At 44.2% G+C, this 144,179-nt stretch overlaps 1 protein-coding gene across 2 annotated transcripts; it reads left to right on the top strand.

Moving 5' to 3' along the window:
- Window positions 1–72,567: 72,567 nt before the first annotated feature.
- On the top strand, window positions 72,568–134,782 carry LOC133349486 (ephrin type-A receptor 4-like). Of its 2 annotated transcripts, none has more exons than XM_061562980.1 (17): window positions 72,568–72,887; window positions 75,787–75,851; window positions 83,359–84,022; window positions 98,212–98,367; window positions 102,185–102,574; window positions 104,309–104,433; window positions 106,709–106,868; window positions 108,181–108,286; window positions 110,683–110,750; window positions 112,833–112,958; window positions 116,283–116,468; window positions 123,121–123,182; window positions 124,495–124,704; window positions 128,461–128,610; window positions 129,348–129,541; window positions 130,947–131,102; window positions 131,794–134,782. In XM_061562980.1, the coding sequence occupies exons 1-17, from the start codon at window positions 72,797–72,799 to the stop codon at window positions 131,900–131,902; spliced, it is 3,018 nt and encodes a 1,005-aa protein (XP_061418964.1). In that variant the 5' UTR covers window positions 72,568–72,796; the 3' UTR covers window positions 131,903–134,782. The 2 variants fall into 2 exon arrangements, with proteins under 2 accessions (XP_061418964.1, XP_061418966.1); XM_061562982.1 differs by lacking the exon at window positions 72,568–72,887 and adding an exon at window positions 73,333–73,454.
- Window positions 134,783–144,179: the final 9,397 nt, after the last annotated feature.

Here is a 144,179-nt window from a genome sequence, read left to right as displayed (position 1 = left end):
AAGTCACGTAGAATGGAAATAATAAAATAAAAACACAAAGCATAATACAATAATAATAAAATATTTCTTTGCGAGCTTTATTTTATTATTTTTATTATTCCCCCCCCCCCCCCACATTCTACGTGACTTTACCGAAAGAACCAAGAAGATGAATCCTTGCAGTCACGAAAGCTTTAAATCGAAATTTAAATCCCTCTTGTTCCAGCAGGCCTCTGGAACAAGAGACCCCCTTTGCCCACTTCAGCAACTGTTTCTTGCTGTGGTTGTCCCACCTGATGACGGACGCTTGTGTTGCGCCCGAAACGTCGTGATTGAATTTATTTTATTTTATACCTACGTGACTTTACCAAAAGAACCAAAGAATATGGATCCCTGCAGTCACGAAAACTTCAAATCTAGATTAGATTGATTGTTATTATTCAAGAACCGAAATAAGGTGTGCCAAACACGGGGCGATACAGCCACAACATTAGGGACCGACTCGAGGCCTCTGGGCAACCTGCCCTACCGCGCCAGGTGCAGTGACCGGGAGCAGTGTTCTAGATTTGAAGCTTTCGTGACTGCAAGGATTCATATTCTTAGGTTTTTTCGGTGACTTTACCGAAACAACCTAAGAATCTGGAGCAGTGTGTTTAAGGGGGAGGGACAGAAGATAGAAGTCGAGAGCCAGAAATAAAATAACATCAACGCGAACTTTGTTATTCTTCTTCTTGGTTCTTTCGGTAAAGTCACGTAGAATGGAAATAATAAAAATAAAACATAAAAAAATAATTCTCACGACGTTTCGGCCACAACGCAAGCAGCCGTCCTCAGGTGGAGAACAGGTCTGTCGAGATTGTTTTATTTTTATTATTTTATTATTTCCATTCTACGTGACTTTACCGAAAGAACCAAGAAGATGATTCGCTGCAGTCACGAAAGCTTTAAATCGAAATTTATTATTCTTGTTTTCTCCCGGAAGCAGCGATCATCGTGCGTTAACAGAGGTGGTGTGGTATCCAGGGTCCTTCCCATCTGCCCGGCCCCCCATTTTTGTTTCTATTCGTTGGCGGGGTTCCGCAAGAACGGTGAAAGGTTAACGCGACTCTTGAATTGGAGCAAGGTTGTCTTAAGAGATTGGGAATGAGAGACGACGGAAGGGAATTCCAAAGTAGGAGCGCTAAGTGGAGGGCGAAATCCGAAAGAAAAGTGAATTTGCCAGCAGCGTGCTGCTTTAACACGGTGTGAATGTCTTGAAACAGTGCAGTAGACCGAGTCCTCAACATAGGTGGAGAAATTAACGAATTAAAAACATATAATAGAAAGCATGTAATTTGTCCGCATCCAAAACTGGCTTCAACATGAGACTTGCCGTGCAACACACGGCCGTCGTGCAATTTCTAAAGGGTAACTAAGATGGGCTCATTGAGAATTAGGTGAGTGCCATTGAAAAAAAATCCACAAAAAACGTTTCTGCACATGGTCACGATACCATATCAAAAGCACCAACACTATCCATACAACCATCTTTCGTACCGTTAATGTTTAATTTGAAACATACAACCATCTTTCTTACCGTTAATGTTTAATTTGAAACATTTAAGGTGGAACTGCTCGTGGCTATTGAAATTAGCAATAATGCATTTACAGATGTTGACAAGCCATACATGTGCACGAAATGATAATACACGACTACATAAAACTGCAAATGTGTTAACTGTCCTTTCAACAAATGTCCTCATTTGGTTACAATTTTATCATGAATTTATGACACATTTTAAAAAAAGTTATTCATGGTAAAGGTGCAGTCCTGTAATGTATTGTTCCCACCATTGCTGGTAGAAGGACCTCCACGAGATGGATCTCAAGAGTGGGAATTTGGCCTACTCTTCCACATGCCATCTGCCGATCAAATAAATGTGGTGCCACCCATTTGTATGTGGACAGAGGCAGCAGGGGAATTTAAGAAACTTGCAGCATTGTTTCAACTGCCATGCCAGGAGATCGAATCAAACCAGTGACCTCTGACCTGCAAGTCCACTGTGCTCACCATTACACCTTCGATGGATGGGCAGAGGTATTTGAGAAACTTGATAATGTATTAAAGAGAAGACAATTATCAATCATAAAAGCACAGGACAGGGAAGTTTATTTAGTTTTGCACTGAAATGTATATTGATTTAAGCTCCGGCCTTGACCCCGCCAGTGGGAAACACAACTACACCACGTTCGGGGCAAATTTAGCGCAGATTTATGCCCTTAAATCCCACGAAGGTTAAAGAGGCAATTGTAGGTTAGCAGAACGAACACGTGGAAAGCTCATCACCGCGACGTGCCTCAACTCACGCGGGACTCAAGCTGGTTTGGATTACACCTCCTGACACAGAAGACGCCTTTTGGAAATGGTCCCAAAGCACCCGGGGTGTGTGCTTCAGAGGGAAAGTGTCTTCGCACTCACCCTTTGAACAGCCCAGGAGATTTATTGAATGAGTTTAACCGGCCAGGATGTCCCTTGCATTTGTACCGCAAACCACAGGGGTATATTTGACTTCGAGGTTGATAATCAGATTCATTTGTACACGTAAAAAAACACACAAGTGTCTTGGAATTTATACTCTTAGGTTTTTTCGATAAAGTCACGTTACTTTGATTAATTTGAATTGTATTTTTTACCTACGTGACTTTACCGAAAAAACCTAAGAGTATGAATCCTTGCAGTCACGAAAGCTTCAAATCTAGTCTTGGAATTTGCTTTAAAATTATATATTTTTTTATGACGGCATAGGTGCATCCCTGCAATTACCGCCAGTCGAAATTATTTAAAGAGCCACTCTAGAGGGTATTTGGCCTACTCTTCCATTCTGGCCAAACGAAAGAGGCAAGAGTACCCACACTTTACCCCAGCACGCAGGTCACCTGCTGATCTGCTGTGGTGAACTGGATTTATAATGCTGGGTGAGCACAGGCTGGGAGATTGAAGTAATGTGGCCACTGTTGCAAGTATTGTGTGATAACCACTACATAAGGGCAGTATCTTTATTTATTTAATGTATTATACAATACATTAAATAAACACATAATCAGCATCCGTTTTTTTAAATCACCTAATACTTTCAGAAAATTATGTTTATTAGCCTTCTGGGCTAATGTTTCCACGCAGCCTTGGTGTAAAGCATGCAAACTCGGGACTGGTTCTGAATTGCCTCTGAAAGTTAAAACCAGAGCTATAAAGTGCTGATGAACGTCAAAATACTTGTCGAGTTTATCTGCTCAAGCAAATGCTGCTGGAAAAAGGATTGGTCCAGAAGACCCATAGGCAGGATGGACCCGACATGATCGTATTCAAATTTGTCGTGGTGAATGATACCTTCTGTCTATCGATTAATTTAATCTACCAACACAATGCATAATACAACTTCAGAATACGAAATCGTGGCACAACGTGCCCCAAAGTCTAAATTAATTATGCCTGCATTGGTACAATATGTTCATACCTTCATGGACTCTGTGCTTCCTTTTAAGTATACCCCCACGTGCACATATCTCCCTATGTACGTGATTAGACTGACTGAAAGTACACATTATGCACACTTACACAGGGGAGCTTCGCTTAGGTCTTAACGATTTTTTTACAAAATGTTCCGGCTTTCACGTGTTGTTTAGTGGAAGAGTCAACCACAGTGCCTGGAATTTGTTTTAACACCTAAGAGCACAAAGCAAATTATGTGCAAATAGGTCTGAGGACCCACTTACTCTACTAAGTGGAAATTGAAGCCAGCTGCCATCGAAGATATGATCCAACAACTCTGCCTCCCAGTCCTATATTATGGGTATGTTATGCAACACAATGTATATTACATCGAGATCCATAATGAGGAACACGTGTATTTAGAGCACATACACAGTTTAAAGGCTTTGTGTCAACACTGAGAAATATTAATGGGATTTGGATGGATACGTCTCTCGAATGGATAACGAGCAATGGTCAAGAACAATTACGGAGTGGCAGACATGGGATGGATCACATTTAAGAGGATGTGTGAGTGTCTGTTAAGGTGCCGGGTTGATTGTGAGGAATGGCAGCAGCTTGTGGAGGACTTCATCCAGCAGTGGTTTGATCATAGCTATTGTAGTAAGTTGCAGGAGGCTTGGACGACGTAGTTGGAGGCACACTTATTTATTAACACCAACGTATTTACAGAGCCGGGGTTACACAACGCTTGAAGGGGTATCGGCCCCTTCACCCGTCTAACAGGGGACCCAACGTCTAACCCGGCTAGCCTACTCCCAGGTCCTCCACTACAGAGCTAAGGGAGGCTATCTATCCCAGCCCTGGTCAAGCTGGGATTTACGGCACCCTGAGTCTCCAGACCGGCTCTTATAAGAACATCAGTCTGGGCTCTCGGGGCCACGCCACTGGCTTTCCCTGGTCGGTCCTGACAAGGACAGCGAGCCAGGGGAGTTCCAGGGCCTACTCTAGCTGGTCTTCAATCTTCGCTGGTTAAAGCTAACACTCGACCTCGAGCCCTCCGGCTCACCACCTTATATAGCAATCGCCCCCCCCCGGGGGGCCGTGGGGGATGGCAGGTGTGGACGTCGATGTAAGCACCTTCTCCGCGTACGGCCATAACCACGCCCCTTGTGTTTGTTTCCCATCCGTACCAATACACCTCTACACTATTAATACTGAATACAATTCGCTTTCCATTTCAGCTACGGTATTGTATGCGTCTGTTCGTTTTGTTGTCTTTCTCGATCCAAGAGTTGGCCGTGAGATGGACTCCCCACTACTTGACACCAGAGCGCTCCATCTTCAGCGGTTCTTGTGAGGAGTTGTCCGACACTGAGCCATGTCCAAGCAACGGAATCGTCAATCTAAGTTTTCCTGGGTCGATCTCGCTCTTACTTTCCTGGGACAGAACCTATGATATTGTTCAATCAACATTTTTATTTTAAAAGTCACGTAATTATTTTTAGTCAAGGATAACCATTCGAGTTCATAGTTTATTTGAAGTCATGAACTTTTTTTCGGTATTCAGCTCAACGAAATCTTAATAACTCAATGCTGCTCCAGTCACTCTCGTTTACAAATAATCGTTGCTTTTTTTCATTAAGTGCCCTGGGCTTAATGATACTGATCGAAATTAAATCAAAAGCTGCCCAAGCAGGTAGATATAATGGCTCCCATGCATGCTGAATTGAAAGAAGTTCTAGGCTTTATCTGCCCTCACAACGGTTTCAAGTTGCATTTGTATGCCTTTGGGGTAATGAAGAATGTTTATATGCTTCACAGAAATATTGTTCTCATAAAACCAAAAGTTACAGCATCGTTTTTATTGACAGTTTGGAGAGTGTGGTGAGATTAGACTCTGAACTAGTATCGCCATGGCAAAGTCTGTTCTGAAATCCAAGCACGGATGTTTAATCGAGTGCTAAAGTTTGGCTTCCTCTTTTGACTTGAACAAAAAAAAACTGAATATCGGGCGGCAGCGCTGCAGCACCTTATCAAGGAAACACAACACTCACGCGCACGTTATAGGCTTAATTTAATTTCAGCGTCTGCAAAGGCTATTACATTGCCTAAGACATTCGGCCGCAATTACGCCAAACGGCCTCGTGATTACACCGCGCAATTTGGCGTTACGTGAACGTCAAAACACATCGGGTATCTATAGCCACTGTTCCTTGTTAGACTCCACGCTACCCTGTCCTGCCCTTTCAATCACAGTCGCAGTTAATGAGCCACACATGGGAGGGAGGAGGGAGGGGTACATAAACGGACGATGGTTAAAGCAGTGAACAGGCAGTGGAATGCAGAAATTAATGCAGTTACGGCCGCGAAAGCCTCAAGCTTTCTCGGCCGTACAATGTAATGCAACGCGCACACGAAGCATAACATGCATTGCGTAAGTAAAGTCACGTGGACAACCCTTTGTCAGTTCAATGGTGGACGAAGGCCTTCACATGCCGGGTTGGTCAGGGATACATTTATGTTGCTGTTGTATACTTCACCACGCTGCGGCCAAGGAGCAGTTCAGATCTTACTCGCCACTGATGTTAGCAATAGATGGGAATCGAACTCGGGTCACTGGGGTTCATAGCACAGGGCCGATGACCACTACATCCAGCAGATGGACATGCTGATGGCATGTGTCGGTGCCAGGAATGCCACGATTGGTCAGTTTTGTTGCTGTTGAAAACTTTGCAAAAGTCTCGCAATCGTAGACCAAGGGATTTGATAAAGGTGGCACAAATGTCAAACAATATATCATGCAACGTCAGTTCCGAATTCAATATTTAAAATATGAATGAGAAGAACTGGGTTTAACGAGTGACACGAAATGCATTACACATTAATGTAGTATAAATATATGCAATTCATGTCTGCATGCGGCGAATGCTGTGGCATGTACAATGCACTTTCAATTTTGCAAGAGGGGTTGGGGGGGGGGGAACGTAACGGGGTGTAGTACGGTGACTCATTGACCTTTTTTGACGGCAACATGCACCTCATTGTCTCAATGATAGGGGTTACACTTTTTCTTGCCATGCCCAAGATCACTTTGGTGCTGGAAATAATTGGGCACTGACTGGAAAGGGAGATAACTGAGTCATTCTAAGAATGCTATTTGCAGATTGGCATAGGGATAGAATTGGAACGGCTCATTAATTCAGCTGAATGTCAGGAAAGATATATTTTTAAGACTACCGTATGCATAATGAGCAAGACCGATGCAGGGATTTGAGAAAATATCAACGGTACTTTAATTATTACAATGTTTTTTTTTTTACAAGTTGTGCCTATGTATGCCATTGGACAAATGTGATACGTATGTTGTTCCCGTTCTAGAATGGTGGTTGCCAATGGAGTTTTCGTTGCAAGTATGCAGTTTAAAAACAAAAAGGTTTTGCTAATTAGCATAACTATTTGTAAAAAGATTTGCATTATTATAAAGCACGGCAATTGCCTATCTTTCCTTACTTGTCTTCCTATAGCGTTAAAACACTATCTTCACGTAATTACATTTTAGTTTTTGTCCATATTATAGTTGTTATTATCTCATTAACTTATTACGTAAATCGTTTATTCTAGATTTGAAGCTTCTATATTTGAAGCTTTCGTGACTGCAAGGATTCATATTCTTAGGTTTATTCTTTTCTCTCATTTGTTTTGCTACACTTCGAACATTTTTATGGTGCGGTATTTAAAAAAATTACAGTCACTTTCAATCGACTGCTGGAATGATGCCTTAGTTTCTCTCCGTGTTGTCAATGGGGATTGTTTGATCATACTTCACAATGTTTGTCAGTCTGGGTTGGTGGAGTGGGGCTGCCAAGAACTAGTTCAGATATCATTCAACATTCACGTTAATCGTGGCCAAGAATACAACTTGTATCACCGGGTTCAAAGCGCAGTGCGCTCATCTGTGCACCACCACTACATAACACGATTTAGTTACTTTAATGAATTGTTTTATTCAAAGGACTCTAATTTCGAGATACATTTTCCTTTACTGTTTTTACAATGTTTGATAACCCACAGTAAGTAGCAAAATACTGTGATTCTGATCGTCTATTCTTTACCCAGGTGTCTCTCACATAACTTCAAGTAGTTACCGTGGCCCACTACTCGTACACTGGCTTTGTTATTTCAGCAGGATTTGAGATTGGAAGAACTTGAAGCGTTATCTAGGCCAAGGGAGTGAATTGTTGGATGTTTGAAAGTTGGGTTTCCATTCATAACGATGACACCATTAGGTGGAAGTGTTTGGTCAGAGTAAAACAGAATCTGTCAGGCAGGTGAAATAATATTTATGGTATATGGTACAACTGGGAAGCCGTACACAGAGATGGCAAGTCTTGCCAAGAGAGCAGAGCAACATTTGTCAGGACAGAAGGCAGCTGGAGAAGTGTCATTTTCTCAGAACACTTCTCTCGGTTCGCATGTTCACACCAGCAGAGGTGATGATGTTGAAATAGTTTCAGCCGTGTTAACACGTCACCAGCCCCAGCAAACATTTTTTTTGTGATGCTTAAAACAATAAGCAAAAACCTAAAAGAAAACAAATGGATAAGATTATTTGGCTGTTCATAGCAATTATTTTAAACACAAGACAGAGTATAACTGGCAGTGTTTTGTTGCTGCTTCCAGCTACAGTTAGTTTGTTCATTCTTCTCAACTTTTACCTTGTTTCATAATACATTGATAGAGGACTCTTCATCAATGTATTATCATCAATCATCAATGTGACTCTTCATCATCATCATCTGTTCACCACCACTACACAACACTATTTAGTTACTTTAAGGAATTGTTTTATTCAAATGAAAACTAATTTCGAGATACATTTTCCTTCACTGTTTTTACAATGTTTAATAACCCACAGTAAGAAGCAAAATACTGTGATTCTGATCGTCTATTCTTTACCCAGGTATCTCTCGCATAACTTCAAGTAGTTCCCGTGGCCCACTACTCGTACAATGGCTTTGTTATTTCAGCAGGATTTGAGATTGGAAGAACTTAATGCGTTATTTAGGCCGAGGGAGTGAATTGTTGCATGTATGAAAGTTGGTTTTCCATTCTTCATCAATGTACATTGTGAATTTGTTTAATACTTTATGGCTGGCAATCCGTGAGAGTCTACGAATAACTATCTCCAAAGGCTAAGAATTCATTTATTTAGTTCAAAACAACTGTCGTTCCCCTTTCTACTTTTGAAATCATAACAAAAATTCACGACATCTCCTGCTCAGGGTTCAGCTTTGATCACTGCTTGCCCTTTCAACGACGCGCGGTCGTGAGCTGAGAAAGCTTGGCAGTCCATACAGACAGCACATGTCCGGCCCGCTTACAACGTGTGACGATGCGTGCCAGTGCGTCAGCTTCTCTCGAACTGACACCCTGCCCCTCTCCCCGCCACCCCGAGCTGAAGACGCAAGCAAAGTGTAGTGACATAGGCCGTCACTCCTGTGGTCGGCCCGTACGAGGGCTGGGGGCCCCAAGGGGGTGCCTAGGGGGGGGGTCACGTGGTAGAGCACCCGGACCTTCCCAGAGGTGGGGGAAGGGAGGCGTGGCCTATCGTAGCTCTAAAGTGAGCCACTTGCTCTCACAAAGTACTGCACCCATTACCACGTGTCTATGTGTGTATATATGTGTGTTGAACTTTTTTCGCACCGTACGTAGCCAACCGCGCTAATCCAAGGTGCTGGCTGGGGGGGGGGGGCATCAAACTAAACACAAACAGCAGTTCTAAATAAAAATGCGCTTTCAATCAAGACTTTAAAAGTGCACAGATGTCAGTTGCTTCTTAACAGCGGAAGAATACTAAGATGAAAATAGCCCTCCCATATTACGAGGGGCTTTACAGCAATTACAATATCCCACCACGTGCTCATTTGAGGCTGAGTCGACCTAGGGGTAGGGGGGAATAGGAGGGTCCATTATCCACCTCCTCTTCAGACGCACCCCTCACCCGCTCTCCCCTAAAACGGCGTGCCCCATGGGATATTCCCTTACAGAACGCCACACTTTGTACGTGTACGAGTCAGCAGCTGAACTCACAAGATGCCGGCACGGTAAAAGGCGAAACACAGCTTGCCTTACAACTTTCTGCATCTGTTTTGACACCCACCCGACGTGCCAAGATGCCAGGGCAAGGGGTATTTTGGTCACACTTCACCTGTCTGCCTTTGTCAGCAGCTTTCTGCTCTCTCTCTCTGTGGGTGTCCAATCATCGAACGAGGGGAGGTCACTGCAGCTGAGTTGTAGCTGTCAAAACAACAATAACAACAATCGTGAAAGTTCAATTCAAAAACATAAATATGCACAGATGACTGTGTAATCACATTGAAGTTCGTGGACTTGTATGATCGCTTATCATTGAGGTCTAAGTGTGGTTATTCCAACCTCTTCAAAGATGTCCTTCGGTCAGCAATGGCGTGAGCAAGAATTGAAGTGCTGCTCCTTTACATTCTAACACTTTTCGATGGCTAATAAAGGACAACACTTTTAAGGTTGTACACCTTCAACTTGGGTTTACTAAAAACCGTTTTTTTTTATTTAAATATACCTACGATTTAACTGCTGAGTACGAGTTTTGTGAAAGTTAGGAAATGTATTAAAATTTGAAAACATAGATTATGAGGGCCAAATTAATACATTTTCTATTCCTTTCATAATTGTTTTTGCCTCAATGTGTGTTTCTGTAGCTCAAACTGTTTTTGCCCCATTTAAGGTACTTTGAACATCTGACACTTCCAACAAAAATCCATTATATGCTTAGCAAGCAATACCTGGGAGAAATTGCAATGTAATTACAGGTCGTTTTCATGTTTGAGAGTTGTTTTTTAACACCGGCAGACAATTGTCAGCAATTGCGTTTCCAGGCAATGTCACTTGGTAAAAGAGGGGGCAGCTCGCAATCGGATGGTTGTAGGTTCAAATCCTGTAAGGGGGTCAACAGCCCATCATCCCTCCGAGGTTGATAAAACGAGTACCACTTTGCAGGGAAGTCAACAGCAGTTAAAGAGATACATTTTCTTCAACTGTCATTACCGAAAGAATCACCCGTGCCGTAGAAATGTGGAATGTCCGCCACTGGCTCAGGACTGTTCAAAAAGAGATGAGTGCTGCTTCAAAGTTCATTTGAGCAAAACATCACTTCAGATTTCTACGGACGATACTTGTCTGAAATGGCGAATGACTCGCCAGAGTCTTTAACATCAGCACCAAGGATCGCTTTGGTAACTCCCAGCAGAAATGTCGAGGCGGCTGCAGGGATTTGATTGTGCATTTTACTCAAACTGGCTTAGTGGTAAGGCTGCTGACCACGAGGCTATCCAACTGTTGAATTTAATTAAATCTATCAGGTTCTTTATTTTTAACCAAGGCAAGAACCCATTTAGATGCTGTATCTGTTCTGCAAGAAGGGCCTTTGTTGGAGAACCGGGGCATCATTAATCATGATTGTGATCACGAATGTTTATAATTAATCGGCAATGATGTCGCCACATAGCCTAAACACTTTAATGAAGCAAAATAGAAAAGCAATGGTAACATCAATTCAAACAATATTAATTCAATAATACCCTGATAAACGTATAATTATTACATTGCAGGATCGCAAGAAATGGCAGCGGCTTGGGGAGGCTTTATACAGCAGTGGAACGATCATGGCTGATGACAATGATGACATTTACAATGTACATTTTTTTAAATCGTAACAATACGGCGAGGGTATCGAAATGGACGATTTACGATGACATTAAATATTGTGTGCACATAATAATCGAATTAGTGGTGCTACACTCTAGACATTTGACCCATAACATTCCAAAAAAAAAACCCAGACTCAGCCAACTGACACGCAGAGGGTGAGAACTTACATCTGTGCCGGAAACTGTCTCTCTAAGCCATGTCAAAGTGCGATGCAATCATGAATCACTGGCACTAAGTCAAAAACCCGGGTCACGGTTAACCAGGGGCAGGGTTATAAATACATTCAAAGCAATTTAGCTTCAGAGCGGACAACAAAAGCAATGGGAGCACCCATTATGTGGCTGCTCGTGTGCCACGCTGCTGCCCGTCAGCCGCTTAAAATATTTTATGGCCGCGTTCGGTGATGCCTAGCCGTGACATTAATTTGATTTGTATGGCTAAACTGCCACTTGGACAAGAAACCATTGATTCCGTCCCGGCCACCACAACCGTCTCCCCTTTGACATGAGCGCCGACCATTTTGCCGGGTCCTGATATATCGTTGTAGCAGCTGCCACCTAAAATGTTCTTTAAACCGCTTCGACCTCCCAAGTTGGTGTTGGCGAGAGGCTACGGGGGAGGAGGTCGCGTGTATTTTTCCCTCCGCGTCTTCCGGGTTTTCCATCCACATTTAGAAACGTACGTTTACATGGCTTTGGTTGCTATGCATTTATACACGGTAATCCACTTCGTTGAGCTATCATTTATGGCCAGGTCGCTTTTGAAAACGAAGCCAATAGCTCAGTGGGCTTTACCTGGTGAAATAAAAATACTGGTTACTCACTGGTTACAGTAAATCTAGCTGTGACGGCCCCACCTGATGACGGAGACTTGTGTTGCCTCCAAAACGTTGTGACTTATTATTTTATTTCAATTATTATATCTATTATATTTTATTATTAATTTTTTACCTACGTGACTTTACCGAAAAAACCTAATAGTATGAAATAAAAATAGTATATTTCAATAGTTTTTATTGATTTGCTTACCTTTTCTATACACTTTGCACTCCCATCGTGTTTTTTGTATTGTTGTTGTAACTTTCTGACCCGCCCCGACTGGACATCTGTGAAAAGAGCTTCATAGTTCATTGTATTCTTCCACTATGAATACAAATGTTGCTTCTGGGTACACGACAAGGGACCCGCAATTTGGAGGGGTGGGAGGGGGGGATGGCAGGGGGTGGGGGTAGGGTGACCGGAGGGGCTCAGGTGGCGGGGGGGGGGGGGAAGAATGGCGAGGTGGGGGGGGGGATTGCACTCGATTCGTATGGACAGTAAAAAAAATAGACATGGCCTATGTGGACAATTTGTGGTTTATGAGTGGAGTTGGGGGGTAAGGAATGGGGAGTATGAGGTGATGGAGGGATGAGAGTTGGTGGCACGTGTACAAGAATTCACAACCTTGACATAGACCTTACCTAGCATCCGCTCAGAGTCTGGATGACTCTGGGGAGCTGGGAAAATTGCTTGCAGCTTTGCGCTGGCACGTCTGATTTCAAAGATGAAAAATGAATTTAAAAATAACAAGATGGTCGGTCTGGCTTTTTGCTTGGGACCACGACACAGCCGAGAAAAAAAAATCAAGATTTCTACCTCTGGGCTATAAGTTTCTCTTGCTATTTTTGCATTTTCCTGCTGCACTTTGTGACCACTGCTTTGACATTGAAAAATGTCCCTTGACAAAAGAGACTGCATTTGGATTTGCGCCAGGCAGGGCTTCAAATTTTAGATTTCAACAGGCAATTGCTTAAAAAAATATATAATGTGAGCCGAATGTCTATCTTTAGCACTTGTGCCATATGCCAACTTCATAACCTCTGCGCTGGGTTTTTTCTTCTTCTAATTACTATTCCACACATTGTGTAAATGTATGCATATTATCTGTATGTAGCAGTTTTGTAGAATAATAAAAAAAGATATTCTTTCAGCAGTTGCCGTGGTGTTAGTAGGTGTGACATTACGATGTCAATTCGTCACTTTCTTTAGCTGCAGCAATAACATTGCCTTAAGGAAGAAGCATAAAAGGGTGGCCAAATAAAATAAGTAAGCATGTTTGTTGTTCATCATTTGTTGGAACCCAAACTGGAGAAAGTAGTGACGAGTGTAGAAAAGATAGTTCATATTTTATTGTTTTATAAAAAGCAATTTTAAACCACCTCAAGTTGGATTTGAGCTATTAGCTGGCAAACAATAATCGACTCTCAAATAGTCTTTCAGTTTACTCTGGAGCAGATGACATGCTTTTGGACTGCCCTGTGAATACTGCACTTTACTTACAGAAAAATGGAATTGTTTGTTAATCCGCTAAGTACAAACTGCCTCTGTAAAAAGCACACTGACCACTTTAGAATTGATTATTTTTAAATGAAGCATCATTGTCACCACATCCCAAAGTGACATGAACAAAGCAGCCATGCAGGATGGCTTGTGACATTCCCCCCGCTACTCTTAGGATATTTGCTAAGTTGGTTTTAGCTTGGCTGTTTGGAGCCTTTGGCATTTGCATTGAATTGTAAAAATCCTTAACATGATCTGGTGTAGCTTGGGCCACTTGCAGTGACCCATCCTTCCTAAGTATGCTGATTGCAATGATATTTATTGTATTTGTTTAAAAAATATATAATTATTACAGTTATCATTCATGTGCTTGGGTCTGAGTGGCTTTCTGCTCGCCGTGGTTACATCCACATGTCCATGCATGTCGACCCATGAAGAAAAGTAACAGGGCTTTGTGTAGTACAAGTGCACATAGCGAGAACGGATGATGGTCGATAGTCCAGAATAATGACGGAATGGCTCCCACATAAAGGATGAATTCGGCTCGTGTGCAGAGTGCTAGGTGGATGAATTACATCGCTGGATCTTGAGAGATGATGGCAGCTTCGGGGAGACCCTTATTCCAGCAGTGAATTGACCATTGCTGACGATGACATGGACAAATGAGATATTGATCAAATATATGACGTGACCGAGTGTATGAGCATCTTCCTGCAGGAGATACTTGAAAAACAAAATAATGTAATTTGGGGATTATTGATCGGAAAAATGATTCACAAATGCTACTCAAACGTGCAGAAATTGTATCTCTTCGCAAAGTGACTTTATATCTGACACTTTCCTATAATAATCCAGCGGAGAACAAAAAAGAAACAGTTTTGCCAGCGCGTTCATTTCTCTCGAACGTTCAAGTTGAAGCAGTTTCCATTCCAATACACAATCATAGATCACAATTAGCTCACTGCAAAAAAAAAATCCACTTGCAAATTTTCCTCATCAATGACGAGGCGTCGCATTTCAGCAATGATAATCGGCGCGTAAGCTGCTAATGCGAATTGACTCGAGTGATACTGATTTTTTTGTAATTGCTTCCATCTGCGTGATTCACATGTTAATAAGGGGTTTGTGCAGGAACTATGATAACCGAATACAAAAAAAAACCGTTAATATGCACTGCAAGGCTCAATGCATTAGGTCATTGGGACACAGATTATAATGGGGAACAGAAGAGAATAAAACGCAGTCCCGTTCCGCCGATGTTTCCAGGAATCCGTTGGTTACGCACGACCCGCAGAAAAATATAAAAAGGCAGCCGAAGCTGGGCCACGTAATACGACAGCGTGACAAGCCAGCACGAGCGTTTGAAAACCGAAGCGGACGCACAGGACTGATATGGCTGACAGTCCCGACGCGGAGGAAGTGATGTGGTCAAGCTGTTGCTCTTTGTGTTTCCGCGCTGACGCCAATTCTGTACTTAGCATCGCTCTCGTGAAGTGGGTCGTGTCGACGCCTTGGCAGTACATCTTGCCATCCCTCCAACAAAAAAACGAAACACGTCAGATGAGAATATAAATAAACCTGCCAAATAAATAAGTAAACAAAAAAAGAGGTTGTGGATTCTGCAACTAAGCAGATTTTTTTTTCGGGTCTCAAATTGAGTGAACATTGCAAGCGTTGCATCAGATTTGTATGCCGATGATGTCTCTATTGGATCAAATATTTGTTTCGTTTTTTCTTTCACCGCAACAAAACCCCCGCTCGTCAAGATGCACTTGCATTGATTGGTGATGTCAATGGTTATTGGTTATGGCTACTGACGGTGGGGTAAAGAGAAGGGTAATTATACTGGTAGGAACGAAGTGGACCAGACCACCAATAGATTAATGTGTCCGTCCGTCCGTCCGTCTGTCCGTGGGAGGGGTGGTGTTGAGGGTGGTGTTGGAAATGAAAGACTACGAGTCTTTAAATCTCACAGCGTTTCTTGTCAAAACAAACACTTTTTATTAACGTTACACTAGAATACAGTATTTTTTTCTTTAACTCCTCTATACCTGGTCGATATCTCTGTACCGGTACTAAGTATTATTCCTACCAGCCCACCCCGCAGGGTCCTGTTGTAGGAGAAATGATAATAACGATGCTATTGACTCAGCAGAACTTCCACCGAATCTCAAGATCGTATTTGTTATTGTTCAAGAAGGGTTCAACACCGGAATGTTTGGCGAAAATAAATGAGAGAAGACACCATAGGTACAGTCGTCCAACACTCACCACTAGTCTCTCCTGGTCACCTTATATGTGAATGGACGTTGAATTTTTTTCGCACCGCACGAAACCAACCATGCTAATCGACTTAAACACCTTGGCAAGCCCCTGCGGTCACCCATCCAAGAACTAATGGGTACATATTAGGTTTGGGCAGATCAGGATAATTTGAGCGAGTACCCATGCATTAAATAATTGTCCTGTAAAATGGTTTGCATGATGCAAGACAATAGTAACATGAAAAACAGATTTTCATGCAATTTAGCTACATGAGTATATTCAGCATGTGTAATGCATTTTCAGGAAGAGTTATTCAATTGGGCAATACATCTAAATCTGTAGATATATTAACATTTAATTCTGTTAGTGAATATAAACTCATCAGAGTCATAAAAACAAATTTACAGAAATATAAAAATGTGCATTAACGTATTTTTACTACACAGTTTTAAACTGTATTTCTCAAGTAACCTGTAATGTTTTACCACATCGCGTAAATACATTTAAAATAAAAAAACATAGGTATCGTGTGCATGTTTGCTTTCTGCATATGTGTATGCACACATATCCACATAACTATATGCATAAACATAGTATCGCTCTCTGCAAGAAATGTATTTTATCACTTTAAAACCATTCTTGCAATGTTCCGTTTCAATCTTTGGAAATGTGTCCCTTTGAGCATTGCCGTTTGCAAGCTGTTGTATTTCCGCTGTTCGTTAATATTTTAGTCAAGTGACAAAAATTATTTTTTATTTCATAGTGCACACAGCGAATATCTGAAGCTCAAAGTTTTCCTCCTGAGGGCGCGTTAATTTCAGCTGCAGCATCAACTCGGCGCCATAAATGTTGTGCCAATTCCATAATTAAATTTATACTAATGAGGAAAAGCTGGGAAAAGGTTTTTCGTAATAAAATATTTTATATTGCAATTATTACTGCAGCTAGCGGAGCAAATGGCCACCTAGGGAAATTTTAGCGTGGCAAAAAGTATTTGCGCCGAGCATAAAATAGGGGCAGTCATACTTGCTGGTAATTTATTTATTATGCTTGTTTACCCAGAAAAGCCTCTAAGCTGAGTCCAGTGACTCTTCTTGAGGAGGGTCCTGCCAAGTTTCTGCAGCGAGGAGGGGTGATCGCTATGCAGATTTCCAATTGAGTAATGATGGCGCAGTCAATAGCCACCTGGCGATCAGAGTTCGATTCCCAGCTACGACTAATGTCTGTAGTGAGTGATATCTAAAACAGTTCTGTACGCCACACCTCTCTACCAACCCGCACTGCCCAGTGTGGGGAAGTACGGTCAAACAACCACCACGACTCACACGGCATGGCGAGGCGTTCGTCTAGGAGTGGACTGACAAAGCAGTGTAGATTATGTTTAAATTAGTTTTTTCTATACCATCTTAACTTTGCTTAAAGTGTGAACAATAAAGCACAGTCTTTGCGTTGGACATTATCTGCAGTATTATGCAATTAGATTTAGACACTCTTTGGAATCGCAATATTACACTACAAAATTATATACTGCTTGCACTGAGATTGCATTGCATATTAGAAGGGCAGCCAGAGAAGAAACGATTTCACCAAATGTATTCACGAGAAGATTAAAGTTGAAATGATAAAAAAATTGGTTTGGAGAAATATAATCGGAGAAAATATTAACCATCTCAGATTATCATAAGTACACATTAATTATAACAACTAATGGCAATGAACTATGAGCAATAATCAAAATACTTTATGAATACATATGCAAAGTGACGCCCGTGTATAATATGAGGAAAACGAAAGTCATATAGGACCAACCTTCATCAAACAATTGACAATACAGTACCTCTCAGCGGGATCCAACTTTAAAATATATCTCAGGTCAATGATTGAGGGTGTACCTGGCTCAAAATGAGGTTATTAAGCGGTGTAGGTGAGAGCAGGTTGGATTGCTTCTGAAATGCTGAGCTAATAATGAAAGCACACATACCTACTTGCTTGGGCAGGACATGTTCCTAGAAGTCATGGTCACCGATGGTCGAGGCTAATGATGAAATGGCAGCCCAAGGAGAGAGCGTTACAAAGGATATGCCCACTGTGGCAATGGAGTGACAACATCAGGTCAAGTGCAGGTGTGAGGGAGAAATTTTGCATCATCAACAACGCTGTGATAGACGGTGATGATTCGGGTAGGCCTTCGTGCAACGGTGAATTGCATGTAAACATATAAGATTATTCCACATGCAACACATTTGTCAATAACACTGTGGCCTTTAAAGGGGAAATATATAACAGGATATGTATTCGGCAATGGGCCTTCTGCGTGGGACATGATGAAGGGCTCATTGAATGAAATATCGCCTGTTGTCGTGTTATTGAGGAATGCGTTGAGTTTTTTTGTTGTTATTCATGCCAACACAGTATCACCAATGTTTATTATTGTATATTGCTTGCCACCTGTAGAAAAAAATAAAAGAATGGTGCTTACATTTTGATGGTACCTACACCTCAAATGTGTTTTTGGCCATAACATTGGGAGCATTGTGATGTCCCGTTTACATGCAGGGTGCTTCAAATTTTTTTAACACTTTTGAGAATTTGCAACAACACCACAAGAAATGTGCCTCAGGGCTCTGGAGACCACCTGGAGAAGATTTCCAGGCACGTGTTGACAACGATGGCGAACAAGCGAAGTCTCTTTGACTCTTTGAAGCTATTAACATCACATTTGTTATCATGTTACAGTGTACTATCCATTCTTTTCCCATTAAAAACGAAAGTCCCATATAAACGTGAATTTTATTTTGAATCACCCTGTATTACATAAGTGTTGCAGTGTATTAGACACTCCATGCTGTTTGGCGGAGCCTCATTTTGGATGAACTGCAGACAAATGAGAGAACGGTTGCATAAGAGAACGGTAATGTATTCAGGTGAACAATGAAATGAACCGACAACGGTAAAATGCAGTCAACCTAAACAGGCCATTACCCACGTCCGCTTTAAGCCCAGGCCGTTGCTGATGAATCCAACACACAACTGTTGGAGGTCGATTGCATTGATGTTGCTTTTATTATTTCTAGATTTGAAGCTTTCGTGACTGCAAGGATTCATACTCGTAGCCTCACTTGATACAGCAAATCTGGCTGTGACGGTCCCACCTGATGACGGAGATTTGTGTTGCCTCCGAAACGTCGTGATTTTTTTATTTTTATTTTTTTATAAATTTTAATTTCGCTTTTATTATTGTACGTCAGAATCTTACACGAGTGTGATCGAGTCAAGTAGTGGCTGGGAGCCAAGCTCACGACCTTTGAACAATGACAAGCAGTGCCCTGCTATCTTTAATTTGTCTGCACATAGGAGAGACAACAGCGATACGGCCCACATACACAGGCGCGCACAGTGGCGTTTGAATTACGGGCAAAATTTGGTTGATTTACACCGCATTATCTCAAAGCTAACAATTTATGAATCTGCGGCGTTGACAAAAAAAAAACGGCTGCATCGCCGCGGCACGGTGCGAAGTTAAATGTTATCGGAACGCTTTCAGCCCTATCCAAAAGGCACGTGGGAGGCATTATCGGCGTTGATATGGACCGCGACAGGTATATAGATGTGTTCTAAAACGCGCCTAGGTGATGTATTGTTTCAGTTTCATTTATTTGGTATAGCCCTGTGAGCCATTCGGCTCTTGAATCGGGTGCAACCACAAAAAAAAACATAAACAAGAAAACATCTTAAAGTGACTATGCGCAAACAGAAAAATCCAGGAAAAAAAAACACCGTATACCAACGCTGTGCAAAAATCCCAGGGGGATGCAAGTAAAACAACAACAACAACCACAAGACAACTTAGATTAAAGCCATCATTCTAACTCCGTACTACAACAAACAAACATGGCCAAACAAAAAAACATTTTCGAAATCACCAAAATAAAGCCATAAGCAATGTAACAGTGATCATAGGAACTGTGACCGAAATTTCACAATATACAATTACCTTAGCCGCTGGGCACACACGGTGAGATCTGAGTGCATAATGCAGCGGTGCAACAATGAATGGTGGCTCACAAGAGCTCGCGTGCACACGAGGAATTGTATGTTTGACGATTTTTCTTTTAATTTTGGAGCAGCACTGGTACAATGAGATGCTAATGTACACACGTACGGAGAGCAAATGTTTGTGTTGTCCATCCATCCAAGACAAAGATCCCCCGCGTCGTCTTATCAGACTGTTGGGACAGGTGCTGTTAAGGGATAAGCACCTATGAAGGCGGGCACGGCGCATGAAAGGGTGGTTGGTCAGCACCACACCCGGCCGCCTTTGTCTCCCGCAGTGGTGAAGTTTACACACCGCGCCAGGTATTGACTTGAGGCCGAGGCGACAGAGGCAAGGCCCAGGACCGTTTCAAATAATCCGTCACTGGTGTACACGATGGGGTGGGTGGCCAACACCACGCTCGACCGCCTTTGTCTTCCCAGTTTCGATGTTTACCACAGCAGGTACTCATTTGAGGCTGAGTTGACCTAGGGGAGGCCCAGCACCGGTTCAAATAATCGTCACTGATGTTGGCCGTGAGCGGGAATCGAACTCGGGCCACCGGGTTCATAGCGCAGAGAGACCGCTCCCCATTTACAACCACACACCGGCACAGAAACGTACAAACTATGTTGCGTATGCACATGCACGCACACACAGACTCGCAAACGCCGACCTGGAGGACACAAAACACAATATTATGGATGCTCACATACTCATGCATACAAGACACATAACCTGATTTGTATTCCATAAAACGCCATTGCATGTGGGATGCTGTAAGCAGGGGTTTGCAGAATGCATGTCCACTCTTTCCACAGAACTATAGCTGGTTTAGAGCCAGCTACACCGTGTTCCAAAATTATACAGCTTGTCTTTTGTGCTTGCCAGCAGCATTGGCCAATTATTGAACATTGTAAGTTAAACCAAAAAACACAACTCGTAATATACGCAACTAAATGTGAGGCATACATTGTGCATCCGATTACATACGTCATTTATTATTAAATTTTGACTTAAAGCTTTGAGACTGCAGGAATTCATATTCTCAAATTAATAAAAATGAAATAAACGAAAACGACGACGTTTCGATCACAACACAAGCCATCGTCATCTCCTGGTTATCTATTCGATTACACAACTACCGCAATCGGATTACCGTACACGAACATAAGTTGGAGTTAAAAAAATAGTCTGACCTCTTTTTCTCACCGCTGGACGGGAGGTGATGGACGCAGCTTGCGTGAACGTTCAACTTGTTTCGCGCAATACGCAGCTAACCGTGCTAATCAGACAAACAACTAAAACACAAACAGCTTGGTGACATCATCGGCAAAATCATCTGCATCCCGCTGCAGGGTTTTCCTCCATTGCGAAGCAGGATGTGGGGGTGGGGGCTACATTTTTACAGCGGTTAGAGTAATCAACCAGAACACAAATATTCGATTACAAATTGTAGTTGATGAATGGACTTAATCAACTGGGGAGTGGCGGCGTCAGTTGTGAGCGAAATGCACTATGAACCCCGTGACCAGGAAATTATTATCCCAGCCACAGCTCACATCAGTGGCGAGCGATTTTTGGGCAGGGTTTGGCCCTCAATCCTTCACCAAATTATGCTGACCAGCTTGGTGAAGTATGGTCAAACAATCCTGACGAGGAGCGGTATGGTGTGGGGGAAGGCTTCATCCAGCAGTGGTTTGCCAAAACGCTATGAATTAGTATTGAACTATTATTAAACGTACGCACACCAACATCACGCACCATTCTTTTTTTTACAACGTTTCCGAGAAAAGTTTTATAACCACAAATGACGGTGCGTAAATACTGACCACAAGCGCAGAGATACTCACAAAATAGATACGTAATGAATTGATTTTTCATTAACTTACCAACAGAGACAATTTTGGATTTCAAATAGCAAACGGAGTAATCAAAGTATAATTTATAAAACCTTTGCAAAGGCCACATATTTTATTTCAATTACAGCCACCGGAAAATACGATTACTAGGCTTTTCAGTCTTCCCACTTTGCTGTCTTGATGGATATGTGCAGCGGGGCTTCTGTGAAACCGAATATCATTGGCTTCTCCGTTTGCAGTTCGAAACGGCTCTTCATCTACCAATTTAAATTCTCACCTCCCTGCAAGGAAACGGGGGCAAACCTTTATAGTTTACGTCATGGCGTGTTCATGCACAGGATAATAAGTTTCACTTTTTTCTGCCTGCAGGAAGCAATGGATATTGGCCCAACTGTGTAATACATGTAGGGTCTCTATTATATAGAATAGAAAAAAATCCTTGCCTGCTCTGTCTGCTTATAGCGTATATTTGTGCTCTGGTTGGTTCCGTGAAAGCGAATACCCAAGTTTGTTGATGCTGCAAATATGCATATGTTTATACATGTGTTAGGAAGTGTATACGTCTCGTTCATAGCTACTCATTAATAGCACTTTCCCTAAAAGTCCATTAAGCATTATGGGGTATCTTTACCTTTGTATAGCAGTTATCATGCTGCACAAGAACCCGTTGATTCGAGTTCAGTTCCCACTTATGGCAAACACCAGTGATGATTATCTGAACCGATGCTGAGCCTCCCCTAGGTCGACTCAGCCTTATATGAGTACCCAGTGCAGTGTCTACACATCGCCACTAAGGAGACAAAAGTGGTCGGGTGTGGTCCAAGCCATCCTCCCCCTCGTGTGCCAGCACGGCACACGAGGGGGAGGATGGCTTCATAAGTGCTTTCTCGCATCACTTGCCCCAAAACTCGTCTAAAGCTATAAGGGGGATCTTTACCTTTGTCTTTGTTTGTGGCATAGTGGGGACACAGGTGGTGGTTCATCTCAGCCTGGGTCTGTCTCATGACCTCCTACCAGTGAAGCTTCGACACCTTACATGACCTCAAAGTGCGCCTAGCCTGGCGCAAGCGCTGTGAAGATATAATTTAGTGGGGAATGCTGGCTGTTGCTGTTGTTGTATACACCCATTCATTCAAGGCCTGCAAGGCATACTCTTTGGTTCTTTCGGTAAAGTCACGTAGGTATCAAATAAAATAAACCTACAAGGCATATTTCGGAATGCCTGTCGGGGATAAAGGCACCTAATTTCACCTACGAGCAATACAAAAAAAGCTCTGGTAGGTAAGATGGACAAATGGTCCTCGGAATTTTATGTTATAAAATGTTTAAAATTGTAAAAAATTTTAGTAAAAAAATGTTTTACAATTTTTAATGTTATTGAAACAATATATCACATATGAAAAATGTTGTGAGAATCTCTTACACATTAGTCATGGGTGAAATAAATGTATTTTTGTAGGATGGTACAGAGGGGAAAAGAGAGCCATGAAGTTCGCTATCCTAAGAATTTGGCGGAAACCCACTGACCAAGCAACTGCTACTTCTACATGGTAGACCCTTCCAAACGTCGGACTGGCAAGAATGCACCTGCTACCACGTATCCGGACGTTCCTTCATCCATCGCCCCGGTGCCACACTGCCATGAGCTCCCCGTACCCACTCCTCTGGAGAGAGAGCAGCCATCTTTAGAAGAGAGCAGCAAGTCAGCGAGGAAGACGTTGTAGATCCAGATGACAATTTTAGAGGTGGAGTTGAGGAGAGAAACCCATACTACCCCAACCAAAAAGACCTCAACGATTTGATCAGAGATCTTGGTCTCACCAAGTCCAATGCCAAGCTTTTAACGTCTAGGCTCAAGCAGTGGAACTTGTTGGATAAAAGTGTGCAAGTCGCAGATCAGAGGAAGCATCACCAACCTTGTTGCAGATTCTTCACCCGTCAAGATGGGCTCTGCTTCTGCCAAAATGTGACCAGTCTGTTCAAGACAATCAGAATCGCCTGGAACTAGAATGATTGGCGCCTCTTCATTGATAGCTCATCCAGGAGCCTCAAAGCCGTGCTGCTCCATAATGGTAACAAGTACCCGTCTCTTCCCCTGGCTCACTCGGTGCACCTCAAAGAGGATTACAACAGCATCAAGACCTTGTTGGACGCCTTGAAGTATGATGAGTATGGCTGGGAGGTCATCGGAAACTTCTAAATGGTGGCATTCCTGATGGGTCTCCTAGGTGGTTTTACCAAGTTTCCATGCTATCTTTGCCTTTGGGACAGCAGGGACACCAAGACACACTATCACAGGTGGGACTGGCCACATCGGACCGAGTTCTCTGTGGGGAGGAACAACGTCAAGTGGGAGCCACTGGTGGACCCCTGGAAGGTGCTGATGCCACCACTGCACATCAAATTGGGCCTTGTGAAATATTTTTTAGAGCTGTAGATAAGGAGTCGGCCGACTGCAAGTACCTTCAAGACTTATTCTCCAAGCTGTCTGAGGCAAAGGTCAAAGCCGGTGTCTTCGTCGGACCACAGATAAAGAAGATCCTGGAGTGCAATGAATTCCCCAAGAAGTTCACTAGTAAGAAGAAAGAGGCTTGGAACAGCTTTGTCGCTTGCTGGGCAATCACAAGGTCGAAAACAATGTGGAGCTGGTTGAGACTGGTGAAGAACTACGGCAAAATGGGATGTAGGATGTTCCTCAACGTCCATATCCTTGATGCTCATCTTGATAAATTCAAGGAGAACATGGGAGCGTACTCGGAGGAGCAAGGCGAGCGCTTCCACCAAGATATACTGGACTTTGAATGCCGCTACCAGGGACAGTATAACGAGAACATGATGGGAGACTGTATTTGGGGGCTGATTCGTGAAATTGATTTAGAGTAAAATCGTAAATCTCAAAAAACTACTCACTTCTAAATCTTTTGTAGTCATTTTTGTATTACTTTAGTATAAATACATGTACATTTTTATTCATGTTTTTTTTCTGACTTTATGTGAACGAAAATACATAAATTCGCCCGTTTTCCAAATTTAAAATAGGCATAAGCAATTAAGAAATAACACTTACTACCCAGGAACAAAAATTGTGTTACATAGTGTAATAATCATCAGCACATGCTGTGTTGTTTTGAAGCTTTGAGATGAGCAGCTGTGTAGAGCCATTCCAATTAAATAAGTAATTCACAAAAATAGCCTTTTTTTATCTACTGCTGGATAAAGATCGCCCCATGCTGTGTCGGTCATAAGGGATGTGCGGCCATACTTCGCCATGCTGATTTGCACTCGTTGGAAAAATGGGTGGCCCTCTGACTAGCTCGGATGTGGTTCGCCACTGGTGTTAGCCGTGGCCAGAAATTGATATCAGGCCGCCGGCTTCGTAGCGCAGTGCACTAACCAAAGCGCTACTTCTATCCGCCAGTCTAATAAACCACCAAGCATAAATATCCCTGCGCTCATCTGTGTGCCCAGAATTGCCTTGCAGTGCCTCTAATCCAAAGAAACCTGCCCCTAGATCAGTACAAGGGCGTTTAGTCACATCCGGCATAATCATGGAGGCTGCTTGGCCCGACGGGGTCAAAGCCGTGTCAGGAAACTGATCCAAAATCCTCTGAGATGTTGGGTTCAAGCCCTGGAGCGGAACAGTGAAAAATGAAGGTCACAGCTTCAGCATGCAAGACTTCTCACGTGAAACGAGTTTGATAGTGTTGGCTCGGTCGATTATAAATCCATACAAAAAAGAGCCGTGCAAAAAAATTCTAAAAATATATATTTACAATATAAACAGTGCGAGCACAAAAGCAGCAGATTTGGAAGCCCCTAAAACTGTGTAGGTATATAGAGCAAAGGTTGTTAGCCCCAGAGTAAGTTGGTGTCTTTGAATGCGAGCGATTGAGCTTGTTAATTAGGCTGTGGGGTTATTAAAACCCTGTAGTGCCAAGTACACATGACGTTGATGAATTGATGAAGGTTTTGGATTGCTTTATTTTGCCATACTTCACCACACTGGTCAGTGTAGATTGGTGGAGGGGTTGGCATGGTAATGTTGTCCTTGATCGGTTCAGAATTCAATCTTAACTAGTTTTTATTTTACCAGGTAAAGACCGCAGAGCTAATAACTATTTGTAGAGGTGACCTGGTCGCACAAAACGGCGCATCAAAGTGACTGATATCATTACATCTGCGAATTTATGATCGCCAAATAATCTAAACGGATTTTTCTCAATGTGGTGAGTGAAACACCGGGGATCCCGGAGAGAACACGCAAATTCCAAATATACAGGCGTCGTCAGAGTCGGAATCGAACCTATGACCTCCTGTATACCAGGTGATGGAGATTAAATCTCACGACTGCGACGTCCCTAATGTCGGCTGTGTTTGGGAATCAAACTCATGTCACTGGCTTCATAGCATAGCACAGTGCGCTAGCTAACACAATGATACATTACTCCAATTTACTTTGTGTAAGAGTGTTAATGGGTAAATGTGAACTGTTAGAATATACCACGGATTTATTTTCTTTGCGTGGCTGGGTAGTCAGTTTTCATGGCGTTGATCCAGTGACTTGCAGTGATTTCTGCACAATATTCATGACAATTCAGCGACTGAAAAAAATTGATCGCTAAAAATAGTTGAGGAATTATTCATGAAAGCAAATAGAAGACCCACTTACCAAGATGGCTTGCTCAGCTCGTTCCATATCAATTGAACTTAGAGGTTAAATGAAAGATTTAGTATTTGAGTTTGGACTCTTTCGAAAGGGATTTGCTGAAAATAAAGACTCCTTACAAAGTCAAACACATCTCACGGCATACGTCGCAGCGGCTTGATGGAGCACACGTGGAACGCCCATGACACATCCACTGCGGCCCTGGAGAGCCTGCAGCATTCATCGCTAAGTCAACAGATTGCTAGGGTATGCCGGTTCCAACGCTGCAGCAGCTTTGGCTAACCATGGAGCAAAGACGGCCACGGCATGGCGCGCTCGCAGAAGTGCTTCTGCGGCCGTCTGGAATGCTCTTCCTTCCGATATTAGGAAGCGACTGGAGCTATGTACTTTAAAATGTAAATTGAGAACTAATTTTATTGACAACTGTGTTAAGTTTGTTGTTCTTCCCCCACACATCTGATACGCAATGTTGGCTATGTACGGTGCAAAAGAAATTCAACATACATACATATTCACCTTGCAATGCTGTAAGGTATCTTAGCGCACACAAATGTGCAGTCAATGTCAAAAAATCCATGGTGTTACTAGGCTGTCGTCTAAATCTGCCATATCCTAAATGCCTCATTTGGAGGTAACATGTTGCTTTACACAGATGTGGAAATACAACGAATGGAATAGATGTATTTCATAACAAAAAAACATTTCAAACAACAAAAAATCATTAAAGATAGATTTAAATTACATGCATTCCAGCGTCTGAGCTCTCGATCTACTCCCCCCCTCACCTCTTCATTCAGCCCCCCCCGCCTCTCCTCGCCACCCCCACCCCCAGCCTGTAATGGCTATGAGCCTCAGGAATCACAGCGACCATTATTGCGTGCCGCACGCTTCATGGTCGAACGCAGGAGCAAATTGCTGCAGGGTGCCAAGACCAGGAGGGGGGGGGGGGAGTCCTACAAAGTGTCAGCCTTGTCGTGGCCTGCGACATCACAAGCCACTCTGTTAATTTCTGCCGCGGCTGGGCTCGTGACACATCTGCTGCAGGGCCACCAACTGACGGAAGGCCCTCTGAATGAAGGCCCTCTGAATGAAGGCCCTCTGAATGAAGGCCCTCTGAATGAAGGCCCTCTGAATGAAGGCCCTCTGAATGAAGGCCTTCTGAATGAAGGCCCTCTGAATGAAGGCCCTCTGAATGAAGGCCCTCTGAATGAAGGCCCTCTGAATGAAGGCCCTCTGAATGAAGGCCTTCTGAATGAAGGTCCTCTGAATGAAGGCCCTCGCAATGAAGGCCCTCGCAATGAAGGCCCTCTGAATTAAGGCCCTCTGAATGAAGGCCTTCTGAATGAAGGCCTTCTGAACGAAGGCCTTCTGAACGAAGGCCCTCTGAATGAAGGCCCTCTGAATGAAGGCCCTCTGAATGAAGGCCTTCTGAACGAAGGCCTTCTGAACGAAGGCCCTCTGAATGAAGGCCCTCTGAATGAAGGCCTTCTGAATCAAGGCCCTCTGAATGAAGGCCTTCTGAACGAAGGCCCTCTGAATGAAGACCTTCTGAACGAAGGCCCTCTGAATGAAGGCCCTCGCAATGAAGGCCCTTTTGCCACTGCCCGACATGTCTCCGATCCTGCCCGGCAAAAGGGAAAAGCAAATCAATAAATAAACGCCGCTAATTACCACCTTCCGGCTAACGTTGGAACTGAAAATTGCTGTCCCGATTTTCTTTAAGTGCAAGTTGTTTTTATGGATGCTTTGGTGTTTGCTCTTTGTTGTAAGAGATGTTTGCACGATGCGTCATTGGTAGCCTTGATGTTAGCCAACAAACAAATGTGTTGTTCTTCTGACGGCAGAGTACAACACTGAACGTGTACATTCATTGCGTTGTTTAAACACGTTTGCAATTACACCTACGGTGATTAAAGCATGCTTGTATAAATTACGTACAATGTTGTTTTCTATTCATAATAAACAATCTGTTTATTGTCATATTTAGCATGAATAATGAACAGCAAATATAGAAAGTTGTTTACACAACAACTGAAAATTCAGTCAACGAATGGAAACATAAAGCATCTAATGTTCAGATATATATTGTTCTTATTCCTATTCCAACTGTTATCATTGTTAACACAGCAAAGCTCGGATGTGTTAACGCTGCTAACAATATTATTTAAATGCAGGTCCAGTTTCGCTGTGAGGAAAGTGCTTTCACTGCCACTGTTTAATTTGGCCACAATCCCATTCTCAAAAACAGGCCTTCCCTGCCAAGTGCATTGTGGCATCCGTAATGTCATGTGGATCAGGCACGCAAGGCGGCCGGCTTGTGACCCAAGCCACAAACAATGATTGGCCTTGCCCAAAGACACAGTATCAACGAGCAAGGCTTATCCGTGCTGCCCCAGCCAAATATTAAATGTGAAACAGGGCGATTAAACTGCACGCCAGCCACCTCAGGCTACGTCCCACGCAAATGGCCCTCGCCTCCCTGCCTGCATCGCTGCATAACATTAATGGGACCCAGTTCGTTTTTTTTACGTTCCCTTTTTGATGTCTTGATTTGGATACGATATGCTTTTTTTCACGTGGAATTCACATTGCTCTAATGTGCTAATGAAATATTTATAAGGACATCATCTGGCTCGGGTTAGTATCAAATAGGTTATTGACCGACAAAAATAACCAGCTTCCCCTTTTGTTCGACACATTTCATTCCATCAATAGAGAGTCCAATTACACTAACTGTCAATGCACCATCTGTACCGTTCAATGTGCACCCATGAGCTCGCTCGACAACAGAGTTCGTTTTGTCCCAGCAACGGAATTATTGTTGTTCTTAATCTTTGCCAACATAGATGATTTTGATCGCACTGTCTCAATCACGTGACATCACATTTCAGTTACACAGTTTATAGTGGCGCAACAGAAATTCATTGACAATATATATTTTCGCAAGCTCACGATACACGCACCAAATCGCATCAGAATTAACCTTGTTCACTTTGTATGTCGTAATACGGGGTAGGGTCGTGGTTCGGTAGTGTGCACACAGCATCGTGAAGCCAGCCACCTGAGTTCGAATCCCATCCCTTGCTAGCATGTACGCCGGTCATTGGCCCTGTTCATTAGGCTCTCTACTGGTCAGGACCCATGTTCAGCCAACCAATGCCCACACCTGGGACCAACGTGACGAGCATAAGCCACTCTGTTGATGTGGCTAGCGACAGAATATGATATCACACACTGTCGACAAATGTTGCCTGAACCAGACTCGATGGAACGTCTCAAGGGCCCTCCCTCCGTGCTGCCAATGAAGCGGCTATCGCCTGGCTCGGCAAGACGAGCAGGAGATGAAATAAAATTGATGGCATCAGTGGTGCGTGATCCACGGCTCCTCGTCTGCAACTCGCACTGCGACCGGCGGGGTGCGGCGTGGTGAAACAACCTTCGGTGAAGGAAAAAGTCAAGTTGATGCTCTCATCCAGCAACGCATTGACCAGCGGTTGTAAATGATCACTGTAATCATGGTAATAATTTATTCTTGAATCAAACTGACCCTGAATTATTACAATGCATCACGTTGCTGGAGAGGCGAATCGTTCCACACATAACAATGGTGGCAGGTCCAGTTTCTCATGAATGCTGAATCATTTGTCCCATAATAGGAGTTCCAGGCTCAAAACAATCCATTAACGACTGCATGCAGTGAGTAAAATTATTCAGCAAATGCATTTCCGAAAGCATATTTCTTTATGATCTGATAAAGTATGCTAATTCGGAGAGGTATTGAATATAACAATGGTAAAAAAACAAATCACACATACCAGAATAAGTCATCTTAATGGGTGTTTAATTTCGTTTCCTAAAATAGCATTTTATTTTCCAAATGTAATGTCATCAGCATCGGTGCAATCTTGAAAATGAAATTAATGTCTTACTGAAAACGCGTACGCACACGAGATAGTTGTAATTACCCTGCCAATAGCTGATCCATACTCATGATTCTGCAACGGTATGTTCTCTGTGTAAAACCCATTAAACTGGCCTATGAATAATGCATATTCACATGGTTCGACTCTCTTTACTCATGGGGAACAAGCTATGATTATATACATCTGATTTGTTATTACAGGACCCCCGTTCAAGGACTCTCGTCGTAATGCAATATGTTAAAAAGGATACATCAGACATGCCAATGAGCAGGCGAATTTAATTGACCGCAATATTTACACACTGAGTGTCAACTGGATCTGCGTATTGAACATTTTTATTAATCTGATACAAAGACAAGCTCATTTATATAATGAACTATTCATTGTGATGAATGTGGTTGTGCATTTTTTTGTAAATACAGCTATGTTGACATCCTGATTTCATCAACACATTCATTACCATCATTATGTAATAATGTATCATGCATTAACAACTAATCTTTGCCATTAATTTGCAGACTTCATATTAATTACAACTTATAATCATTACTTTGTTGTGTTGTTATTCTATGAACACTGCTATCATAATAATTTCCCGAGGGGAGTTATGTTTTTCTTTGATAGTTTGAAGTGCAGTGAGGCCACGTGGCATAATTGTCTTGTGGTTAAAGTAATTGCCAATGTACAAACTCTCAGGGGGAAGTTATCAAAGTATGATGCCTGCTGCAAAGTGCACATTAAAGACTCCATGACCTCGTGACAAAATGTGCTTTTTCTCTCTCTCTCTCTCACAAATCCACACTGAACAGCGTTGTGATATAGGGTCAAACAACCGCCAGGGCCATCGAAGTTAAACCATGGGCACCCACAATCCCTAGCAGTTCCTGATCCACCAGCCATGGCATCAGCTGGGAAGGTGAAGGAGCTGGGCATGTGATGAATCACTGGGTAGATGGATTGATACAATCAGCTCGTGGTGCAGGTGCTGGGTGGATCATCACATAACACTACCATGAGGGATGGTGATAATGTGGGGAGGCCTTTATCCAGCAGTGGCTACATCGTTGCTGGTAGTTTGATGATGATGACCTCTGCTGCCATTGATAGATTATAACATTTAAAACTGTCCTGTGACTAAATTGCTCTGTTAAAAAAAAAATCCCTCAATGTATGATATAATTGTACTTGTGAAATATTGTATGGTCTCTATTCAGGCAATAAATAAAACTGAGCGGAAACATTTATCATTGCTGTTATTAATACTTCTTTTGCAGCATCATTGTAGGCAGGGAACTGCTCAAATCCAACTTGCATATATCGTAGGAAATCATATTCTGAACAATTTTCAAGTAAAAAATAAAAAAGAAACAAAATCTGCTGACTATTCAAAAAGTAAATTATTAAATTCCAGAAAAACATAATTTGCTTTGATTTTTCTTTTCACATTACAGACGCTAAACATGGAAGCGTCTACATTTTACAAATGAGCAATTTTTGCGCGCAAAAACACAAGCGTATAACGAATGAATATTCCTGCAACAAACTAAACATTAAAAAACGCCATTACATTCGAATGTCACACCACGAGCATAAAAAAAATGTGGGTGCAATTTACGAACGCATAACATTTGGACTGAGTCGCATTAGCATATCCACCCATTGCCTCGATATCTTTGTTTGTGCAGAAATTGCAGATGAAACCGGGCTGTTGTGCTGATAATCTTTATGCAAATCCGAAGCTCCTTTTTCCTTTGTCAAAATGCAAATGGTGTTGTCACATTTCATTTGTGCCCGAGTGTGACTTGCAACTCTATGCAAATACGTCGGCATGGCCAACAGTAAGATGGCTCCTTCCTGTGAGCCTCAGCATGCAAGAGCCTGTATTCATTCTGACGGTGAACTGTGAACTCGTGCTGCCAAGCAACTAAAACAAGGTCTTGGGAGCGTGAAAAATCACTGCATGGGAGCGCGGATGAGAATCCGTCAAAGTAAAATGTTTCACGAACACGGCACCGTCGGCTGTGATTCAATCCATCGCAATAAATTGGGTTTGTGCTCCTGCAACACACAACGCGTTATAGGTATTCATACCCCGAGTGCTTGACTGCAAAGTTGGAGAAGGTGCCTTGTAAAACTTTGCCAACGATTAATCTTTGTTTCCCAAACGAAAAACGTCGTCCTGATGCATCGCTGCATCAATAATAAAATAGAAATAACTTTAAAATAATAGTAATACAAAAAACCGTGCTGCTGAAGTTGACGGAAATCTGAAAGCGTTCGTCAAACTTAGCAATGTTCAGCATAATTAAATTACATCTGTGGCAAGTAATTATTGTCATGGCTGAAGTTTATTGTGCAAAAATGTACGAATTCTTCTACTTGACTATTCCTTCCCAATAAAAAAAAATGTTGACTTGAAAAATTTGCTGAATAAAATGTGACACACTGCCTGTTATAAAGGAGCAGTTAAATACATTCATGCAGATTTAACATACACGACAGTCATTTCCTGTGAATACATTATAAACATACATGTTTGTATGATTTCACGGGAATAAACATGATACATATGTTTAGTTTTACAGTGGCCCACATAATATATTTTTTTTTATATGAGTTTACAATATTGAGACTCAAAATTGAACTTAACATGCTGGGATTTACATTGAGAGATGCACAGAGAAAGACATTGATTAGAGCATACACGCAGGCACATTACATCATTCAAGCTATTAAGCAAAGTTATTGGGCTTGCAGGACACATGACCATGACTACAGTGGGTATGTATGTTGAACTTCTTTCACACCATAAGTAGCCAACCGTGCTAATCGGAGGTGCGGAAATACCTCGTGCTCAATAATAATAATAATAAGAAAGGAATGTCACGTGTTTCTATGAGGATGTCACCGAGGAGATGGAGTCATTATTATATCAGTTCCAGTGCAGGTGCTTGGCGGATGATGACATCACGGGATGATGTGGAAGCATTATGAAACCTCCTTTGCCAGTAGCAAAATATAGTAGTAGGTTTTTATCTGGCAACAAAACTGACACCTTTATACAAGGGATCATGTTTGCAATAACCACAACACAAGCAGTCAAAATGCAAACAAAAAGAGACAACTCTGATAATGATAAGCACTGCCCTTGAAAAATTGATTGGTCCACACCCGAGACGGCTTTTATTAGAGCCTAGTCTCACATGGTGTTGGACCAGATGACGCCAAAAGCCGTACAACTCAAAAACATCGCACTATCAGAGTATTGAGAGCTCGGGGTAAGCATTTACATTATGACGTGAAAGCAGCTTTGTGGAGGCATGCATCCATCAGTAGATTGGCCATTGCGTGATGATGAATAATTATAATAATTGGTTTTTTACCCTTTTATCTGGCAACAAAACTGACACTTTTTTTTACAAGGAGTCATGTTTGCATTGACCACGATACCTGCGGTCGGAATACAAACCAAAAAGACAGCTCTGATAATGTATGCACTGTCCTTGAAATTGATTGGTCCACACCCGAGACAGCTTTTCTTAGAGCCTAGTCTCACATGGTGTTGGACCAGATGACGCCAAAAGGTGTCAGTTTTGTTGCCAGATAAAAGGGTAAAAAAACAAGTATCATATTTTGCTACTGGCAAAGGAGGTTCCAATGGTGAATAATTATACTTTACCTTTGTTTGAACAGATACTTCATTCTAGTCCAGCAGCGTGCATTCCACACAACAGCGACAGCACAATACACACATTCACATAAACAAACAAAAAACCCGCTGAGGGATAAGTTGTGAATGCACCAAGTATCTTAATACGGGTTGAGCTTACTTAATAGACACTCTATGCACTCTGATGGCTCATATGCAAGCACGACCTCTTCGACTTGCCACCTTCAACAACCTCCTCATGTTTTTGTGACGTGCTTTTTTGGAATGTGCAGTGATTTGATGTGGGGGTTTAGCTTCGGTCTTGCACAGATGTTGCTTTAAAATAGTTTTGTCCACAACTTAAAAACGACTCTGAAAAGGTTCCAAATGCCAGCCGTGCCTCCCCCCCCCCCCCACCGTGTTTACAAAAATGTAAATTATTTTGTTTGTTTCCATTACTCGGCCATGTGTGTTTTGTTATCAGACAGGATTCAATTTGTGACCGGCTCACGATGAGATAATTGATTTACATCGCTGCGTATTTAATGCACAAACAACATTTGCCGAGAAGGAATCGCGTGATAATGTCATTGCTGCCCTGCATGCTCTGTGTATTAAACTGTGCACGAATTAGTACGTGCACACAATCACATTACAAATATCATAATGATAAGGCAAATCATTTACACTGTTTGGGAACATGTTAGTTTAATGCATATTGTATCTCTCCCACATTTAGTTAATTCATTTAACTTCATGATGACAATGCATTTATTATTTAAATCAGTTTATACATATTGTAATTGTTTTTTTGTTGTTGCCTACTTTGCCGCTACTTAACTTTGGACCCCACGCACTGGCAAATGTATCTATGTATTTACTTACTTGTTCATTCCGGAAAGCCACGCTGAGTCGTAGAACTCCGGAGGGTTTATACGTGTGGGAGGAAACCCGGAGCACTCAGAGAAAACTCACGCATGCGAGGGTGCAACACTCTATCCCTGCTAAGATGGAACACATGGCGATGAGTTCACTTGGTTGTACCACCTTACCCTGGCGAGCCAGGATATGGCATCTGGATGCCCACGGGAAGGGAGTTTTGCAACATTTTTGTGATCCATCAAACCTCAACTCCAAAGTGCTGGATTATAGGCGTGTGCACCACCACCACCCGAATAACATTGGGGTACCCAGTAGAATTGGAGTAAATTTGAAATCGTTCTAGAGTCTGCAAGTAATGGGATATTCCAATACCGTACACCCTGTGTACATCTTCCAGCTCTTCATGGCTAGGGAAAGATGCTCTGTAGAATGTCTCTCATCAGAGCCGATTCAATGCACCTCATTGTCAGCACACATGGGGCACCACCTTCCAAATCTCCTAGCAATCTCAGCGCTCTATCCACAGCACTGTTTTATGTTTTACATAATACGCCACACACCGCCGAACCAAAATCCAATACCAATTCCTTTTGTATGTGTGTGCGCGTGTGTTTTCTTCCCTCGTGTGAATTCCACGTACAATAGCAATCATCATTGGCTGACACCATCAAACTCGCTGCGCACTGAAACTCCTTCCAAACCACAAGGTGATGTTCATTTTTCGCTTGTCTGCTCACAGGGCTTGAACCGATGCTCCCGGGCTGCCGACTCAGTGCCATTACCTAGGAAATAAACCCAGAGCCAGCAGCCATCGCTTTGGCAAGTATTTCTTTTTTCGAGCTCTCAACCACATGATACTGAGCAGCGTCAGTTGCATGAATTACTGAGGGCGGATTGACAGCAATGAATATTCGTTTGTCCTGAGGTCTTTTCTGCTTTCACAGTAATTACCAATCACAGCAGCTGCATCCATGGAACTATTTAAATTCCTCACCGAAAATAAACCGATGGCCAACAATGAAGCCATCGAGGCAAAGCCTGATATGTGTACGCAATCATCTCACTTTGTGCAAATTATCCGTGAAACTGTGGGGCTCTTTTTTATTATTATTATTGGATCCACTTTACTGCAGCACAAGTGTCGGAGTGGGGCAATGCATCCACAGCTTCTGTGCACAAGCACACGGGAGCGCAGCGTTACATCACAAACACAAACCAACGGCAGCCTGTTGAGGTGCAATATCTCTCGTGTGAGGGATGGGCTGCTGGTAGCCTAAAGGTCATTGCGCTTGCCACGGAACCAATTTGCATGGAGCCGAGGGTTCGATTCTCACAGCTGCCGATTAATCTCTGCAGGGAGTTGTTAAAGCGTGCCATATGGGCGCAAGCGGACATTTGAAACTTTGCGATGTCGTTCATGGCAAGCCCGTCATTGGTGGAATTGAACAAATATCCCAATGCAAGATCCTCCTGAGAAGAAAAAAACAGTCTTGAGACTCGGTGAGATTTTGCAGGGTAAATAATTGGACATTGTCTTTAAAAAAAATAGGCCATGATGTGCTGGTGCATCTATGCTCAACAAATGATGCACAAAAATAAATTTACGAATGCAGAAAATTAGAAAATGTATATGCTTCTCCTCTGGCCTAGCTGTAATATATATATATGTTTGATGAGTTGCTTGAATGATTGTTAATCATTTGAACAATAGCAAAACATTTAAATAGTAGCAGTGGGAGAGCCCAAGGCAAATAACATTAATTTACTTCAATTAAAGCAAGATGCGACGTAATAACATTATAATGTATCAATATGGAAGCTCTGTTTAGTTCGGTCTCAAATGTGCAATTTTTGTAACCCACTCACTGCCACAGGCACTCTTTGAAAGCATCCATCACTGAAGAGGGCTGCCCTTTACGAGCATTTTATATTTATTTGTGCCTGCGGTATGTATGTTAAACATTAATCAATAACAAGCCAATGATAGGCAATGTATTATACATCGCAATTTAATAATAACAGTTATGCAAAAGAAAGCATGACACAAATGTGATCATTTCTGTCAACGAACTAAACTGCAGATTTGATCAGTAAACGCAAGTTTGGCAACTGCACCATAATACCAACATACGCAGGTAAGCTGTCATGCAGGTGCTAGGTAGATTTTCCACATCGCAGGGATCATTATGGATGGTGGTGGGTGGGTGAGGCCTCCATTCAGAAGTTGATTGACCGTTCTTGCTGTTGCTGATGATAATGATGACCTATATACTTGCAAGTGATGATATACATCAGACATTCACATTTTAAAAATGTGCCATAGAAATGAGTGGGCAGCTATGAGATATGAGCTGTAAATTCAATGCAAACTCTCACTATTCGTGCTATCCCAAGATGGCTTTTCCAGGACACATTAATATCCAAGCATAAAACAACATATTTAGCACCACACAGTAAAACAAAAAAATCAAATGACATGTGCAAACACCGAGGGCTTACATTTGCACTCACTATTTTCCAGAACTCCGCTGGCTGGCTTAGAGTCAGCATTATTGGCACAAGGCACTACTAATAGTGTACAAGGTAAGCCTATCCATGAAAATCCTCTATTATTGCACCCTATATTCCCATAATCCCATGAACAGATTTATAAGTATAATGAGGAAATTTAAATTCAGCACTTCTGACAGCTCCTAAGAGTTTCCCTGCCCAACGTGTTATTTTCTTATGCATTCATTAGGAGTTACATGTAGTAACTTAAGTTAAAAAAAATATATACGTGCGAAGGAAAAACTGAGCGAACGATAGCATTGCCGCACATTTATTTCGTTCACTTCTTTGTCCTTGAATGTATCACCGCAAGTGCGTTTATTTTACGTTAGTACCAGTCGTAAGTTTTAGAAAGCCATGACCAGTTAGATATGCCACAGCGCAACACATCGTATGCACTCTCAGGATAAATTATAATACTTCTCGGTAATGCCATGCTTGCGCTGACATGAAATTTCCTACAATCAGCGGCTTCCCCAGTTGTGTTGTTAAGCATGATGGTGAAAGCGTGCAAATGTGCCGTGCTTAATTGGCACTCTCGTCACACACGCAAATGACTATTTGTTTATTCGTTTTCGTTTAATTTATTTACACCAACGGTGATGCGTTACATTTCAATTTCACGAGTTAATTTAATGGTGGGATTTTTATTCTTCTCTCTCTCTCTCTCTGTTAATGTTCAGTGTGCCACTGGATGAATCATGCTCTGTTGTGAACGCATCAATTTTCTTTGGCTGGGGATGGTATTCAAGATTGTCATTAAAATATGCTACCCACACTGGCTGTTGCCCGTGTCAACGAAAATTACATTGAAAGAAATGTTACTCTTTATTTTTTGTGGTCCAAATTTTGCTTGACAGTCATCTCATAATGAATGACATCGGCATTTGGTGCATGATTCTTTATTGTGTTTATCCCTTGTGGCAATCCAATACCTCATTAAGCCCTTGACACATTGTGTCAACCGTGGCGCTTGTTTAACCATGTTTGCATGTACGTCAAACTTCTTTAGCACTGTACGTAGCCACCCGTGCTAATCGGAGGTGCGGGGGAAGGACAACAAACGAAACACAAAAAGCAGTTCTAAAGAAATCAGTTGTCAATCTCGATGGTTTAAAAGTGCGTAGCTCCAAGGGTCTCCTAATATCGGAAGGAAGAGCGTTCCAGACGGCCGCAGAAGCGCATCTGAACCAAACTTCACCACGTTGCTCAGTGTGGGATGGAAAAAGGTGGAGGGAAAAGGGGGGTGGGGTACGATGCGGGTATCAAATGCTGCCTGTGGTTGGGAGTCAAACTCAGGTGTGGTAACCGCTGCACCACCCCAGTGCATGATTAATGTTTACATTTAAGATTGGATTACAATCCCCATTTTTTTTATCAATCGCTCTTATTCTGCCGTCATTAAAACTACACCACCACTTACAATAACCCACTTCTTAATTTCAAATAGATATCATCCTCTTTACAATTTTATAAATTGCTTTAAAGCATCTTGGTAAAGGAGCTTTACCAAGATAAGCTAAGAATGAATATCAGGGTCAGACTCGAGAAAGGGTTGAGATTGCTCACAGGTTTAGTGTCAGCATTTTGGATAAGGTTAAGGGTTATATTTAAGTTTAGTATCGAATTACTGCTAACATTTGAGATACGGTCAGGGCTAACAGCAGCGTTAGATAATTGCGTGTGGTGACGTTTTGAAATGTCGTGAGAAAATAACATACTATTTTATTGTTTATGACTCCTCTGTATGCCCAATAAGATACACGTAAATAGTACAATACATATATATTTTGCTTTGCATAAAGTGATGGAGTGTCAGGCAAGGAATGGAACGTGTTTGGGAAGATTTCCACTGAGAATATCGCACGATGAAATCGGCTTGTGTGCAAGCGCCATGTGGATTAATTACATCACGGGATCTTGAGCGATGGCGGTGGCTGCCGGAGGCCTTAATCCAGCAGTGGATTGTGACCACGGCTGATGATAATGATGATGCCATCCCTGAATCCGTTGTTGAGATATTTCACAAAGAAAATCGCAATTCATATGCACACTTAGGGGAGCGACATATGCACAAATACGGAACATAATCACAATAACAGAATGCATAACGTTGACGGCACACCCAGACCGACACTCCTCAATCCGACGCCAGGAGACGAGCACGACTTAATTACCTTTCTGCTGCTTCAAAAGCGAACGCGCATTGCAAATGGAATACTGTCATCACGTGTCACGTAAGAGCCCATCAGCTGCGCAGAGAGAATGTGCACACACGCATCCCTCACGGCGTGCCAGGGAACGGGCTGCACCTGCGATTAGCACGGTTGGCTACGTACGGTGCGAAAGAAGTTCAACACACACGTAGGGTACGCACGTGCGTGCACATACGCCCGCGTCTGCGGAGGAGCCAAATCTTTGTGCGTACCGCACATTCAGCTTTCGTCACACTCGGCTCAGTCCGCTTTTGACTGGAGCCAATTAATGTCTGTGGCCCATCTGTCTTTCTGTCACTTGCTGTGGGAGGGGTGGGTGTTTTTTTCTTCCCAACTTGGGTTCAGGAACAATGAGAGAGAAAGAGGCATTACAGTAAGAGGGGACAGGGGTGCACTCGCTCGCCCACCCGCTCGGGTGCACGACAGAAGGTTACGTCACGAGCTAGGCTTGACCTAAAAGGTGGCCTCGATGGATCTAATAAGTTCCTTCTGAAATATTGCACGCAATAGATTAGAGTGAGGCGTTGCATGCTAATACACACCGAGCGCACGGCGCACGGGCAGAAAAAAACAACGCCGTAATGCATGCCACACATTTGGCAGCTTTTTGGGAATGTGCAGGGAAAGTACTCTGTGATTATTTACAACGATAATATTTGTTCGGAAATTATTTATTACACGCATACGCCCATAATAGCCTACTAAATCACGTAAAAAAAGTGTTCAATCAATTACAGCATTTTTAATTAACGCTCGGGTTTTATTCTGTCAAGCAACTAGCTGCTTAGTTAGACAGGGTCGGAGTATGAGATTTTTTCAGGACAAGGCAATGTTTGCTTGCTTGCTTTGGTGGAATGACTATGGCTAATAAAAGCTTCCCACACTCTGTTTTTACTTATTTGATAATGAGCATATTTCCACACAGCTATCCACGCCCTAGGCACACGAAAACAGAGGACAAAGTCCGGCACACTGCCCTCCGAGACCTCCAAGTGTTTGTACGAATCTTCATAAGTCAGGGTTACAAATTCTAGATTTGAAGCTTTCGTGACTGCAAGGATTCATATTCTTGGGTTTTTTCGGTAAATTCACGTAGGTAAAAATTTTCAATTAATATTAATAAAAGTAAAATAAAAAATAAAATAAAAATCACGACGGAAGCTTGTGTTGCCTCCAAAACGTCGTGATTTTTATTATATTTTATTTTTTATTTTACTTTTATTAAATTTATTTTTTATTTTTTACCTACGTGACTTTACCAAAAAAACCGAAGAATAGTCAGGATTACAGTTTGATTACAATATATATATACATTTTAGAGTTGATGCAAGCCCATTCCATAAAACATATACAAAAAAAAACCAATGCATTGATTCTTAGACGTGTCATCTACGCACGCATCGATTGCATAGTGAATTGCACAATATATTTTCATGAGTTGAATTGATGCATCGTTGCACCCCTCTTATTCAAAGTGTTTTCTTTTTCTCTTCCTTTGCGGTGAAAAATCCCAAGAAGCCACACGTTGAAATGTAATGCAACTGATTGCTGCACAAAATGCCATAAAACCCTCGCTCACAACACTGAGCTCTCGCGAGCTGCGGCTCCGTGCCAAAGGGGTGACTTGGTGATTTTCACGACCCTCCGCCACTCTCCCTTCAGCGCCAGGCTCGCACCGTCTGGCATGTCACCGCGGCTGACAAGTTGCAAATGGTAAAAACAGTCACGGGGGCCTGATGCTACTCCAGGAGGTGGGGTGGGGGGGGTGATGCTTTGTATGTCTCGTGGGTCCCTCTCTGTGAGAGATGGCCACACCTCTGTTAAGATGAGTGTCTCCCCTATCCCCCGCCTCGAGGCAATTCCCTTGATCACCGACGCCCACCAACCCCCGGATGACACGAGCTCAGCTAATTAAGTATTGGTAATCGGCGCGTGCGTTCGGCTGTGACGCTGCTGATGATGGAGCTGTGCTGAGAAGCAGTCGCCCTTGCCCCCCCCCCTCCCCTCCTGTCCAATATCTGGTTCTGCATTAACATCCTTTCATTTCTCCTCATCTAGAGTTTTCATGAGAAAAAGTTTATTTTGCCATTTCAGACTTGCTCAAGAAAAAAAAAATATGAGCAGAGTACCCCCAATGGATTTTGCTGCACTTCTCTCCGCTACCAAATTACATAACCCTGCAGCCAATAACAAACTCACGCTGTGCATGGGGGGGTTCACCCATCAAAGCGCCTTTCCAGACTCAGCCGTGCTTAGCTTCTGAGGTCTGATGAGATTGGGCCCATTCCGGGTGATTTGCTCACAGGCTCTTCGGTCCACAGCCCCTTTGTCACTCGACTGTTTGATAAAAGTCGCCGCCACACCGTGCGAGTTGTGCAGCTCGCTTGACTCGACTTCACGATGCTGGGCCATGCGTGGGCTGGGGAAGGAGGGGGGGAGATGGTTGGCCTGCTGAGAGATTCTAGATTTGAAGCTTTCGTGACTGCAAGGATTCATATTCTTAGGTTTTTTCGGCAACGTTACGTAGGTAATTTTTTCTAATTTATAAAAGTAAATAAAAATAAAATAAAAATCACGACGTGTCGGAGGCAACACAAGCTTCCGTCTTCAGGTGGAACCGTCACAGCACGATAGCTGTACCAGTATATATACAAGGACTGTTTTCTTGGAATTTCTCTCACTTGATACAGCTATCGTGCTGTGACGGTTCCACCTGAAGACGGAAGCTTTTGTTGCCTCCGAAACGTCGTGATTTTTATTTTATTGTTATTTTACTTTTATTAATTTTAATTTTTTACCTACGTGACGTTACTGCTGAGAGATGTTTGCCATTGCCCCGAATAGAAACTCAGAGCACAGTTGGTAAACCATTGCACCGCCGCTATCATCCCCTCCCAGGCTTGCTTCGTGAAGGCTCATAACGCCGAATGAATAATGTTATCGTGTTAAAAATGATACGTAAAAGCTGCAGCAGCATTAGCTGCATCAGCTCATTGGCCACGTATGAAACTACGATGGACGCAAACATTTTACTTCAATTGTAGCCGCATCACACAGCTGTTTTTCTGACGAAGCTTGCCCAAAATTCACAAAGCACTTCATCCAAATCAACAAGGTATAGAGGGCACTGCACTATGCATAATAGAACATAGCGCAGCAACCCTCTCGCATCCGCCTAATCCACCACCTCCCCCCTCTCTGCCTGCATCACAGGACCCGAAAGAGGAGCCCCACCCAGCCGAAGCCTCTTTTGCCGAGCGTGGCACTAACTCCCATAAACTGATCCCCCCCCCCGTTCTGCCCCCCCTCCAACCCAGTTGTGATTAAAGATGAGTACCCCTCGCCACAAATACGTAAGCAGACGGGACACGCTCCACTGTTACCACAACTGAGTTTATCGGTGTATTGGTTGGGTTATATCTACGCGTGAAATAAAGGACATTGTAGTTTACAAAATACCGTTATGTGAACCGAGGGCAGTGATCGAAAGCAGATTGGCTTTAAAAGGATGGAATACAGAGGAGGATGGAGTGCGTGTCCAAGGAAGATTGGAGATGACAATGTTCTAGGAGAAAATGGATGCGTCTGAACAAGGAAGTTTTCAATCAGTACACATTGCAAGCTCAGACAGCAGGATCAGACACATGGACAGTGATAAAGAACAAGGAACAAATGCTAACAAAGCACACAGAATCATGGGGAGATGCGTGCTTAGAATTACACTGAGCGACAGAAAAAGGAAAGCTTGCATTAGGGAACAGACACATATCCTAGATATCATATTGCCGATTAAGAAACGTGTATGGGCAAGGCCAGGATACATCACGGCGAGATATGATGATGGCTGGTGGATGAGACCATGGTGGCAGAGTGACAGCCAAAGGAGAGAACGCATCCAAATGATGAGGTCAGCTAACACGCAGTGCACGGATGTAGCAGCACTGGACAGTAAGGGTTGGTAATAACTTTACAAGCCATTCATCATGCAGTAGATAATAGCTGATGATGACTTACCTATTGTATATACACAACCTGTAGTGCATGATGCAGTTCAGAAATTGGTGCCACCTAAAGATAGAAAAATTCTAGTTGTGCCAATGTATTTCTACTGCTAATAAGAATGACGTATATGATAACCCTCTCATTTCAAAAGGTTATCGCGTAATTCACCGGTGCTGTATTAGTTACATCAATAATTTTTGAAACCACGGATGTTATGTACCCTGAGGTGGTACCGACAAGTGGAATATTTGGTTTGGGATCATGGACTACCTCGATGTACACCGAGGTTGTGTGTCCACGGTTATTCCACGTGTGTTTAGAGCTCTGTTAATTGAGACGTGACCATAATCATCGTCATGATGGGGGGGGGGGGGGTAATGTCTCTGCCATGATGCATTAAAATGTATGACAGCGATGCCCCAGAGACATCGTGAGAATGCACGTATAATCATTTTTAATGTTCTCTTTTTTCATAAATTAAGCTTCAGACTTTGTCAGATTGCCCAGAACACACAGAGCCTGTGTGTGTGTGTGTACGCAGGATAAGAGCAGCTCGTTTCTTTTTGCGCGTGTTTTTTATTCTTTCACCTTGTAGACACATTAATTAAGCATTCTGTCCGTCGACAGATCCAAGGCACAATTTCCCCGTCCGTGTTGCTCTGTCATGCGCCGCTCTCTCTCTTCATTTGTCCGTACGTCCTTCCTTGCTGGAGGAAGGACGCGTGACACATCAGACGCATACGTCACCCATCAACGGAAGGGGGTGGCGGGGGGAGGGTTCCTGTTCGTTATTATTTTAAATTGGTCATAATTTATCACGTGTACAAAAGAAGCAGGATGCTGCAATGGTCGGGCACACCGTGGGGCTTGCGACCCAGAGGTTGCCGGTTCCATCTCCCAGCTAACCGGTTGAAACAGTGGCAAACGTCTCGTCCCCCCCCACTCCCCCCTGCCTCTATCCACCCGGAGGTAAAGATGCATATCACCGGCAGGTCGAGTATGGCGGGGTAAAGTGTGGGTACTACCATCTCTCTAGAAGGATTCTCGGGGAGGAGCTTCTGGCAGCGGTGGGGTGAGCAGGACATCGAAGGGCTGCAACTTTCTTTACCTCCACACGACGAGACGATAACACCGGCGACCTCGTGGCCGAGTTATGATAATGACATCACGGATTTTGGACGTAACTTCACGGCACAATGCACACCTTGGTAATTCCTCACATTACTGCGAAGGCGAGTGCTTTGTAGGCGTTGAACTGTTTCGGAAAATCATCGCTGGTCTCATAGACTACAGAGCCAACCGGACAAAACTGGTCCAAACTTCATAGGTGAGGCTGCTGAACGCACAGAGGCATCAACCTCCACTGCATCGCTTGATACCAACTTCAAGTGCGCAATTGAATGAATGCACTGAAAGCTATTATTCATTCAGCTGTGCTGCCAATGCAATTTCTTCCTACCCGCAAATGGTCTCCTCTTCATTCAGAACACCGTGTATGAGATGTGAAAACAATTACGCAGTATGAAAAGTTATTGTTACATTAACAAGATTTACGTACAAATTCCTTCTCTAGCTCCGCCCACTTACCCTTGGGTTGGGCCCACCAACAATCCGATATATATTCTTGTTGCAGCAGCTCTTTCTCCTACGTCGGCAGTCCTGCTGCTGTGTTTGTTTCACACTGATGACAGTTGCTTGTGTTGCGATCGAAACGTCGTGATCTATTATTTTTTCTACCTACGTGACTTTACCGAAAGAACCAAAGAGTATACATGAACAAGTTTAAGATATTTAAGGTCTAATGTTAATAATTAAACATTTTTAAATAACAAAAATATATACTTGTAGGGGCGTGCTTGTCTTTCATGTTTAAAATGAGGGGAGTGGTGGTGCAGTGTTTAGCATGACGCACTGTGAACTCACCGACCTAAATTTTTATTTAAAGCTTTCGTGACTGCAGGGATTCATATTCTTGTGGATTTCACACCTGATGATGAGTGCTTGTGTTGCAGTCGAAACGTCGTGAGAATTTTTAATGTTTTATATTTATATTATTTTATTATTTCCCTTCTACGTGACTTTACCAAAAGAACCAAGAATATGAATCACCGACCTAAGTTCGATTCCTGGCCGTGGGGAGTGATAAATGAAATTGTCTTTCACCAAACACACTGACAAATGCTGTAAGGTATGGTCAAATCATTCCCATCACCAACAATGCTCGATCAGGTCTTCATCCAGCAGTAGAGTGATAAAGATCTGTACATTGTTATTATGATTATAGGTGCTCATCTATTATTGTTTTCATTTAAGTGGTTTCACACTCCGCTGTTTTTTTTACAAGAAAATAATTGTGACCGCTGCAGTGAGCATGTTGAAGCAATGTGGTGTCCCATGTAATGACTTGCCAAACACATCGGTGTGCGGAATACATAAAAAAAGAATGAATAATAGATGCACACACATACAGATCGCTAGATAGATACATATATGATTCATAGACAGATGGACACACAGAAGGCGTGCAGGCCGACAAATGGACGAACAAGGCAGCAAGCAAGAACATGAATAAGTGAAGAGTTTCAAAATTGAATCAATACTTAAAATGTTCTCATTTCCCGTGGGCTAATTTCCTTGCAGGGTACATGACTTTTCTAATAGTGCAGCAATAGAGCACAATGCCTGCGGATGACTAACAAGCGCAACACATTCAAGTTGATACTCTGCAATAACAGGATCTACACCAAAGTCTATCGACACACGTGCATATCAATAAGTATTTGTGATGCACAGCCCTTGGTCAATCCACCGCTATTCAGATCAAGGCCTCGCCACACCATGGCGGCCATGGCGGTTGTTTGACCATACTTCACCACGCCGTGCAGTGGGCTTGGACGAAAGTTGAACCCCCAGGACCGGTCGAGATATCACTCGCCACGGAGTTTAGCCGTAGCTGCGAATCGAACTGAGGTGGCCAGGCTGGCAGCGCTGTGCACGAAACACTGCAACCAGCGTTCGACCCCGTATATAAATATGATGTGTATAATATATTTGACTATCTCAGCCTTGCTGCTGGTATGTGTAGTGCATAAAAACAAACGCCGTGTAATTGCTTTCAGGTATTCGTTGAACACAGAGGTATGAATGGTGAAAACAGTACACGAGATCGCAGGCAGATGCCGTTGTGGAGAATCAGAGGTGTTACACGATATTCAATCATCCGAGTGCTGCTCAATGGACACTTGCTCCCTCTGGGGATGTTACACAAAGCGCCGGCACCCCAGGAGGCCGATGAAGACGTCTTGCTCACGCTGGCCAACACACTTTAATGCGGCGTCTGCGGCGGAGCGAGGACGACTCAGGCCTGTGAGGACGACGTGGGTAATGCGGGCGGAACAAAGCTGAGAATGTAGCTTTAATTAAGGGGGCAGATTAATCGGGATGGCTGAACGCGATGCTGAATGGGTCGGCTTGTGTGCACAAGAAGAGGCAGCCGGGCTTCTGTCCCTCTCTGTGGAACTCTTAAGCGGCACGCCGGGCACGGGGTAATCCGCACTTTGCAAAAAAAAAAGAAGACCCGTGAGTGCTGGCGTCAGGATGCCTTCCAGGTTTGCTTTGCAGGAGGGCCCCGACTATAGGCACCAGAGGTCGCAAACGGGGTTTGATTCCTTACCCGTACCCGGCCGAGTACGAGTAGCCGTTCCCTACCCGTACCCTACCCGAAATGAGTGACAAACGGCTACTCACCAGTGACTCACGGCCTACCCGTACCCGGCCGCACCAGGGTCGCAACCGGCTACCCGTACCCGGCCGGGTACGAGTAGCCGTTCCCTACCCGTACCCGTACCCTACCCGAAATGAGTGACAAACGGTTACTCACCAGTGACTCACGGCCTACCCGTACCCGGCCGCACCAGGGTCGCAACCGGCTACCCGTACCCGTACCCGGCCGGGTACGAGTAGCCGTTCCCTACCCGTACCCCGTACCCTACCCGAAATGAGTTACAAACGGCTACTCACCAGTGACTCACGGCCTACCCGTACCCGTACCCGGCCGCACCAGAGTCGCAAACGGCTACCCGTACCCGTACCCGTACCCGGCCGGGTACGGGTAGCCGGGTATCGGGTAGGGTACGGGTATCAGGTACCCGGTTGCGACCTCTGATAGGCACCTCGCCAAAAGTAAAGCCCCCGTGCAGCCAGTCATCGCGAGGAGCGTTTTCCCGCGTACGATGCCTCGATTGTTTTTTTATGTACGCGTGTAAGAAAATAAAACAAATCGTCGATTGTCCACGCGTATATTTATATCGATGTTAGACGACGTAGAATGTGTTGGAGGCGCGTGAGCGTCTGCTCTGATTGGCAACTGCAGTCTTGCAGGAAACAGGATGACGGTCAAGAGGTTAGCAGATAATGACACTGGTGATTTGACATCGTGTCGTTGTGTAATAAAACAATGATTGCACGGTGTTAGCTGATTTGAAAAAAATACGACAGAGGACCTTTGCGTCCTATACAATCACAATTTAAAGTCAACCAAATCGTACGAATAAATGTATTGATTGGAGGAGTTGTGGCGCAGTAGTTTAGTGCACTGCCCTTTGAACCTGGCGATCTGTTTTCCACTGCTCACCACGGCTAACACCACGTCCCGAAAGCCGACCCCCGCTCTGACCACCCGTGGTGGGTGAAGTATGCTCAAACGATCCCCGTGACTGACACACCTTGATGAATGTGGGGACCCCCCCACCCCCACCCCGGACAGGATCAGATGTCGCTCTAGATATCATTCGCCGCCGACGCGTTACCGTGGCCCGGATTCCAACAGGTAGGCAGTGGCGTCGCAACGCTGGGGATTGTGCTCTGCCATTGCACCGCCACTCCGCCCCTGAATTGAAGTTTACGCCAGTTAATTGGAGCAGATTCTTAGGTTTTTTCGATAAAGTCACGTAGGTAAAACATTTTAATTAAAAATTAAAATTAATAAAAGTAAAATAAACGAGGGAATCGTTATTTTATTTTTATAAATTTTAATTTAAATTTTTTACCTTCGTGACTTTACCGAAAAAACCCTAAGAATATGAATCCTTGCAGTCACGAAAGCTTCAAATCTAGAATTGGAGCAGAGTTGACGAGCATCTCCTCCAACAGATTCCCAGGAAGAAAAATCAGCAGCCTGCATTGACTCACGCGAACGTGCATAACGAAGACAAATATCAAATATCCCCCATATAGCCTTACAGACCGTAGGGGCAAGTGCTGTAAGCGAGCACCTATGAAGGCCGGAACGGTACATGAGGGGGTGGGTGGCCAGCACCACGCCCGACCGCCTTTGTCTTCCTAGTGGCAATGCTTACACACCGCACCAGGTACTCATTTGAGGCTGAGTCGACCTAGGGGAGGCCCAGGACCGGTTCAGATAATCGTCTCTGGTGTTGGCCGTGAGCGGAAATCGAACTCGTGTCGCCGGGTTCATAGCGCAGCGCGCTAACCGCTACACTACCGCTCCCCGTATAAGACACGCACACACACACACACTTTCTCACATGTGTGTACACAACAAACAAAGCTGGCTCCCGTTCCTGACCTGTAAACGTCCCATAAATCTAGATAACGATTCCCTCGTTTATATCCAAAACAGTCACCTTACATATGCCCACGCACCATCCGTCACACTTAGGACATCACTTTTAACAGCGACGTCTAAGGCCAGGCAAATTAGCAGATGCATTCGCATATGAATCCCTGCAGTCACGAAAGCTTTAAATAAAAAAATAAGGATGATTCTGCTGATGAGACCCAGAAGGTTTAAAGCGGTCCACAGTTTGCTCGCTTAAGTTTGGTCTAGAAAACCAATAAGGTTGATGGAATAAAGTATATATTTTTATTTATACGTGGAAACACAGATCGGAGTACTGCTTGTAAAAGCCTTTGTCCAATAATCCTCCACAGCAATTCGTAATGAGTTTGTGTACTTTACAAGGTGAATATATATGCAGTGAGTGTCTTAAATGCAGCAATTACAATCTTCACCAATAAAACTGTATTTCTCAACACGGTAAGATGCCATTAAAAAGTATCTTTAGGAAATAAGCATAAAAGAAAATGCATTAATGATGCAGCAGGGTAGAATGTTTGTGTTGGCTATTCCTTTATTATTCTCAAACTGTCAAATGTTACCATTCATTTACATTGAAATGTGGAATTGTGGATTTTAAGATATTATAAACGAAACAACGAGCCGATTAATAAACTCATTAAACTTAAACATTGAAATCGACGAATTGTTTGTGGTCGATTATTCGCCCCCCCCCCCCCCATTTTAAATATTGTGGCTTCCTTGACATCCTGTCTTCTGAAGGCAGGAAACCCCCTACAAGTCACGTGCTGACGTTGATGTCATTACCAAGCCCCGCCCATCACCTCCTGTCCAGCGGCTCACGTGGGAACAGAGGTGAGACTTCCCCCCCCACCCCCAACTATGTTCACATTTTGTGATTAGTTGATAGATTGAATCGGTAATAGGTCGAGTAGTCGATTATCTAGATCACTCGATAGCTTTAGTATTATTACAATATCCACTTGCCTGTAGGATCGAGGATAACTTTAACTTTTGATCACAAAATTCCACGATAATTGATGACACGAAAGAATTAGCGAAAAAAATATCCCTGCCTATGGTAACCAGCAACAGCTATTAACCAAGAAGTTGTTATGAGCTGGTGTTTTAAATGAGCAAAATGACAATTAATTGTTTCCGAGGACACAGTATTTAAAAAAACGAGTTCGCGATGATCTCGGGTAATTGAGACTGCTGGGAATACACTATCGTGACAACGCGATAAAGGAACTTCTCACAAGAGAGCCATGTTAGAGACTCAAGCAGCTAATCTACAGAAACATGTAAACTAAATTAATCAAAGTGCACACTCTGATGTTTACAACGCATCCGCTTAGCTCAGAAGTACAATAATAGTGTGTGCATGTTGTACATTAAATATTTTTAAAATTATCACACACTTTGCTTTTATCCACATTGCGATAAACTTTAGACCACAAACTAGGAAAGAGGTAATCCCCAGGTTTGAAGTAATTGCTTTTGCAGCTTCAAAGTGGCCCAGTGGGGAAGCCAGGCAAGAGAACCCAAAATCCCATTGCAGGACTGATCACGCGCTGAAGTGTGGACGACACAAAAGACGGAAGAAAGGCATCTGATGCTCGTTCTGGGAGACTTGAGCATGTTTTAGAGCAAGGGTTTTAGCCAAGAGATTGCACGGGCTAGACCACGGCGAAGACGGAGAGAATTTGAATTAACATTGAAGAGATGAGGCTCAACGTAAGTGCTGGAAACAGTCGGGCAGATGTGTGTAATATATATGCTCTGGTTGGTTACGAGCTCAAGTGGAGGCAATGCATAGCAAAGACAGACTGAACCCTGTATGCCCGATGCACCAGGTCATCAGAAACAGATGCGCAGCTGTAAGCTCGTGTTAAATATTACATAACATTACGCTTTTTTGAGAGGTTAATCATTTACTTATGAATAATATATCCACAGTTTTTAAATCCATAACTGGCCGAATGCTATTACTCACAGAAACACATTATCGCCATTCACCCGATGTTACTTGATACTCTTTGGTTATTTCGGTAAGTCACGTAGGTAGAAATAAAACAAACTAAATCACGACGTTTCGATAGCAACACAAGCCAACGTCTTCAGGTGAAAATCGAGTATGGATTCCTGCAGTCACAAAAGCTACAAATCAAGAATGATGTTACTTTGTTCCTTATATATTACTTATCCAGGAGAGCCACGTTAAGTCGTAGGACTCGATTTCAGGAGGATACTGAAACATTGGGTTGTTAGTCGAAGATGTTTTCAGATAATTAATGACGAGTGTTTGTTGTGTAAGTGTGGAAGAAACCAGAGGAGTTTACAAGATCCCACTCGGTGCGAGGTAGTTGACATCTCACCACCGTGGCTACAAGAATAACTTGCCAAACAATTGCCTGTAAAGTTGGGCTCAATATAGATGTAAGCAACATTAAAGTCTGTCGAAGATTAACCTGGGAGGGAAACAGTTGCACATTGCAGTAGAATATGTATACGTAGGACAATTACTGAAAGGAGACTGGGATCAAAATCATAAGATAAAGAGTTGAGCTACAGCAGATTCGAGTGTGTTTGGAAAATAATAATACCAACCCAGGAATGCCTCACCGAGACCATGACTATTTTTCAGAAGGGCCCTGCCAAATGTTCACAGTAGGGGGCGATGGCGGCTATGCACAATCCCAGTTGAGTAATTTCTAAGCAATTTTTCAATGTTTTCAAATTTTGACCATGATGCCACACACTACGATTGTATTGACCAAGTAAAGCCCACTGAGCTATTAGCTATTTTCAGAGGCGACCTGGCCACACATAATAACTCATAATCATTAATGGGGATTTATAGAATCAATCATCTGAAGGCATTTTTCTATAGTGGAGAGAAACACGGGGGGTACTACGAGAAAATGTACGCGATCAGTGAGAGAGAGAACACGCAAACTCCAAATATACAGGCATCAGGGTCTGAGATCGAACTCAAGACATCCTGTGTACCAGGCGAGGGAGATAACATCTCACCACTGTGGTGCCTTCGATTGTTCGTGCTCTTCTCAAGCCATGTTGGAATGTTGCTTTAAAAATTTCGGTGACATCGTCCAGCGGTAGCACGCAATGGCTTACTTACTCTTGCGAACGATGTCACGTGATCTTGAACGTGCACTGTGAAGCAGAGGGCGACACCCGCAGTATTAACCAGGGCGGCCGCTGGAATCGAACCGTGAACCTCGGCAACAAGCGCAATCGTGCTATCGCTGTGCCATGTCAACGGTTAGTGAAAGGCAACGTACCAATATGCCTTTAGAAGAGCAAATTAAGTTCGTGTTTATTGCAATGACGTGTGGATCGTGAACGTGTGAAGTGACAAAGAATACGGAGGCGTGAAACGTTAACAACGAAACACGGAGAGGTACACGCGTGGCATTACACTGAGAGACAATGAGAAACAAGTGGATTAGAGAACATGCGCTTGTTAATGCCGTCACATTGACGTACGACAAGCGTGCCTTGGGCATGACACGCAGCGAGCAAGCGATGATGGCCGACGACCGAGCAACAATAACGGAATTGAAGCCAGAAGAGGAGGCAGGGACGAGAAGCTCGTCCATTGCGGAGATGGGCCGATGAAGGTGCTCAATGGATCGTCACATCGCAAGACCGCGAGAGAGGGCTTTCATCCAGCAGTGAAGAGATCACGGTTGATCATGTGATGAGCAAATAAAAAGGGCATATTCATACACTGACTTTGCGTTTATAAAAAGTGTAGAAACTTTTTTTTGTCCCCTAAACTCATTTTACTTTCAACGTGAGCTTGCTACGAATAACACATCTCCGAATCTCCGAGTGGCACTGCGGACACGGACGTCATTACCTTCACCTAACATCTGTGTACGTCCAAGCGGCTCTGAGTCGCGGACTTATTAAATCGAACGACCTATTTAAAGCGTACCAAAAGTAGAAGCGAACAAACGCATCCATAAAAAAAACACATCGCCGTGACAATCAACGCACGCCAACTTATGATGCGTCATTTTCACGTTCGCCAGAGGTGAGCACAACGGGAGAAAACGGGGGTGAGGATGGGGTGGGAGCTGGTTGTGGAAAGATGAAAAACCCCGATTTAAAGCTTTCGTGACTGCAGGGATTCATCTTCTTGGTTATTTCGGTGAAGTCACGTCAGAGGTGGGACAAAGTCATTGTTATGCAAGTCCAAGTCGAGTCTCAAGTCATCAAATTCATGACTCGAGTCTGACTCGAGTCCAAGTCACATGACTCGAGTCCACACCTCAGAGGTGGGACAAAGTCATTGTTATGCAAGTCCAAGTCGAGTCTCAAGTCATCAAATTCATGACTCGAGTCTGACTCGAGTCCAAGTCACATGACTCGAGTCCACACCTCTGAGTCACGTAGAATGGAAATAATAAAATAATAAAAATAAAACATAATAAAATAATTCTCACGACGTTTCGGCCACAACGCAAGCAGCCGTCCTCAGGTGAAGAACAGGTCTGTCAGACGCTGTCTTTCTGACAGACCTGACGCTGTCTTTCTGACAGACCTGTTCTTCACCTGAGGACGGCTGCTTGCGTTGTGGCCGAAACGTCGTGAGAATTATTTTATTATGTTTTATTTTTATTATTTTATTTTTTCCATTCTACGTGACTTTATCGAAAGAACAAAGAAGATGAAAACCCCCTTCGTGTGGGTGGATCTAGTGATCCCCTACCCCCTTCCCTCCCTTAAAGCAGCACTGAGCAGTGCTCACACACAAAACAAGACATCGGGCGAGTTTGAGACTTTGTCATGATTGCGCTCGAGCTGCACGTGTTGGTCGTCAAAGCGTCAAGCGCGCCGGGTGATGGTGTCGCGTGTGGTGTTTCGTTGTTGTATTGTTGTTGCTGCTGCTGCTGTCGTTGTAATTCTTCTTCTTAGAAGCGGGGACAGCCGCACGCGCGTCTGAGTGGGAGGAAAACACGGGGACAAAAGTGGAGGAGTTGGTTTCTGGCGTGGGCGAGTTTCCCCAGGCCAGGAATTCACGCTGACACAGAAGCGCATCGTGGCAAGCGTCCCTTGACACCACCGCCGATACATTATCATCACCGATGCACTAACCACCATCATAACCCACTACCCCCATCAACCTACCACCAACAACAATACCACGAACTACTCACCACCACGACAACCACCGACAACCGCAAATTCACCACTTGCGCACGACTATCAACACCAATCCGCTCCGTCCAACACCACGCTCACCAACCCACCACCACTAATTAATGTCACAATCACCACCACCACCATCACGACCAACCATCCATCACCATAGCACTACAAGCAGAACAGAGAGAGAGAGATCCCCCGCAATCCTTAACAGGCTGTTGAGGCAAGTGATGTTAGCGAGCACTTATGAAGGTCGGCACGGCACGCCACGGGTGTGGGTTGCCAGCACCACGCCCGGCCGCATTTGTCTCCCTTATGGCAATGTTTATACATCGCACCGGGTAATCATTTTAGGCTGAGTCGACCTTGGAGAAGCCCAGACCCGGTTCAGATACTCGCCACTGGTGTTGAGAATTGAACTCGGGCAGCCGGGTTCTTAGCGCCAACCACTACCGCCAACGACCCGTCACTCCACCAACCCACGCTCATTTGATCCAGTCTTACTAAGCAATGCTTGTGAACACACCCACACACCCACGCGCGCGCGCACACCCACGCACGCACACAGGGCAGCCGTGCCAAACAAAAGGAGGGCCCGGTGCTTGCGAGCTTTTGTGCTCCCTCCCAGAGGAGGAGCGTCCTTCTTCTCCCTCGGCTTCGGGTGTCCAGCACCACGGCTCGGGGATTTCTCCTCCTCCTCCCTCCTGCTGCTCCTCCTTCTCTTCCCCGCCGCGCTATAGTTTGTCCGCCCCCGCCAGGGCAATCAGCGGCCAGCGTAGGAAAGTGGATTCCCGCAGTCACGGATCAGCGGTGGCTCCCGCTTGCTTCCGCGCCACCGGATTCACGGGGGGGGGGGGTTGTTTTGTTTTTGTGTTGTTGTTGTTGTTGCCTGCGCGTGCGAGTCATGGGGCGAACTAAATAATTGCCCCACCTCCACCTCGGCATTAATTAATCCGCTCACTAATTAATGTAAGCAAGGTATCAATGTCGGGGTTGTTGGTGTAAGGCACTACCACTAGGTACGCCGATCCATAATAGTGTTAATGATTAAGCGAACGTCTCCTTCACATGCGTGTCAATATATTACTCCATATTCTTATTTGCACACATTAACAAAGAACGTTCACGTTAAGCCACGTAACATTGCATAACAATAATTCCCAGCCCCTATGTAAACCCACTGCCATACCGTGTTATTTGATCATTCTTCACCACGATGGTCAGTGCGGGTTGGTGAAGGCGCGCGGAACTTAGGCTTATTTCAGATATCACACGCCGCTGAAGTTAGCCGTGGCCGAGACTGGAACTCAGTAAGGATCAGGACGTCGCCAGTTTCATAGCGGAGCGCGTTAACCACTGCGTCACCGCTCTCTCGAGCCAGATGTATCGATGCTTGCGAGCAATTCCGCGGCAACGGAATTACAAGAACAATGAAAGCATATTAGACACGGCGATGAATCGGGCCCTTTCACATACTGCACCGACCCGCTGTGTGAGAACACTTCAAAGAAACCATTATAGCCCACGCGATGCTTTAGTTAAAGCTCGTGATTTATCACGTTGCGTCCCGTGCTGTAATTCCGTTGCCATGCAATTGGCCGAGAGTGTACTGTATGTGACTAAGAATAATGCCATCTACTAAAGATATATTTAGGATAGAGTGCAATATGGTGAGAATGTGTCCTTCAGCCCCGGCTCATTCATCCTTCGAGATTAATGTCGAGGTCTTACAAAAAAAAAGATATGTTTCTGTTTCCTACGCGAATTCTGTCTGTGCATTGGGCAGTCTAGCTAGCGCATGTATTGTAGGAAACTGAATCTGCCATCACAGATGCGGTGTCATTCATGCAAGGTGGCCAGTAGATTGATAATTATTTTAACGTGAGGTATGATCCCCTCGTATTGGGTGGGATGTCTCCGGGTACTCCAGTTTCCTCCCCGGGTGACAAACGCTCATTACAGGAATTGATCAATACATCCGAATATAGGGCCCTCTTGAAAATTCATCATTAGATTCGATTAAGCTTTCCGGTATACATATGTACACATGTTGAACTTATTTTGCACCGTATTTCGTCAACGGTATTGATCAACCTATACATGCTGCCACATGTGTCTGCATGAAGCATTGTCTATGTTTCACGCAGGCACATGTCCAGGTTATCACAATGTGCTATGAACTGGAGCGACCCAAGTTCAATCCCGGCCACGGATAACATCAGTTGCGTGATATCTGAACTGCTCCTGAACTCACTCCCCTTCATCAATCCGCACTGACCAGCCGAGGCGAAGTATGGCCAAGCAGGCTCCCATGAGTGAAACAATGTGGGTAACCATCATCCAACACTGGATTGACAAACGTCTGTAACATTGTGCAACTCGGGGTGTATTGGGACCGATGCAAATATCAATAATACGTTAAACCATGCGCACACACAGCTAGCTTAGCTTACAGCATAAAACGCATATTTTCACTTGCCTTTAATCCGCTACTTACTATAACTGCAGGAATTGCTCCTGCGATATATTTTTTAAAAAACCTTAAAGCACCCCCACAGTGGTAGATTTAAATGGACTCGATTTTTGGAGTAATCCCAACGCCAAACACCCTTTTAGGGTAACTTCAAATAAGTCTGAGAAAACGTGACGCATGTGAAACCGAGTCCGTGTTAGGAGTGCGAGTTATTAACGCGGCGGAGATAAAGTGGAGATATCTGCTCGTGTGCAAGGAATGTGGACGGATTGTCACATCGCTAAACTTTGCGGTACTGCGACGGCCTAGGGTAGTCCTATCTCCAGCAGTGGATAGACCACGGCTGATGATAATTATGAAATTCAACGATTGCCCCACCCCACCACTCACTCCTCCAACACCAATCCAAATCGTCAATAATACATTTTTTATTGTTTTATTTTTTTGTCGTGTGACGTTAAGCCGGCTGATTGAATTTGCATGTAACATTCGAAGAAAAAAAAACATACGCAACATAATTCTCATGAATCTAAACACGTGGCTTTTCGCGCGTACTTTTAGACGCACCGTCAGCGTGCCAACCTTACGAATCTATCTTAATTCTCTATTTTTAATCTTAATTCTGTATTGAATCCATATTTAACCGACGGCTCGTCGTTAACACCGCTTAGTGGAACCGCAACACACGACCAATCGAGGCACTGCATATTCGCGATCGACACTAATTCGTCTCGGGAGGAGCGTTTGATGATCGGATTTGTGGAGGCAGCCGTAGCGTCTTAAGATGCATCTAGATTTGAAGCTTTCGTGACTGCAAGCACTCATACTGTTAGGTTTTTTCGGTAAAGTCACGTAGGTAAAAAATAAAATTAAAAGTGAATGAAAGTAATAATGGAAATAAAATAATAAATCACTACGTTTCGGAGGCAACACAAGTCTCCGTCATCAGGTGGGACCGTCACAGCTAAAATGACTGCATCAAGTAGTCACATCGCTAAACTTTGCGGTACTGCGACGGCTAAAATTACTGCACCAAGTAGTAATTTTAGCTGTGACGGTCCCACCTGATGACGGAGACTTGTGTTGCGTCCGAGACGTCGTGATTTATTATTTTATTTCCATTATTACTTTTATTAACTTTTAAGATGCTAATTGGTTTTTTACCCTTCTATCATATTTTTACTGGCAAATGAGGTTCTTAAGATGCTGTTTGAGCAAAGCGAAGCACATCGCGGGTCCGCGAATCGCGAGTGCCTGTTACGAGGGGGACGCACACACGCGCCACTCGGCTGAAATTGTGGTGGAAATGAAAACAACGACCGCGTACAAACACCATCAAGCGCGCCCCCCCCCCCCGCTCGCTCGCACGTGGCATGAAGCAAACAGCGATTCCACGTTTACCGAGAAGTTGGCGGGCCTTGAGTCACGGCGCTGGCCGCGCGCGTTTACGCATATGTTTACTCACGACAAACGGGAATTAATTGGGGGGCGATGGTGGTAAATACGACACAGATACGCATGCCTTTTATAGCTTACGCTACTCCTACTACATGCTTGGCGTATGTGAGAATTTTAATTTTTTAAAAAATATATAAATGCTATTACCCGATGGTCTTCACAATGGTCAACGCGCCCAAATGCGTAATTGGCGTTCAAACGTTGTCATTAATCACTGCCACGAGCGGGCGGGAGCCTGCAACAGGGGCCCCAACCCCCGGGACCCCAGCCCGCCCGCTGAGCCAGAGGTGTTGGGGACATCGCTGCCTTGTCGTCTCGCCTCGCCGCTCTTACCACCCCCATCCCATCCCCACGAGAGAAGGAGTCCTCTGAAGGACGCACCTATCTCTCCGTCGTTAGCGCGAAACGAACCGTTCCTGTTTCCTCGGTGCGAGCGAGCAGCCCTTTGCACGTTGCAGCAATCGAAGAGAAGCGGATGAGACGTCGCGAGTGATTACGACGCACGGCTGCGGCCGTGGCGAGCGTCTGCGTTGAGTTGTAACCGTGGCGAGTTGCCCGCTCGTACAGGGATCTGTCATCATCAACGGCGCCATCGTTAATTACGGCGCGATTGGTGCGGGCGAGAAGGTGAAGATGGATTTGTCTTGTGTTGGTAACTTGGATAATGTACTCAGACACATTGCTTTCGGCGTACGCTTTATACACTTGGCAGGGATATTGCAAAACAAAAGGTCTGTAGCTTAGTGTGCTCCTAGGCGTGTATTTTCACCGTGTGGGTACGTACGGACTTCGCTTCACATCCAACGGCCTTTTGATTCATTCACATACAGCACTTCAACATTTGTGTACATTCTTACGTGAGGCCTTCTTTATGCAGTACGAATAATGTGCAACGTTCTATACGTTAGTATGGACGTTGTGTACAGCAATATGTGTATCTTTAACAGGAAAATATATAATACGAATCGCGGCATGCTTTGCATGCCAAGATGACATCAGAATGGTTTTATTTACAGTAACGTGAATCAGTACAATAAATGGTTATGTGTGGACACCAATGGAGCAATGCAATTAGAAGGCACAATTGCTGTTAACTTAACATACAAGGCCCTCGTGCTCCTGCAGCTGAGAGGCAATTTCATTATTATATCATCCTAAACGCTCCGGTAATTGGGCAGACAACTTCAATAAACAGCTAAGAAAAGCCAAAGAGATTACGCGGACGAGGCTGGAAATGGGGGACAAGCACAATAAGATAAACGGCATTATTCACACTGCTGTATCACAGAAAAAAAGTCCAACGTTTCAAACAATAGCCCGTCAAAGAGGCTTTCTCAGAGTAAGCGACAGTTATGTTTTGTTTGTTATTGGGCAAGCGTTGGTGGTCGAAGATAAGATTGCGATTGTTTTGTACTTGCAGATAACCGTCACGTTAATTCACAAAGACAAAGATCCCCCCCCCCATAATAGAGTTTTTCTTTTTTGGATGAGATCGCGTAAATATATAAATGTGTCGTTAAAACCCGCCACCACCCGACACAGCCAACGATTGTTCGCGCAAGCCGACGTGTTAAACAAACATCTCCCCGCATCGCCTTTAACACGCTGCTGGGACAAGTGCTGTTAGCGAGCACCGATGGGAGGGCCGCCGTGGCACACTCGGGAATGGTTGTGGCTAACACCACATCCGGCTGCCTTTGTCTCCACAATGCCGATGTTTGCACACCGCACCCGGTACTCATTGAAGGCCGAGTCGACCTAGGAGAGGCCAATGAACCGGTTCAAATCCAAACGCTCGCCGCTGTTATCGAACTCGGCTCGTCGGGATCGTAACGCGGTGCACCAACACTGAGCCACGTTCAATAACACACACAAACACTGCACACGTTTTTCTCATCATCAGCTCGAAGCAGGCACGCTTTCTTCAGTCATAATCGTTTCTGATGTCTCTCTTTACTCTCATGCGTTTAAAGCGATAACTGTGAGAGCCCCCCCACCCCCACCTCCTTCTCTTTCTTGACGGAGTGGCCCTGGCTACTACAGAGAGGGGGGGCGGGGGGGGGGACCTTGTGTGCGTCCTATAGGTGCTGTGGCAGGGCGTGGGTTTGGGATGATGGATGGGGGCCGCGGGTCAAAAAGCACGACCCGGGTCGGTAGGGCTCCGCATGGCCGGCCCCAGCGTGGGCGGCGATGGGGGCTGCTCCGTTTTGCTTTGCTCAGCGGATCTGTCAGCGGGGAGGGTGGCGGCAGTGGGGTTTTTGCGGCGGCCAGACGTTTGGGAGTAAAGAGGATGGGGACGTGCAGGGGAGAAACGAGGAAAGAGCTCGTGCGAGGTGGGTCAGGGTGAGGGGTTAGGGGGTGGAGAAGTTGTTTCTCCATCAACGACCCAACAGAGCCGCTGTTTGAAGCTCTCCCCCCCACCCCCACCCCACCCACGTGACATTAGCATGTGAACATGTGTGTCTGCGAACATATTTTCTTAGACGTATATACGTACGTTTTTATATGTTACACCCCTTGGTAAAGCCACAACCCTTGTTGTCTGTTATTGAGGTATGTGACCATACTTCACCACGCTGCCGAGTGCCGGGAATCAACCTACAGATGTCCGATGTACACGTGTAGCGCTTTGTAATTCAACTGCCAGGAGACAATCTTCTCAGGTTGTTGTTGTTGTTCATGGGGGTTTGTTTGACCAAATTTTTTTTTTACCACGACGGTCAGTGTGGCTTGGTGAAGGCGGAGATCACAAACGCGGGAGCATAGCAAGTACAGCATAACAATGATGCTCCACTGGTCGCATGAAGACATGTACGTATGCAGTTTAAGGAGTGCGTGCTAATAAGCCCCAAGTCACTCATCATCTTGCCGTAACTTCTCCCCGGTGAGATGACGGAGACGCACGTGCACTGGTTGGACTCGCGCTCGTACCTTTGTGAGAGGGAGTCGCCCGCAATATATTTTTAAAAATCCTTTATATTAAGTTCGCTTGTTTGCTTAGGACCGTGCAATCTTTCAGTCGTTTTTTAACCCACTTCCCGTTAACCAATCGAGCTGACATTTTGCACACAGACTCGTTGTGCGTGACAATACACTGTTTAGGGAAAAAAAGATTAAATATTTAATTACCAATTGTTTAATGCTGCCAGACAATCATCTGACCCATAGGTGGCAGCCATCTCAAGCCAGAGGACGAGAGGACTCTAGCCGCCACGCATATAAAGGATTTATAGTGAAAAACTTTGTTTTTACGGGTTATACTTGTTTTCATCAAGAATGAGCTCCGCCATCGCAGTGAGACATTCTCGGAAGAACCGCAGAGTCCTTCGAACAAAAAAAAAGAAGAGGCACAGCCATAACAAAGATTTTGTAATGTTTAGTCTATTGCCCCTATATCCATTTAGAAGTCTGTGGCGAATATTAACGTAAATACTCAATTTAAAAAAACTCCACCCCACCCTCCAATACGCGTTATAGGCTTTCGCTAAACGAGTCGCGGCGGATAATAGCCATGTCACGGCACGTATGCCGACGTTTAATAGAGGTTCTGGTTTGAAGGTAGGATCAGACAAGCAAAATGTGGTTTAGGTTTGCGTTAATGGCTCTCACGTGCAATCAGTTTGGTGGACTCAGGCCAGGATTCAAGATTTTTTTTTAAATATACGTGCGTGGAAAATAAACAGTACCAGAGTTCGTAAGAGTGTCGGCCATATACTCGGGTCTGCATTTTTTTTGGGGGGGCGGGGGGAAGGCGAGGATTGGTGTGACAGGTGCAGGGATATGTGGGGGCCCGTTTTGGAAAGATGACAAAGCCCGTGGTACTTTCTACATTGGCTGATGTTCTGGATTGTCCTAACCCCCCCCCCCCCACCAGTCGCCGGAGATAAGAGATGCTCCCAACTCGTTCAATAGGGACACGCGGACTCGGCTGTAATGGCAAACATTTACAACATCGCGTAAGCCCCATTTAAATGAAAACTCCCTCGGGCAATTAAATGTATAAATAGCTCTGCCATTCTGGAGGGATAATTGGTGACATCAGGTGTCAATGATGACGCTGCTTCCAGGACGTGGTGACACTATATAGCCGGGAATGGAAAATATAATTCCCGATGCATTATGCCGATGACACCAAAATGAAAGAAGATATAACAAAGGACTCTAAACGTCCGTCAATTACCGCTGCCTAAAAAAAACCCCATTTATTTATGTATTCCTTCTCAGGAAGTGTTATCGACGAACACGTTGAGTGCTTTGTTATTCGGGCTTTTGCAGCACCGCCAGAGCAGTAGCACGTGCTAATTTATTTATTTTCTAAAAGCGCTGCGTTGGTGACAGCGTGCCAGATATCGCCAGATCTCGGAAGCTAAGCGGGCTCCTCGAGTGCGGATAGGGCTTGTGCGCGAAAACAAAAAACAACAACCCGATGTGTACGACTGCTGTTGTATCGACTGATGCGGGGATATATTGTCAGTAGAGAGCATTGCATAAAAAAAACCCATTGTTGTAGCAGCGTGCAATGCAGCAACGTCTACGTGCCCCCTTCCTTCATCAACCCGTCCTGACGAGCGTGCTGAAGTACGTCAAATAAACTCATCAACTAGTAACAGCGTGGTGGGGGGGGGGGGGGGGCTTATTCCAGCAGTGAATTGATCGCGGCAGTCGATGGTACGCATTGCACGCACGACTTTGGCAAAGGCGTCCCACATCATCTAAAATTACCTTCGTACACGAGGAAATTATTTCTGGATTTTCTTCAAGACTGCTTAGCGAATAATCGGGCTCCCTAAGTCCACCTCGTATGAACACGTAGGCACGGCTTACGCAAAGCAACCCCCCACCCTGCTAAGGTCATGTTTCATATTGTCACCCTCATCCACTTACTGTTCTCGCCCTTATTCTGAATGCGCTGTTTTCAGATGGTATACGGTTGTTCCACCGTGTGCTCTCTCGTGGCTTTTACCGTTGTTATTTGCTTGGCTATGATAGGTGCCCAGCTCAATATTAAACCAATATGTGACACACAAACTGACGCGGGCGGCTTGTCTTAATTCGGTGCGGTCACTGCAATGGTCATCTTGGTTTCGCTTGCACGTATTCAAGATCAGCCATGGTTGAAGATGCTATGGTTATTATCAACTTTAACACTGTTTATATCCCTTTCTCAAGACACTGCTGATTGAAGCCTTCATCCCCCCCCCCTCCGCGTCGGGATTGGGGTTTATTTGACTACGCAGGCTGGTGGGAGGGATGAGTGGGGATCGTTGCATGGATCGCTCGCCACTGATATTATCTTAGCCTTGACCCGGAATTGAACTCTTGAGTTCCAGATCTTACAGGGACGTGCGCGCGAACCACAGCGCCACAGCTCCTCTCCGCTCAATGCATTGCTCTTATTTTACTTTTATTCATTTTAATTTTTACCTACGTGACTTTACCGAAAAAACCTAAGAATATGAATACATTGCTTTGACATGATTCGCTCGTTTTAGAACGTGGACATTGATCACCATCCACGCGAGCCAATGCAAGCATTGTTCACGATGAATGTGCTACCCCTTAGAGGTGCAATCGTAATTAATAATAGACCTTCATTGATAGTTAGATAAAAGCTCATTGAGTCCAGCAGTTATCTTTTTCAATGGAGAACTTGGTTTGAAAAGAGTTCAGCCGTACGGATTAAACATTAAGTATACAATGATGTTAGGAAACTGTAATCAATGCACGTTTGTTTTAACAGCTCAATAAATGTCCTTTACCCAGGAGAGTCTCGCGATTTATTTCCAGAAGGGCCCTGCTGCAAAGGGATGTTTATAAAGTTCAACGAAAGGGAGTTTTGCCGTCAATGTGATAATTAACTTGCGAAAACCTTCGCATTCTTGCGAGCAATACTCAAAGATCGGCCCAGGTAGATTCAATCCATTGCTGTACCAGGCGTAGCTTTCGAGTGTATTCCGGCTGATGCTGTGGTAAGGATATGTATCGTATATTTGAAATGGAGAATTGGATTGGCGCAATTTCCGAAATCGACTTTTACCATTAGCTTATTGTAATGTACGCAGGTCAATTTCAAATGTGACCTTTGCTCTGTAACATCATCATTCACCAGACGCACACCATTCAGTTCAAGAAACGTATGTCCTCTTACCTAGCATGCCTTCACTAATAAACAACACATGGTGCACAAGCACAACAACAAAAAACAACCTCAAAATCTTTCGATTTAAAGCTTTCGTGACTGCAGGGATTCATATTCTTGGTTCTTTCGGTAAAGTCACGTAAAATGGAAATAATAAAATAATAAAAATAGAACATAATAAAATAATTCTCACGACGTTTCGGCCACAACGCAAGCAGCCGTCCTTAGGTGGAGAGCAGGTCTGTCGAGTAGACAGAGTCTGAATGTCGAGTAGACAGAGTCATTCAGACTCTGTCTACTCGACAGACCTGCTCTCCACCTGAGGACGGCTGCTTGCGTTGTGGCCGAAACGTCGTGAGAATTATTTTATTATGTTCTATTTTTATTATTTTATTATTTCCATTCTACGTGACTTTACCGAAAGAACCAAGAAGATGAACCTCACAATCCTTCAATAACACTTTTATGAAAGGAAAACATATATAGGCGACGTTTCAGGTTATGGCCCTTCTTCACAGCATACAAATAGAGTGGATACGAGTTTAAGTACGCCACTTCACACCGTGGGGTCCGATAAGAATGCATCTATAAAACTGCTTGCACGATCAGTCGCGGTGTTTGTTACACATCGCCGTGGCGTGTTGGGCCTTCGGTTGCGGCCGGGCTCGGTGACCGTAAATTAAACAAAAACAAAACAAGAATAGCAGCTCGCGCGCTTTGCTGATTCTGCATCGAAATCAGTTAGCGGAGGCAGCAATCGGACCGTGGCGCCAGGTGGCCTGTGAGCGTTGGCCACCGACAGGACCCTGCTACATGCCCCACCGCCCATTCAATAAATAGTCCGACCACTCCGCACGCGCGGAGACTGCACAGACGCCGGGTTTTTTTCTATCCCCCCCCTCCCGCCCCAACAACACACTCGGGGTATAATTGGAGTGGGTCGGTATGCGGGGAGACTGGGGGTGGTGCGTCGGTAAACACACGTGCAGGAGAGAGAAGGGGGGTGTGGGGGAGCGGGGGTCTTGCCGCTATGCGTTAGTTCACAGCTGGAAGCGCGGCTTCCACACTCGTCCAGAATAAACACGCGACAAAATGTGAGCTGTTGGTTTGCGCACCTTTACACACATGCACAAACAAGGCGTTGCCCACTCGATATTTTCCGGAACGCCGCTAAGCTGGCTTGGAGCATGGATTATCGGCGTACGGCACTATCACGGGAGTGCAAGGGGTACACTTATCCATAACACTCCTATATTATCGTGCCCTACATCCCACTAATCCTATGGACCGGTTTAGGGCAAACTGAGTCGAGATGGATGTGGCGTGCCCAATATAATTCCTGGAGAAGCGTGCCGGACTGTTGTGGCTAACATTTAAAACACCGTGCACACAAGGCGATCCACGAATAGATACCTCATCTATAACAATAGCGAGAAAGAAACGCAGTCTATCATAAATATTCTCCGACCAATACAAATACACTTACACGTTGTACCACTCACTGTGATACACCCTCGTTCATCATAGCTATCGATATCACAACATTCAATCGCCTACTGAGAAGAAAGCAAGATGGTAATTGAAAATCAGCGGGGTTATCTATAGAGGGATTGCGAATTTGCGCTACATACAAATAAACACACGTGGTGACGCCCTCCTGTGAATCCAGAAACTTGGAGGTCGGGGTTGGTGCATCGAGTTGAGACAAGAAGACACGCCGAGGTGCCAGTATGGGGCAGTACAGCAAGTAGGTTGTCTGGCATGTCTGTTTGTGGGAAAGTGTGCATGTTTTTCGCTGGTGTGCTTTTTTTTTATGCAGCCACTGACGTCTCCTCCCATACACAGAACGTAAATGAATAGGAAATTAACCAAACATTTGGGTGACATGATGACTGTCGTACACACACGTGTAGTTGATGCTCCCAGTGCTTGTGTAAAAAAAGTTTTAGTCAGACAATAAATACATTGAATAAAAGTTGTACCCACTTGAAGATGTATCGATGTATGCGTGTACGGCCGTGCTAAACTTATATTAGAAGTCTGTGGTCAATGCATTAAAATGGTGATGAGTGTGAGTCATTGAATATGCTTCATCACGCTGGCTAAATGTGTAAATTTAATCTACAAACACACCGCAATATTCATTATAGCATAATAGCAAATCTCCCCAGCCAGATATCCTTATGAATAAGTATTTTGGGAGTCAGCGAGATTTTTTTTTGGCCCTGAGTGCATAAATATTTCATGTACTGTAATGTATACTGTTCTACAAAAGGCCCATTGTTCGAAAAACATTGACTACATTTATTCTCAGCTTCCTCTGTAAGACGATGACAGTTCCAAATTCGTATTCTTCAACACCGCTGCTCACGCATTTAATTACAAGTTCTCGTGGACGAGAACTTGTGTTGATATAGGTGCTTGTGGGTTTTCGCCAACCATTATACCCCGCGAATCGGATATCCCCCTTTGACAACGCTGCTGCGATTTGTATGTGTGCGCGCGCGTGTTTGTATATACGACGTCCCCCTAGGATGCATTGAGCATTGATTTACTACTCTGCACTAACTGAACGCACCACGGCTTCTCGATGTGTGTGTGTGAGGGACTGCACAGCACTGTGGGGAGCGGTGGTGCAGCGGTTAGCGCGACGCTGCGCGAAGAACCCGACGACCCGAGCTCGATTCTCGCTCATGGCCAACAGCAGTGGCGATTATCTGAACCGGTCCTGAGCCTCCCCTAGGTCGACTCAGCCCCAAATACGAGCGGTCTAGCGTGGTGTTGGCCACCCACCCCCTTGTGTGCCGTGCCGGCCTTCATAGGTGCTTGCGAACAGCACTGGCCCCAACAGTCTGTTAAGGCCATAATATAATTTTTTAGGGTTAGATCGCGTAAATATATAAATGTGTCGTTAAAACCCGCCATCACCCGACACAGCTAACTAGTAAAACTGGTAAGGGTTGTCACGTAAACAGAGCGGGCCAATTCATCACTAGTACAGCACACCGATGTGTTGGAGAGCCAAGCCACATCATCTACAATCTGAGTACGACGTTTCGCCAGTAGGGTACGGGTACGGCCGGGTACGGGTACGGCTACCCGTTTGCGACCCTGGTGCGGCCGGGTACGGGTACGGGTAAGGAATCAAAACCCGTTTGCGACCTCTGGTATTCGCTCGAAAAGTCCCTCTCTTGGGGCTGGGACCCACTGAGAAACAATACACGGAGACTGCTCATGAACGCGGATTACTTGCCAACTCAACTTGTGGCACGAAGCTTAACCGTGTCTATCCACTACTGCGTTGGAGTGTCTGTTGAGTCCCGAACTATGTGACCTGAATGTAAAAGGAGAACCAATCAACAAGCCACATGCCGGTAACCTGACGTATTGACGTCAATCGCTATCTATTGGCTTTAGTGTCGCCCTCCGTGGGAGGCGAAATACTTGGTTTGGTAGTTTGTAACTGTTGACCGCGAGACTTAAAACGGTTTAGAACTTATAGGCTGCGCCTGCGTGCAGCTATGTGTCTAACGAGTCAACCTGCGGGCCGTAATTTGTGGAGTCCACGTTGTAAAATGTGTTTTTTTGGATGTTTCTATGTAAAAATGTATGCTCGACTATATTTGTGCAAATGTATGATTTTTTAGAACACTATTAGGATGTCTACCTCTCACGCACGGTCGTCTAATAGGCGCCGTACGTCTTAGAGACACTCCCAGTGTTTCAAAGATTCCCCCGCATATAGCCTTAACAGACTGGTGGGCAAGTGCTGTTAGCGAGCACCTATGAAAGCCGGAACTCTCCACGATGGGGTGTGGGTGGCCAGCACCACGCCCGACCGCCTTTGTCTCCCCAGTATTTCGCACACACACATTCATCACACGCGCGCAACGCATTCTTTCTGGAAAATTGCGACTTTAAACGCGCAAATTGCTAAGTCAATAACCATTTACGTTGACAATGTACACGGGCACGTACACGGTGCATTATAACAACCCTCCCTACACCCCCCCCTTGTTTTTGAACGACGAGGCTGTTGGTACAAGCGTTGTTAGCACAACACCCATTAAGGTTTAAGCTCACGCTAACACTCGCCCAAACGCCTTTGTCTCTCCCGTGCTATGAGATTGAGACACTTCACCGAGTACTCATTTTGTAACAAATTAATTTATGATTTTCTTTTGTTAAATAATAATAACATTAATAGCAGCCACCTACCGCTATTTGTCAATTCACCGCGAGATTCAAGACTTCCCAGGCGCCGTGGTCGGCCATGGGGATGGTTAACCATACCTCACTCTGCTGGGCAGTGCGGGTCTAGTGAATGGGCGTTGGGGGGAGCTAAGACCAGTTCGGACGTGAACCGTGGCCCCGAATCGAGCTCAGGTTAATAGGTTCCTAGCGCAGGATAATTACATGATATATTGACGTTGAAACCGAGCGGATTTGTTCATTCTAGGCCGAATTGACCTAAGCGGCAACACATGCCGTTACTGTGTTGAGATAGCAATTGTCACTGAAGCGTGCACGTTCAGGATTTGAACCCACGGTGGCCTGGATCGTAGCGCAGTGTGCTTGTCCCCCGCTTGCACGTAGTAGCTTCTCCCGTTTGGCTTTTGGTTGTTCCCGCGAGCAATTCCGCACGACGTCCGACGTTTCGCTGCGCGGCTGCTGGAAGGACAACGGCTCTCGGCACGTGCTCGCAGCACCACAACTCCAATGCACACCGCAGGGCTGTTCGTCACACAACCGCCGACATCCCACGCTGTAGTGCCAGCCGACGTAACACTCCACACGCATTGCTCATAACAATGCTCACTCCCACCAGCATCCAACGAACCGCGAGGCTCTCTACAAAAGTGTCCGTTACTTTTCAAAGAGAGGGGGAGTGAGTGAGAGAGAGAGAGAAAACCCAAGCATTTTTTTTCTAAGAGAGCATAGCTTCCGTCCAGCTTAATGTGACGGGGCTGTGCATTGGCTGCGAGCTGCCAGGCGGCATAATATCCGAGCCCTTACGCGCGCGCTGCCTGTTTATAATCACAGGAAATTAAAGTGGAAAGGCGTTATTCCCTTGTCGTATAATTAGCCTCATGTAATGTTTACTACTTTTTGTCATTTCCCCCCCCCCCCGCCCGCTCGCCCCCCGCAAGTATTTTATGTTGCTGACCTTTAATAATCCCGGGAGAAGCATTTGCAATTACACTCCAGTGCTTGTTCCTAGAATTCTCGCGCGCGCGCGCACACACACGCACAGATGGTAATTATATAACCCAGGAATGCCAATATTGAGATCAACAGGTATCGTGAATGTGCGTAGGTTTAGATGTTGTAGATATCAGCCACAAACTGAATGGCATGGGGAGGGGGGGTTCCTGTTTGATGTTCGCGATGTATGATGAAGACTAAAGTTGATCGCTTTGCTGTTAATGAAACGCATTCCTGAGCGGCTGACGAATATAAAGGGAGCGTCGGATTATTGAGCAGCCTGCGATCCGGGTGATGTTATTAAATAAGTGAGCCTATTAAGCACTCAGCCACTGGCACAAGTATCGAACGCCGTCGGCTTGATAGGCTATGGATCCTTTGGTATGATCGACACAGAAAGACGCAGACCTCCCCCTCCCCCCATATATTCTTAACAGACGTTTTGGGCAAGTTCTGTTAGCGAGCAGCTATTAAGACCGGCACGGCACACGAGGGGTGCGTCGCCACCACCACAAAGACAAAGATCCCCCGTATAGCCTTGACAGACTGTAGGGGCAAGTGTTGTTAGCGAGCACCTATGAAGGCCAGAACGGTGCACGAGGGGGTGAGTGTGGCCAGCACCACGCCCGACCGCCTTTGTCTCCCCAGTGGTGATGTTTACATAACGCACCGGGTACTCATTTGAGGCTGAATCGACCTAGGGGAGGCCCGGGACCGGTTTAGATAATCGTCACTGGTGTTGGCCGTGAGCCGGAATCGAACTCGGGTCGCCGGGTTCAAAGCTCAGCGCGCTAACCGCTACACTATACACTGATGTACACGTGCAATGTATTGACGTTAAAAAAAACGTAAATGTATCTCTCTACCCTCCACGGTGGCCCCTCTGGGGGAGCGTTCTCTCCTTTAGCTGTCATTCTGTCGCCAGCCTCGCCCACCCCTCCCAGTGATGTGTTCTGGTCAAGCTCACTTCCATTTCATAACAGTTAAGACCGTGTCTCTGATTTGCGATTGGTTCCCTTATCAACGAGCCCATCGCCGACAGGCTCTCGTAACAGAATAGTCCACACACACACAGAAAATCCCCGTACACGTATTTGTAGATCTGCGTGTAGCATCCGAATTTCATGCCAGGGCTAACGCTCCGTTATTTCCCTTCTCCGATCACGTGCAAGGTGCTCGCACGTGTGCACTGCAGTGCAAACACAAGCAGCGAAATGAATAATGTACGCGCGCCTTATACCAGGGCTGGTGCGTGCCCCGTCCTCCACTGAACTCCGTGGGTTCCGGTTCATTTATGGCCCCAATGAGGCACAGGAGTCGACTCGGTGACAACCGGTGTCAAGGATTACATCTTGGAAAGCTGGTTGGGGAGGGAGAGATATTGATGTGTTTCAAATTCTCCAGCCAAGATACAAAGATACGTTCCACGGTTTCACGACGTACGCTATATAAGTATATAGTGTCCTAAAATAGCATCACCATCTGCTGTGTACGATAAAAAACACAACACATTGTCAATAGCACTGCCTTAAAAGAAGGGCCATTGGGCGACACGTCTATTATATATATTGCCTTTTAAAGGCGGTGTTTTTGACGAATGTGTTGAGTTTTGTTCCTGCTGCTGCTGCTGCTATTTGTACTTGTGACCCACTAACAACGCAGAAGCACCATCACAACATCATGTGCTCTGTGCTATCGGCACGAGATCGTCGTCGTCATCATCATCATCGTGTTTAAGACGAGGGAAAGCTGCGATACACCGCAGTTAAATTTGTCCCCTGATTTGATGTTTGTATATCCACTGTGCTCCTCCCTTCGTGTGAGTGTTTTATTTCCTCTTAGCTACAATCCTGTCTCTGGCTTTGTCCATCAATCTGCAGCCCTTTGTCAATGCGATGTTGGATGAAGGCATCCCTACCCAGCGTCTATCATGAGCGTTGTCTGAGCATACTTTCACCACGCTGATCAGCTAAGGTCTGTGACTGGGCGGGTCTGGCTCCGTCCAAATATACATCGCCACTGATGTTAGCCGTGACAAGGAATCGAACTTAGGTCGCCGGGTTCATTGCGCAGTGGGCTAACCACTGCCCTTTGCCTATGTCCATCAATCCACACCCATGTCGCTTATCGACGCGCTATGCCCGAGTACACTTTTAGTATAATTGTTAATTTATGAAAGCAAAGTTTCTGCCAGCAGGGTTTATTTTATTTTATAGATTCGATGCAAGATTCCGAGACGCAATTTTCTGAACGTAAACCGCTCGAGCAATCGTAATTTTAAGAGCGGATGACGTTGGTCTGTGGGGAATTTCGCAATGCGTTGGAAATGTTGGACTCTTTGTGATGGATCGTTGTTGCATTTTTTATCATAAATCGTATCAATGTCGTATGAATAGAGGTCCTCTCCTGACCACTGTGAGGCTGTGAGTGACACGGTCCACCAATCAACTGATCTGTTTTCCACAAGCACTGTTCAATCTCCTGTGCGCAGTGGTCGCCGGGATCGCGTTGCAGTTTTAGCATCTGCCCATATATCTTGTGCGCAAGAGAAGACGTCTTAACGATGCGATTCCAAGGATCATTATTTTCGGATAAACCTGCCATACAGGGACATGAATGAGTTTCCACACTGCCAACATTTCCACCACCGTCTATCTGACAGAATGCAACCAGGAAGGCACAAATACAATTAAGGCAATATTAACTCTTTCGTAGGTGCTGCCTTAGAATAAAAGCACCGGTCTCAAGTTCGCATTGCGTAGGACCACGGCGTGCATATACAAATAATAATAAACAACAACATTGAAATGCTATTGAGAATAAAATTTAAATTCAGTTTTTTTATTGCAGCAATCCCCACCACTGATTTATGTTCACAGATGAGTAATGCCACCCACACATCAACCTACAATGGGGGGGGGGGGGGGCAACACGATGATGTCTTTATCAAGGCCGGGTTTCCCAGCCGCGATTGGCTGAGCGCACGGCCTCCTTCTGCGTCGTCGCCCACGGGTGTAAGCGCCGCCCTTGTCGCTTCTCTGGCAGGAATAACTGGCAGCTCGGAGCGCGTGAAGCACCTCCCCCCTCCCCCCCCCCCAACTATATTCCCAACCCATCGAGCCGCGCCGCGCCTGATCAGTTGCGCTTCGGAGCAGAGCCCAACACGGCCCAAGCTGGTGCGATGGAGAATAGTTCATCCGCCGCGCTTCTCGTCTCCTGCATGTGGATGTTGCTTTGCGGCTGCTATCTCGTCGGCTGCACGGCCAAAGAAGGTGAACACAGCGCACGCACACATTGAGCAACGCGCGCGCACACACACAGAGCAACGTGCATCTCGCAACGAACAGTTAAACTTGTTTTGTTGCGACGGCGGCGGTGTCGGCGTCAAAGCAGCGGTGCGCGCTTTGATTCGTGCGTTAAAAGCTGCGCGGGTCTCCGGTGACCCGGGGGATAAGTTCGCGTGTGAACAACAAGCGAAGAAGCCGATGCTCGCGCTTTGCCGAGCCTGCTCGGCTCACTCGTGCGCGCTCGTGGCGCTGCGACTCGAGACGCTGGTCTGGCGCCGTTCAGTTAAATCGCGGGCACGATCACCGTTGACGACCGTGCGCGAGACGGGTTTTAAAGCGCGCGGGCGCGTGTTCAATGTTGGTGCGTTTAACGAAAGCCGTTGCACGTCGCGCTTGTTATGTTATAATGACGCGTAAACACTCGCAGACGTACGCTGCTCCAGAGTTACCCGCCGCGCATCAGCGACGGCACGGGCTACGTGGCGCGTGCTGTCGCTTGGCGGTCACTCGATGCAGCAAATCTGGCTGTGACGGTCCCACCTGATGACGGAGGTTTGTGTTGCCTCCGAAACGTCGTGATTTTATTGTTTTATTTTTTTTTATTCATTTTTTTTTTCATTTTTTTTTACCTACGTGACTTTACCGAAAGAACTAAGAGTATGAATCCCCGCACATCGTTTCGCGTAATCGCATCCAACTTTGGCGGCGTGCGTTTTTGCGAGCCTCTTCGTGAGATCGTTTTTTACTTCTCGGGCTCAATCTGAGCCGAGCGCGTTTGAAGCGCGCCCGCTCTTCCGAATGTACGTGTCGGCGCAAACAATACGACGACGTGGTCAAGCTACGCGCATTCTCGTTGACGCTCGCGAGAAGAAAGTCAACGACTAATAATCGAAATGCCATTTACCGTTGCACGCGAGATATTGTCCTCGTTTGATCTACACTCAGCATTGTCCTGGAAGCGTACTCTAAGGCTACAATGGACGCGCGCATACGATCAAATGCTTGCAGCTTTGTGCATTGTGAAGCTAAAAATACGGCTCGCCAAATGTAGAATTGGATGTTTTACAGGATTCGCGTTGGCTGTGGTAGGAGTATTCTGCAAATGTCATTTTGGCATGACTATTATTCCTCCGGATACGTGCCTACTAACATTTTCCCGCTTTGTTCTTTGTGTCGAGGGCTGAAATTATAGCGTATACATTTCTCGTGGTATTATCGCGTCAAACGGCCCATTATCTTGTACATATTACGAACAAGACCTTCAGATGTCACACGATTTTGAACCCAAAGCGTACGCGGGTGTGTGTGCGGGCGTGTGTATTTTTTTGCACCCACTTACCTGCCGCTTTCATTCGTTATGTTTTAATTCTTTTTTTTGCGCAGATGTTCCTCGTTCGCTTACAATATTGTTAATCACGGCGCGCAGAACGAAAGAGGTTTCGTTCGTATTGAAAGCTTCGCGTGGTGGTTGATCCCGTGTGTTTGTAATTGTAAATGTGGTCATTTTTGTTATTAATGTGCACGCCACGCACTCGAGTCACGGCCCCGTAAACATCACATCTGTGCACATTCACGAACACCTCCGAATATGATGAACTGATTTTTTTTTTATTATCTGAAAACGGGTTATGGTACGTTTTTACTCGCTGGTTTTCACTGCGCGTTAAGCCACGAAAGTTGGACGTTTTATTACGTTGTTAAATAACAATAATTGTACGCAATACAATGCACTATTCAGGAGAAAAAAAGCAACAACAAACTCGCAGTTACAAGACTTTTTTTCAGGAAGGCGTTAGCATTGGGATGTTTGGGCAATTCCATCCCCGCCTTTTTGGTGCGTGGGACAGAACTGGAGTGCACGGGGAAAATGTCTTTCCCCTAATAAGAAATCATGATTGAGTTCAGTGGTGAATTTATCAAGTTACACGATGGGTGAAGAAACCAAGACAAATCGCCATCCTTCCATGTGTTCGTGTGTTCTGCGTGCCAGCTCTCGCTGATGAAGCTTCACAATGCCCCACTCACACTCTCGCCTTCAGAACGCGCACGCCGTGAAAGTAGTCCAAGCCAGACACAACAATCACATCCACGCTCGGTGAAGCCGAATAAACTTGCCCAGCAATTGGAACATTCACCACTGGGGCAGTCTAAAAAATAGATGATGGTTGCATTATAGGCTCGTTGGAACGACAATACTGTGATGTATTATCAAAGTGCTATGCCTACTAGAGTCGTAGAAATTAACTTTATAAGTGTAATTTTATATTATGGTAACAATAATACATATTGACAATTTTCTGCCAAGTGGATACTAAATAGGACTACTCATTGACAATTGCTACATTAACCCATTTGTGTGCCTTTCTAAAACACGTGCTACTCCGAGGTCTGGCCTCCCTTATTAATAGTAAAACGAATCTCTTTGTGTTCTCACTTGGCTACATAAAGGACAGGACGTCAGTCAATGCGTCATTACGTGGTTGTGCTTGTCAGGAGAAGCAAACCATGGATCATCTCCTGAGATGTCCTGCAGCACCACAATGCACTTCTCGAATTGTATCAATGCCAACACCACAAGCGTTGGCCTGTGCAGAATATTGGCAAAATACCATAGAGGTTGGACAGGAGACACGACGAAGAAGATTACGTGGTTTAATTTAATCAGCCATCAACATGGTTCAAGATGGCACCTCCAGAAATGTATTGTTGATTAATTGTAAATGTCACGTGTGATATTTGGTAATTTTCTGTATTTTTGTTGGTACAAGAAAGTGCACAGTATCTCACTTGTCCAAATCTCTCCACCCTCTTCTCCTCTCCCATCACCGCAACAACCCCCACCGCCCCCCCCTCTCAACCGCCCCCTCCACCGCTCCTGTAACAGTGGATCTGCTCAACACGATGGGCATCCAGGGCGAGATGGGCTGGCGAGCGTTTCCTCCCACAGGGGTGAGTCACTGACCGCCGCCGCACCACGGAGAGCAGTGGGCGTCACTGCGCAGCACCTGCCCGACACACGCGCACGGACACACGGACGCACGCGCACGGGACACAGACAACGATCCCCTGTGTAGCCTAAGCTGGCTGTTAGCGAGCACCTATGAAGGCGCGGCCGCCTTTGTCTCCCTTGCGCTGATGTTTAGATACCGTACCGACCTCAATTTAAGGCCGAGTCGACCTAGGGGAGACCCAAGACTGGTTAATCGGATACGAAGATCCCCCTTATAGCCCTAACATTTCTTTGGGAGCAAGTGCTGCTGCCTATGAAGGCCGGAACGGTGGGTGGCCAACACCACACCAGGCCGCCTTTGTCTCCCTACTGGCGACGTTTACACATTGCGCCGAGTACTCATTTGGGGCTGAGTCGACCGAGGGGAGGCTCAGGACCGCGTCGAATAACCGCCCCCTGTTGTTTTTGGTCGTGAGCGGGAATCGAACCTGGGTCGTGGGTAGCGCGGCGCGCTCACCCACTGCGCCACCGCTCCCGCACCCACGCGCACGCGCGCGACACGGACACGCGCGCGCCTGTCGCACGCATCGGCTACAGCGAACGAAGCCGGTGGTGACGTTCACGCAGAGCGAGCAGTCCCAAACGAGGCAGATGGGCACGCCCACACCGCCAGCGTGTGGATGGTAAGACAAAGATCCCTGCTGCAGCCTCGGGGATTGACAAGGCGAAGTGCTATTAGCGAGCTCATACTAAGCCCCCAGTGCAGTGCACAATTGTGCCCGGCCGCCTTTGTTTCCCCATTGATACTCATTTCGGGATGAGTAGAGGCCAAGGTAGGTTCAGATTATTAGCTGCCAATAGTGTTGTGAATTGCCAGGAATCGAACGAACGCTCATTAATGGAATTGGCTGAACAGCCCAATGCAAAACTACTGGAAGGAGACTCAGGGGGCCTTTCCTGGTTAAATAAATGGCAGTGTTATTGTCGTGAATATAAACCGGGTTGCCAGGATTCTAGTGTGTGTGTGTGAAGCACACCACGACTCATTACGGACACCCTGTATATAGTCAGCAACATTTCATCTGATTATACGGGAAAGATGACAACACAGCATTTTCTAAAAAGCAATTATGATGCACAACACACTCGACGAGGATTTGTGCTCTCAGCCCTCATCAGTCGGCCATAGTTACAAAATAACCAATGCCTAGATTTTGATGGAAATACTCAGAAGCATGTTTTTCTCTGTGCGGTATACAAACTGCCTTTGATTTAAGAATCAGAATCTTTATTGAGACTGGAGAAATCCGATGATGTACGAAGCTCCTTCTCACAGATGTACAGAATTTCACAGATTGGATTTGTTAAAGCAGAAATGTCTGTTTAGGATTACTGAAAATACATGCTTTTCTGAGTGTCTAACTGCAATCCCTGGAGGAGTGGGTTAATTAAAAAAATACTGTGCTGGAATTGACTTGAACAAATTAATTTATCATGCAACAACGTGTGGTCTCCACTCTACAGTACTGCGTGGTTATCCTCTGAATACAGCACTTAACCATGTTAGCACAAAATAAGGGCATTAATTAATCCAATTTCACAATGATTTGAGATGATTGCTGGACCGAATGAGATGGATCGCGGTTTCATGGTGGGCTGGTATCAGGGTCTGGAGCCAAACTAAATGACAACAAAGCACATGCCACGAAGGGATGTCTTATTTATTCGGTCATTTAAGGCTTCTCATACAGTATATAATATGCTTGAAACACATTGCCTCTCGCTCAAGACTAACTACCCCGCAGGTATGAAGCCTGCACACTGGCACATTCACATAGCGCGATTGGTGTGAGTCAGGAGCTTATACAAGCAGGAGTATGTGCACAGTGCTCGGCCATCAGCCTATCACCATTCTAGAGTGACCCTGCCCTAGTAGGAATGCTTAGCTGGTGTAGGGTAACTGGTTTTCCTTTTTGCTATTTTGAATGTTACGTGATTACGGTCGGATAAAACCACAGCTAATTAAAACATGTGCTCTGGGATTTCGTGTTATATTGGACATTGATGGTGGCTATTACGCGCGCTGTACAACACACGCTTGACGTGCATTCGTAATGCATTCCACATCCTACAATCAACTTTTGATAGCACCGATGGCATGTGATTCATATGAAGCTTATCTTAAATTACCGGTTAGTGTGCATAATGTAATCGTTTGGAAGAAAAATTACGAATTTTTTGCGAATTAATGGCCAAATGAGTGAAACCTTAGAGGACTCTCATTTACGACACCAATTTGACTCTTTAATAAGGGTAAGTGAATATTGGTGGCATGGGAATTGACACTCCTATTAAAGCCGCATTAGTAGGTCCTCTGCCTGTCACGAACACCTGCATTGGGGTGGATGCGCAATGCACATGCAATACCGCTCCTTGACTCTGCTTCTTTCACTGCCGTTAATCGTGCAGGAGAGAGAACTGATAAGAGTATCTAAGAGTCATCTTGGCTGCATTCGAGATAATTTTTTGTACTCGACGATAACGCTTAAAAGCCAAGCGTAAGCTACTTAAGATCCCAAAACTTGATGCACTCTTCTGCGACTTACCTTCACAGAAGGTCGCACGTCGCTAATGCTACCTGAAACACATTTAAGGAGTTGAAGTCACACATTATTTTATGACGCAGAGTGCACATCATGAGGATTGTGGTCGCTAAACAGCACTTGCCCCAACAGTCTGTAAAAGGCTACACGGGGGGGGGGGACATTTGTCTTTGTAAACTAGCGAATTGTCATTGGTGTCCATCATGTTAATTGGGAATTGCGAGTAAATTGCAAACACATCAAATTGATTTATATTCATCACTCAATACTTGTTGGCCTATTTTTATGCATACCGTACATGTAGTAAATCTGGTCAGCAAAAAGTGGGAAAAATACTTAATGTTAAAATTGTTTTTAAGCTCTTTCAAAGGACCACATTTATGTATGATTCATGTCGTATATTACGATGTCACACATATGGAAGGGGTGGAAATATTGAAAATGACTAGTGTCTAGACACATTTCATATCTTAGCCACGCAACTTCTTTTTGGCATTTTAAATTGATCTTTTTTTCCCCAAAGTGATTCAGGTAGTTAAAATAACTACTCCCTTGATGCAGTAATGATGCACACCCTGACAAAAAATCGTGTGAAATAATTGCCTGCGTTTGTTTTGCTCAGTGAGATTTTATTTTTTATCCACACCAAACAACGTTGGCGCCATTATACCAAAATCATTATGTTAAATATGTGTCTTGCATGTGGGAGGTGAGTGCCATAGGTAGCCATAGGTGTTGGGAGAGAGGGGAGTGTAGGGAGATTGAGTCATGAAATGAAGTTGAATATATATGAATTTCCGGGGCCTGTGACTGTGCAGAATAATGGATCGGCAGCTGTAAAGTGTGCTCCGCTGTGGGACATTACAGCTGACATTTACGGGTTTCTCAGCCTGCACACACAACTATCGGGTTATGTAATATACCATAAGTGTGCTCGCACAACAATATTGGCTTGTAAGGTCATTGTGCGCTTGATCTCTGAATTATTCATTTCACGTCAGAGGCTCGGAAACAACAGGGTGTGTGTGAGCTTCCCAAAATAAGTTAACAACGCATGTCACGGACTCACACGCACGCAGGCCGATTCTAGGGAACTTTAAAGAAAACGTGGAGGTTGCGTGTAGACCGAGTGTCTGCATTAACGTGTCTGACAATGGAAGTACCGTACCATGCGCGCTTAGTTTGTATTCGATCGGCAAAGCAGGCCCTTTTCTGTCGGTTCCAAACAACTCTGGAGCAACGTTAAATTATTCACAACTCTTCTTGGTTCTTTCGGTAAAGTCACGTAGAAGGGAAGTAATAAAATAATAAAAATAAAATATAATAAAATAATTGTATTATATAAAATTTTTATTATTTTATTAATTAAAAATATAATAAAATAATTGTATTATATTTTTATTATTTTATTAATAAAAATAAAATATAATAAAATAATTTTATTATATTTAATTTTTATTATTTTATTACTTCCCTTCCACGTGACTTTACCGAAAGAACCAAGAAGATGAATTCCTGCAGTCACGAAAGCTTTAAATCGAAATTTTTTCACAACTGTTTCGTGTGAAGGTGTTATGCTGGCCCTCTTGCACGAATACACATTGTGATGACGTTCATTTCGATGGTCAAAACATACGGCAAGCAAACAGACGTTGAACACACGTAATGTTTAGCAAAGCCGATTTGTGGCATAAGTGTATGTGCCAAGGAACATTCAATAGCACTGTCACCAGAAATCAGAGGGCAGCCTTTTCACACGAGGGAAAACATATATACTGGGTGAGTATTGAAAAGTACCATTGTTGCAGGGAACTTTACTTATTGCTTGAATTTTATAAGCCTCGCGTGGCAATCTCGATATTTTCTCAGTGTTATTCCCCAGCTATTTGCAGAGATGTGTGGTGGGGGTGGCTCTAACATGTTTTATCTATTTTGTTCATTACCATGTGGAATATTGCAGTGCAGTAGCTGTAAACATAAATAAATGTTCGGATTTGCTTGTTAACTTCAGTGTTGAAGGTTAATGTGTAACATTTGGTCCTACTGCTTTTAGCTATAAACATATTGAACTAAAAAACACAATGTGTATTTTGCTTAATAGCTAGCAAGCACATGGATTTGTACGTTCATGAGCTTAAGAACTAGTTGCCCAACTTATATAAACATACGTATCACATTAGCATATTGTGGACACATTTCTACCAAGTAACTGACGCCATATGACCTTGCTTTGTTGTCAAAAGTCATCGCAATTTCCCCGTCTCCACCTGTCATTCCCTTACTGGCAGAAGCTCAGCTTAGATTAGAACACCATTAAAGTATCGTGTATTGGGCTGAAGAGCATTAAACCATTGCCGGTGTGCTACAGACACTGGGTGATTGAGCGAAATCACATTTGAATTCCTGTAATTTTCACATTCAGCTCTCAGTGTCATTGTCAAGACATGTGCAGCAAAGGGAGTTCATTTGTTAAAGGACATTTCGCATACCAAGGGCAGCCCTGTGATAGTAAATAACGTAATAGTTACACTACCTAATATGTGGCTCTGTTGTAAAGTTTCAGAGTAAAGCCTCCCTCAATCAGATGAGATGTGGATTTACTTTTTTTTGCATACAAATTAATTAGTTTAGGACAAATTGAGTGATTTATACTTTGGCCATGGAACTTAAGATCGAATATTTAAGCTTCTTTACAGACCGAGGGCCAAAAAGGTCAAATTATTTTCAATAATATTACTGTTCACACCTTATGCACAAACACAATTTTAGCAGACAGAATTCCAAAATTAACCATTGACACGAGCAAACGAAGCACCCACAGCGATTTAGTGTTTGAGTCGCTGCAATAAAGCAAGAAAATGTGATCACTGGGAACCACAATTTCCCAGTAGCCATCACTTCCTAACACATCCCGTGTGCAACTCAGACATGTACACAACACACGCTGCTCTGAGCCCACCGTCAAACGCGCGGTAATAGGAGGGGCATCAGTTGTTCAGTGAGACGGGGAAAAATATGGACATTGTCCTGTGTTCATTTGCGAAACAGCCATGACGCGGCTTTCATCATCGCCTGTACTTTGCGTTTGAAGCTATTGGTGGTAAACCTTTTGTCAAATGATCGCATATCACTTATCACTGAGAGATCTTTATGCTTCATGTTTTATGTGTGTGTTTTTTAAAGAATACTTTTCATGGCGCCGCACTGCACGAGAGACCACTAGGCGGGATACAATCGTGCCGTCCTTCAAGAGGGCATTCCCTTTGAGTTTTCAACGCGGCACTTTGTCGTCCTATTAAAGCAAATTGAACATTTTTATGAACATAATGGGCATTATATAACATTACATGCCAAACGCATAATATATATTTAAAACCATCTTCATCATACCTGATATATGCACTGCTGTATCAATGCCTCATCGTGTTTCCACAGATGATATTTACATTCTACAATGTATTCCCTTGTTACATACATGATTCAGGATTATTTATATCCACATTGCTAGCCTCGGTTTAGTATGAATATACATGATAAAAATAAGACAGCGGGTACAGCAAATTGTCATTCCACTGCCCACACAGTGTGATTTGACCATACTTCACCCAGCTGGTCGATGCAGGTTTGGGAAAAGGTGTGCGGGGTACTGGGTCGGTTCAGATGTCATTCGCCGAAAAATAACGTTAGCCATGATCAGCAATCTAATTCATCCAGCAGCGGATAATTCACGATGATATACGCGATGAAATATATTAACCCTGGTATGTAATGGAATCCGAGAACGTCCTGAGCGCGTCAAACTTTTTGAAGGTCGAACACGTCTTTTCATTGTTGTGACTGCGACTCGGATCTTTGTTTGAGTGACCTCTTTCAATGCATTTGGAATCTAATTTTCTTTTGTCAGACATGTGTTCTGCGTTAACAGTCTGCTCACTTACCTGCTAACAAATGTGCAGGAGAGATTTCCAATTAAGTCCTACCTTGGGGTTTCCTTTCAATCGCTCTGCCCCTATCGCGGCTTGACTACAATGGACCCAACGGTATCATACGCACCATGTTAAATTAGCAATTTTAGAGCTGCTTAACTACATGTCCGCCCTATTGTGCTCAAAATTACACGATCCAATCGTCATTCGGAAATGCGTAGAGATTAAAACGGCGTAATTGGAAGCCAGGGGAACACCGAGGCAAGTCGTACGATGCGCTGACCAATTGCGGACAGATATTAATTCAGGTTAGTATTGGTCAGTGAGGAGCGTGCAGATTAGAGAACGGTACAGAGGTTATCGTTTTCGACTGGTAAGGAGAGAAAGTGAGCTTGGGTGTAACACGTCGTTAGAAGGGATTATGGCTGGCGTGAATAACAATGTGAGTTGCAGCCAAAAGAAAGAACGTGCCCAAGAGGGCGTCTTCTGTGGAGACGGAGTGATGGGATTGGCTCACGGGCATGTGCTGGGTGCATTGTTGCATTAGAGGACGATGAGAGGCTATCATCCAGTGGATAGATGACAACTGACGTGGCTGCTGATGATGACAGACACAGTAAACTGTATACTGTTTCCGCATACAAAACTAAAAAAAGTTGGCTTCCTAGCATCAATGGTGAGTGGTGGGACAGTGGTTAGCGCCAGGCGCTATGAACCCGGCGACCCGAGTGCAAACCCTGGCCACGGCTAACATCAGCGGCAAGTGAACATGGCTGATGATAACGATGTATGTGTGTGTATGTACGTTGCACTTCTTTCGCACCGTACATCGTCATCCGTGGTAATCGCAGGTGCGAGAGAAGAACAAACGGAATACAAAAGCAGTTATAAAGAACTGAATTTGAAATACAGTGATGACAATCACTCATTCTGCGCCGTTTTCCCTTTCCACTCCGCGGGCGCCTTCTCACTTCCAGTGGGAAGAGATCAGCGGCATCGGAGACCAGAATATGCCGGACCGCTTCTACCAGGTGTGCAACGTCATGAAGCAGAATCAGAACAACTGGCTGCGCACTCACTGGATCCGTCGCGACGGGGCGCAGCGCGCCTACGTGGAGCTCAAGTTCACGCTGCGCGACTGCAACAGCATCCCAGGCGTGTCGCGCACCTGCAAGGAGACGTTCAACCTGCTGGTGCGCGAGACCGACTCGGACGAGGAGCCCGAGCTCCAGGAGGGGCTCTACTCCAAGATCGACACCATCGCGGCCGACGAGAGCTTCACGCACGTGGACGTGGGCGACCGCGTGCTCAAGCTCAACACGGAGGTGCGCGAGATCGGCCTCCTTAGCCGCAAGGGCTTCTTCATGGCCTTCCAGGACGTGGGCGCGTGCGTGGCGCTCGTGTCCGTGCGCGTCTACTACAAGAAGTGCCCGGCGGTGGTGCGGGAATTCGCCTCCTTCCCCGACACGGTGACGGGCACCGACTCGTCCTCGCTCGTCGAGGTGCGCGGCTCGTGCGTGCGCAACGCGGTGGCCAGCGGCGACCCCAGGATGCACTGCAGCACGGACGGCGAGTGGCTCGTGCCCATCGGGCAGTGCGTGTGTCGCCCGGGCTACGAGGCCATCGGCAGCATCTGCAAAGGTGAGGCGTCGGTGTCGCGTCGTCGCCGCTGCGGCCCCGCTTCGCGTGCCGGACGGTTCTTCATTGGGGCGCCGTGCCAATAGGCACCGCGTTGCGACTGCGGTGCCTATTGGCACAATGTGAGATAGCGATTGGCAGATTATAGGTTTAACACGTAGCAAGCTTTCGCGACCAATATTATCCATAATAGAGGTTTTTTGGGGTTAGATCGCTTAAATATATAAATGTGTCGTTAAACCCGCCACCACCCGACACAGCCAATTAGTAAGGGTTGTCACGTAAAACAGAACGTGTCACTAGTACAGCACACCGGTGTGTTGGAGAGCAAAGCCACAACATTTACAATCTGAGTACGACGTTTCGCCAGTAATTATAACAATAATGTACGGCCGGCATTGTCAATCCATGGCTGCTGGCTGGGTGAGGGCCTCCCATCGCCTTGCGGGCTGCGACACATTTGGACATTTGTCATCGTGCTGAGCAGTGGTACTTGTGATGTTTGTGAAGGTGAGGCCGGATGCGGGCCAATTGGTTTTGTCGCACTGCCCTCTGGTGTACATGCAGGACTTAGGATCTGTCGAGCGTATGTTCAGTTCGGTGGCTGCACATTGAATTGTTTAAAAGTAAAGAAAATCAGGGGAATTCAGATGTCAACGGGCGCACAGCATTGAACGTGGAGACTTCTTTGCAGGTGAGTTTCTTTTGAATCGACTTTTACTTGAGCCCGTTTCTCACTGCCTCACCGGCTTGACAACATCACTGCTGCCACTTTGAGATTGGTTCTTCTATCCACGCACGGTTTCACGTAAATATCAACAATATAATTACGGGCATTCAACAGTAATTAACGCATTTAAAAATATTGAACAGTATAACACTAAATTCACATCAAATAAACTCTTTGGCAAGAACTACAGCACTGGATTATTTTATGCAACAGCTAACAAACAGTACCACAATTTTTTTTCTAGCAAGTTCCTTAAAGATATTTTTACCGGTACTCTCATGGACTCATTAATAATGTGAATGAATACAGCAGTCACTTTTAATAAAATAAACATTTAACTAATTACTTTCTGGTCTGATCTAATTTATTCAACTTAAATGGTTTATTATACTATTATCATATAATTGGTAAAGGATTATTATGCTTTATGCTCGTTTGCCTCCTTAAGATAATTAATTGTTTCCTTCAAAACGCTAATTACAGCATATTTCCCTGTCATATTTGCTTATAACCATATGCAAACTTGCAAACGAGTTTTTTTTTTAATCATGTAAGCTACTCAAGAATGTTATTCTGAATGCTTAAATATACAGTTAAAATATGTCGTGGGCTTTTATAGATTTTCACAGCTTTAAATGCTGTATTTATTTATGTCATTAATAATGTCAAAACAGCATTTTTACCTATCACATCTACTTTTGATTCTAGTCACACTTACAAACGAGTTTTGAGAATAACTTAAACTATGTAACTATGTAACTATGAATATTGACATTTGCAACTTAAATCCGTAAGTTTTTTGTCAAGATTTACCTCAGAATGCTACAGAGTTGTGTTCAATTCTTAATCGCATAACTCTATCCGTAGAAGTTGTAACCTTACCCTGCTATTCCCTACCTTATAGCAAAGTACCTTTACACCAGAAGTAACACTTTTACTTTAGCCCATTTCTCACTTGCCTCACTGCTTGGCAACATCGCTTCTGTCAAACTGAGATTGGTTTCCCACCAAAATCAGTGGGTGAGACATCACTGTTAACCCATATGGTATAGCCGTATTCTTGTACAGGGAAATTTAGTTTTCAGCTCCATAGGGCGTACATCCGTTTCAACATTTTTTTGTCTATTTGTTTGTGTTTCTCCCTTGTGATGGGACTTTGTAGGATGAACGTTGAGGTTTATAGGGGAACGGGGTGACCAATGAGGTCTGAATTGGTCTGTAATAAGTTGGGCACTTGTAAGGCGTTGACAGATATGGTGAGAGGATAGGAGGGCGAGGCCTGAATGTTACTTCGCTTGGGTAAGCATCGAGCCTTTGATGAGCTGTCTTGGCTGGGGATGCAGTTAATAGCATCCTGACGAGTCCAAGGATCCCTCTACTTACGAACGAGTTAGGTTCCAGAGGTCTGTTCGTAAGTCGATTTGTTCGTAAGTCCAACTTTAGTCCTGTCGATTCTAAACATGTTGTACGGCATGTACACTAAACACGGGGAATGCCTTTCAAAGTTGTATACTCTCCTGTAGATATAGATGCCACCACCGCCATTCATTGCGTGGCGGTTGAACTTACGACTTATGGCCCGAATAGGCAACTGGACATACGAACAGGTTTGTTCGTATTCTCTGAAAGTTCGTAAGTCGAACGGTCGTAAGTAGAGAAGTCCCTCCATTCATAATAAACGTTTTGGGGTTAGATCGCGTTATTTATAAATGTGTCGTAACCCTCCACCACCCGACACGGCCAATCAGCAAAAAATTGTCACGTTGACAAAATACAAATAGTTCACTGCTTTAGCCCACCGGTGTGTTGAAGCGAATTGCCCGATAATGCTCGATGTAATTACCAGCGAAACGTCGTACTCAAAAACTGTAAATGTTGTGGATTCACGCTTCAACACACCTGTGGGCTAAAGTAGTGAACTATTTGTCTTTTGTCAACGTGACACTTTTTGCTGATTGGCCGTGTCGGGTGGTGGAGGGTTACGACACATTTATAAATTACGCGATCCAACCCCAAAAACGTTTATTATGAATAATATTGGTCGCGAAAGCCTACGTGTTAAAGAGGAGTCCCTATGCAGTATTTGTGTAGGCGGGGGAGCTTCCGACTCGAACTGAAACCATGTGCCCCACACACACACACACTGCCCATTGCACCTGCCTGTCACCCATGGTGGTCACTCACCATGCGTGATTCAGTCTCAACCTTGCCCAGCCTTTGAGATCTATATAGACTAGAATCCAGACTCGTAGAGCTATTCTTTCGGTGTTAAGGTTCTGTTTCTATGTTATAGTTATGAGTTAGGAGTTAGAGAAAGTTAATATTATTCAGGCTACGGTTTATAGCTAGGAGTTAGAGTTATGTATGAGGCCAGGGTAAAGAGTTAAAGCTGAGACTAAGGGATAGTGGCATGTGTTGGAGTCAAATTGCTTAACCTTTGGATAGCAACCAAAGTCTAACTGTGACACTGTTTTTCATTGAAACACTATATCACAAGGTGACACGGCTTGTTTGACGCTTCTTATTCGATGTAATACATTTTATATTTTTATATTCAAAGCCCCTGGGGGGTGGGTTCCTTTTCCCCTTTTGCAATTAAGGCTATCAAATCATCAGCTAAATAAGGGGACACGACAAGAAGTCGACACGTGGATCATGACTTGTGTACGTGCGGTGGGGTAAATGTGGATGAACCCTGATGTATTGTGGCTGTGTAGGCCAAACGGCTCTCGGAAACAAAGGTCCATGAGCTTGTAGTGGTGTGGGCACTGTGCTAGAGGTTGAACTTCAGCATGTTTTTTGCAATGGATAATTGAGGTCACACAACAAAAGGGTAGGCCCAATTCAATACCGAAAGTTGGAATATTATAATTTATTTAATAATAAACTCAAATGTCAAGCCATTAGCTGATGACATTTAGAGATTATTGTTTCCTGGCTAGTTCATGGTATTTCACTTGGCAACCTATCAAAGAATATAAGAATATAGTGTTTAAAACACGACTGTCATGATTCAGGTAATTTTACACGACTGTTAGTTCATGCCTAATTTGTTCCCAACCTTGTTAAAGAAGCGTTCTTTCTCTAAATATGCCCTGTGGTTGTGAACAAGTAATGCAGACAAATTACACTTGAAACTGTAATCATTTAAAATATGATTTGAATTTCCGTAACCTTTGAAGTGACGAGCACCCAAACAACAGTGACACTGGCCTACTTTATCCACAAAAAGCCACGTATATTAATTGTGCTTATCACTCAGTTTCTGGAGTATCTCATAAAAAATATCTGAGAGATGTTTTCCAATTCACGATCGTTAGTGAGGAGGTTTCTGAGAGTTAATGCTACAAAGGTGACTGGGCTAAAAACTGTAAACGCCAGATTTGTCAAGAGCTACCACACATCATGAGTATCAATACACGTTTCTTTGTTTGGGATCTAACTGATGATGACATGTAACCATTAATCCAGTACATCTATACATACAAATTCACTACATGTAGTCACATTGTGCATGAACTAATTTAACATGTAACACTTCTGGAAATTATAGTATGAGGCTATATTTGGCCAAACAGAGCGAACAAAACAAAAAGAGACTCACAAACCGTTGAAAAACTCTACGAACAGAAATGGTAAACAGTGGACAAAAATAATAAAGAGTGAACAAAACAAAAAGAGACTCACAAACCGTTAAACAACTCTACGAACAGAAATGGTAAACAGTGGACAAAATAATAATTGAACCACGACCCTGAATCGTACCAGTTCATTGAACGGCTTTAGGGGTAGGAGGTGGGTTTGGTGGGGAGGAATTCTTATCCAGTACACATACAAAAAACTCATAACACCAAAAGCGTTAAGCACAGTGCTGTAATTATACACATTGAAACGAACGGGCACCCATTTTGTTAAGTTATGCACAATTATATTTAGAATACGAATAATATGCAAAGTCTTCAACAAGTTTAAGATTTTAAGTTTTTCAAAAACAGCGCCAACAAAGTTAAAAGCAAATAAACTATTAGCTGTACGTCACTATAATGCAATATTTCATTTTCAAAACTTTTACTGCTCCTCATGTGTATGATTACACATAAAATATACTTGTTTTACTATTACAATTAGAACAAACATCAGTTACAAGCAGGTGAGGAAAGTTCTATAGTTGATCGATTTAACAAGTCTGTGTAGATGATGATACAAACATGGAAACTACCCTTTTATTATCGCAATTCACGCACATTGCCAAATCAATTCAATTTATAATGCGAAAGCCAATTAAACGTATCTATAGTATTTTACCCACTGTTTTATTCATTCCCAGTTTCATTACACCCCACTAACCACTTATCTCCAAGGAAGGCCTGTTTGTTTTGTGGAATATGACTTACAGCAAGCCATCAATGTGATTTATGTTGTCATCACAGTGGCACACGGGAGTCCTATTCTTGCCAAGAGTGCCACGTGAAGTTTCATGTCTGAGAATGAATGGGACAGCTTGAAGTCCCCCCCTGCCTTTCAAGCTAACTTGTCACCAACTCTTTCACCAGGGAGCAATTGGACTTCAAACCACCAATTGCCAGACTTTGTCATGCCTGCGTTGCTGACGAGTCACACAGGGCAATTATCAAAGAAGCCACCTGCACACACCTGCATGCTCACTTGCACACGTGTGCTCTAATGCCCCTGATAATTATATAAATAAATGTCAGCCTTTCTCAATCCACCTTTGGATGAAGGCCTCCACACGGTATGTAAATCATGATTTTGATTGCATACTTTGCCAGGCTGGTCATAGCAGGTTGGTGAACGTTGCATCCAGGATCAGTTTGACCACTCATGTTAACATTAGCACAATCACTGTACTGCCGCTCTACTCCTGAAATAATTTACTGCATTAAAGTGAATGCTATATATTGATAAAACTTGATAACTGGTTGCAATACCAGTTCTGATTTCACTTGATAATGCTGTTAGTCGTGACTGGAAAAACTGGGGTTCCAGGTTCAGTTAGCGCTGCATGCTAACCACTGTGCCACCACTCCATCCTATGTGCCGTAACACACCTGCACGACTGTGCGCAAACATGCGGCTGGTTTACTGCGATGTATTAAGAACCTTGTAGCATACATTTCCGGCACAATCGTGAACTAGAACATTCTTTAAAATTGGCTCCAGGGTGTTTCATTCCAATGTTCCACTCCAAATTTCTGCACTCAACTCTTGTACCCTTGCCCACAGCACGACAAAGAAGGCCCAATTATGAAAAGCACATTGTGCATTTCGCACACGTCGATACAGTGTACGGGCTACTCTTACCTCACAGGACAAAGATTCCCTTTAAAGTGCAGAAGACTTTGGTCCACAGAATCCGAGCACCTGAGTGTGCCCAGGACAAAACTGTGATAATGGAGCCTTCAGCAGCAGCCAGACGCCTGGGGCATCTGTGGAACAGCGCCGTTTCCCAGAGTATGAGGGACCCTCAATCAGTGGAGTCTCTTAGGTTCCATCTTAAAACACATTTATTTTCACTTTCATACTTGTCCATGTAGGTTATGTGCTTTTAAGGTAGTTTTAATTCTTTTTCATTTTATATGTATTAACAATGTAAATTTGTTAAGGGTTGGGTTAGTTTATGTAAGGCACCATGGGGCCTCGTATGAATGGCGCTGTTAAAATCTAGTTTTGGTTCGTTATTTTAGTTATATGTCTGTCCAGCATAGACTGTTGAGGAGAGTATGGTTAGTAACGACCTATGAAGGGTGGCACATTGATAAGCATCGCATGTGTATAATAGCTACGCGCAAATTGTAAAGCAATACTTACATTTTCTCCGGTGAGATTTAATAAAACTATTTGCATGAAAACAGCGGGAATATATTTTTTGGAAAATCATAAAATATATCCAGGATTTTATTTTTCAGTTAAGAAAACTTTTTTTTAAAAACATAATTTGCGTAAAATATTTTAAACCCAATTTCGCTTTCCACACATAAACGTGCATACTAAGATCCATACCAATAAATGTAGTATTATTATTCTTATGGGATATATTTCACACTATAAAACAGCTAAAAACAGCCCCAATTATAGCTTCGCAGTGCACAAACCTAAGCAAATATATTTCTTGACTTAAAGCTTTCGTGACTGCAGGAATTCATATTATTTGGGTCTTTCGGTAAAGTCACGTAGATAGGTTCAAATAAAATAACAAAAAATAATTTTAAAAAACGACGACGTTTCAATCTCAAGCGTTCGTCATCAGGAAGAAAAATATATTTCTTTATACATTACCCATAAATTAGTGGCACTTTCTCAACTTTCAAATAACTGCCACCGCTATTCAGAAGCTAATTGATGGTACTCAGATGCAAAAATTGCCTCTTCAGCCAGGGCTGGGGGATTTTACAAGGAAACGTTAGGCACTGGATCAGCTGCGGTCTAATTGCCCGGCGATTCCAACCAATTGGGCAAGTGATATCTTAATCATGGGTTTGGGCTGACGAATACAAAGGAGGCTGTGTTAAACCTCTTCTAGGTTTCCCGTGAACCCCCTACTCCTCTGTCCCAAACAAATTGTGGCCTCCCCCGCCCCCCCCCTAACGCCATGCCCCCCTCCTTCCCCCTCATTGTCCATGCCTTCCATGAACCTCCCGAACCAGTGGCATCGCGTTTGTGAAGTTTATTTTAGAGGGCGAATTATGTTGCCGTAGCGACGAGATCAAATGCGGAGCACGATCCCGTTAAGGTGGAGGGAGGTATTCTTAGGTAAAGTCACGTAGGTTAAAAACATAAAAAAGTAAAATAAAATAAAAATCACGACGTTTCGGAGGCAACACAAGCTTCCGTCGACAGCTGTATCAAGTACTTGATCAAGTACTTGATACAGCTGTCGTGGCTGTGATGGTACCACCTGAAGACGGAAGCTTGTGTTGCCTCCGAAACGTCGTGATTTTTATTTTATTTTACTTTTTAACGTTTTTACCTACGTGACTTTACCGAAAAAATCTAAGAATATGAATCACTGCAGTCACGAAAGCTTCAAATCTAGAAGTGGAGGGAGGTCTTTTTGTTGTTGCGGGGAGACACGGTGGCTGCACGGAGCTGTAACCCCGGAGATTAATCTTTCTGGCTCGGTCCAGGACTTGCACCGTCGGCGAGGAATGAACGGACATCCCATCCCTCAAAACCGCTTCATTTCAACTTCCTCTCCTTGGGAAAATGTGTGCGTTGACAGAACGCAGTCACTCATGAGAAGCCCTCAATATAATCGAGGGGAATTTAGTTTTTGCTTATTTATTTAGGTAGTTGTATCCTCCCCCCCTCTCCCACCCCTTCTCTTTGAAACTGCCAGCGTACACACATTCGATTGCTCAAGTCATTTGGCGGTGTCCTAGCAGAGGTCAGTGATGGTGGGAATGTGGGGCGTAAGATCTTGATACAATCCGTGGCATTAAATTATAATTATTGGCTACGGGGTCAATTGCATTTGCATTGAGCACCCATTGCCAAAGCATGATCTCACCTATTCGAATTAATGACATTGCACATTTGCACATACTTATATGTATCAACAACAACGACAATTACCCCCCTATAGCCTTAATAGACAGTGAGGGCAAGTGCTGTTAGTGAGCACCTATGCTGGCCGACATGGCACGCAAGGTTGGCCAGCAATTGTACACATTGCACCAGGTCGTTATTTAAGGCTGAGTCAATTTAGGGGAGGCCCAGCACCAGTTGAGATATTATACACTATTATTGGTCGTGAGCAGGAATCGAACTGGGTCACCGGGTTTGTAACACAGTGCGTTAACCACCGCACCACCTCTCCTACCCAAACATATGCTTCGTTTATTGTCCACCTCCGGTTATCACGGTTGGCTACGTACGGAGCCAAAGAAGTTGAACATATATACATACATGCAGTCGATGAAAGAGAAAATCCGGAGGAGAAAACAAGGGCGGCGAGAAATGTTTCTGCTGTGAGAAATAGGAAAAGTGAAAATGAGAGACGCCGATACACAGGGTGAGTTTGGTGGGGAAAAGGTGAATCGGAGAAGATGGAACAATGAAAACAAAACAAAGCGTAGAACACGTGCACACAGCCACTCTGAGCGATCTCTGTCCCTCCTTGAGCTCTTTAGATCAGCAGGGTATTGAAATCGCCCTCTGTTGGCATAAACGCGTTCCAGGGGTACCCACGGGCAAAGGCACAACACTCCACTTACACGGCCACGGTGAAAATAAACAGTGCTATCGCTGGGCAGGGCTGCCCAATGTTCCGCCACATTAAGCTCAGGCGACAGATGCATATCTGGGGTCTTCATCTGCCATTGTGACGGACTGACGAGATGGCCCGCACTTGTTCCGCGGACTGTAGTACTATTGTTTAAGTTTTAGGCCGTTTAAATGCAATATACCCAAATGGCTGTCCCTGCCATAGCAACTCTGTTTAAACAGTGAGACAAAAGAAAGCTTTTAACAAGAAAAAAAAAGAAGACCGGGCCGAGAGAGAAAAAAAAACCCAAACAGAAACTCTGGCCCACCCGGCATGCTGAGTAACTCAATCCCGTGGCGTGTTTTTTTTTTGCCAATCCCTTTCATCCCATCCTGGAATTTGGATTCCAAGGCTGGAACCTGCGTTGTGCAGGTGAGATAATGGTGAGTAATGAGAAGGCAACGTCCCAAGAAAACATGGGTAAACAAAGGAACAGAGAGTGGATGATCGTCCCTCGTGAGACATTCCAGTTTGGGGGATTTTAACGTCAGTGTGGAGGCCACCTGTAGGAAATATGTAAACACGGCAGCAAATAAAGACGTGGAATTGTATATGCGTCGGTTAAAAGAATCGCGAAGCAACCTCTCGTTTGAAACCAATTGCTGTAATCTGCGCTTATTTTATATTAAAGATGAACGATGGAGATTGTGTTATTCTTTTATTTTACCGATGCTCTCGATATGGTTACTCCGTCGCACCCTCAAAAGCTTTGGCTGTAGTTTAAAATGTCCCATTTCATTGCCATCAGTTGCAGGTTAAGTACATAAACTAGCCAATTTATTTCGCAAAAGGCTTGATTTTTTGTCTGGTTATTGCTTTGCAAATACTACATTTTAAATATAAATTATCCTGTAAGTAGCATCGATTTACCAATTTTACAGCAACAAGAAATGAAAATGAAATCAAAATTGCATTTGTAAATTGATGCGTGAAAAAAAAAACAGTCTTAGTGTTCTTCAATTTGTAAGATCACTCGGGTCTAAATTTTTACCACCTGATGACACACAAGCTTGCAAAACAGCAGGAAAACCGAGCCTCTGTTTGCATGTCCGAACTCAGCGATCGTAGCTTAATCAGACGAAGCAGCGATACTAAACAGTGCTTGTGTTACACGTCCAATAACCCGAGACCACGGCCGCTGTCACGACCCCTTCCCGCTGTTGTCGAAGCCGTAACTTAACGCTGACATTTTACCCCTTCGCCCAAAGTCTGTCCTCTCACTGAACTTTCAGAGCACGTACCTTCTTTCTTCCTCGCGCTGTTTACCGGGTGAGGGATCATCTCCATTGAAGGGGCTGATTGTATGTTTGCAGGTTTTCATTTCTGCTTTAATCATGCCCTGTGTCTGGTGTCGCCAGTTAAAGTGAACTTTGGCTCGGCAACATTTCCTCCAAAAACATTCTTCAGATGGCTGGGGCACAGGTGCGCACAAGTCCTTTGTGGGTATATAGACGTGTACCGTCGTCACTTTAAGTTGGAGCAGTACATCAAAGGAGGTCTATGTTATTGATAAGAGCATTACCTGCCCTTGCAACAGGGCCACAGTGACACGCGGGATCCCTTTAATAGTGGATGCACACAGTTAAAGGGTACACGTCTTATTATGGACATCAAAAATAATCCGTGTCATAATGTCACCCGTGAGAATGTGTCGCAGCCTGACATAAAATTTCGACGTGTGAAATCTGAATTATGATTTTTGTGTAAGTGGCCAAAATATATATATATCGCTGCTGTGAAACGACACGTGCAGGGAAATCATCCCATTTGTAAATTACATTGAAACCGGTTTTTTTTATTGGCAGAAGAGTAAAAATTATATATTTTTACTTAATATATTGCTGTATCAATGAGATAAGTAATAGGTAAACATTTCATTTATACCGTACAATATGCCTACGTACAGGCAATTGCTATGATATATTTCTAAAATGCATGTGTATATTGCATTGAGGTTACAAAGGGCAAACATTGAAATTTATTTAATTTGTGATTTAATTTAGTTGTTTTCATTTTTATAATTTTTTACCTACGTGACTTTACTGAAAAAACCAAAGATTATGGATCCTTGCAGTCACGAAAACTTCAAATCTATAATTAAAATTTCAGCATAATTAAAACATCATTACACGTGATCATCGACACTGAAGGTGGCAACACAATGTGCCATGCAATCAAAGTTACGTATTCAATTTTGGATTTATAAAGTGCCTGTCGCCAAAAATGACAAAAAAACCCGTTAGAAAATGGTGACTAGAAAATGAAAGGCAAGGTTCGTTACATTTCTGTGAGGGTAATGTGGGGGGTCCCATCTGGTGGATCCTGTTATCCACAAATATTCTGCACTTATTCGGATGAAAGGATTGTGGATAATAGAAAGAAGAGTGGGGCCACTGATGATGATAATAATCAGAAAAACAAGAGTTTTGTGTGGACCGTACAACTCGCGTGGATTAAGTGAGTTGTGATAGATTGGGTGACAGTTGACAGGAGGTCTGCATCATGTTTTGTTTTAATGCAATCTCCTTTTGCTTAATATTTTGTCTTATTCGAAATGTTTGAATGCAAAATTCTATTCTCTCACATCTTATAGCATGACAATAACGTAGAAATTAAATAAATGGCTCTAAGGAAATGAAAAATATATATATTTTTAATCCACCACTGCCTTTGATGCTGACAAATTGCATGTTTTGCTGAAGTAATGTTTTTTTTCTCAGCATAACTCGGAGGCTTCCCTGACATTGTTAGTTTAGCAGAAGTAATTGCCAATGCAAATGTGCCAACTATGCAAGATTAAAAGCACTTTCCTGCAAGGAGTCACAAAATAAGTAGGCCTTCACATCATAAATAATGTGAACGGACTTAACTCTGTATCTGCACATGTGAAGAGATTATTTTCAAAATCAATGTTCGCAGTAAGGCATATTAAGTTTGATTCACTTTCCCCGTGCTCTTGGAAGACAATAGACTGTTTTTTTATTACCAGATTTTCTTGCAATATAAATGATGATTGCTAGGAAGGGAAATAATGATATAGTCTTGAATATGTCCAAATTGATCAATTAATCAAGACCACAGGACTCTGTGATGTCTATTGATTTTTGAAGGGTTCAATATTTTGGTTAACCTGCTATATATATTAAACCAGCTTGCCAAACTGGCAAACTTATAGCATATCTAAAATGTATAGGGAAAATAAGTGTAGATAGGAATGGCTGAGCAAAATAATGTATTACAGGAAAGCAATACACCTACAATCTAAATTGAAAACTAGTTTCATGACACCTGTTTTTATGTTTAGTTCGTCGTCCTTCTCCGACACCTCTGATTAGCACGGTTGGTGCGACAGAAGCTAAACATACATACATACATAAGATGAACGTGAATCTATCATATATCATAACCGTCATTGTAAAATATCGTCACGTTGATGAAAAAAAAAACGTACATATGACAATGCCAGACCATAAGAATGGAAATCACAACGCATCTTTCGATGAGCTTATTCGTTATATGTATTTTATGTTGGAATAACAATATCGTTTTCTCTGTACATATAACAAATGAGAACATATTGACCCTGGCTAAAATAGCACATCTATTAGCCGAATATGAGCACATCTATATAAATAATATTTCGTTCAGAAACCTAAGTTCAAACTGATAGGATATAGTTGATGTCATTTTCAAGTTCCCAGATCACACGTCGGATTGCTGCCAGATGATTTACATTGCCAAATTGAGTTTCATTACAATCAAAATTTAGAGCTCAGACTGCAGACGTGAATACCGAATAACGATAATAATACAATAGCATGACCAACAGAAATTCTGCAATCACACGTTTTAAAGCATGGTGTTTTTTATCTATAAAAAAAGTATAAAAATAAATTCTAGCATTGAGCAATGCTGCATGCCTCCCTAATTAAAATGTAAATTGAAATATCAAGGCTCAATTAACCCATTTTCCCACAGAACGTGTAAATGAAATGAAACTATAATAAGCCAAGTTTTGGCAATCTGTGAGGTCCCATATACACAGCACGTATTCCAAAAAAAGTTGAATTGTTTTTTTCAAGACATCTTCTTGGTTCTTTCGGTAAAGTCACGTAGAAGGGAAGTAATAAAATAATAAAAATAAAACATAATAAAACAATTCTCACGACGTTTCGGCCACAACGCAAGCAGCCGTCCTCAGGTGAAAACCAGGTCCGTCGAGGCGACAGACTCTGTCGCCTTGCGTTGTGGCCGAAACGTCGTGAGAATTGTTTTATTATGTTTTATTTTTATTATTTTATTACTTCCCTTCTACGTGACTTTACCGAAAGAACCAAGAAGATGAATCCCTGCAGTCACGAAAGCTTTAAATCGAAAATTTTCAAGACAGTTAAAGGACTTGAGTATATTATTAAACATAGATTGAACTAAAGTATTGTGCTACTGAGGAAGAAAAAAACCCATGTTACATGCTCATGAATTGCTATGTTTGTGAACAGAGTGATGGCCAATTCATGTTGATGCAGCGTGCACAATGAGTACAATATAGAATAGTATTCTGATTCAACTCGTACACAACAGCCAAAACTATCTGTGTGTCGCTGTGTGTGAGGGGGATAGTGGCGGAGCAGTTAGCGTGCTGCGCTTTGAACCCGGTGACCTCAGTTCTATTCCCGCTCGTGGCCATCGCCAGTGACGATTATTCGAACCCGTCCTGGTCCTCCCCCTAGGTCGACTCAGCCTGAGTACTTGACAAAGGCAGCCAGGCGTGGTGCTGGCCACCCACCCGACTTTTGTGTCGCACACTGTCCTTCATAGGTGCTGGCTAGCAGCACTTAGTCCAGGCTATACGAGGGATCTTTGTCTTGTGTGTGTGTGTGTGCATTGACGTGGGCTAGTGAAAGAGCATTCTCTTGAATACAGCAGTAAAAAAAGAGAATTCGACATTGTCTGTGTGAGTCCTATACCATAATCCTATGGACCAGCCCCTTTCAACCTGAGCAAAATAACAACGTAAAAAAAGCATCACCATCTACATTGATTTTGTGCAGAGGCATTCACGTAAGACATTTTAATTTACATAGCTCTACGCTGCATTTAAAGGTTCACGGACCGATCGTCCGAATGCGTCCGTTGCGTTGTGTTCACGGCGTGTGTCCGATCTGCTCTGCTCTGCAGCCTGCCCTCTCGGCTACTACAAGGAAGCGGCGGGGGATGAGCGCTGCTCCCTGTGCCCTGCGCACAGCTACTCGACACGGGAGACACCGGCACGCTGCTTCTGCGAGGCCGGCTATTACAAGGCCGAGAGCGACGCCGTCAACATGGCTTGCACACGTGAGAAAATACCACCGCGACCAGCGCCGACCATGCCAGCAAAGGCAAAGATGCCCCGTGTAGCCTGAACGGACTATCGGGTCAAGTGCTATTCGAAAGTGCCTGTGAGGGCCGGGTATGGCACACGAGGGGTGGGTGGCCAACACCACACCCGACCACCTTTGTCTCCCTAGTACCGATGTTTACACAGCGTGTCAGGTACTTATTTGAGGCTGAGTCAACCTAGGGGAGGCCCACGACCGGTTCAGATTGTCGTCACTGTTGTTGGAGATGAGTGGTAATCGAACTCGGGTTGCCGGTTTCGTAGCGCAGCGTGCGTTACTGCTCCCCACACTGATGCCAGCACCACCATCATCATAAACTTTATATCACTTATCCATTACCACCATCACCCGTTCGCCACCACTACTTCCAAAACAATCATCGTCATGTGCCGAGATGGAAAACATCATGTTTCAGCCATTAATTTATGTTTTTGCTCTTAATGGCACATCGTGTGCATAAATTGAAGAATCAAAGTCTGAAAAGACCATAATTTATCATAATTGCTCTTGACAGCATATGTTCAACAGATCACAGGCCCACAAATATAGCAGCGACTTTGGTACGATATTTATTCTCGTTTTGTTAAACAATTTGGAGACAACTCATTGTTAACATCTCGCAAAAATTGTCGATCAAAATCCGCTATCCATTTGAAATCAGTGTTCATCTATGTAGCTTCTCTGACAGCCACAGACGAATGCACATTGCTTAGCCTCTTTCACATCTGCCGCTTCTGTTCATATTTACTTTGCGCCACCACTTGCCTTTTAACATGCCGCTTCATCAAACTGTTCACAAGCCTGGAAAAGATACTTACTCCGTCTCACACATATCAGAGAGTTTTAAATTACCCTGGAGGAGAAATATACATAGAGGCAATGTCTCGGGACGTGTGCTCTTAATCAGGATTGATGAAGGTATGTTGTACCAACAGTGCTTATATTTCTTTTTTATCTTGTCTTTCAAATGGTCCTTGGGTACCGTGCTGCATGCAGACTCAAAAGTCCATACGTATTTTGAAAAACAAAAAATCTCAGTGACAAAAAAACGCAAACAGCAAGCGTCCATTATTTATATTTGCAAAACGGAAATGAGTTTGTGCGTTCATTAAAATTGACATAAAAGGCAACATTTTGTTGTTGTCGCCTCGAGGCACTTCTGCTCCTCTGAGCGAGTTCACAAACAGCAGCCACGAAATTAAAAAAAACCGTCCAAAACACCAAAACACCAACTCCCGCTTCTCCCCTCCTCCGGCTCCTCTCGCCAAAGTCACCGTATTTTCCGGAAGGCGCACGCACGCACACACACACGCGCACACACAAACGCGCACACACACACACACGCTCTACAGCCGGCACTAGACCACAACACAACGGAGCACTTCGCGGCCTAACACGTGCCAATTAACGCCTCGGGATTGACAAAGTTCTCACAAACTCCGCAAGCACTCAGCCTCCGTGATTAATGCGCAATCGGCCCTTCCTTCGCCCTTCCAACGTCCCTTACGTCAGCCCCGGTTGGCTTTTGTGGCCGGCCGGCGTTGGGGGATGGGAGGATGAACATGGGCGCTGTGATTAACCGAGCGAATTTCTGGGCGGCTGGTGGCTGGTGGCTCTCGGGCCCCACGTGCTAATCTACGCACTGCGCCAATTGTTCATTCACGGTCCAGAGGATCCATTTGCTTGGGAACCCTGCTGAGTTCATCAGTCCTCATCCAGCAGCCTTCTCTTTCGCTGCTACAGTTCCACTGCCCCGGTGGGTACAACAACGCGGGGACCTTTCAGGGGAAATATTCTCGCACAGAAAGCAGGCCGTGTGGGGAGGGGGTGAATGAGAGTGTCTCCAATGCATGCGTGGAATTTTTTCTTTGATTTAGTAGCCGATAAGGATGACTGCATCAATTGAACAACTTTTTCAAGACAGAAGTGTACGATTTAAGCAAAAGGCACAAAACCTCGATTGGTTAAAGTGTACAGCTGCAACTTGTTAGACTATTTTACAATTCATTTGTTCGACCGTTTAATGATGGGGCTTTATGTGCCATGTGGCACATAGGGAACGCTGGAAAGGATTTCGATTTCTACTCGAAAAAAGACATGTTAAAAAATTTACTATTTTTCAAAGAGTGCTTACCATGTCATAAGAAGAGACTATCCTATTAAATATGCACTGTCACCAATCCAATTCCTTTTTTGGAGACATTTTAATTCCAGTGGCATCACTTTGCGTGCAAGCTGTGGCGAGCTAAACCCGAGCTCAGCATGAATTTCACTGAAACATCTCGCCTACGTTGGCCGAGGCTATAAAAAGCCCCATAAAGCCACAGTCCCGGTCTGCCATTTGTCCAGGTCTCAGGGACAGCCCTTCCGAATCATTCATGACACGGAGCAATTAAAGCAACCGATGCGTTGGCCAGTGGTTGTAAAGCCGACAATAAGGCGACAGGAAGAAAGCTCCATGGGGGAAGAAAGTGCCAACGAACAGGGAGCGCTGGAGTTTGGGGTGGAAGTTGGGGGAAGGCTGTTTGCAAGTTTTTTGGGTGCGCTGTGTAAAGGCTTAATGCGGGACAAGTGTTCCAGCGAGCCATAAACATGCTTGACTGCACAATCTGTTAAACTGAACAAGGTTGCACGAGCGCCTGCAGTTACGGCTTGTAAAATAAACAAATTTAAAACTTTGCATACAACAGGCCAACCCGTGCTGATTGCCACCGTCACAGTGGAAAGAAAAGTTTTATTGCTGCTGTCAAGGTCTTTTGTTTTTTTATGCTGGTAATTTGTTACTATGCTGGAACCACTACAGGCTCATACACAAAGACAAAGGCACACGTATACTAGACACATGTAGAGGACATTAGCCAGATGCTGGATATTGCCTTGCGGCAATTTTACTCAGTGTTCCATGGGCCGAACATTCAAACATCCAGGATAACATCCTTGCCTCACAGTATTTCAACCACCAAGTAATCGTCTCGGTTACATATTCTGTATACATACAACAATCCTGCATATGCAGGTGGTTGTCCTACAAATTATTTTCCAGTGTCAGGGTAATTAACCAACCTCTTTTAGGAACTAAGTTTTTTTTGTTTGCAGTGTCCGATCATTGAGATGCAGTGCTCTTTCCAATAACAATTGGCAACCCAGCAGCATTTGTTTAATGAGCCTGACTCTTCTGATGAGACCCAGAATGTGGAAACCAGCCCAGACTTTGCTTAAGCAAGGGAAGTCTGGGCTGGTTTCCACATTCTGCTGGGGAAATATTTGTTTGGAAAGCTGCTTTGCCGATCGACTAAACATTGATTATATTTACATGCAGAGACGGAGAACGGAGGTAGTCAGATAATAACTACCTCACCTGGTATGCAGGAGGTCGTGGGTTCGATCCTGACCCTGACTCTTGCATATTTGGAGTTTGCATGTCTCTCTCCCCGTGGTCGCATGGATTTTTCTTGGGGTCCTCCACTTCTTCCCTCCACATTTAGAAACATGCATTTAGAAAATTTGGCTGTGATAAAAGTCCACATGATAAGCCACCTCATTGAGCTATCATTTGGGGCCAGGTCGCTTCTGAAAAATAGCTACATAGTTCAGTGGGCCTTTCCTGGTAAAATATATATACTTTTATATCGTTCATATGTTCATGACACCTTCGATTATTCAGCACGCTACCAGCAGGGCACATTGTGGCCACCATGCTCGGCACACTTGGCATCTCACAGGAGGTCAGAAAATCCAAAGGCGTCATTCGCTAACCACGTGGCATCCTCCAGGCCCCCCATCGGCGGTGCGCAACGTGATCTCGAGCGTGAACGAGACGTCGGTGATCCTGGAGTGGAGCCCTCCCCAGGACAGCGGGGGCCGCGGCGACGTGAGCTACCGCCTCGTGTGCCAGACGTGCGGCGGGGGCAGGGAAGCCGCCGTGGCGGCCGCGACAGCGGCGACGACGACAGGGGCGGCTGCGTCTCCGCCGTGCGCTCCGTGCGGGGACAGCGTGCGCTTCCTGCCGCGGCGCGAGGGCCTCGCGGTGCCCGGCGTCACCATCGCGCACCTGCTGGCGCACACCAACTACACCTTCCGCATCGAGGCGCTCAACGGGGTCTCGCGGCTCAGCCCCGCGCCGCCCAAGGTCGTGTCCGTGTCGCTCACCACCAACCAGGCCGGTGAGGATCACCGCGTCCGTGCCGTGATAGATGTACGACGCCGTGCATATGCCACTGGTATTCTTTGCTCGGTGTCACAATGTGATAGGCTATATACATATATGGTGGCCAAACAGGCTGCCGAGGATTACCGTTCAATTCGACCCTGTAGGTTTTCGTGATTGTACTGTACAGCTCTCCAATGTGTCCGGCTTGATGTCCGATGTTTCGCTCCGTGCTCCAAGAGCTGGGAGCTTGTTAAAGAACTGAATATTGAAATTCGATGTCTGCCACTCAATAGATGGGATTTATATTTCCGTGTGATTTTGCCGTTGATTGTGCCTCCAAATGCAGGCAATGCAAAATAAAATGCGGGGTCCATTCTACTTTGGAATATTTCAGCTTTGAGGACAAAGGAGGAGTATCCTGAAAAAAATGTGATAACCCAAGAAGCTCAGTGTCCAGAAAACATGATTTTTTTTAGCAGACTACTAAAGAGGATGAATGACAGTGAATGATTTAATTCATTGTGACCTCATCTGTGGAAAGATGACATAGGTAAACGCTATCAAAGACAACTGTGAATTGGTTTATACATAATCAGTGTGGGTTATATTAAAATTCTAAACGTGGGATGTACATTTTTGTACAGGACATCCTTGACATATACAGCAAGGACGTCCTGGACAAAAATGGTTTGCAAGTGTCTGGCATTCTCTATTGAGTGACAAGGAGCGTTGTGTGGTGTTGGTTAAGAGAGGTCTGATGTATCATCTTTCTGAAGTAATTCCTTGATGACATTTCACCATCTTCCACTAATTATGGAATGATACTTCTTATTACTATCATGTAAATCTGGTAGCAAAGTTGGGACCTTTGTTAAGTGTGATTTAATATAAATCAAAAACAATTTAAAACACTGAGATACAAATACATGTATGTACCTCTTTAATATACCAATTAACTTAATTATATATTTATAAAGTGCTTCTGTATTAAGCCATGTTTATCATATTCCAAATGTAAATTTATAGTTAATGCATTTCAAGTGTCTGTTTAAGTGTAAGAGGACACATTATTTCATTATTTTGTACTGTTGCATGGTTACATTTTATATTTCTTTTGTTGTGTATCATTTTATACCAATTTCCTTTGCAATGTTCTCTCTGGTTAACATGATGTTAGTTAAAGAAAAAAATTGTGATTAAAAAATACACCCACATCCTTGCAGCAATATTCATTACGTCTAAATGCGCACACATATACACACACACTCGTGAGAAGGCCAGGCAGCACGAGGTCTTGGTAAATGTTTGTAAATTACAAAATAAAACCGTGGGCAGTTTTGGCCCATGGCACTTTTAGACAATACCCTACATTAGGGAGCCACCACGGGGTCTATACCATTAATTTTACAACATGGAGTGTATATCGGTAATGTGCTGCGGAAATTGCTAGGCAGCTATATAAACTTGAACCGGCGATCCCAGGCAGACTTGCGTATGTTTGTAAATGGGCTGAATGAGCTGTGATTGTGAGCACAGGTAGTCACCCATGAATTTGAATCAGCCTCAATTCAGAAAACATAATAAATGCTTATTCTCTTTGCTATAAAAGCGTCACATATGATAGCACATGCATGAGACCCACAATATTTTGTTTACTCTTTCAGCTTGCGTATATCATAAGCAGGGCAACATGCCGCCATACTGCCGTATTTATATATATATGTATATAACGCGAATTGTTTTCCAGCACCTTCTGAGATCCTGGTGATTCAGAAAGAAGGGGAGACACGGGACAGCCTCACGCTGTCGTGGAGTGAACCCCAGCAGCCAAATGGAATCATTTTGGAATACGAACTCAGCTGCTGCCACAAGGTCAGTACTTAATGGAGAAGTGAGACAGGGTCGTACATTGCCATGTTTATTTTCCTTTTTCTGGCTGGCATCGGTCTCAAATAATTAATTTTGAGAGTGCTGAAAATCACGCTACGTGATGGATAATCAAAGAGTGTTGTGTATAAAATATTTGTTAATATGGATTTGGGTTCTATTATTTGATCCAGTATGTCTGCAATTCTAATTGTATACTAAGCAGCAATATAATTAAAATCGAATTGATATTGTTAACAAAGTATTAAACCAGACATTTAAAATAAGAACGTATATATCTGAAACCTCACATGCATTTTTAAACACTCTGCACAACTGCACAGATTTTGAATTTGCACCAGAGCCCATGGGATACATTTTAAACGCGAATTTGGAATCTTTTCGAAGAGTTTCCACATTACCGCAAAAATTGGAGTGCGACTCATCCCAGGGGATTTTCTGACAACAATTCTGAGCGAGCTGCCACATCAGTTGAGCAAATCGGCCGCAGTAATTGCAAACGCAAATGGGGTGTGGAGAGCAGGCATCTTCTGGCCCAAACTGGAGTCCCACAATGCACAGATGCCTCTCGTCTTAGTTTTAGTCCAAATGGCAATGCCCGCTTGCTGATATTTCACAGTGTGTCAGCTTCTGGTCGGAATTTAAAAAAAAAATTATGATGTGATTGTGAAATACAAGTAAAAAATGTTTCATATTGCTCATTACCATTGGCATGTGCCCATTTCATTGTTTTTATGTGTTGGTCATATGAAGTTAATGCATGATTTAAATGACGACGTTATCAAATGATCACGGCCCTTACTGTGTAATTTTAATCAATCTGACCATCTGGCATGAAGCATTTTTTAAGAAGTAGCATACCGCGAACTAACTGGCTTGACAGGTCATCAAACCCACAGTAGTGTGGGAGGGCATTAATGCTAATGAAAACATTGTTTTTTGTTTGTACTTATTTGGGAATATAGAGACAGATGCTCTTAGTGAACAGTTGCTTCAGGGCACTACTACTCGCACACAAGTCGATGGGCAGAAATGTACAATACCAGGCTGCCACGATGCAAAGTTCATTGCCAAAATAATGTTTGTCCCTCATTGTAACTGTGATACCTGCACGGGTAGACATCTTGCGAAGGGTAGCACTGGCTGTACACAAGTTGACACATCAGGCATAATTTGCTTGGTTTTTAAACCGCCATAACACAGTTCGAGAAATTACCGTATAATGCGTCTCACATTTACCGACAGTCGCAATTCCATGCAAGCCCTCAAATACGAGACACACCATTCGGCCAGGGAACTAACCTTTACCTCAGTTTGTCTGCATATAACAACTATCGTGGTGGGGGGGGGGGGGGGTGTGGGTTTGAGGGGGTGGGGGGGCGGCGAGGAGAAGTAGGGCGGAATGTATAGGGTTAAGAGGGTTTGTCAGAGATGTTATATGATCGCGTGCACATTTTAAATTCCAATTGGAGCCCAGCAGGTTACTGCTGTGAAGACTTGTTTCAATTTCACATGGCAGTGGCCCTCAAACCCACGGTCCTTAGGGACGTCCACGGAAGAGGAGTCCCCCGCATGGGCCAATGTTCCAGAGCGTGTACAATATTAGTGGCGTTTGTCGCACCATATTTGCAACCATGGAGGGTCTGCAAAGGGGAGGTCCTCAAGGAAGCATCACTGTCATTTACGATTCGGCACAATTTCGGCGATAATTTATGAGCAGACCTACACCTCACAATTCTCAATTGTCATTGTAATGCCATTGGACTGGTTGTAAAATAAATCACGTAACTGGTTTCATTTCTAGCAAGTTGTTCCAGTAATTTTAAAAGTTTGTTTATATATATACGTGCAAAATTAAATGTGCTTTATGTATTTTATACTTGGCATAGTTGCATTATGTATTGTTTAAATAATGTCGGTAATAATTCACGTGTAGAAATCCACGAGCAAATTGTCACGTCAATCTCCACAAAGCGCACGATGCACAGACCGGCAAACACAGAACTTCAATTCAATACCGGGATAACGTCTCATTCATGTGCGAACGCACAAATGGGTTGCACGCACACACACACACACGACCAGAATGCCGACCACGCGGCGATGTCCACACAACGAATAAACACAGACCCGAGAGGCGCCAGGCCGGCTGTCACGTTGCCACTGCACAGGGAGTTGCAAGCGCAACAGACCGCTTCGGCGCAAGCTGTGGCGTGGACCCGAGCCCCGCGATCTGACGTTGCGCATCACTGCGATTCAGGACTCGAAGGAGCAGAACTGCACGCTGGTGAAGGCCAGCTCTCGTGGTGCAACCATGTCAGGGCTGCGGGCGGGCGCTGTCTACACGTTCCGCGTGCGCGCGCGCACAGCCGCAGGCTTCGGAGCCTACAGCGCCCGGGTTTTCTACTCCACCAGCCAAGGTGCCTCTTTCTCACGGAATGTGATCTTTTGATTTAAAGCTTTCGTGACTGCAGGGATTCATCTTCTTGGTTCTTTCGGTAAAGTCACGTAGAAGGGAAATAATAAAATAAAATAAACAAACGTCGTGAGAATTATTTTATAATGTTTGATTTTTTATAATTTTATTATTTCCCTTCTACGTGACTTTACCGAAAGAACCAAGGATAAGAATATGATCTGCTTGTCTGCCTGATGGGACTGTGTGCCTGTCTGTCTGTCTGTCTCCCTGTCTCCAGGTCCCTCTTCACCTCTAGTCACCTTCTTTCCCATACTGTCTCTGTGCGTGTCTTTTTTTTATACCAAGTCTGTCCATCTCAGTATCTATTTATTGCTCTTCATCTCTCGTCTTTCTTTCCTTTCTTCTCTGTGTTTTTAGTGAGTTTGTGTATTTTTGTTTATTCCCTAAGATTATTTGCAAACTAACCCTCATGTACGAATTATTAACAGGAAAGGCAAACTCTTTTGGAGGTTTAATATAATTTTTGTAGTCAAAACAGCCCCTCCAAATTTGTATTTTTAATGCAAAGAATTGTATGGCAGTTATCCATCACAGTGGACATGATGCATCAAGGGCTGAACATTACTGTGTGCGTTCATGCAGCACGTGGAGCAGTGGTGTAATTATAACGCACCTGGCTATCATCCTGGTGGCTGGGTTTTATTGCTGGCCATACACATCAGAGGCAGTGGGCAAAAAGAATGCACGGTTGACCTCACCTTGGTGAACTAAAGCCTGAAATTTGTATGGTATTTTGAAGATCCGAAGTGCGGTGGCTGGGTATTTGCGGTGCTGGCTAAATCACTTCCTGATGTGGCACTTTGACCTTAATGGGCGCTCGCTAACAACGCTTGCCTTGACAGCCTGCGGCCTATAGTTCAATCAAATTTGTCACAGTGGAAAACACAGTTCGTAGTTTGAGGGTGGTGGATGACCTGAGAACAACAGCCTCTAGGTCAAGTCTAAAAAAAATGGTGTTTGAGAATTGTGTATTTGGAATGAGCAGGCGTTCTAAAGTGGCTTTAAATATCCACCAACAAATTCACCTCTCTCTCCCACACCTCAAAAATACAAAAGTGCAGTGGAATAAAAATAATAATGAATGAAAGTGCTACATAAAAATGGAAGAATTTTAATTTTGCTAGTTTTAAAATGGGTTTAAGCTTTCCTCTTTCTTGTAGACATTGATCACATGTCGCTGATCTCATTTAAGATAAATCTCTCGACTTTCAAAAGGAGTTGCTAACCTTTCTCCCGCCGCGTGTCTCCTGCAGCGAGCCCCCTGACAGGAGAAATGAAGGAGATCACCATCTTGGGGGCTTGTGTCTCCATGGTGATTTTGCTGCTCATATTCTTCATCGCCTGTTTCATCAGCGGAGGGTATGTGCCACATACCCACCGCCCAAACACCCCTTTACTTCATCCCCTTATCTCTCCAGCACTTTCCCCCATCTCTCTGTGTGTGTCTATGTGTGTATGTGGGGAGCGGCAGTTTAGTGGTTAGCGCGCTCCGCTGCGAACCTGGCGAACCGGGTTCGATTCGCGTTCACGGCCAACGCCGGTGACGATTATCTGAACCTGTCCTGGGCCTCCCCTAGGTCGACTCAGCCTCAAATGAGTACCTGGTGTGGTGTGTAAACATCGTCACTAGGGATACAAAGTCGGCCGGGCGTGGTGTTGGCCACCCAGCCTCTCGTGTGCCGTGCTGGCCTTTATAGGTGCTCGCTAACAGCACTTGCCCCAGCAGTCTCTTAAGGCTACACCGGGGATCTTTTTTTAATCTTTGTAATTTAGCCATAAATGAATAGTTGCCAAGGTGTGCGAATATCAGCACTGGGGAGGTAAAGGCAGCAGAGTGTATGCCATTCTGGCTTTGATATGTGCTCACTAACAGCACTTAGTCATGTGGTGGTGTGTAACGCTAAACAGCAGACCTTTGTCTTTGTGTGTGTGCGTGAGAAAACTAGCCGCACCACTCGATGCTCTTGAAACAGTCTCGGACAGAGCTTGTTTGTTGCGGTTTTGTGGAACGTTCGCGAACGCTGCTTTCCGTGCGAAGCACATCGCGTAAAAAAAAAACACATAACCCACTGCATCATCGCGAGCTTAAACGTTGCTCCTCGAGCATTACTTATCTTTGCAAGGACTCGCAGAGGACCGCCATCGAAAGCGCTGCACCATCGGTCACAAACTCGGCAGACGCATCCTCGCCGCGCGTCAACTCTGTGGGAACTGTGGAGGCAATTTTGTGCCAGACAAATGAGGCCGCGGCTTTCACAATAGTGGGGCACTTCCATGCTTGTGTAAACAAGCAGTGAATGGCCCACTGCAGGCGAGGAGCTACATCTCTATTTGCTTATCTATTTATTCACTTGTTTGCGAAGTAACACATGTGGGAGATCTTTCTTTTTCTTCCTGGGGATATGTTCCCAAGGAAATGTAGTGGAGTTTAAACAAGAGCAAGATTATCCGGGCTTCCTTTCTAATCACACAGTGTGTGTGTGTGTAACCCAAAAAAGGCTCGCATATTTCAAACAGCACATTTACCACAAAGAGACAGGTTCATAATAACGGTGGTGTGTTTACTGAAACGTGGATTTATTTTACATTTATATTTCATGTTAGCACGGTATTATATTCGTAGGATTGTTATATTTTCATGGTCCTTGTTTAAGAAGCCCAAACTTCTGAAGTTAGGGGAAGTCTTATTTTCATCAACTTTGTGACAAGGCATTAACTAGAAAAACGAATGCCCTAAAACATAAAGCGCTGCCCGAACATGATAGATTATATTAACAGCTGGATATTCATGTGAGACGTCTGAACCGATAGTGGCATTATTAATGTTCCTTGTATCAGTTGAAAAAAAAATGTGCCCCCGACCCCCTTCCTTCCATACAAACTAAATTGGCAATAATTTTCATCATGTCATCTCCAAAGATAAGAGCTACAGAGAACCGCAATGCAGTAAAACGTCCTGCAATTTACATTGCTGCTTGACTGGGATTAAACTGCGCTTTTAATATTATTATTTACTGCAAGTATCAGCCAAGAAGACATTTAGTGCCAATTCATAGTCAACCTTTAGCATTAAAGGCTTACGAATTGCAAAATCCATTGGATTGTCGTCTGCGAGAGTCCATAGGATTGAGAGTGTGAGCGCAAAAGGTTAAGATAGCTATTAAGCCATGCCATGCCTGCTTCATGCTTTTTCTGCATGCTTGCAGTACGACCCTGCTTCCGCAGCTACTGCATTGTAGCTGCTACCATTACGATGAAAGGAACTCGCTCCAAGCTGGGGTTTCCTGCCAGCATGGGAAAGCGGAAATAAATGAAATAAGCGAGTGATGAATTATTTAATTGCTGGGGTGGTGACATGACCGAGCGAAAGCCCATTCGCCGCTTGTTGTGCAGAGGTTCACGGTTCGAGCCCAGAGGCGCGGACCTGGACGTTAAACACCCCGTGATGTTATTCGATATCGAGCAGGCTGTTGTGTGCCCAAGGATTGTTCCAAAATACGGCAAATCCGCAAGATTACCTGCAAATTAGTCCATTGGGAAACGCATAGCAACAGCAACCCCATCTAGTGCGAACCTTGGAATGACTCACCTGGAAAAGAGTCTTGAGACTCAACGAGGCTTCACAGGGAAAATAAATGTAGGAGCATTAGTCGTCATAATATAATTGGCAATTGTGAAAAATGTTTTAGGAACAACGTTGCATTGGGCATTTTGGGTGAGAGGTTAAGAGCTGCAACTTTCCTCCTTCCCGTTAGACGTTGCCGACACACAAAAGGAGGTCACGTGCCAGACGAAGAGAAACTCAACTTCTGGAGTGGCCACAGTAAGTCCTTCGTACGCACGGGGTCCTGTCTGATACACGTGAACGGTTGGTGGAAACTCTGAACTAAAAACGTTGAGCACACGGGCACAAAAATGTAACTGCCACTGTACCAGTGTAAAGTATACCAAGATAATTGACAGTTTCATCATTAAATTTCGATTTAAAGCTTTCGTGACTGCAGGGATTCATCTTCTTGGTTCTTTCGGTAAAGTCACGTAGAAGGGAAGTAATAAAATAATAAAAATAAAACATAATAAAACAATTCTCACGACGTTTCGGCCACAACGCAAGCAGCCGTCCTCAGGTGAAAACCAGGTCCGTCGAGGCGACAGAGTCTGAATGAAACAGCACACGAGCTTGGAGCATATATATAAGCTGGGCGCATTGACAAAGGAATTTGCATATCAAAAGGAATTTAGCATATTTATGGGAAATGCAGGAATGTGATTAGTACTGCATATGCATGTGCATTATGCAGGATTAACAGCATCAAAGGGAGCTGCAGTTACTGCTGCTGCAGCAGTTGCTGCTGCTGCTGCAGTTTCTGCTGCTGCTGCAGTTGCTGCTGCTGCTGCAGTTGCTGCTGCTGCACTTGCTGCTGCTGCACTTGCTGCTGCTGCTGCAGTTGCTGCCTTATCCATTTTAATATAACACTATGTATTATTCTACCCACCCTAATGTGTATCATACTGCTATATGTTACTGTAATACTGTAATTGTACAGTAAACATATAGCAGTATGATACACATTAGGGTGGGTAGAATAATACATAGTGTTATATTAAAATGGATAAGGCAGCAACTGCAGCAGCAGCAGCAAGTGCAGCAGCAGCAACTGCAGCAGCAGCAGCAACTGCAGCAGCAGCAGAAACTGCAGCAGCAGCAGCAACTGCTGCAGCAGCAGTAACTGCAGCTCCCTTTGATGCTGTTAATCCTGCATAATGCACATGCATATGCAGTACTTATCACATTCCTGCATTTCCCATAAATATGCTAAATTCCTTTTGATATGCAAATTCCTTTGTCAATGCGCCCAGCTTATATATATGCTCCAAGCTCGTGTGCTGTTTCATTCAGACTCTGTCGCCTCGACGGACCTGGTTTTCACCTGAGGACGGCTGCTTGCGTTGTGGCCGAAACGTCGTGAGAATTGTTTTATTATGTTTTATTTGTATTGTTTTATTACTTCCCTTCTACGTGACTTTACCGAAAGAACCAAGAAGGAGTTTCATCATTGTGTTGATATAGCCTAAACATTGTGCTATGATTACAAAGATCACTTTTTTTGTTTGTTTCCTGAGCATGTTCGATGCAGCAGCAATTGACGTCCCTAGAGGGTTTTCATCTAGCCAAGTAAAGGACATTGATTGGTTCAGACTTTTTTTGTGGTAAAAGTTGCTTGTGTTAATATCATATAGGGTACAGTCTCTACGATAACTGCGGCTAATCTAGGATATGTTTGTATGTCTGGAGAAGTCCTCCTAGACTGCTCCACCAGTTTCAATTATAGAGGAGTCATTTGAAAACATATATAATTTAGTTCATACGGAGGAGGTTGAAATTACCAAAAAAACACATTTCACCAGATTATTTGGCTGATTGGCATCTGTTGCTTTTCCATACTATGATTTGCAATGTATCTGAACATGCTTTAAATTCATGCAATGAATAGGCATACATTTACAACTTTGGTTTTCAACAGCATTTCCACATATAATATATGTAAATCAACACACTAGCCAACAACACTGCCTTAAAATAAAATAAAAAACATATAATCAGCAACATTTATGGCAAAGCCGTTCTTCATGTTTTATGTGCTATGAAGTAGAACAATCGCCCGGAACATTGTCAATTATATGTTTCACTTTTAAGACAGTGTAGTTGACGAGTGTGTTGAGTTATTGTTTTTATTTGTGCACCACTGCCAATGCAGCATCACCAAAGAACGCATTTAAACTCCCCTGTAAAAGTATAAACAGCTCAGCTAGACTTGAACGAAGCCATTCTCGTCGTGTGCCAACGCTCTGGCACTGTGACAGCCGAGTTGACGAGGACCCCCCCCTCTGTCTGCGCGAACAGTAAAACTGCGGCGGATAAAGACCTACGTGGACCCACACACGTACGAGGATCCCGCGCAAGCCGTGCACGAGTTCGCCAAGGAGATCACCGTCTCGTGCATTTCCATCCAGAGGGTGGTGGGAGCGGGTAAGGCAGCCGCCGCAACCAGGACTACATTCAAAAACAAATACAGACCTTCCTCAATCGACCGCTGGTTGAAGGTTTTTATTTAATTATTGCTGTATCAGTCGTGGGGTTCTTTTGCCATACTTCACCACATTGTGGGTGGGGGGGTGGGGGGGGGGGGAGCCAGACCAGTTCGGACGTCAGTCGTCACCGATGTGAACAGTGGCCGGGAATCGAGCCCAGGGCTCTAGGTTCACAGCGCAGCGCTCGCCACGACTGCGGACGCTTTACTGTCAGAGTTTTGGGGGTCCCCTCTTTGTGCATTGGCCTCCTTCCCTTCACTGATTTACCAGCACTCGTGCCCGAGATGCCCTATTGCTCCTAACTTTGGTTGTTTAGTTAATGAGTTTTTCAAAAAATTCCAAGTCCTAATTATAAATCTAAATTAAAGTTAATACGAACAAAACTTTTAATGCCGGTATGCAACTGGCAGTAATGCACGCAGTTATGCCACGGCTTCAATGACCAATTTGCACGATAGGATGTGTGGCAGTGCTGCAGTCTTGTGCTCCAAGCATTGTGTATACATTTTTTGTGGCCTCTCAAATTCCGAGGCTTTGTACTGCACCCCCCACACCCGCCCCCGTATAAGGCCCCTGTGTCAATCCAACCCTGGGCACAACACCTGCAGCCGTGACTCCTTCCACCTGGAGATCACTGACACTGCTGGGACGTGTGTTTCTTAAGAGTGTGGTGTATGTGTGCGTGCGTGTGCATAGAGTGTTAGTGTAGCGGTTAGCGTGCTGCGCTACGAACCCGGCGACCCGGGTTTGATTCCCGCTCATGGTAAACACTAGTGACGATAATTATCTGAACCCGTCCTGGCCCGCCCCTAGATCGACTCAACCTGAAATAAGTCCCTGGTATGGTATGTAAACATCGTCACTGGGGAGACAAAGGCGGCCGGGCGTGGTGCTGACCACCCACCCCCTCGTGTGCTGTGCCGGCTTTCATAGGTGCTCTATAACAGCACTTGCCCAAACAGTCTGTTAAGGCTATACAGGAGATCTTTGTCTTCTGTTTGCAAAGGTATGTAAGATATAGGAAGTGGTGGGGTACTGATTAGCGCATTGTATTACAATCCTAGCAGCCTGGGTTTGATTTCATAACATGGAAACAGAACAGGGGGCGATCGGTAACCAAACCAAGCCTGGCTCTATGCTAGGATTGACTTGGTTTAAATGTTTAGGTGCATAAATTACAAAAACAATAAAAATCCTCATCATGCACTGTTGTTGAGCATTGTCGGTAATTCAATAATTAGGCAGATTTTAAATATGAAATATAATTTTCAAGTTTCTCAGTATTTAGGTCCAGGTGTATACATTAATAAACAAACAGAAAATAGTGTAACATGCAAAACATACTCTTGAAAAAGTTCATTCATCTGCGTTTTGTTTATCTCACACAGTTTTTTTGGAAAAGCAAAATGCACATAATGTAAATATTGGTCAAAATATGCTGATGCAGATCCTGAAACACGCAATATATGTGCACACATCATCATTTGTGTGCACCAGAATTAATTATACTCAGCACACTTTATAAATGCCAAATAAAATACACGCATGACATCTCACGCTTAGATTTTATTAACGCCACGAAGGATGCTCGCAATCACAGTCCTGTTGAGATGCTGATGTGTCACGGGGGTCAGGGCTACCATGGTGAACTTGATTGTTACTGGACAGCTGCTGAAATGGGTGGGTCATTACCTCACTCTCCTGCCTCCGTGTCACTCTAAGCGCTTGCGAAGAGAGGTGCTCGTTTTAGAATGAGTCAACCTCCGTAAAAAAAAAATCTTGACCTAAAAAAAAGATGGATTTAATGCCAGCTCACTGAGCCAAGAGGGTATTTTGCAGCCGTAAAACATGAAAAAATTAGGTTTAGACCACAAAATTCTCTCTTAAGATCATTGTTTAAAAAATTGCTCAATGAAAGTCAATGAGCCTTCCACTGGCTCTGGTACAGGGGTTTGAATTCTTTGTGAGTTCAGAGCTATGGCTTTTTTATGAGAGTATCCTGGGGTGAAACCGGGGCATTAATCTGCCTCTGCGCAAGCCTTTGGGGCACTCTCTTTGCTGCCTTAACTGTTAACTTGTGCGACTAAAGGGATTATTGTGGGTTAACTTGCTCGAGGTGGCCCACACCTAACCTTAACATTTACACTAGTGTGACACATCTCTTTGCAGTACCGATCACAAACAAATATCTCAACATACAGTCTATAAGTATTAATTCTAGATTTGAAGCTTTTGTGACTGCAAGGATTCATACTCTTAGGTCTTTTCGGTAAAGTCACGTAGGTAAAAAATAAATAATAATATTATTTATTTTTAATAAATATTTATTTTTTATAAATTTTTTATAAATAATAATAATATTTATTTTTTACCTACGTGACTTTACCGAAAATACCTAAGAGGAGTATGAGTCTATAAAGTAGGCAGCAGCAACTCGGTCATCTGAATTTGATTCCCGACCATGTCTTACATCACTGACCAGCGTGTAGTATGGCCAAACAACCTTCCATGACCAACATGCCATGGGGAAGCCCTCATCCAGCAGTGCATTGACAAAGCGCTTTCAATCAAATCATCGTTGACGTGTAAATATACTATTTCCCTGTTGGATGAAAGCCTTTTGTTTTTTGTTCGTCGCAACATGATATTGGTTGTGTTCCCGTTAATTCACTTCTCATCCATCTCCCTCTTGGTCATCCGTTCAACAGTGTCTTCTTTCTTCGCTACCAGTCTGCTGCTAGTTCTTGGCCCATTGTTGTCCTCTATGCCCAAGGCTATTTGCTTTGTTTAGCAGCCTGAGTGATGTCTTCGACACACACACATATGTTTGGGGGGGGGTTCCGAGAAAATGTAGTATGTGCTGCATGTATTTGCCTAATTAGTTATTTACTTAATGAGGCTGCATTCACGTCCAAAAATTAACTCATTGTTAGCTGGCCTCTCACCGTGTGCCCACTCAATACAACATATATATATCGCCTACTTTGCATACGAATTGTCCCTTTTATGCACGAAGCGCTCTTTAATCTCCATATGAATGCGTTCCTAAGTTATGTGTGAAAGGAGAAGATTGGGCAATGTATAGAGGCCTGCCCAGGCATGAGACTTGAGGCCTGCCCAGGCATGAGACTTGAGGCCTGCCGTCGAGAAACACGGGCGGCGAGGGGGGATTAACACTTACGCTTGATAATGCTCAGTTTAATTAACCATTTGCTGCTGTTAATTGAACCCCCCCCCCTCCCCCCCACTGCATCGCTACCAGGAGAGTTTGGGGAGGTGTACAGCGGGGTCCTGCGCGTGCCGGGCCAGGCCGAGGCGCCGGTGGCCATCAAGACTCTGAAGGCCGGGTACAGCGAGAAGCAGCGCAGGGACTTCCTGAGCGAGGCCAGCATCATGGGCCAGTTTGAGCACCCGAGCATCATCCGCCTGGAGGGGGTCGTCACCAAGAGTGAGTCCACTAACAACAACAACAGCAAACGGCGCCTGTCGTCGCCAAAAATGACAATGACATCACCGCGGCGCTTGTGCCAGGCTAGTTGCACCTTGATGCCACGTGAAGTGTCGAAGAATTGCTGGTAGGAGGTCATGGGACAGACGCAGGTGTTATGGGTTAACTGACTGAGATGATTGGCTCATGCACCACCTGTGCTTCACACTGTCACCTGTGTTTTATCCACCTGGTGTTCTGCTCGGTGTTGTGAGCATCGCTCCTCCACCCGACGTTGTTTTTGGAAGGCGATTGACTCCATCTGCGCACCAGCATCCTTCACGAGCCTGCTTCACTGACAGATGAGCACATGCACACACGCGCAAATACCGGGCAAGTAACTACATACATGTGAATTGATTAAAATAAATAGGTGTGCTCACGATATATTACGTGCACATATCTCACGCATGAGAAATTAATTATTTTTTTTATTCATATTCGAAAATATTATTAATTCGGCTGACTTCTTTGCGGTAACTCGAGATGCTACATTCACTGTTACATCAAAACAATAATTGATTCTTGAATCAAATCATGACCTAAGATTACAGCAATTCATCGAATCACAAGAGGGGTTCCGAATATACCGACACAAACTAATTATCTGTGATGTCATAGCACACATTCGAGCAAGATCCCCAATGTACTGAGCCTTGAAAGTGGCTGGCATGTCACAAGAGAGGGTGAGGTGGCCAGGATTATGATACTTGGGGTTGCCCAGGACAGATTCAGATGCAGCTCTCCACTGGGTGTCTGGAACCTAGCCTGACAGAAGCGCGGGAGATATCACCCCGCCACTTAGTGGCAACACAGGCAGTTGCTGTACGACTGGGAATTTTAATGTAGTGTGCAACCCGATGTGCCACTACTCCCCACCACAAATACAGTGTACGCACGTGTACACAACACTACACAACGGCAGCCGCGGCCGCAGACAGTGACTGGTGGTGATGTTGTTGATGATGTTGATAATTTTTTTTCACGTACAATTTTCACGAAAACAATGCAAGTGCTGGTACATTTCAACAAAGTTGCTTTAGTTCTCTGAGGAATTTGTTGTGCAAATGCATTACCGTGCGCTAGATGGGCAGAGTATGAATATCTTGTGAGTTTTAACGAGAGCAAAAAAAAACCAACAAATTGCCAATGCACTTCTAAGAATAGTGCCTCCTGCCCGTCTTCTGCTTGTTACACCGAGCGAAGAAAATTAAGCGTTGTTGTTCACTAACGGGGCGCTTGCATGCTAACAATCTCAATTAGCAAAGAGATGGTATTTGTTGTGCATAATTGGTCCCAAAAGAGTGCTGTTGAAGTTGTGTGGCTCCTCAACCAGTATATCGTGTCCAGGGTAGCTAAGGTCAGTTTACTTATTACGAGGCACAAATTAGCTTTGGGAATGCACTTTGTGCAATATAGACATATTTTCACAGTCTATTATTTATTTGATTTAATCCATTAACATGTCTTGGGCTTCCAAAGGAACATTTCGTTATTTCGTACGGCGTAAAATGAGTCGTGGTTCGTGAAGTGCACCTTTTGCTCGCAATTACCGCGCTCAACCAGAGATTAGGCTTATTTATTGTTTCATCATCAGGCCAAGGAGGTCTGGCATGAGCTATTACATTAAATTATCGCACAGTTGTCTTATTAGCAGGGATTGGCCGTCACAGTTGGCAACACTTATCTCTCTGCTCTGGAAGATGGATGCCGCACTTTACGCTGGGGATAAACTTTCAACAATGTTCAACGGGAATTTGGGAGAATTCTGTTTGGGAGAACCCTCCCCCTCTCCCCCACCAATAGCTCGTTAAAATAGCATTTCCATTTGAGCAAATAGAACACTCCCGTTGGCCTTGATTACGCAAAAATTGTGACTCATTTCACACTCGCGGCTGTAGCAGCACACACTGTTGTTAGGCGTTCTCACGGAGAGAAAGATAAAAGGGTTCCCCATCATGATATCTTTTACATATACACAGTTACACACAGATATACACGCGTCTGTATCCAAATCCCCTTCATCCACACATTATCTTCACAAATATAAGATGTGCATCAAATGAAAGCTGCTGGTTTGCATCATGTGAAGACAAAAATCTATTGTGAGCGTCGTTTTTTGTTGTTGACAAAATCACCACTTCCTTGGACCTTTTAGGCATTACACAATATATATATATATTTTTTGCTGCGATATCAAAATCTTGCGATAATCCCTGGCGAGTGATAACGGCGAGCGGGGGGAAGCGACTGGCACGTGGCCTAAGGAGCACAAAGCCAGTGCGTGCATGTGCTAAGACACAAGCACGGAAATGCTCACACGACTTATACCACGACTGCGAGCAATAATTAGTTGAATGAATTGAAAAACAAATACATTCACAAGCAGTGTATTTAATACGTGTGTGTGTTGCTGAAAGTGGTCTAAACCACACCGGACCACGTTTAGGCTTTCTTACAATTCACCGAAGAAGCTAAGAGCAGTGGAAAACGTCCCTAGCCATTCTGCGCAGCTCCATTAAGTTATATGATCTGCGATTGGTCTAGCCTTTTCGAGCGTTCACCAAAAGATGAGTACAATGTACGTCTTGCCAAATCCAGTTATCGGTTGTGGTTTGAGCATTAAGTGAGTATGTTGGTTGAATAAAACAGAAAGATGGCTACGCTATGGATGGGGAAATGGATTTGCGACAATAACTAAGAGCTGAATGGACCTGTGTGCATTAGACACGACATACAATACACTCAACACGAACCTGGAATGTTGCTCTCAGTCACATATTGACGTCAGAACATCGACATTGAGTCTCTTCGCCAAAACCAAGGTCTTCCCTCTCCACGGTCTCAATTGCACACCCTGAGAGGAATATGAATTACATGCAGCAGTTACAAAAATCCCCATTGGATATTCTTAAGGCCAAGTGGCTACCCATTTAAATGTAATGATACACTAATAACACGTTCAAGTGAGTTTTGTTAGCTGGCGTACTCATTGTGCTGGTTCAGCACGCCTGCTCATTGGTTCACAATGGATGCAGAAAGAATGCACGCGCTCAGTGCCCCAGTTAATATCGATGGGCATTTTATTTATTTATTTACATTATTGGATACGATACAATTGAAACACAATATAGCGTCTCGATGAGACCGTACCTCGAGACTCTGTCCAGAAACAAGAGGGCATATTTCGTTTTGTGAAAGAGGCAGCGAGAGGAGAAAAAAGCTCATGATCCTAGACTTAAAGACGTGTAGGGAGTCAACACCACGAATGGGTGGGGGTAGAAAGCTCGAGACAATGGTGGAAACAGAGGAATGAACGACCTCTCCCACTGAGTGAAGGTTGACAGAAACCCTCGGTTTCTGGAGCAGAAACTGTGTGGAGTGGAGCTCGAGTGAGATGAGAAGAGAGAGGTAGGGGGAGGGGCCAGTCCATAGAGGATCTTGAAGATGGTGATTGTGATCTTGAAATTGATCCAATAATTAATTGGGAGCCAGTGGTGGGATTGGTCTTCTGCACGGTGCTGGTGATAAGTCTGGCGTCGTTGTTTTGGAGATGTGTGATTTGAGGAGGACATTGGGGAGAGCTTCAATGGTGAAGTCAGGGTGTGATGATGAGATGGAAGAGATTATCAGTGGCAGCTGGGATCAGGACTTGGTGAATGTGGGAGATATTGCATGAATGGAGGTATGAGGTCCTGCAGACTTGAGATGGTCACCGCATCACGCCCTTTGAGACGCGCTTCTGCGGCCGTCTGGAACGCTCTTCCTTCTGCTATTAGCTAGCCACTGGAGCTGTGCACTTTTAAATCAAGATTGAAAAAGAATTGCTTTAGAACATCTTCTTGGTTCTTTCTGTTGATATGTAAACTCCTTTGTCAAGGCGCTCTTCTCCTCCCACCCAGCTTAAATACGCTGCCAAGCTTAGCAGTGTTCATTGGAGTGCTGTCTTTCCGACAGCCCTGTTTCTTCACCTGAGGACGGCTGCTTGTGTTGTGGCCGAAACGTCGTGAGAATTTTATTATATTCTATTTTTATTATTTTATTATTTCCCTTCTACGTGACTTTACCGAAAGAACCAAGAAGATGAATCCCTCCAGTCACGAAAGCTTTAAATTGTGTTATAGAACTATTTTATGTGTTTAGTTTGCTGTCCTTCCCCCGCACCTCTGATTAGCATGGTTTGCCACGTACAGTGAAAAGGAAGTTCAACATGTGCGTACATAAGTATGTATGTTGATCTTCCTTCACACTGTACGTAGCCAACCATGCTAATCGAAGGTGTGAGATGTGGGGACAGAACAAGAGCTTAGGATCAATGACACCTGCCAAGATTTTCCACACTATCGGCCAGCGTAACATCAGAGTTCAGTAGGAGCACACTCGAACCGGAGTCTCTCCCGAGAGTGAACTTTTTGCTGATGAGTATAAGTTTTGGAAATGTTTAGCTGGAGGACGTTGAAACCCAATCCGAAATGAGAGCAATTCAAGGAAGAATGTGAGAGTGCATATTGTGGTCGGGGTCATGGGGTCGTTGGCGATGTAGAGCCGGTTGTCATCAGCGTGCAAACGCCGCTCTACATTACAACACGAGATGGTCTTGCAAAGAGGGAGGAGATGTAATGAGAAGAGCCGTGGGCTGAGAACGGAGCCTTGTGAGACATTGCAGGATGGGGGTTTGTGAATGTAGCATGCGCTTCTATTTTTAACAGCCCTCTTCCTGATTACGCTCCACCAGTTATTCTGCATAATCAAAGAGAATAGTGGCAGGTCTTGTGGAGAGAATAATGAAACTGTGAAATTAATCACGACTATTTTTAGCAGCTCTGAAGCACACCTGTGCTTAATTTATTAAACTTCTCTCTTTAAGGCAAGTATAGATCTTTGCTAAGAATATCTGATCACATATATGAACACAGCACACGAACCACCTGGCAGTAGCCACACTGTGATTTCTGGGCAAATTTACACCAGTAGTAGTTGGTATCTATTTACAATCATAATGCCAATTATTTACCATAAGATAATTTTTTTTTTAGTTTTGGTCCTGCATTGGGATGTTTGGAGAATACCACCCATGAGTGTTTGGCACGTTAGGACGAAACCAGAGGAACTGGTGAAAATCCACACAAGCCGAGGAACAATTTCTCAACACTGCCATCTCCTAGCCACCTCACACACGACCTGGCAAGCCTTGACAGTCACCCATCCAACGGTCATCCAGGCTCAACACTGCCTCGGCTTTCAGATCCCAGGTGCATTGCATATTTATGTGATTTTAGGTTTAAGCGTCGCCTTTGGTACACGAGAGATGATGTGGCCAACATCAGCAGTTTGGAGTGAATGACAGCCAGAAATGGTGCCTTTCCGGCCTTTATAGGCACTTACCAAAACAGTGCACTCAGCAGCAGTGTCTCCAGGATAAGCAGGGTATTTTTTATTTGCATGTGAGTCAGTGGCTGTGCGTGTCATGGTGGGGAGCGGTAGTGTCGCAGTTAGCTAGCTGCGAACCCGGTGACCCGAGTTCGATTCCTGCTCACGGCCAACACCAGTGACGATTATCTGAACCGGTCCTGGGCCTCCCCTAGATCGACTCTGCCTCAAATGGGTACCAGGTGCGATGTGTAAACATCGCCACGAGGGAGACAAAGGCGGCCGGGCGTGGTGTTGGCCACCCACCCCTTCATGTGCCATGCCGACCTTTATAGGTGCTCGCTAACATCACTTGCCCCAACAGTCTGTTACAGGCTATACGGGGGATCTTTTTCTTTGTTGTGCGTGTCATGGGTTAGGGCACTGCACAACAAACCTGGTGACCTGAGTTTGAATCACGTTCATGGAAAATATCAGTGATGGATATCTGAGTAGGTCCGGGGGCTCTGTAGTTCGACTCAGCCTTAAATGAATACTTGGCAAGGTGCGTAAACATTGGCACAGGGGAGACAAAGCTTGGCGGGCATGGTGCTGATCACAATGCCCCTCGTTCGCTATACTGGCCTTTATAGTTTCTTGCTTATTTTTTTATTATTATATTCACATATATCAATTCTATTCACACTGAAGTGAAATTTAAAGTGAATGGAGACGATGAGAAATTAGGGGTTTCAAATAAGTGTGTATTTGGAATAGTCACGTGGGGATGATTTTAAATGAAGAATACTCATATTGATTATCTCTGAATTAATACATTGAAAGAAAGTTTGAGGAAGTTACATCTAAAATACTGAATGTAATATATGTGTGGTCACGCTTGAAACACAGCCCAAGTACCTGCTTGGGTTAAACCCCACAGTCACCAAGCCGTGTTCAATTTAGACACAAAAGCGTTGCTTTGCACAGCTGCGGACACTTTGTTTCCGACGATGCAAAGCGGTGACTGAACTCGTTGATTTTTTTCCTTCTCCAAATTGCTATTTTGTATTAAAAAAAGACACGTGGACAGGGGTGGCCACATCACACCGGCAACAACGACGACAAAAAATATATTCAGCACTATAACCCCTTAATGTTCACGCCCCCCCCCCCCCCCCGTGTTTGTGGCAATCGAGATGAAACGGAAGGGCTAACGTCTCGTTAATGTGCAGGAATTGACCGGGTTCTTGTGCTTTGCCTGCAGCAACGCCTGTAATGATCATCACGGAGTACATGGAGAATGGATCCCTGGACTCCTTCCTTCGGGTAAAGCGCCGCGCTGCGTTCACGTGAATTACAGGGGGTGTCCGAAAAGTGTATCTCACCGGAATTGAGATGAAATTCTGTGAACCTGCTGTGAAGTTGAGACCTAATTCTCTTATTTTCAGCCTCTTGCCTAATCTCAAATCGAAGTTGAAACACTTACGCGGCCTATCTGGCATTGTTACCGGGTAATTTATCGTCTCGCTTTGAAGGAAGGCAGCATGCATTTCAAATTGAAAAGACACAAGCAAAAGCAGCTGGATAATGCAGAACAGGTGGCGAGCATAACCAATGTTGGAGCTTCATTACACTCAGCTGGTGAAATGTAGCTTCTGTATTCAATGTGGGCTCAACTTGCTGGAGTCGAATGCATTAGGAGCCCAATGGTCCTGTTTTAATGGGCACACAGTACGCACATATTCCAGGCCAGCTTTCCTAGAGACTAATTATGAATGACGACCACGGGACGTGGCGATAATTGCCAATAATTAGCGTCATAACGATGACCCGAATGCTTGTAAATGATGGTGATAATTCAAATTGTCACGGAAGGGGGCTTGTATTTGGCGATTTCCATGAGTGATGCATGTGTTCATGTATGGCCGTGCACGTGTGTTTTCATATGACAGCTGATGATGAAAGTATTGTAATTAATTAATAGATCCATGACAAAGGAGGAAAATATTGATTGACAATCATTGTTATCGAGTGCAGTCAAATTTAATAGTGGGATCATAGTAGTCAGACATATAATTTTACGTGGAAGGTTATATCTATGGAATAATTATTTAGAATCCTCATCCCTTCTTCAAATCCATTGATAGATGAAGACCTCCCCATGCCATGCCTCTTATCATACTTCACCACACTGGCCAGTGTGGGTTGGTGACAAGGGCCCCCCAGTACCGATTCAGATATCACCCGCCACTGATGTGAGCCATGGCCAGGAATTGAACTTAGGCCATGGTGCACTAACTGTGCTATAACCTACACCACAGCTTCCTTCACTATGTATCATGTATGTATTTATAATATAACGACATCAGATGATGCAATATTCAACAAGGTGACTTGATAATGTAATATCCAAAATCAGATTGAATCCTGCATGTTCAATTAATATTATCTTTTGAATCCATTTTGAATGGCTATGATTTTATTACATGCAGCACTATAAAGGCAAGCCTGGAGGCCTAGGACCCTTGGCAATACAGGCAAGTATTTGAACGGCTTTCTAAATTCGAGCAGATTGTAAGTGTCTGGATGGCTGTGCACAGGGACGGAACATCACAGATGTTATAAATCGTTTGAACAGAAACAGGACGGGCAGTTCAGCGTCGGCCAGCTGGTGGGCATGCTGAGGGGCATTGCGGCCGGCATGAAGTACCTGTCCGACATGAACTACATCCACCGCGACCTGGCCGCTCGCAACGTCCTGGTGGACAGCAAGCTGGTGTGCAAGGTGTCCGACTTCGGGCTGTCACGGGGGCTGGAGGACGATCCGCAGGCCGTCTACACCACCCACGTGAGCAGCTCCTCCCCACCCCCCCGCACGCTCCTTGCACAGCCTGAGAACCAGAGTGGGAATGCACACTCACTCACTGAGACTCATCACCACCCAGCCTAGAGACTCACAGTGGAGATTCACACTCACTCACTGAGACTCATCACCACCCAGCCTAGAGACTCACAGTGGAGATTCACACTCACTCACTGAGACTCATCACCACCCAGCCTAGAGACTCACAGTGGGGATTCACACTCACTCACTGAGACTCATCACCACCCAGCCTAGAGACTCACTCTGGAGATTCACACTCACTCACTGAGACTCATCACCACCCAGCCTAGAGACTCACAGTGGAGATTCACACTCACTCACTGAGACTCATCACCACCCAGCCTAGAGACTCACAGTGGGGATTCACACTCACTCACTGAGACTCATCACCACCCAGCCTAGAGACTCACAGTGGAGATTCACACTCACTCACTGAGACTCATCACCACCCAGCCTAGAGACTCACAGTGGAGATTCACACTCACTCACTGAGACTCATCACCACCCAGCCTAGAGACTCACAGTGGAGATTCACACTCACTCACTGAGACTCATCACCACCCAGCCTAGAGACTCACAGTGGAGATTCACACTCAATCACTGAGACTCATCACCACCCAGCCTAGAGACTCACAGTGGAGATTCACACTCACTCACTGAGACTCATCACCACCCAGCCTAGAGACTCACAGTGGAGATTCACACTCACTGAGACTCATCACCACCCAGCCTAGAGACTCACAGTGGAGATTCACACTCACTCACTGAGACTCATCACCACCCAGCCTAGAGACTCACAGTAGAGATTCACACTCACTCACTGAGACTCATCACCACCCAGCCTAGAGACTCACAGTGGAGATTCACACTCACTCACTGAGACTCATCACCACCCAGCCTAGAGACTCACAGTGGAGATTCACACTCACTCACTGAGACTCATCACCACCCAGCCTAGAGACTCACAGTGGAGATTCACACTCACTCACTGAGACTCATCACCACCCAGCCTAGGGACTCACAGTGGAGATTCACACTCACTCACTGAGACTCGTCACCACCCAGCCTAGAGACTCACAGTGGAGATTCACACTCACTCACTGAGACTCATCACCACCCAGCCTAGAGACTCACAGTGGAGATTCACACTCACTCACTGAGACTCGTCACCACCCAGCCTAGAGACTCACAGTGGGGATTCACACTCACTCACTGAGACTCATCACCACCCAGCCTAGGGACTCACAGTGGAGATTCACACTCACTCACTGAGACTCGTCACCACCCAGCCTAGAGACTCACAGTGGAGATTCACACTCACTCACTGAGACTCATCACCACCCAGCCTAGAGACTCACAGTGGAGATTCAGACTCACTCACTGAGACTCATCACCACCCAGCCTAGAGACTCACAGTGGGGATTCACACTCACTCACTGAGACTCATCACCACCCAGCCTAGAGACTCACAGTGGAGATTCACACTCACTCACTGAGACTCATCACCACCCACCCTAGAGACTCACAGTGGAGATTCACACTCACTCACTGAGACTCGTCACCACCCAGCCTAGAGACTCACAGTGGAGATTCACACTCACTCACTGAGACTCATCACCACCCAGCCTAGGGACTCACAGTGGAGATTCACACTCACTCACTGAGACTCATCACCACCCAGCCTAGAGACTCACAGTGGAGATTCACACTCACTCACTGAGACTCGTCACCACCCAGCCTAGAGACTCACAGTGGAGATTCACACTCACTCACTGAGACTCATCACCACCCAGTCTAGAGACTCACAGTGGAGATTCACACTCACTCACTGAGACTCATCACCACCCAGCCTAGAGACTCACAGTGGAGATTCACACTCACTCACTGAGACTCGTCACCACCCAGTCTAGAGACTCACAGTAGAGATTCACACTCACTCACTGAGACTCATCACCACGCAGCCTAGAGACTCACAGTGGGGATTCACACTCACTCACTGTGACTCCGTAAATTCAGCCATGAGATACATGAGACCGAAATTCAGATTCAGAATTAAATATTAATCTTTAAAATGAAGCCTATTTAACTGGGAATCCTGTGTTGAGAATTAGTTGCTGACAGTTCAATAGGGCTGAACTCCAAAACATATCTCAAGAATTAATTTTCATTTTGAGCGTCATTTATCCTGAATTCTAATGTTCAACTGCAACAGTTTTCATGTTAATGCCACTTAATTTATACTCACCACCCCCATCAGCAATGAGGCTCCAAGTGGGAATTGAGACCCACTCTGACTTAGACTCATTACCTCAAACCTTGTGATACACTGGGTATGAATTCACACTCGCAGATGCTGAGAATCAAAACTCAAAGCCTGAATATACTTGCAGTGGTAATTCAAACTTCAGTCTCATTTCACCGTTACGAGACTGGCAGAAAACTGGACTCATATAAATTGAGTTGATGTAAAACTATTGTCGATTCCATTTAACCATCCATGCTGAATTTAATATACATTTATTCATAGTGGTCACCGATACATTCCCGACATACATATTAGAAGACCATTCCAGTGCCCAGCACTCAGAGAAGTCAGCTACCGCATTACATTTGCAATTACGTAATTTGTAAAACCATAGACGATGCCGTTTAACCGTCCATGTTGGATGAAATGTACATGTACGGAGTATATAAGACTTAAAAAATAGAAAATTCGCACACTCATATATATGAACAAAATTGCATATAATTACATGCAACTGTTATATATGTGAACATTTGATATTAATTCTCTACAAAACACAACCCCATAATTTATGGATGACTGAGTCGAAAACACGTATTTATTATTTAACTTATATATTAAACATCTACAAGTACAGGATAACACAGAACCAGGGTACACAATGTCCGGATGGCCAGCAAATACAATTATAACAACACAAGCCCCAAGTTGTAATTTGAACACGGCAGAGAAACAAGAGAAGGGGAAGAGCACACAGGGAAGGATATAAAGCCGAGAAATGCCTTTAATGATATCAACCAGGCTTATGTCTGGATTTCGAAGAAGTTAATTGCTCGAAATTGCAGTGCTGAATTGCTGTTACTATGCAACCATCGTGTGCTTGTTGGAGCGTGGGATGGAGAGCGGGTGGCACTGCTGCGACATCCACCTACTTTAAATTCCCCATCACAGCTGTGATGATAACCGGGGAATATTCCGCATCACAGGATTATTTGCCCACATGTGTAACATATTCTTAGGTTTTTTCGGTAAAGTCACGTAGGTAAAAACATTAAAAAGTTAAATAAAATAAAAATCACGACGTTTCGGAGGCAACACAAGCTTCCGTCTTCAGGTGGTACCGTCACAGCCACGACAGCTGTATCAAGTAAATGAGAGATTGCAGGAGCTACCACTCCGTTTATATAATGGTTGGAGAAGGTGGTGGGACAAGGGCCGCATACTTTTTATTACTATACTAAGGTGAGGCTTAAGACTAAGAATAGACTGCATAACAAAGGCTCAGCCTTTGTTATGGAGAGGTGCGGTTTGTGACTCAACCTGTGACAGGTGAAACCACCACTAAACATGGTAAAACTGTAATGGTAATGGTTGTCTGTGTAACATTCATTGTGAACGCGAATACGGCGAGCTGATGCAACGTCGTTGCGGATTCGCTGGCGCTAAACGCCGGGAAACGTGTTGCCGACGCGCAGGGCAGCAAGATCCCGATCCGCTGGACGGCCCCAGAGGCCATCGCGTTCCACAAGTTCACGACGGCCAGCGATGTGTGGAGCTTTGGCATCCTCATGTGGGAGGTCATGTCCTACGGAGAGAGGCCCTACTGGAACATGACGAACCAGGATGTAAGTCGCCCCAGTGTGTGTGTGTTTTTTTTTAAGTGTCGCTGCCGACTGACAACGGAAAGGTGCATAGAAGTGACTGTCAGTGAAGGCAGCAGTTAAATTGTCTGTAAGTGGCTGATACACAATTACCAACCTTTTTCGCTGTCAGTCAGCTTATACATTTGTCCATGTGTTTATCTTGTACGTATGTGTTTCTTCTCCATCTATCTGTCTGCAAGTTTGTTAGATGACTGCGTATTTGTGCATCTATTTGTCCATCTGTTCATCCATTCCGTCTGTCCATTTGTGCACTATGTATTTATAATGGTAGCTAAGCACAGAGCTAAATTACAGTATGAATAATTGTGGTGGTAGAGCATGATAAGCCTGCATTTAGAAAAAAAATCCAACACAGTCCCTTTATTTTAATATGTAGAGTATATGAATATCTATCTCTGAATATTAATGAGTGAAGTTTGTAAGCTTTTACAGCATGTCATCACTTAGGTGTCATTCCACCCTACAGCCCAATATTGAAAAATAAAAATTCCTAGAAGATGTCCTTTCGCATGCAAATAAATGATTTGATTGCAGACAGCAAGGAAAATGTTTTTATTCAGAGCAAAGGTTGATAATCGGGCGGCCTTCTGCTACGAACAGATGGTCTCTTTATATGGCAACAAAATTATTTCCGGAAGATTAGGGTTGCGGTCAGGGAAGCGAAGGGTTCACAGTACAACTCTCGCTTCATGGCGCAGGTGATCCAGTCGATCGAGGAGGGCTACCGATTGCCGTCGCCCATGGACTGCCCGCCGGCGCTGCACCAGCTCATGCTCGACTGCTGGCAGAAGGAGCGCACTGAGAGGCCCAACTCTGGCCAGATCCTCGTCTACCTGGACAAGCTCCTGCAGAACCCCGCCAGCCTCAATGTTCCCTCGCAGAGCAATGCACAGTAAGTGTGCGCGTGTGTATTTGTCCGTCATCGTCATCACCACCGTCGGCCGTGATTAATCCGCTCTCGAATGAAGACCTCCCCAAAACCATTAGCCATTGCCATCTCTCACGATCCCTGCAATGCAACGCCCCACCCAGCTCCTGCTCGTGAGCTGATTTCATCGCTCCATCTCCGCGATGCATGTCATCGAGGGTGCATTCTCTCTCTTGGCTGCCACTATCATTATTTCCAACCACCTGCCATCATTCACTCTGATGACAAGTCCTGCCAAAACCCACTACTTGTTGCAACGTAAATGTACTTCTGGCTGCAAAGCCTGAATTTGCTCCGTTTGCCGGGGATGCTTGCCCGAATCATTCCTGACTTTTTTTATCAGCTGCAGAGAAGTCTACGTGTTAAACTGAAATATTGTCCGGGGTGAATTATTGTATAGTTGTTTATGTATTAATGTGGTTAATTAGTTAGTTACATTAATTATAACAATATATTTAGCACGTGGTAGTCTAATGTGATGCACTCTCTTAAAGGCTAACTTAAGAAAGACTAATTAAGTATACATTCATAGTATTGCATTCTTTGTTTCTTAACAAACAGGTTTAATAACCTCAGCACATGGCATGCCCCTGTAAATGAAGTAACGGAGTATGTAATGCCCACATCACAATATTCAGCATGCTTTGTTAATGCCATGATAGTGACCTTAGCCCAACCTCGAACGCATGTTAAACAGCTCAGTGGTCAATGCACTGACTGCTAGACCTTCTGTTCGCACTGTGCTCATCAACAGATTATGCAGGATCTCACTACCCTGCTGTAGCTTCCTTTGGCCTCTCATCTGCCTTCAGGCCATAGTATGTCCTCCACTGAGGGTCCCACACCCCTCCAGCCATCAGTTTCAGAGAGATCAACTCATGATGTTGTCTCTCTCCCACGACGAGGACGGCACGTGCTGCAATGTTGGAGATTGCATGAGTCTTCAATCAATTATTCAATCTTTATTTCACGTGCCAATATCACCGAAGGAGCATAAACCACCACGCAAACTCTGGTCATCCTCACAGCAGCTTTTGGCTAGCCTTCAAAAAAAGACGGTCACTGTATCGCTTGCTTTCAGATACGCTTTTGCAGCCGTCTGGAAGGCTCTTCCCATCAACATTCGGAAGACACGTTTAAATCCAGATTGAAAACGAACTTCTTCATGCTTTTTTGTGTTTAGTTTGTTGTCCTTCCCCCCACCCTTCCAATTCACGCAGTCGGCTGTGTACGTTGCGAAAGAAGTTCAGCATACGTACCCCACTCACCCACTCACCCACTCACCCAATCTCACTCATCCACCCACCCACCCACACGTAGAGCAGGGTGCGTGGCTGTCCGTGACACCACGGGTCACTGCCGTCCACAGGGTTTCGGATCCGCTGCTCGGCCAGGCCGTGCCGGGTTACACCACCGTCCGCACCGTGTCCGAGTGGCTGGATGCCATCCACATGGCACGATACCGTGACAACTTCTTGGCTGCCGGCTATACGTCCCTGGAGGCAGTCCGGCACATGACGCTCAGGTGGGTTCCCCCCCCCCCCCCCCTTGATGCCATTGGCCACACAATACTTGGTTGCGCACGCGACTGATAGCGCTGAGCGGTGGCGGGCGTGACGCCTGTGTTGAGACCAGGTTGAGTTCTACGTTGAAATGAAATGCGCAGACTACCCGCATGCCCTCATTGCAGGGGAAACAAATACGAATGGGCATTGTCAGTTGACGATTATTATATTTTAGTCAATACGACTCTTATGTGTGAAGCATGTGCTAAAACAATGCTTAATACCCAAAGATTAATACAATGAGCATGTAAAAAAAAACGAAGATCCTGGGTTTGAATCTTGACTGCCACCTTTGATAAAAACCTGGTTTTCAATTAAGGCGAGTTGTTGGCATGAAAACAACATCAAGTTAAATTAGATGATTCTATTAATTCGGCATCTTTCAGTTCTGAAACATAAAAGGTTAAGTTTGATTGACACGAAGAGCAATCTTTGCTGCCCAATAAAAGCATGCACTCCTAATGTAACTAAAGAGACATATTGAAAATACCTTTAGCAATCCTCTGACACATGGTGATACACTGTTAGCTGCAACATTCGAAATCGACTTTTTTGTCTTATCTCATGACACGCCGCCGATAGCGCAGCTCGAATAGAGCTGGATAAAAGCAAAACGAGGAGAAATCTAATGCTGAACCTCTCTGATTACAGTGACATTCACAGAATAGGAGTCACGCTGGTCGGCCACCAGAAGAAGATTCTTAACAGCATTCAAGTGATGAGGGCCCAGACCCTGCCAGCGCACAGCACAGGCGTATGAGGGAGTCACGCGGCTTCTCCAACAACACGGCAAATGAGCGACACCTTCCACTGACCCACTCCTCTCATCCGCGCTCCACTCGCTTGCCCAGCGCATCATGGACTCTTCACTCACTCACTCCTCACTCACTCACTCACTCCTCACTCACTCACTCACTCCTCACTCACTCACTCACTCCTCACTCACTCACGACGCCACGACGAAGAGAGAGGCAGCACTATTTGTGGCCCATCGGTGGTGTATCTTCGGAAATTTGAAACGTAGTTATGGGGATGGTGATGCCGTTGCGATGGGAATGAAGCGTCTGCAAGGGTTGGCATTGGATGTTCCATCTTGGCGGGTGCTTATCTGAAGGCACGGAGCTGGGAATCCATGTCTCTGCCGCATAAAGAGACACACCACTATGGTTGACAGAGTGCCGTGGCTGAGCTGGCGGGTCATCGGACGTTGAGAAGGAACGAATGGGGATTTGCTCTGTTACCAGACGGCATGCCAGATTCATATTGAATCCGGCTAAGCAAGTGGACTTGTTGGTGTTTTGTTGGAAAGCACATGCTTTGTTCCCTGATCCAGGGATGTGCAAAATGTCTGAAGGACGCTTTGTCTGTGAGATTTTTTTTTTAAGCAAAACGCTCTGGGTCAAAGACACTTTATACTGCTTCTGTAAACTTTGGTGTCAATTCTGAAGAAAAAAAACTGCTCTTGGTTGTGGGGATATGAAAGTGTGGCTATTTGTGTATGCCCAGCTATTTTGTTATGATGTGTCTGTTATGCACAACACGCAGCTCGTTAACACATCCGCAATAGATTAGGCCGTCATCTTTGCCATAGCCACTCGGACAACATTCATGTCATGTTCTGCCTCGGCGAGTGCCATTTGAATGGATGCGCCGTGAGCTATTTCAGCACAAGCTGTCTGCAGGGTTCATAGGCAAAGCTCTAGATTCCTTCCACTGCATTACGTGTCTATAAATTCACAGATGAGACCAAGGTAGGATAACCTGGATGAAGACGTCAGTGTGGATAAGGCCAAAGTGACCTACCTTGGCTTTAAAATCCCCACACGATGGCTGGCCCAAGGCGTTAATGTACATGCATAGATACGGCAGCCTTTCTCGAATGACCTATTTTGCCCACAACTGCCATGAGGAATGTGGAAGCCCTCTGATAAATCACTGAAGCAAATGGAATTGGGAATTTAGATCTAGGTTTCGACAATATCTGGCCACATACATTTATCAGCACTTCTTTACTGCAGAGGAAGCTTTGTAACCTTTGCCTGCTATAGCTTAGCACAGAGTGCACATCAAATATCGTAGAATTGCTTTACAAACCCTCCCATATGATAAACCTGGTTCATATATATTTTTTTATAGAACGTTATAAATAGGACACACCTTAAGTGAAGTAATTAATCTGAAAACCGTAACAATGAGCGATGGTTAATGACCAAACTCATTTGTGTCACCAAGTCACCACTTTAAATACGGCAATTGTCAGTGCATGACAATTTGGAAAGCACTTTTATTTAGGGAACACTAAATACATTTTAAAGAAATTATTCGCACTACTAATAGCTACAGCTACAGGGACCAGTTACTTAATTAACAGTGGGAAAAAAAGAACCTGTCTCTGCCCGATGCAGTAACAAATGCTTAATCTTTTTGCAGCCCAAATGTGTAAAGTGTGATGTGTGGAGAGCGTTCGACTAATTCTCCCGATGTAATTTGGCTGCCTTGGCTCTTTGTTCCTCTGAGCCTCTGGCACATTAACTGAAATACAAGTAACACATGATATGCAATACCTTGTAACCTGACGAGAACAATGGCACCACTGAATGGAATATCAACACTCTAGGGAAGCTTTATTTTAAAGGCTTATCGGACAGAGAATATTTAAATTGGTTTTATCACCACCCAGGATAACACATGGTCTGCACATGCGCATACGGGAGCTTTAATCCGACTCAGGATTATGAAAAATGGCATCACGAGAGACGAGATTAATATCAACAAGCCACTGTAAAGCCACAGCGTTACATGATCAGTAACATGACTTTTGCTTAAAACGATAAGCATATTATTATTGTTGCTTATGAATGAAATGTATATTAGTGTAAAAACATAGCTTAAATTAATGCACACACAGACAATATAAACATTTACACAATGCCAGCAAGTTTGAGTCTCAATTAAAAATGTTTAAAAAGTGTCAACTCCAACAAATGCTTTGCGTGTAACTGACTTACTGTAGATAATAATTGTGCTGAAAAGTGTGCATAACTTATGATATTGTACATAAAAAAAAAACTTTGATCAAGATGTAAATGTTATGGGGGGTAGATATAGGATTTATTTCGAGCCTCTATGTTTGTGTTAGTGTTTGGAATCTATCACTTTTTTTGTTGAAAGCAATTAGCACACACTTTGTGTCGTGATATTTCCGTTCATAGCGATCGCAGGCACATCATTTCTCCACGTGCTACTGTAGCCTGAACAAAGCCCTTGTGCCTACCAGTGACATCGGTCATCAATGGATGTTGAAAACCACCCAATGCGTCAGTTTGTAGTTGGTCAAGGCATGTCGTTTTTAAGATTAGACTTGAATGTGACGGAGGTCCTTTGTATACATTTATTTTGTATTTCATTTTCTATTGTTTCCTGCTCCCACTCCCCCATATCTTCCGCTATGTCTATATTATCTTCATCTGGTTAGAATGCTAACACTATAGATTTGAATAACGATGATAATGTTAAATAAAGCAGCAACAGTAATGATGACTAAATGAAATCTTTATTTATTATAAGGCTGGATTCTGTATAAGGCCTTGTACTGCTCAAGTTTTGTAAAGTATTTTTGTATAATAAATGGTTGAATGGACCTGGTGTCAATGTGTGCCTCACTTGTTACATTCTTCAACGTATAATTAAAAGACACAAAAGTCTACTCCGACTTTAGCCCTGAAGTACCCTGCCACAGTCAAGATGTCCGCATCTTCAGATCCAATACACGTGCAATGTCTGTAATCCGGCTGATGAAATCTGTATGAGAATGGAACAAAACTGGTGGCGTTGGAATGCTTGAGTGAGGAAAGGCGTGAAGCTTCGAATCGGGCAATTTCTTGCGAAAACCAAGACTAAATTCTACCCACATCAACCAAACCAGATTTTGTGCACCATGCTATCTGTTCCTACGCAGGCCAATTGAAATGGTGCATCAGTCATACGTGGAGCGTGGGCAGCAGTAATTGTATGACTAGTCCACAAAAGAACAGCAGCAACAATACAAAAATAATATCTGTGGTAATGAGTACGCATATATTATGCAGATAAGTGTATAATTTAATTGGTTTAGGTTATTAAATATATGATTTTAATATGCATTCAACACAGCCATGTCAGAGGTAGCTGAGTGGCTCAGAGGCCAGAGCACTGAGCCGTTGCGGCTTAGATCTGAGGTCGGAATCCAGGCAACCACCCCTCACTAATCTGGGTTCTCAAGTGTAACGGTACATAATTGGTTTCTTTTGGGTCAGATCGTGTAGGTTTAATGTTAATAAGCGCTATAGCCCTCCACCACCTGACACGGTCAACCAAATCAAGTTGTCGCGTGGGCAAATGTGGCTAACTGTTTTGTTGAAAAGCAAGGAACAATTTTGACCATTGCCACTTATTCCGACCTAACCTAAAAGTAACTATGAATCATAATATCGGCCGTGAATGCCTACATGTGAAATTAAGTATAACAAGTTGATGGTCTCAGCTTAGTCACCAACTATATCACCAAAAAATATTGCATAAAATTCGGTTTGTATCATAGTTTTACTTTAAAATATTTGACTGATGTGCAATGGACATTCTTTGGAAAGCATATCAATGATATATTGAAGTGCTCAGAAGATGTAATTTCTCCACAACTCTGGCTGTTGCCTGATGATGCTCGTAATTTCTAGTGAAATGTCGTACTTGAATTGTAAATGTTGTGGGTTTCTCTCCACACCGGTGTGCCATACGAGTAACGAATGGGCATGTTTTGTCGGGTGGTGGCGGGTTTAACAACGTATTTATATTTACGCGATCTAAACCAAAAACCTATATTATGCTCAGAAGTAGTTCTGCAACATTATCTTCCAGGGCCATTTTCTAACAAATCATGATACATTGCTAGCTGCAGAGTTTAGACTAGAAATAGCCTCATGTCATGAATGCATGCTGATAGCAAACTTGAAATACAATTGTGAACAATACGAAAAAGTGCACTTGATGTGTAAAACTTTTTCAGACTGGTTGAAATCTCTAGATTAACTCATAACCAAACCATACTTGGTTCAGTCCACCTCGAATATAAATAGTAAATTGATGCTAAGTGAAAAACCAAAGTTTTGTTTGCTTTTAATAAAAGTTTCCATGGAGAGAGTCTTCCAAGCCCTGAGCTGTTAGTTAATGCTACAATAATGAGACAATTTCCCACCGGGGCATGCCCAGAAAATTTACGTTTTCAAAATGCTCTCTGTGCAATCACAATTTGTAACACATACAGTAAAGCAAAACGATTGTAAATTTTTTATTTTGTTTGAATAAAATAATTATAATCAGTAAATACAATTTTCTGAAATAAATTATGTGTGCTCTGAAAGCCTTAAAACCAACTAGCCTGGATAGGCAGGGAAATAAGCAGCTGTCTGGATTTTTTTCAAACGCATGAAATGGACAATAACTTTGCAATCAATTTACAAAACAACTCCAGAATATTCAGAGGATGGCTTGTCACTTGTGTTTTCATTTTTGGTGTGTTGCTTTTCATAAAGCATGCGTATATATATTTAACATTATTACCAATCTGCCAAATAATAGTTCCTTCCCCTGTAGTCGTGGTAGTGCATGGCTAATTGTGACTTGTATGACATTGACATTCTCGTTGTACGTAGTTATTTACTTTCTTGCTTATGAAAAAGTATTTTTTTTACCATGAATGACCATGCAAGAATTGAACCCATCTGCTAAATTGTACTTAGCACATTCTTCCAAGTTGGACATTGGTCCCACAGCCATCACAGCTATCTCTGAGTATGTTTTTATTTTTGGTATGTGAACACACAACGGTATATTAAAAAAACATTTGTAATATTTGACAACATTTTCCAGGAGGCACACAAACACTGACTGCTTCGTTATCTCTGGTAAGTTTATACGACACGATATCTTTTGATCTCGCGGGGAATCTGGGAGACTTGACCTACTGAAGGACAATCATTTATCCGTACGTACATATATGCCAATGGCAGAAATTTGTGCGAACGCGCGCGCGCACACACACGCGCGCGCACACATGCACACGTGCACGAACCGCATATTCACACCCAGAGATTACACATCCATCTGCAGGCGATTATGGCGGTTGGGAGGACATTGCGGCAGACGTTAGAAAAGAAAATGCTGTTCTCCTGAGGATCAATTTTCTTGCATTTAGCACCCATGCAAATCACGGGGGAAGAAGCTTGCTGCGTGAGAAAGGAGCAGGTCAGAACAATGCATCCGGCGGGAATGTTTCCCCTAAATTATTCATCCCTGGTGGGAGCGCTTGCCCGTGAATAGGCTGTCTGCGATCCCCCAAAGTCTGCCCACCCAAAAAACCTAAACACTGCGAAAACATTCAGTCATGTACGACATCCGAAAATGCATACGCAATAATAATAGTAGTAATTTACAAACCTTTGCCAAATAAATCCTGAATGAAGACCCCCCCCCCCCCAGATGTCATGTTAGTCATGGTGTTTGTTTGACCAATACTTTACCATGCTGGTCAGTGCAGATTGGTGAACGTGGTGGGGAAGGGTGGTCTTGGCCAGTTCGTATACCATTCACCGATGATCTTAAGCAGGGCTGAGAGTTGGACACATACATCTATATTTGTAGCATAGTACACAACTAACCAATCACTGTTCACTTAGCTATATACACACACACTGAAGACTGGAAGAAAAAATCCTTAAGGAGCTCGAATGAAAAAAATTCAGATTAGAATTCGTATTATCTAAGTGAATATATGTAGAAGTGCAAAAAAATGTACTTGTTAATATCAAACAGTTACATTGAGACAGCAAGCGGAGAGCAGACGCATCCGAAGAAGAGTCAGGCAAGTGTATACACTCTCACCAAAGCGATTTACAGCCTCAGTTGAATATATTTTCTGAACATTCTATAGAACAAATGAAGGCATATGCATACGGCACATTAAGGAAGTAATCGCCATCGCACATTTCGTGATAACAGTGCATGATAACAACAAATGGAAATTAATTACAGAACATTTTTAAAGCGCTGAACAAATAACGCCACAACAATTGGGCTCAAGACACAGATGAGAAAAACAAAAGTGGCGTATAAGTTAGCTGACCTGTAGAAAATATTTGTAGGGGTAACATAACTGACATACGCAACAGCGCACGTGTTGAACGTGGAGCAGAATCGACATTATGATACAATAATTTGCTGTGAGTGCAAGTTGAAGTACGCTTGGATATGTTAAATCTGATCATAAATGACAACATATTGATGTTAATTCTGATAATAAAAGACAACATATTAACGTGCCCAACAAAGCGAGGTATTAATTCGTGAATAGTATCCGCTGTGGCATACAGAGTGAAAACGTGGACAATGACAAAAAAAAACCCGGCACAACAAGTGAAGATCTTCTTGGTTCTTTGTCAAGACGCCCTTTCCCCCCCCCCTTCCAACCCAGCTTATATATATGCTCCAAGCACGTGTGCTGTTTCATTCAGACGCTGTCGCCTCGACAGACCTGGTTTCACTTGAGGACGGCTGCTTGCGTTGTGGCCGAAACGTCGTCAGAATTATTTTATTATGTTTTATTTTTATTATTTTATTACTTCCCTTCTACGTGACTTTACCGAAAGAACCAAGAAGATGAATCCCTGCAGTCACGAAAGCTTTAAATCGAAACAAGTGAAGAGTACACGAATCTGTATGAAGCGATAATGCTGGGAAAGACGCATGGACACAGCGAGAGGGACTTGGGTAACACGACTAGAAGGAATGATGGCTGATGAATGAGGTTGTTGACGGAATAGCAGCCGAAGGAGGCAACACGCTCCAGATTATGACCACCGCGGAGATAGAGAGACGAGATGTGTGGTATTGCAGGACCATACAAGAGGGCAATGGTGAGCGTAGGTCTTTACCCAACAGTGGATAAAACACAGCTTATGATGAATGCTTTTGTTTACAATGTATTTGATAGTCACTTAGGAGTTAGCAACATGTAGGACAGACGGGATAAACAACGACGCATTGAAGTTGTGCACACGCAAATCGTGGAAGGGCAAGGGAAACATCAGTTGTGTTGTTTGCAGGCACATTTCAAAGTCTGGATTATAATACGAATGAATTTACAGCCTTTGTCAATCCACTCTTGGATGAATGTCGCCCCACACCATGCCATTTATTGGGTATCTTTGACCATATCCCCCTAATCTGGTTAGTGCAATATTCATATTGTTAGGTTGTTTCGGTAAAGTCACGTAGGTAAAAATTTTAAATTAAAATTAATAAAATAAAAATAAAAATCACGACGTTTCGGAGGCAATACAAGCTTCCGTCTTCAGGTGGAACCGTCACAGCACGATATCTGTATCAAGTACAGCTATCGTATCAAGTACAGCTATCGTGCTGTGACGGTTCCACCTGAAGATGGAAGCTTGTGTTGCCTCCGAAACGTCGTGATTTAAATTTTATTTTTATTTTACTTTTATTAATTTAAATTTAAATTTTTTACCTACGTGACTTTACCGAAAAAAACCTAAGAATATGAATCATTGCAGTCACGAAAGCTTCAAATCTGGTTAGTGCAAGTTGGTGAAGGGGTTCAGATGTTATTCACTATCAATGTTAGTCACGACCGGGAATTTAATTCATGCTGTCGGGTTCATAATGCAGCTTGATATCCGCCGCATCGCTGCCAGAGTTTCCACCGTTTTCACAGATTAAACCCGGACATATTTCTCAGTCGTCCGAGGTCTATGAAAACTATGCAGGCTACTGCCACAAAGTTCCACACAATACCACCACATCTCGGTACTAGTCGATTCCTGCCGCCCGAACACAATTGCCGACTCCCAGACTCGCTCGGTCAGACCTGGACAGGTGGCATCCCTAGACACCAGAGGTCGCAAACGGGGTTTGATTCCTTACCCGTACCTGTGCCCGGCCGCACCAGGGTCGCAAACGGGTACCCGTACCCGGCCGTACCTGTACCCGTACCCGGCCGTACCCGTACCCTACCCGTACCCGGCCGGGTACGGGTAGGGTACGGGTATCGGGTACCTGATTGCGACCTCTGGGATGAAGCCATGTTGCAGGCGCGGGTGGGTTCATTCTAGGAACTTTAATTGTGAGAAGAGACAAGACGTTGGGAAATGAGTGAGAAACAGTTACTCACCAGTGACTCACGGTCTACCCGTACCCTTACCCGGCCGCACCAGGGTCGCAAACGGGTACCCGTACCCGGCCAGGTACGGGTAGCCAGGTATCGGGTAGGGTACGGGTATCGGATACCCGGTTGCGACCTCTGCTAGACACTGCCACATCCCCCGTGGCTTTTAAAAGATGGATACAAGTTATCATTGGGCTCCAGTGAAAAACTGGAAAAGGTCTCTCTCTCTAATTACTTACATGGCAACTGGGAGTGCTGCTGGGCAGGTGTGGCACATAAAAATACATTATGGGTAAGAAGATAGCGTTCATTTTGGTAGGAGGGAGAAATGGATGGAAATTTTGAAGGCCCATATCTCACTGGGCCCTCTGTCTCATGTACACAAATGCCCAGTATGTTCCAGCCTGTAACCTTTATCATAACGACACGCACACAAGCACACACAGCTGCCAAGGGTGGCAAGACAGATGGGTAATCTTGTTCTAAGCCCCCACGCTGTAGAGAATGCCTACGAGACTACAATAGCGGCTTCTATGCACCCAGAATATATATATTTCGTTGCAAAAGCATGATATACAGAACGTATTCTGTGGTACAATGTGACTGGGAAGCAATTCCTTTACCTATCAAATTGCCTCCGTTTGTAACCACTTCACAAAATTGTGGAATTTTGAGAACATAGTGCCACCTGAGCCATTAAAGTACTTTTTGTGACTCTTTAACTGCTTCAACATTGCTCTGAAACTCAACGATGGCTTTCTTATCGTCCATCTCATCAGTCATCTCTCCCAAGTGGTGTCCTGTCATAAAAAAAAGTCCCAGCTCAAATGCACACTCCACTGATGTGCAGTTATCGTATGAGATATATATGTACAGAGGGATCATGGATATTGCATTTATATTTCAATTGTGTGACCATCAATACACTTAATGTATTATACACATATATTGTACGAAGGAAACTTGAGTTATCATGCCATGATATTAATAAATTAGGTAAAGTTGTACTTTAAAAATACATGTAGGGAAGTTTCATATTTAGAATTTGTGATTTTAAATTTATATAATGTGGATGTGATCGAATGTCCCTTGTATTTAACAATGTTAATGAATGTCCTCTAAGCACAAACGGATACACATTAAAAGATTCAAGCGTTAAGTAAACTGTCATTCTATATTTTGAATAAAAATGCTAAATGACTTCGCCTTTTCGTCACACGACAGCAAGATTTGCATGGGCTAAGCGCAAGTGTCTCAGACCGTTAGCAAGATTCCCATGGACAACCGCTAATGTACAAACCGGTGATTTATTAAACCGTGAAAGAATGAAGAAAAAAAATCTCCCTCGCTTTCAACAAGTTCAGCAGTTCTGCGTAGCCAATTTCTGTCAGCTCGTTCGAAACATCGTAGATAATTAGAGGGTGCTGCATAGACCCTTGTTTTTAAACACAGCTGGCACAGTCTGGCAGGAGCATGGGCTATTCTCCAACAACAAATGACACACGCTCCAGTTATTTATTTTACGATTGGCACAACCGTTCGGAATATCAATATTCTTTGTGGCCACTTTCATCGCATGGTCAAAAAGACCATTTACATACAGCGGTTTTGTGTTGAACAGGATCCTGTCGTCTGTACAAAGTGCTCTTGCCAATAACATCTGCCAACCCTGGCAGCGGGATTTGTTTAAGAAGCCTGTGAGTCTGCTGATGAAACCCAGAATGTCAAAGCCGGGCAAAGGTTTTCTTGCTTGAAAAATAAATTCTGGTGGATAATATTGGTCTGGAATGCACAATAGGCCAGTCGACTAAAACATATTTTATTTGTAAGTGGAGATACAGAAAGGAGGTATGCTTATTATATGATATTTAAACAATAATCCGTTATGCGCTGTTGTGGAGCGTTGTAGGTAACACATCGATAGAGAAAACCTCCGTCTGTCCAAAATAAAGGAAAAAAATACATAAAATGTGTATTTTTTTCACCATCCCAGCCAATAGGGATTCTAGGGTAAGTCTGCTTAAATAAATGATGTTATAAAGCATTAGTCTGAAAGTCCTCTCGGCTGATGGAGTATATTTCTGTTGTTGTAGAGAGACGGATGTTGGTGTATTTATTTATTGCATAAGAATCATTTTATGCACAGGGTCAATGGTATATGTGAACACAGGATGGGCTTATTTACTCAAAAGAGGTTTAAAAAAAAAACATTATTCTATTAAAGCCACCCATTACACGCAGAAATGAAACGTGTAGGGCTGGGGCAAAACGACTGGGTGGTGAATGGTTGTTGTGGTTGGGTGATGGGAATGTAGGATTGGTTAGGTGGGGGTGAGGGTGAAGACGATTAAAATAAAGGTGAAAATTGGATGTGTTTGGTGGAGTGGTCTTGGCCTGGCTTTATACAGCCCTGTGACTTTAAACGCCATCAATAAATATAGCCTACTTTTGAGATAATGAACGTCATGCATTGTATATTAATTTGTCCATTATCACCATCTGTGTGGTCATCATCACTTTCATCATTTGCAATCGTCACGAATAAGAGTTATCTATTACATTATGCCAAGAACGCTGCTGGGCAAAGCATACATTCATCATGATAGTTTCATGCGTATTTCAACATATTATCAGAATAATAAATTATATGTATTTAATTCGACAATTGTGTGTCATAGTACTGCAAACGGAAAACTGGAAAAACAAACTCAAATGCTTGCTGGGTCCTATAAATCAATGTAAGCACGAGTGTCAGTGAGCGAGTGAGTGAGTGGTGGTGCAGTGGTTTCCTCATTACGCTGTGAACCTCTCGACCTGAGCTCAAATCCCAGACGCAGATAAAATCAGTGGGAAATGGTCTCAGAGGGTTTCGGCCTCCCCTAGGTCAACTCTGGCCTTACATTAGTAGCTGATACCTGTTGCGGTGTGTGCAAGGTGAGACAAAGGCAGACAGCTGTGGTGCTGGCCACACCACCTGGTGCTCACCAGCAGGTCTTGCTCAAACAGTCAATATGACCATCGTGGGAATTGACGTCTCTTCGTGTCTGTGTTGGGAAGCAGCTAAAAACCCGGTGACCCCAGGTCGAGTCCCACTTAGGCACAACACCAGTGATGATTATCTGAACCGGTTCTGCGCATCCCCCAGGTCGACCCAGCCTCAAAAGAGTACATTTTGCATTGTGTAAACATTGCCGCCACCTCGTGTATCGTGATGGCTTTCAACGGCGCTACTCGCTAACAGCACTTGCCCTAACGGTCGGTTAGGGCTGTAAGGGGGGTATTTGTCTGTGTTGAGAGAGTTGTAAGCGCACTGTTATATTTCTGATGATCCAGGCTTGATACTCAGTCATGTGGATCAATGGGGTAACCATTTCTGAACATGGCCTAGGCATCTTGTAGGTCTACTCAGTCCAAAAATGGGTAGCTGATGTTTAAGTATGGGCATTAGCACGAGGGAGAAAGCGTACCAGCATGGTGTTGACCTGGCAATACCACCTGGTATGTTCCATGCTGGTATTAATGGCTACTCAATAACAGCAACTTTACAGACAGTCTCCACAGCCGAAATCTTTTTTTTCTGGATACGGGAGTGTGAGCGCTCAAAGGTACGCTTGTGTGCGTCTTCATGTGTCTATGTGTGTGTGTCCGTTTGTGTGCGTGGAGCAGTGGTGCAAATGTTAGCACGCTACAAACGGCCTTTCTGATACACAGCACTGACACACAATACCAGTGCCAAGTGGTATTGGAATCTACCCTGGGTCTCCGATGGGTCAAATCAGCCTCGAATAAATACCTGGTGCAGCGTGTAAACACCAGCACTGGC

This window comes from Lethenteron reissneri, chromosome 30, assembly GCF_015708825.2.
Source record: "Lethenteron reissneri isolate LAM-NWPU_2019-01 chromosome 30, ASM1570882v1, whole genome shotgun sequence".
In the NCBI taxonomy this organism is placed as follows: domain Eukaryota; kingdom Metazoa; phylum Chordata; class Hyperoartia; order Petromyzontiformes; family Petromyzontidae; genus Lethenteron; species Lethenteron reissneri.
The sequence above is the reverse complement of the archived record's forward strand: the minus strand, read 5'-3'. Positions and strand labels throughout refer to the sequence as shown.

Bases quoted from the DNA above. Each gene is read 5' to 3' on its own strand.
- LOC133349486 (XM_061562980.1), top strand. From the start codon at position 72,797: ATGGAGAATAGTTCATCCGCCGCGCTTCTCGTCTCCTGCATGTGGATG. The intron at 72,888-75,786 runs GTGAACACAGCG...CTCCTGTAACAG, and splicing joins CGGCTGCACGGCCAAAGAAG to TGGATCTGCTCAACACGATG. The intron at 110,751-112,832 runs GTAAGTCCTTCG...CTGCGCGAACAG, and splicing joins CAACTTCTGGAGTGGCCACA to TAAAACTGCGGCGGATAAAG.